The sequence below is a fragment of the Pelophylax lessonae genome (genome assembly GCF_965119305.1).
Source record: "Pelophylax lessonae genome assembly, chromosome: 13".
Lineage (NCBI taxonomy): Eukaryota > Metazoa > Chordata > Amphibia > Anura > Ranidae > Pelophylax > Pelophylax lessonae.
This window is the reverse complement of record NC_138780.1, coordinates 18,773,784-18,917,962: the sequence shown is the minus strand read 5'-3', so window position 1 is coordinate 18,917,962 and position 144,179 is coordinate 18,773,784. Positions and strand designations below refer to the sequence as shown.

General features: G+C 42.2%; 2 protein-coding genes and 1 long non-coding RNA gene across 3 annotated transcripts in view; all 3 read right to left on the bottom strand.

Annotated features, from left to right (window-relative positions):
• LOC309569103 (high affinity immunoglobulin gamma Fc receptor I-like) overlaps positions 1 to 38,172 on the bottom strand; it is a gene marked incomplete at its 3' end in the record, with an annotated part of 46,892 nt that extends 8,720 nt beyond the window's left edge. The window contains exons 1-4 of the mRNA XM_082274867.1: positions 38,001 to 38,172; positions 15,098 to 15,118; positions 11,404 to 11,652; positions 4,147 to 4,407 (exon numbers count right to left, since the gene is read on the bottom strand). Coding sequence (XP_082130993.1) covers positions 4,147 to 4,407; positions 11,404 to 11,652; positions 15,098 to 15,118; positions 38,001 to 38,031 — 562 coding nt within the window. The 5' untranslated portion in view covers positions 38,032 to 38,172. The remainder of the gene's footprint in view (positions 1 to 4,146; positions 4,408 to 11,403; positions 11,653 to 15,097; positions 15,119 to 38,000) is intronic.
• A 21,805-nt stretch (positions 38,173 to 59,977) lies between these two features.
• On the bottom strand, positions 59,978 to 73,491 carry LOC309569947. The gene is made up of 3 exons (XR_014226106.1): positions 73,361 to 73,491; positions 68,642 to 68,722; positions 59,978 to 60,178 (listed from the first exon to the last, which is right to left on the bottom strand). It is a non-coding gene; the product is annotated as an uncharacterized lncRNA (long non-coding RNA).
• A 953-nt stretch (positions 73,492 to 74,444) lies between these two features.
• On the bottom strand, positions 74,445 to 142,934 carry LOC309569102 (high affinity immunoglobulin gamma Fc receptor I-like; the record flags this gene model as incomplete). The annotated part of the gene is made up of 7 exons (XM_082274866.1): positions 142,880 to 142,934; positions 139,580 to 139,600; positions 134,822 to 135,082; positions 130,991 to 131,254; positions 86,091 to 86,375; positions 75,850 to 76,131; positions 74,445 to 74,785 (listed from the first exon to the last, which is right to left on the bottom strand). The coding sequence occupies exons 1-7, from the start codon at positions 142,908 to 142,910 to the stop codon at positions 74,445 to 74,447; spliced, it is 1,485 nt and encodes a 494-aa protein (XP_082130992.1). The 5' UTR covers positions 142,911 to 142,934.
• Positions 142,935 to 144,179: the final 1,245 nt, after the last annotated feature.

The window sequence follows — 144,179 nt, the reverse complement described above, 5'->3', positions numbered from 1 at the left end:
TGGAGCCCCCAATTAACTATTGCCCGGGTGCAAATAGACAGACAGACAGAGAGACTATTGAGACGCCTGCCTTTACACGCACATGAACTTTAATGGCATCCCAGGTTCAGTCTATAGGCTTCAATTTTGAGGTGGCCCACCCTTTGCAGCTATAACAGCTTCAACTCTTCTGGGAAAGCTGTCCGTGAGGTTTAGGAGTGTGTCTATGGGAATGTTTGACTATTCTTCCAGAAGCGCATTTGTGAGGTCAGGCACTGATATTGGGCGAGAAGGCCTGGCTCGCAGTCTCTGCATATATCATACCAAAGGTGTTCTATCGGGTTAAGGTGCAGGCCAGTCAAGTTCCTCCACCCAAAACTTGCTCATCCATGTCTTTATGGACCTTGATTTGTGCATTGGTCTAAATCATTTGGTGGATGAGGGCTTATGGTGTGGGGTTGTTTTTCAGGGGTTAGGCTTGGCCCCTTAGTTCTTAAGGCTTCAGCATACATTTCTTTCTGGACCTTGCTTTGTGCACTGGTGCGCAGTCACATTGGAAAAGAAAGGGGCCATCCCCAAACTGTTCCCACAAAGTTGGGAGCATTAAATTGTCCAAACTGTCTTGGTATGCTGAAGCCTTGAGAATTCCCTTCACTGGAACTAAGAGGCCAAGCCCAACCCCTGAAAAACAACCCCACACCATAATCCCCCCTCCACCAAATGATTTAAACCAGTGCACAAAGCAAGGTCTATTAAGACATGGATGAGTGATTTTGGGGTGGAGAATTTTGACTGGCCTGCACAGAGACCTGACCTCAACCCAATAGGACAGTGGTCCTCAACCCTGGCCTACAGGGCCCACTAACAGGCCAGATTTTCAAGATAACTGAAATAAATCCCAGGTGATATCATTTGCTGGTCAGTGATTGCAGTACTCTAGTCTGCATCTCCCCAAGGTAATACCTAAAATCTGGCCTGTTAGTGGGCCCTGTAGGCCAGGGTTGAGGACCACTGCAATAGGACACCTTTGGGATGAATTAGAGGGGAGAATGCGAGCCAGGCCTTCTTGTCCAACATTAGTGCCTCACCTCACAAATGTGTTTCTGGAAGAGTGGTAAAACATTCCCATAGACACACTCCTAAACCTTGTGGACAGCCTTCCCAGAAGAGTTGGAGCTGTTATAGCTGCAAAGGGTGGGCCAACCCAATATTGAACCCTATAGACTAAACCTGGGATGCCATCAAAGTTCATATACATATAAAGGCATGTGTCCCAATAGTCTGTCTGTCTGTCTGTCTGTGTATTTGCACCCAGGCAATAGTTAACTGGGGGCTCCAAAAACTGTTCACCCTTTTGTAACTAAGTCTGCTGCTGATATGAGGGTTTCATAACAGTAAAAATGGAACAAATAGACGAATCATAGAGAAAGAAATGAAAAAAAAAAGTTTACAATAGGGAAGACTATTACTGCTGAAATTAGGGTAATGGTATTAACCCATCTGAAGGGTGACTAAAGGTAAAATTAGCTTTGAGAAATGCATCCTGGAGCTAAATTGATTAGCTCCTTGGATTCCAACTCTGCTAGGAATAAATAGGCCTACAAACCATAAAAACTCCTCATATGGACATAAGTTAGCGGCAGCTGCAGGGGAGAGCAGGGAGCGATGACAACGGCTTGGCCATGAAAGCTATGGGTAACGTCACCACTCACAATCATTGTCAAAATGCTCTCTTACACAGGATAGCTGATGCTGCAGAATCACATGATCGGAGTAAATTAAATGAAAAGGTGAGTATACAGATCTTTTTAATACACAGTATGCAGGACAGGTAGGATGAGGGTAGTAAAATAGGGAACAAAAGTTAGTGTTAGGCTTTACGAGAGATTTCCCTGATGAAGTCACATGACTCAGATGACGAAACACATAGGGGTGGGGGCTTACTGGATGACGTCACAGCGTTCGGAAAAAGCGAAGGACTGGTAAAATGCACTGGAGAATTGTTTTGTGTATTAAAGGAGCACAGTAATTATATATGCTGGATATTTGTGGCACGTCTTACTGGTTTTTAATGTGTGGAGTGGAGGAGAAAGCTGGAGAGTGCCTTAAAGGGATATTATCTGATTGATCCAAAGAGGAAGAGACTGTTTGGAAAAAGGGATTACCATCTTATAACACCACCAAAGGGACCAGAAGGATGTCTTATGCCCAATAAAGGGGACAAAAGCCTTTTACATAGTATGTATAGTATGTATAGTGTCAAGGTCCATAAAGAGATGGATGAGTGAGTTTATGGTGGGGGAACTTGACTGGCCTTCACACAGTCTTGACCTCAACCTGATGGAATACCTTTGGGAGGAATTATGCAGAGACTGTGAGCCAGGCCTTCTTGCCAACATCAGGGCCTGACCTCACAAATGCGCTTCTGGAAGAATGGTCAAACGTTCCCTTAGACACACTCCTAAATCTTGTGGCCAGCCTTCCCAGAAGAGTTGAAGCTGTTATAGCTGCAAAGGGTGGGCCAACTCAATATTTAAGTACAAAAAGTCCAAGCGCTGATAATCAAGACCCCCTAAAAGAAGATTGGACCAATAGGACACTGGACTATCCAAACCAACATTCCTTGTGCTGCCATTCCCAAGCATAGAATGTGGATGCAATGGTGCTCCACCAAAGGGACCGAAAGGATGTCTTATGCCCATTAACCACTTGCCGACCGTCGCACATACATATACTGCGGCGGTCAGCCCCTCACAGGCAGAGTGACGTATCGGTACGTCACTAGCCTGTGAGGCTCTGGGGAGCGAGCGCGCGCCGCCGGAGGCACGCTCCCGCTCCCACGTGGTCACGGACCCCCCCCGCGCGTGTGACCGGCGGACCCGATGTCCGCCGCTCACTCAGCGATCGTCAGGGGAGAGGGAGTAAGGCAGGGAGCTTGTGTAAACAAGCTGCCTGTCATTCTCCCCTGTGTAGGAACCATGATCATACGGTTCTACTATGTAGGACCGTTGATCATTGGTCCTACAGCTCTAGCCACAGCCAATCACAGTTAGAATCACGCCCCTAGGGACACACACAGCCCCTCCCTCTCAAATAAAGTTAACCCCTTCACTGCCAGTGTATTTTTACAGTAACAGTGCATATGTATAGCACTGATTACTGTAGTAATGTCACTGGTAACCCCAAAAGTGTCAAAAATGTCAGTCAAGGGTCCGATCTGTCCGCTGCAATGTCGCAGTACCGCAAAAAAAATCGAAGATCGCCGCCATTACGCGTTAAAAAAAAAACAACAAAAATGACAAAAATCTTTCCCTTTGTTAGTAAACGCGATAACTTTTGCGCAAACCAATCAAAATACGCTTTTTGCGATTTTTTTTTACCAAACATATGTAGCATAAAACAAATTGACCGAAAATGTTAAAAAATTTTGATTTTTACATTTTTTTTTTGGGGGAATTTCATATAAAAAAATTTGAAAAATATTGTTATTTTTGCAAAATTGACGCTCTTTTTTTGTTTATAGCGCAAAAAGTAAAAATCGCACAGGTGATCAAATGCCACCAAAAGAAAGCTCTGTTTGTGGGAAAAAAAGGACGTCAAATTCGTTTAGGTACAGTGTCGCACGACTGCGCAATTGTCCGTTAAAGTCACGCAGTGCTGAATCGCAAAATACCCCCCTGGTCTTTCAGCAGCCAAATCCTCCGGGGCTTAAGTGGTTAAAGGGGACAAAAGCCTATAGTATGTATAGTGTCAAGGTACCTAAAGACATGGATGAGCGAGTTTATGGTGGAGGAACTTGAATGGCCTGCAAACAGTCCTAACCTTAACCTGATAGAACACATTTGGGATGAATTATGCAGAGACTGTGAGCCAGGCCTTCCCACCAACATCCTTACCTGACCTCACAAATGTGTTTTTGGAAGAATGGTCAAACATTCCCATAGACACACTCCTAAACCTTGTGGAATGCCTTCTCGGAAGACTTGGAGCTGTTATAGCTGAAAAGGGTGGGCCAACTCAATATTGAACCCTACAGACTAAGACTGGGATGCCATTAAAGTTCATGTGTGTGTAAAGGCAGGTGTCCCAATATTTTTGGTAATATAGTGTAGCAACACTGCAAGAGATAAAACCTCGCTCCACCCAAATTCAGTATACGGGCCTTACCTTTGACTTTTATGGAAGCACTCGCTGAGTGTTCAATAGTCCTGGAATCCTGAGATAACTCTTTTACACAGTTGTACGAACCAGATGCATTCATGGTAATGCCTGATACAGAAAACAGAGACTCGTCACTCCAATCCTTTAGTTCAGCTTTATTTTTGTAAAATTTACTCCTTTTTGCAGTAATTCCAAAATAGTTGTGACATCTCAGAAACAAACGATCACCTTCATGAATATAGGGTGCAGTCTGCAGGATCAACGGGCCTGGAATACAGAATCATATAAGATGTGTATTAGAGAAAGGATAAGTCAAGAGTGTCCAGCGCCTTCACCCTGATAAACGACTCCACTTGGCTCAGGCTCGGCACTGGTTATCTTTTCTTTTTACCACACTGTGCCACTCCTCTCTCATTGCCTGATATAGGATGTTGTGTCCTAGGATCAATCTACCTAAAGTTGCTATCTTAACTGTTTCCAATACCGGGCACTTTCCCCCCCCTTTCCTGCCCAGGCCAATTTTTAGCTTTGAATGACAATTGTGTGGTAATGCAACACTACCCAAACTATTTTTTTTTAATTTGTATTTGTATTTGTTTGGTGGTAACCACCATTGGGTGTTTTTTTTTTTGCTAAAAATGCTTTTTTTCTTTTTTTTTTTTTTCTTATAAAATTTTGCAAATAAATAATCTTTCTTCAAAAATTTAGGCCAACCTTATTCTGTATTCTGCTACATTTCTCTAGTGAAAAATTCCCAAATCAGTGTACATTATTTAGTCTGTAGGAAAGTTATAGACTTACAAACTATGGTATATATTTGGTATATACAGTATCTCACAAAAGTGAGTACACCCCTCATATTTTTGACAGGCTGACCCCACCACTCCTTCAACCTCTGCAGCAATGCTGGCAGCACTCATACTTCTATTTCCCAAAGACAACCTCTGGATATGACGCTGAGCACGTGCATTCAACTTCTTCGGTCGACCATGGCGAGGCCTGTTTTGAGTAGAACCTGTCCTGTTAAACCGCTGTATGGTCTTAGCCACCGTGCTGCAGCTCAGTTTCAGGGTCTTGGCAATCTTCTTATAGCCTAGGTCAGTGATGGCGAACCTTGGCACTCCATTCCCATGATGCTCAACTATGCTTCAGAGTGCATTAGCATCATGGGAAATGTAGTTCCAAAACATCTGGGGTGCCAAGGTTCGCCATCACTGGCCTAGGCCATCTTTATGTAGAGCAACAATTCTTTTTTTCAGATCCTCAGAGAATTCTTTGCCATGAGGTGCCATGTTGAACGTCCAGTGACCAGTATGAGAGAGTGAGAGCGATAACGCCAAATGTAACACACCTGCTCCCCATTCACACCTGAGACCTTGTAACACTAACGAGTCACACCGGGGAGGGAAAATGGCTAATTGAGCCCAATTTGGACATTTTCACTTAGGGGTGTACTCACTTTTGTTGCCAGTGGTTTAGACATTAATGGCTGTGTGTTGAGTTATTTTGAGGGGACAGCAAATTGACACTGTTATACAAGCTGTACACTCACTACTTTACATTGTAGCAAAGTTTAATTTCTTCAGTGTTGTCACATGAAAAGATATAATAATATATTTACAAAAATGTGAGGGGTGTACTCACTTTTGTGAGATACTGTACCAAATATATACCATAGTTTGTAACTCTAGAACTTTCCTACAGACTAAATAATGTACACTGATTTGGGATATTTTCACCAGAGAAATGTAGCAGAATACAGGTTGGCTGTATATATCTGAAAACTGATCAATTTTGATTTATTGATGGTCTATCTGATTTCATGAGGCCTGAGAGCGCCAGGACAGTACAGATATCCCCCAAATGACCCCTTTCTGGAAAGTAGACAGTCTGGTATTTAGTAGGAAGAATAGCACGTTTTTTGACGTTGTAATTTTTTGTCGTAGTTTTTTGGAAAATGAAGAAATTAAAAAAAAAAACGTTTTTTTACAATTTTTTTTTTTTCTTTTTTTACTTTCTGTCACCAGTAAAGTGCAGCATTATCATATAACTGGTGTGGTGCTGGTGATCAGGGACACTGACTGGTGACAGTATATATATGAAAAAAAAGTGGTTTTCATTTTTTTTATTTTTTATTATTATTATTTATTATTACCACTCTGGGAAAGTGATCAAGATTTATTTTTTTTTACACATTAAGATTGCTTATAGCAGTGAATTTCACTAGTATAAGCAACCATTTTTTTCAGAATGAAACTGATTAATTCAATGTGCAGTAGCTGTGATTGGCCACAGCTAATCACATGGTACAAATGGGCTGTGAATCCGGTGCGCCTTATATATGAAAATCAAAAATGGAGAAAGATCTGGGAGTCTTGGTAGATGATAGACTAGGCAACAGCATGCAATGTCAAGCGGCAGCGGCCAAGGCTAGCAGAATATTAGCATGCATAAAGAAAGGGATGTATTCCAGAGATAAGACTATAATCCTTCCACTTTATAAAACTCTGGTCCGACCTCATCTGGAGTATTCTGTCCAGTTCTGGTCGCCGGTCCTCAGGAGGGATGTGTTGGAGCTGGAGAGAGTCCAGAGAAGGGCAACTAAACGAATTAGGGGATTGGAGGACCTTGATTATGAAGAGCGGCTGCAATCGCTTGATTTATTCTCCTTGGAGAAGAGACGCCTGAGGGGGGACATGATAGCAATTTTTAAATATCTCAATGGGGATCTCAGCTTAGAAAAAAAGCTGTTCAGTCGAAGGGATTGCATGAGGACTCGAGGGCATACAATGCGATTAGAGGAGAAGCGTTTTAACCTCAGGCAACGTGGGGGGTTCTTAACTGTTAGGGCTACAAGATTGTGGAATTCTCTACCACAAGAGGTGGTTTCTGCGGGTAGTATGGTGGCTTTCAAAAGACTATTAGATGTACATCTCAAGGAGAAGAACATTCAGGGGTATGCAAGAGGATTACAGCCACACACACCTACACAGGTTGAACTGGATGGACTGTTGTCTTTATTCAACCTCACCTACTATGTAACTATGTGATTGGTCCTTTCTGTACCATGTGATCACTTTGACCAATCACAGCTAGCAACACAATGGTACACAATGAATGGCTTTCTTTCATGCCATTCATTGTTTACAATTGTCTTGTGATCTGCTGTGATTGGTCACAGCAATCACATGTTACCAGGAACGGTCTGGTACACTGATCAGTAATCAGCCGGTGACAGATTGCAGCCCGGCCTGTGGGGCGTACATGAGGAGTGTTCCAGGAGGACGCCATGTGTCCTCCACCTTGAACGGGAAATGTCCCGCCCAGCCGTCAATTGAAAATGGACTTCCTAAAGGTCTTGAATACTACAACAGTGAGATCTCAGTGAGAGCGCAGTAATTCTTGCCTCTGTTTTTGCCATGGGTGCTCCTATCCACCTTTGTGTTTCCTTGACAATTGCGTGTTCCAGGAGGACGTCGTGTGTCCTCCACCTTGAACGGGAAATGTCCCACCCAACCGTCAATTGAAAATGGACTTCCTAAAGGTCTTGAATATTACAACAGTGGGATCTCAGTGAGAGCGCAGTAATTCTTGCCTCTGTTTTTGCCATGGGTGCTCCTATCCACCTTTGTGTTTCCTTGACAATTGCGTGTTCCAGGAGGACGTCGTGTGTCCTCCACCTTGAACGGGAAATGTCCCACCCAACCGTCAATTGAAAATGGACTTCCTAAAGGTCTTGAATATTACAACAGTGGGATCTCAGTGAGATCGCTGTAATTCTTGCCTCTGTTCTTGCCATGGGTGCTCCTATCCACCTTTGTGTTTCCTTGACAATTGCGCAGTGAAGCGACACTGTAGCCCAAAAAATTGATGTCCTTTTTTTTCCCACAAATAGAGCTTTCTTTTGGTGGTATTTGATCACCTTTGCGGTATTTATTTTTTACGCTTTATACAAAAAACCCGACAATTTTGAAAAAACAAAAAAACAAAACATTTTTTACTTTTTGTTATAAAACATTCCCAAATAAAAAATGTAAAACATCTAATTTCTTCATCAGTTCAGGCCAAAATATATATATATATATATATATATATATATATATATATATATATACATATATATTCTGCTACATGTTTTTGGTATAAGAAAAAAAAAAAAAAATCCCAATAAGTGTTAAGTGTATATTGATTTGTTTGCTCAAAAGTTATTGCGTCTACAAACTATCTATCATTGCAGAAGAGAACGCATATTTAAGCGGCGCCTGCAAATGTAAACAGTGTTCAAGCCACCACACATGTGAGATTTTGCCACGATCGCTAGAGCGAGAGCAATCATTTTAGCAGCAGGCCTCCGCCGTAACTGTAAAAAAGGTAACTTGTAAAAAAAATTTTATAAAAAAGTGTTGCCTATGGAGATTTTTAAGTATCGTATTTTGTCGCCATTCCACAAGGGGGCAGAGAATGAGCACAGGGCAGTACACTCATTCTATGTCTTGAATTAGCAGTATGTGAGGAGGGCACAGTTCTGCAATCTGCATCCTTGCCCTGGGCACTGGATAAACCTGTCCCAGTACTGCATGCAACACATAGTGATTATGTTATGTGCATACAACCTCACGGACCATAAAACTTTGAACCTACCCAGTGATGTGCAAAATGTGCTTCTATCCCTTACAGTTTGTTTGAAATAAAAAGTTGAAACCTGCTCCATCTTTTTGAATAACCCTGTGTTGATATTTAATTTACCCGTATTTTTCGGACGATAAGGCGCACTGAAAATCCTAAAATTTGATCAAAATCCGGCTGTGCGCCTTATAATCCGGTGCGCCTTATATATGAAAATAGTTTGAAAATTTACCGGTTTTACTGGTTTGACCAAAGGGGGGCAACCACTGGACATAAGTGTCAATCGTTCCTTCAAGGCGAAACTGCGAATCACGTGGGAAAACTGGATGATGGAAGGAGAGCACTCCTTCACGAAGACCGGGAGGCAACGCCGGGCCAGTTATGCCACTGTGTGCCAGTGGATAGTGGATGCCTGGCATAAAGTATCTGCCAGAACTGTCATCCGAGGGTTCGCGATGAGCACCTGCCAGTAAACCTCGCGCGGATCAACGTTCCAAAAAAAAAAGTGCGCCTTATAATCCGGTGCGCCTTATATATGAAAATAGTTTGAAATTTAACAATTAACTGATACTGCGCCTTATAATCCAGTGCGCCTTATAGTCGTGAAAATACGGTATATACACGTTTAAATATGATTTATTGTTTTTTAAACAGTTGAAGAACTTATTGTAAGAGGTAGCCCAGATCCTCTCAGATTTTCCCCCTGGAGTATATGAACCACTGATTGAGAACCAGCATATTATATATCATGCTGACCTTCATCAAGAGCATATCCCAGCACAATATTAAGTAATATACAGCAGGATCAGTCAATGACTATTAAACTTATCAGTGGCAAAATATACCACCAAGTAGCACTTTTCAGGTGGCTCCAGACTTTTATCATGAGTGACGTAGCCAGCATGGCCTGAACTCAGGGCCAGGACAGGGGGTGGACGGCAGAGAGGCGGCTGCCTTGGACACAATGAGTTACTGTAGGTATAGAGGCACCATCCTTCTGTTTCAAGTTCTGAGAAGAGTAGTGACAGCAGGATCCCTACTCCTGTCAGTCCAGCGAGGAGATAAGGTGAGAGCAGGGAAGAGGTGCAGGCTATGTTCTCTCTCTTCCTGCCAGCGCAGCACTCCTGTATTCAGAAGCCAGAAGCAGTAATCTCAGAGACACAGGAGCTCTACACTGGCAGGAGGGGAGAGAGAGCACAGCCTACTCCTAAGTATAGAAGTGTTTAGGAGAGAGCTGGGATTAGGAGGTGGGCTGTGCTCTCTCTCTCCCTTCTGCTCCTCCTTCCTGTCAGTGCAGCCAGGGCTTTTTTTCTCAGAGAATAGGTGCAGGAACTCCCCCTTTTCAAGTCACCCCTTGTCTCCGCCCCTACCCACCTCCGAGCACTGTTTCTTGGTTCCACCCATTACCGACCTACCAAGACCACCCCTTTTAGATAATACAGTAAAATTTGTGATACTAACTAATTTGTATTGAGCTTGTTAATGATAACAAGAAAAGCAGTAGAATAGATCCCCTGCAGCCAGAAACAATGGACCACTCACAACAAAACACCCCCTCCCTATCAGCAACAACAGATCTCCTCGCAGCCAGCATCAGCAGACCCTCTGGAAGAATAGATTCCCCCCCCCCCCCCAGCAACAATGGACCACTCACAACAAAACACCCCCCTCCCTAGCAGCAACAACAGATCTCCTCGCAGCCAGCATCAGCAGACCCTCTGGAAGAATAGATTCCCCCCCCCCCCCCAGCAACAATGGACCACTCACAACAAAACACCCCCCTCCCTAGCAGCAACAACAGATCTCCTCGCAGCCAGCATCAGCAGACCCTCTGGAAGAATAGATTCCCCCCCCCCAGCAACAATGGACCACCTACAAGAAAATACCACCCCCTTCCTCAGCAACAATAGACCCCCGGAAGCAACAACAGATCTTCCAGCAGTCAGCAACAGTAGACCTCTTCCTCAACAGTAGATCCCTCCCAGAGACGACTGACCCCCCAGCAACCTAAGACCCACCCTTAGCAACAATAGATCCCCTGCCAGCAACAACAGATCTCCCCAGCAACAGATCCCCCTGCAATAATAGATTCCCTCCAGTGACATTAGATCCCCAGCAACCAGCATCAACAGACCCTGCAGCACACCTCCAGCACCCTTTGCCATTACATACATTCAGTCCTGGAGGTGCCGCAACTGCGTTCCGCCGCGTTCCCGCTGAGAAAAAGCCCTGAGTGCAGTGCTCCTGTAGCCTGTAAACACAACTGCCAGCTTTAGCCTACAGGAGCCCTGACAGCTCAGGACTGTTTCTTCTGTTATATTACACCCCCGATCGCCTCCTCCCAACACTGGGGGTGCAGTTTTGCATTTTCGACCTGGGCACTAGATGACCTTGTCCCGCCACTGCCTGAACTCATCAGCCTTTATGCCATTTGGCTAAGGTTGGCCTTGCACAACTGTCCCTGAGACAAGAAATGGGGGTACATCTTGTTACTCTTTGTGCCACATATGGGGTCTCCCAACCAGAGCTCAGGGCTTTCTCTGCCCTGAAGATGTTCCCCTGTGACAAAGCAGTATGTTAGTGACAACTAAAGTGGCAATAAGTACAATTAGTCATTGGCATGTTGGATTAGCTCACCTTCAATCACATTCAGTGTGACCATTTCGCTTTTGCTACCATCAGAGGTCTGACAATGGTAATTTCCGCTCTGCCCGATGTTAGCACTTCCAATTTCATAAAATTTCCCTTTAGATAGGAAGCCATTGTTAAAGTAGAAGTCATATTCTTTCTCCTTTGGCTGGGAATCACAGGTCATTTTAATTTTCTCTCCTTTGAAGATCGGACTATAGTTTGGACTGAATTTCAACACAATCCTTGCTGCAGATCCTACAAAATATCACATAAGATGGGTCATTTATCAAGAAGACATTTCAATAAAAATTTTTAAGCAGAATAAATCAGTAGAGGACTGAAATAATTTGACCAGGGAGGCCAACACAACCAAAGCTGTCACTGACCGCAGGTTCTAGAGTAATCTCTAAATAGGAGAGGATCTCCTCTCAGGGTCACCAGCCCAACATGTAGTTTTGTACTGTCCTGGAAGCAAATACGATACCCACCTAATGGCACATACCCCCAGTGGTGTATTTTGGTTTTGTGCTACCCTAGGCAAGACTAAAATTGGGCGCCCCCCCCCCTATGTAAATTTGCCCCACTCCCTTTTTAACCACTTTACCCCCAGCCCTATTTCGGACACTTTTTGTTTACAAGTTAAAACCAGTATTTTTTACTAGAAAACTACTTAGAACCCCCAAACATTATATATATATATTTTTTTAGCAAAGACTCTTGAGAATAAAATGTCGGTCATTGCAAAATTTTTTGTCACGCGATATTTGCGAAGCGGTCTTTAAAACGCCATTTTTTTGGAAAAAATTTGAAAAATCACATTTCACTGCATTTAAAAAATACTAAACAGTAAAGTTAGCCCATTTTTTTGTATATTGTGAAAGATGATGTCATGCCGAGTAAATAGATACCCAACATGTTACGGTTTAAAATTGCGCCCCCCCCGTGGGATGGCGACAAACTACAGTCAATAGAGATCTCAATCTGCGATGCTTTAAATTTATTTAACGGTTACTAGTTTAGAGGTAGAGTGTAGCTCTTTTTTTTAAATTATTGCCCACGCTCTGACGATCGCGGCGATACCTCACATGTGTGGTTTGAACAGCGATTTCATTATCGGCTCGACTTGCGTATACGTTTTTTTTTGTGCGCGAGCTAACGGTGACGGGGCGGCTACATTTTTTTTTTTCTATTTATATTTTCTTTTTTTTTAACTTTATTACAGGTTTTTATAAAAAAAAAAAAAATCTGATCACTTTTATTGCTGTCACAAGCAATGTAAACATCCCTTGTGACACCAATATGCAGTGACAGGTACACTTTATGGAGGGATCGAGGGTCTAAAAGACCCTAGACCCCTCCATTACACTTCCTTGTATGCAAAGCGCCGAAAACGGCATTTTTGCATACAGCCGTTTTTCAAATCTGCCGCCTTTTGCAGCACAGTAACCCGGAAGTGAAGTCATGGACGGCGCCTCCGGGTTACGTCATCGGAGACCCGATCGAAGCCGTTTCCGGCATTCATCGGGACTCCATCCAGCCGGCGGACGTGCCGGCTGGGTGGTCGGGGCTCCCGGTGGGACGGGAGCCCCGAGCAAAGCCACGGAAGGCGGCGGGAGGGGGGGGACGTCCCCCCCCGGGTAACGATCCAGCGGCTCCCGAGCCGCATCGGTCGTTACCGACGGAAAGCCGACCGTCGGCTTCAAACAACGGTACCGGGATGATGCCTCTAGCTAGAGGCATCATCCCGGCATAACCACTCAAAGTCAGCCGACGTAGATCTACGTGGCTGGTCGTTAAGTGGTTAATAGATGTGACTCCCTCCAAAATTGAAGGACTACAAGTCCCAGCATGAACCCCTGAGATCTCACGAGGGGGGTGAAAGGAGGACCTCAGCCACAGGCTGAGTGATTTTCTTTCCTGCAATCACAGGCTTCCTGAAAGAAAAACGCTCAATTCCACGCTTTTATCCTTGTGATATAATAAAAATGTTTCTTATACTACTTCAGTATATTTGTTAAAGTGCCTATAAAGTCCCAATTTCTAAGGGGAATTTTTCCTACAGTTTACCATTACATAGGGATGTGGCACACTTTCTGAGAACGATCACCGCTATCACTTTTTTGTATTTTTTGCACTATAAACAAAAAAAGACCAACAATTCTGAAAAAAAAAAAAGAAAAAAAAAATATATATATATATATCACTTTCTGCTATTAACCGCTTGCCGACCGCCGCAAGTACATATACTGCGGCGGTCAGCCCCGGCCAGGCAAAGTGACGTATATATACGTCACTAGCCTGTGACCGGTTTGTGAGCCTATAGCGGGCGAGCGCGTGCCCGCTGAGGCGCGCGCCCGCCCTGGCTCGTTCACTGGAGAGGCCGCGCGTGTGACCGGCGGACCCGATGTCCACCGGTCACACTGCGATCGTCGGTAGAGCGGGAGAAAGGCGGGCGGCTTATGTAAACAAGCCGCCTGTCATTCTCCCCTGTGTAAAAACCGAGATCAGAAGGTTCTACTATGTAGGACCGTTGGTCTCTGTTTTTACAGTAGTAGCCATGTCCCATCACAGTTAGAAACACGCCCCTAGGACACACTTAACCCCTCCCTGTCCAATACAGTTAACCCCTTCCCTGCCAGTGTCATTTTTGCAGTAACAGTGCATATGTATAGCACTGATTACTGCAGTAATGTCACTGGTAACCCCAAAAGTGTCAAAAATGTCAGTCAAGGGTCCGATCTGTCCGCCGCAATGTTGCAGTCCCGCAAAAAAAAAATCGCAGATCGCCGCCATTACTCGTTAAAAAAAAAAACACCAAAAATGACAAAAACCTTTCCCTTTGTTAGTAAACGCGATAACTTTTGCGCAAACCAATCAAAATACGCTTTTTGCGATTTTTTTTTACCAAACATAGGTAGCATAAAACAAATTGGCCGAAAATGTTAAAAAATTTTGATTTTTACATTTTTTTTGGGGGGAATTTCATATAAAAAAATGTGAAAAACATTGTTATTTTTGCAAAATTGTCGCTCTTTTTTTGTTTATAGCGCATGATCAAAAAATCGCACAGGTGATCAAATACCACCAAAAGAAAGCTCTGTTTGTGGGGAAAAAAAAGGACGTCAAATTCGTTTAGGTACAGCGTCGCACGGCCGCGCAATTGTCCGTTAAAGTCACGCAGTAAAAAAATCGCAAAAAACCCCCTGGTCAGGAAGGGGGTAAAATCTTCCGGGGCTTAAGTGGTTAAAAAAGAAAAATTAAAAATCAAATTTTTTTCATCATTTTAGGACAATTTGTGTTCTGCTACATATTCTTGGTAAAAAAAAAAATCCCAATAAGCGTATCTTGATTGGTTTGCGTAAAAGTTATCGCGTCTATAGACCAGGGGAAAGATTTATGTTATTTTTATTTATTTATTCTGCGATTTTTAGCAGGACTGCGACATTGCGGTGGACAGATCGGGCCCCTAACGGACATTTTTGACACTTTTGGATCAGTGACATTACTAGAGTAATCAGTGCTAAAAATATGTACTGTCACTGTAATAATGACACTGGCAGGGAAGGGGTTAACCCAGGGGCAATCAAAGGGTTGAATGTGAGCCTAGGGGGTGTTTTCTTGGCTAATTAAACATATTGTATTGCAAGCTTTCACCTCACACTGCCCTCTTTTACAGGCTAAAAAAGGAATGTTCACTTACCAGTTTTTCCTACAGCAGCCACTAAAGAAAACAGACAAACAGGGTATTAGTACAAATGTTATGTAATATAATATAATATAATATAATATAATATAATATAACATAATATAATATAATATAATATAATATAATATAATATAATATAATTTTATATAATATCATCACTTTTTTACAAGTACTAGTTTGAATTAATTCCAACAATTAGATGAATTTCAGCAATGATTTTCACAATGGGATGTGAGTGATATATATTTGCTAGTAGGCTTGCCTCTATTAATGTATATACACTTAAAGTGGAACTTTATCCATACCAACTCGATAAAAAAAGAATGCTTTTTAGCAAGGAACATACATTCCACATTAATAATTGGGCTACCAAAATTATTGTATGTGGTGGTAAATTGCCCCCAGCATTGTTCCTGTTTCTTCTTGCTGGAGGCTGCCATTTTGCCGGAGCTCAGAGTTTGCTGAACCACCCTTCACATCACACCACCCTCTTTATTCACAGCCGTATTCTGTGCCCCCTTCACATTCCCCCACAGCCATATCCTCTACCCCCCCTTCATTCACACACTCCCACAACACATCCATGTCCTCTACCCCCTTTACACCCCCCTCAATACCCCCCACAGCCATGTCCTCTGCCCCCCTTCATTTTCACACCCCACAACACATCCATGTCCTCTACCCCCCTTTACACCCCCCTCCATACCCCCCACAGCCATGTCCTCTGCCCCCTTCATTCACACACTCCCAAACCACAGCCATCCCCTCTACCCCCCCCCCCCTTACATCCCCCTCAATACCCCCCACAGCCATGTCCTCTGCCCCCCTTCATTCACACACTCCCACACTACAGCCATGTCCTTTACCACCCTTCTGTCACACACTCCCACACCACAGCCATGTCCTCTGCCCCCCTTAATTCACACACTCCCACACCAAAGCCATGTCCTCTACCCCCCTTCTGTCACACACTCCCACACCACAGCCATGTCCTCTGCCCCCCTTAATTCACACACTCCCACACCACAGCCATGTCCTCTACCCCCCTTCTGTCACACACTCCCACACCACAGCCATGTCCTCTACCCCCCTTTACATCCCCCTCAACACCCCCCACAGCCATGTCCTCTGCCCCCCTTCATTCACACACTCCCACACCACAGCCATGTCCTTTACCCCCCTTTACATCCCCCTCAACACCCCCCACAGCCATGTCCTCTGCCCCCCTTAATTCACACACTCCCACACCACAGCCATGTCCTCTACCCCCCTTCTGTCACACACTCCCACACCACAGCCATGTCCTCTACCCCCTTTACATCCCCCTCAACACCCCCCACAGCCATGTCCTCTGCCCCCCTTCATTCACACACTCCCACAACACATCCATGTCCTCTACCCCCCTTTACACCCCCCTCAATACCCCCCACAGCCATGTCCTCTGCCCGCCTTCATTCACACACTCCCAAACCACAGCCATCCCCTCTACCCCCCTTTACATCTCCCTCAATACCCCCCACAGCCATGTCCTCTGCCCCCCTTCATTCACACACTCCCACACCACAGCCATGTCCTCTGCCCCCCTTCATTCACACACTCCCAAACCACAGCCATGTCCTCTACCCCCCTTTACATCCCCCTCAACACCCCCCACAGTAATTTCCTCTACCCCCCCCCACAGCCATATCCTCTACTCCCCATTTAAATCCCCACACAGCCATGTCCTCTACCCCCCTTTACATAACCCCCCCCCCACATCCTCTGCCCCCCTTAAAATCCCAGCTATGTCCTCTGCCCTCTGCCTTCTCTGGTGTTGCCACAACGCGTACAACATCTCACCATGTACTAAACTAAGAACACTAATACCTTGTTTCCACTGAGCGGATCGGTTCGGGTCGGTTCGGTACGGTGCGCTATTTTGAGTGTTTCCATTATGAAAGTGGCCCATACAACCGAACCAAACCGCACCATTTCTGGTCCTCCTTCTGATGTAGGGCCATAGGAAATGGTACGGTACGGTTAGGGCAGTGCTACTGGAGTCACACGATGCATTCCACTAAATGGTGGACAGGAAAACGTCAATGCTCACGTCAAATAAAGCGTAAAACAAACACCACGTCGCCGGTCCAGATAATAGGAGACTTGCAGTGGAAACGCTCACCTGAGTAGGCTGGACCGTTCTAACCCTTCCAAACTGTACCGACCCGAACCGTTCCACTCAATGGAAACGAGGCATTCATTTCCTTTTCAGGTACTCCACGTTCCACTAAAAGCTGAGTATGGGTTTGTATCTTCACAGGGTGGTACTGTGGATACTAATACTAGTAGCAAGGTGCCACATTTTTTACCTCCCCCTATACTTTAAGGCACACTCTAAGGGGGGATTTTTTTCATGAAATGATACAAAATTCAGATACCTTTTCTGATTATATCCCCATTATTATCTTATAACTGGTCTGTATACCAAGCGGCACTCTGATGGCGGATTGCTGCTTTTGTACGTGTCCTCATATTCAGATATCTTTTCTGATTATATCCACATGGTGCACTATTATCTTATATCTGGTCTGTATACCATGCCTCACTCTGATGGTGGGTTGCTGCTTTAGTACGCGTCCCAATACTCACATACTGCTCCTTCTGCACTCATGCATACTTGGCCCCATGTGCCAGCAAGGGAGTTGTTGACCTATGACAAATATGATACTGCTGATTATACATTGTTATTGGATACTATTTTTTATTTACCCAAAATCTTTGCTTAAGCTCCTGAGGAAGCCTAGTTGCGCAAAACACGTTGAGCTTGAAGGCGCTACATCAACCCACACCAAGCCTGCCTGGATGCTGGCAGCCATACTCCATTGGTGCATACATTATGGACTAGGACAGGGTTTTGTCATGGTGCTGTAGTTGATATTAGCCTAATTTGGGTAGCAAGTTTTTAAATGTAGTAGATCTTTTAATAACATTGTAAATAAATTTATACTTTTTATAAAATAGATGTCGTACTCTGGTGCCTACAAAGTCCATGATTTTTCTCAACTCCCTATATAGAATCCACTAAAAGCTAACAACAAGCTGGACTGCATCCAAACTGCATGCCGGTACACAGAGAATAGACAGTTAAGAGGATGCAGAGACTTCCATACAGCTCTGGATGGCGGGCCGGGGCATCACAGTACTAGGGCGGGGGGAGCTGGCAGAGATAACTGTTCAAGTCAGCCAGCAGGTAATTGGTTGCTAGGACGCTGGGTGGCCTGAGCAACCAATCACCAACTTGTTATTAGGAAAAGTTGACTCCGACATCTCCAGCAGTCCAGACTGGACAATGACTCAGTCCGGATCCTGACCGCGGTCCACCATTTACTGATAACTGCTCTAAACAGTTACATTTTTCAAAACAAGTTCATTGGTGTCCAGGTATTCTTGAGTCAAGTGCTCCAACCCATTCAGGTTTGAGTTTCTGTTTTGCTGTATTAAATATTCTTACAATTTTAGATACTATCGCAAAATTTTGTTGAGATGCAATATGGGCCTATGGAGAAGTACAACGTAAACTTTATTTGTATACTGCACATACATATATATTTGTCATTATACACGGGTATAAAATACAGATTTCATTTTACGGACCTTTGCCACTGGGAAAGCAGTTGAATTAGTAAACATAATTAAGTGATCCACTTGGAAAGGCCACTTTGGCTTGAGTAGGAGAGTGGCAGATATTGTGGAAAAAAAATCTCACCGCTATCTAAATAATTCTTTCTATAAACAGGAAAACTTCTCCAAAAAGCCCCATTAGGTGTGCTAGAAAGGAAGTTATTGCTATCAGGCATATAATTGTTGATAAGGAGCCAGGGATTGTAATTTCCTGTTTAGCCAATGTATCTTTCCTACAGAGGAAGTCCTTTCTGTCTTGGTACTTAGATAGATATAATAGGGTGGGGACTTTTGAATGGAACATTGGCCCAGAAAAGAGCACAGGGGGTGGTAGCTACTAGAGATATCTGCTAAAGGTTTCTCATCTGTAAAAATAGTTTGCTAATTAATACTTAAGTATGTTGTCTTGACATGCCATGATCTCCGATACTTTGTATCATCTAATAGTTTCATCCGATCTTCATACTTTTTTGTTAAGGTATTGACGTCTGTTGTTCCATTATGTTCCTCTGCAACTGTGTCATTTAGTAGTTGCACCCATAAATAAATACAATTATAAAAACAAGTAGGCACATAGGGGTGTATTGGCCTCTCAAGATAAATATATAATATAATAAAATGATATAAAAGTCCAATAAAAGTCTTTCAGACTCATTAACCACTTGCCGACCAGTCACTGGGACTGTACTGCGACAAAGTGGCTCGATTCCGTCCAGCGACGTAGACCTACCTTCTGGGTGGCGTTTACGCGCCGCCAGAGGCTCGCTCCCGCTGTTTTCAGTCACAGCGGGAGTCGGGCCAGGGGAAGAGCGGCAGCGATCACCGCTGCTCTTCCCCGATCGTCGGGGAATCGAGCCTGGAGATCCGCCCGCTTGTGTAAACAAAGCGGGCGGATCTCCTAAGTGACAGACAGGGTCAGATTGCAGGGTTCAGCGTAGCTGAACCTGCGATCTGTGCCTGTGTCACACAGTCCCCTCCCCCCACACACGTTAGTAAGCACCAGGCATACATTAACCCCTCCCTCTCCAATAAAATTAACCCCTTCCCTGCCAGTGTCATTTTTACAGTAACAGTGCATATGTATAGCACTGATTACTGCAGTAATGTCACTGGTACCCCCAAAAGTGTCAAAAATGTCAGTCAAGGGTCCGATCTGTCTGCCGCAATGTCGCAGTCCCGCAAAAAAAAATCGCAGATCGCCGCCATTACTCGTTAAAAAAAACACCAAAAATTACAGAAATCTTTCCCTTAGTTAGTAAACGCGCAAACCAATCAAAATAGGCTTATTGTGATTTTTTTTACCAAGCATAGGTAGCAGAAGACAAATTGGCCAAAAATTTAAAAAAAATTTAGATTTTTACATTTTTTTGGGGGAATTTCATATAAAACAATGTGAAAAATATTGATACTTTTTCAAAATTTACGCTATTTTTTTATTTATAGCGCAAAAAGTAAAAATCGCACAGGTGATCAAATACCACCAAAAGAAAGCTCTGTTTGTGGGAAAAAAAGGATGTAAATTTCGTTTGGATACGGCGTTGCACGACCGCGCAATTGTCAGTTAAATTCGCACAGTGACGAATCGCAAAAAGTGGCCTGGACGTAAGACAGCAAAATCCTACGGTGGTAAAGTGGTTAAAGTCCGTTCACTTGGGCAGGTTGTCCAGGAGCAGAAGTAGGCTCTGTATGGACAAACGAGAGAAGAAGGAATGCGCCTCTAAGTGCAGCAAAGACTAGCTCTATTAAAACCTTCAATTGGGCCACTCACATATGATTAAAGCATTCAGGCTCATCTATGCATATGACCGCTCTGTGCTATAGACATCTCCCTGCTGCCAGGTCCACACTGTGGAATGCAGATAGATCATAGCCAGGTGAGGAGCCTGCAGGATGCTTCCTTAAACCTTACAGCTCTCTGCCCCAGTGCTCCTCTCCAGCCCTGATGCAAGCAGTGGGCTGGCTCCTGGAAAAAAGTATTGCATTAATGGTTGGATGTCATTCTGGAGGAGTGGGTGTTCCTAGGTAGGTTGCTTTTGATTGCAGACCACCCTAGATAATGCCTACACTTGAAGTTGAGCCTCTATGATTGAGAGAACTGAAAATCTTGTTGTCTTGCTTCACATTGTGAAAAGCCTACAGTGTGCAGTGAAATCAAAGTAGGCAATTTTAGTACAGGAGAGGAGCCGGTACAACTGTGCAAGACTGAAGGGAAGGCTGAAGTTCAGCTTTAATGTGAATATAGATTATGTTGAGCTCACCACTCCTGTTTGGAGGGGCAACATGAAATTTTGAATCAGAACCAAACATGCTGAAGTTCACAAGGCTAGAAAGACCTACAAAATGACTTCTAAAGCTTCAGACTCCCATCAGTACCCAGTACAGTCCTCCAAGAAGATGACGAGGAACCCTAAGGAGACAGCTAATGATATACAGGCATCTCATATCATCTGTTCTTAGCAGTCTACTCTCCGAATTATGTATATTCAGGTTCATTGCAGAACACTTTCCACAGTTTTATTTAGCGAACACTACCAACCTACCAACACCGAAGCCTCATCCCAACTGTGAAGGTTTGTGGAGAGAGCCTTCATAGTGTGGGGCTGCTTTGTGCCCTTGCCATCTGCATAGTAATAAAGACTGATATTACATGAAATCCCTGGTTGGAAAGAAGTTCTATAGTGGAACATCAAGGCTTCTGCCCATAATAATACTTGGAAGATGTTGAGCACTTGTCGTGCACCTTGCCAATATTCCAAAGCAATGGATTTATAGTTACATTGGTCTAACTTGGACCAAAATAAGTATACATCTCCCTTACCTATATAAAACTCAGTGAAAGTGAGAAATATAAAGTGCATCACAGGTGAAACGAATGGGACAATAAAGCAACAAGTCCATCCAAGTGTGCAAAAACAGCAATATAAGGTGCTTGTAGGATGCTTCCCCGCTCGGTGCTCATGTGACCATCACCACCACTTTTGGATAGCCTCTCACCTTGGCACTGGTTCAATATAAGCAGTATGCAATCCAAATGGAAACACTCCTTAGGGGGATATCTGAGATGTAATACTCATGGGAGGGATAGCCACATATAACCTCAGCCTTGGCACTAGTTCAATGTGAACTGTATGCGATCTCAGCTGGTCGTTTTCAGTTTGTACCATCTTAAGAACATTGCTATTAGAGCATTGAGATACTATACCAGTCGTGGATGGAGGTGGGTTGGGGGAAGTTTGGGCTGCTCCCTCCCACCTGCCTCCTATCCACCCATTAGCAGCCATGTGCTCCCAGAGTGGAGACACTCAAATTTAAAAGTCTTAGGACTGCAGATAAAACAGGGTGCCGTGTCGTGGCTCTGCAGCTTACACATGCGTTTGCAAATGCGTGTCAACTAAACCCCTGTTCTTTATATCGATACAGGTCTACTTGGTTGGTGGCAGACTGGAGGGTGAGTACATCAGACTGGGGGCTGGCTGGCTTCCATGCACCTCTTTTAATCCTTTTCAATTTGTTTTTTCCGATACAGGGATGGAGACGCTGGGCATACCTGCCGGTGTATCACTTAAAGTCCCACATTGCCGGGATAGCCACATATAACCTCAGCCTTGGCACTAGTTCAATGTGAACTGTATGCAATCCAAATAGCAATACTCCTTAAGGGGTTAAATACTCCTTGGTGGATCCATATGTAATCTCAGCCAATACCGATAGCTTGTGCAAACTGATGAAACGAATACACAAAGCCTCTGGCAGGGCCATCCTGCTGTGTCGCTGCTCGCCCGAGGTCTCCGCCCCCTATAAGCGTTGCGTCATACGCTCCTGCGTCACGACTTCCTCAGCACTGCCTTAACCCTCTTGGGCATGGAGTTCATCAGATCTTCACAGGTTGCCACTGGAGCCCGCAGTTTAGACATTAATGGCTGTGTGTTGAGTTTTTTTGAGGGGACAGCAAATTTACACTGTTATACAAGCTGTACACTCACTACTTTACATTGTAGCAAAGTGTCATTTCTTCAGTGTTGTCACATGAAAAGATATAATAAAATATTTACAAAAAGGGGTGTACTCACTTTTGTGAGATACTGTATATACCTGCAAACCGGGCCGCCTTCATTAGTCGGCCCCACCCCTTTCACATCATTGGTGGTGTGCATTATTCAAGGGTCCAATTGCAGTGCAAAGATCACAATCTCCAACCTGCATGCATGATGTTTCAGTGTGCAATAGAGCATGTTCTAACATGTTGGATTTGTCCATGTCCTAGAGGCTACCCTTCTAAGCATTATTTTGACATGGGCTTTTTACTACATATGTTTGTGAGTATGATGTATGTTACCTTTTATTCTTCAATAAATGTTTTAATAATATTGCACTGGGTTGGTGCGCCTTTCTCTTGTTTTTGCTGTTTCTAGTACTTGTGACATTGTACTACTCTGGGGAAATGTAATCAGGGATTTTTTATTTTCATTTTTTACACTTTGATTGCTGTTACCATGATGATCATGTGAACTGTCATGAATGGGTTACATTTATATCAGCTGTGACTTACTATTTTGTGCTGTGATTGGCCCATGGCTATCACATGGTACAGGGTGCTATGATTGGCTCAGGTACCATGTGATAGCTGTGGGCCAATCACAGCATCACTACAAGAAACACAGCTGTTATGAATGAAATTAATTTTTAACAGCTTAGTTGATATTGTGATTGCAGAGCGATCGCATGATCTCTCGGCTGCTCAAAGAGGCCGGGTACCGGGATTTGCAATCCGCTGTGTCCGGTGGATTTTGGATAGAGTGGAGAAAAGTTAGAACATCTGTGGCTTTTTTTTTCTGCTATCTATGGCTCCATTAGAGAGATATCCCCTTACTGTCATCATGACAACCAGGGGCTGACTGGCAACTTTCGGCCCAGGGGGCAAGTACAAACCAGAGGCCCATGGTGCAGTGACTCGCCCCCCCTCTCACTATCCCTCTTCCTGTTCTCCTCCTGACCCCCATTCTATGCTGAAGCTCTGCTTCAGCAACTCTCTACTCACCAACCGATCTGGCCAGCGGAGGCTGATTGGAGGGAGCTTGGAAAGCTCGGTCGGGGCTGGCCGGGGGTGGAGTGTCTCCAGTGGGGCATGGAACTGGCCTCTGCTCAGACACAGTTTACACCATTCATGCTGGGGGGGGGGGGGGGGGCTCTCTGTGTTTGTCTTCATCCCACACTCAGTAGTTCACTTTTCACTTTCCTTCACCAGGAATCCTTTAGGCATGTCTGTGGCAGAAGCAGTGCAGCCTTTTTATGGGGCATCAGAGCAGCTGGGGGGCCAATTGCCCCCCTGCCTCCTAGCCCAGTCCTCCCCTGATGAGGACTTTTTCACCAGACAGGAAGTGAGGGAAAATCTGGAACAATGACACAGACAGAAAAATTAATCTGGATTTTTTTTTTTTTTTAGAAATGAAAGTGAAAGCTAGAACCCTGTCTGTTTTACATAGCTAGAATGTGTCTTTAACAGGCTCTAGACATCTGTTTTCAATGTCTCATGATCATAAAATTTGATTCAATGTATGGAGCTCAGTAGTTCTCGGCAAAAATTAGATAAAGGTCTACAATGAAAAACAGGACACCCCACTCTGGAAAATACAGGGTAAAGATCTACATCTACAATGGAAAACAGGAAATCCCTATCTAGAGGACCCAGGGTAAAGGCCTAGACTAGAAAACAAGACACCCTTATCTGGAGGATCCAGGGTAAAGGCCTATAATGGAAAACAGGAACCTCTTTCTGCAGGATCCAGGTTAAAGGTCTACAATGGCAAACAGGACACCCCTATCTGGAGGACCCAAGGTAAAGGCTTACAATAGAAAACAAGACACCCTTATCTGCAGGATCCAGGGTAAATGTCTACAATGGAAAACATGACACCCCTATCTGGAGGATCCAGGGTAAAAATCTACAATGGAAAACAGGAAACCATATATGGAGGATATTTGGTAAAGGTCTACAATGGAAAACAGGAAACCATATATGGAGGATATTGGGTAAAGGTCTACAATGGAAAATGGGAAACCCCTATCTGTAGGACCCAAGGTAAAGTCCTAAAATAGAAAACAAGACACTCTTATCTGGAGGATCCAGGGTAAATGCCTACAATAGAAAACAAGACACCCTTATCTGGAGGATCCAGGATAAAGGTCTGCAATGGAAAACAGGACACCCCTATCTGGAGGATCCAGGGTAAAAGTCTACAGTGGAAAAAAGGACACCCCTATCTGGAGGACCTAGGGTAAAGCTCTACAAGTAAAAGGTCTAATAAGAGCGCCAAAGCAAAGTTAGAAAATACAGGGTAAAGATCTACAATGGAAAACAGGAAATCCCATCTGGAGGACCCAGGGTAAAGGCCTAGAATAGAAAACAAGACACCCTTATCTGGAGGATCCAGGGTAAAGGTCTATGATGGAAAACAGGAGCCTCTTTCTGGAGGATCCAGGGTAAAAGTCTACAGTGGCAAACGGGAAACCATATATGGAGGATACTGGGTAAAGGTCTACAATGGAAAACAGGAAACCATATATGGAGGGTATTGGGTAAAGGTCTACAATTGAAACGGAACACCCCTATCTGGAGGACCTAAGGTAAAGGCCTAAAATAAAAAACAAGACACTCTTCTGGAGGATCCAGGGTAAAAATCTACAATGGAAAACAGGAAACCATATATAGAGGATACTGGGTAAAGGTCTACAATGGAAAACAGGACACCCCTATCTGGAGGACCTAAGGTAAAGCTCTACAAGTAAAAGGTCTAATAAAAGCGCCAAAGCAAAGTTAGAAGACAAAAAAAGTCTGTTATTAATTTGTATAAAAATTACATTATACAGTCACTGCATTTTGGGGCTCTAACACTCTACCTTCATTAGGGCTAAAACAGGAACAAAAAGACATAGGAACTGATTTAGTAAAGGCAAATAGGCTGTTCACTTTGCAAGGGAATGTTTTCTTTGTAAGAGACTTTTCCCTTAGCCTATTGAATGAGCTGAAGCTCTGCCGACTTCCATCATCCAATCGTGCAAGCAAAAATGCTGTTTTTTTTATTTTCCTTGCACACATTTGGGTATTATTTGCAAAGTGTATTTTTACCACATTCACTAAGCTAAGGGAAAATTCCCTTGAAAAGTACACAGCCTATTTGCCTTCAGTAAATCAACCCCATTGTTAATTTAACAAGATTAATAATGCCTAAATTGTTCATATGTTGTAAAATTTACAAACTATTGGGGAAACCAAAAGTAGAACTTTTATGAAAATAGCTACAATATCACAATCAGTATACATAAAACAATATATAAAACAAACATTTATCACATAAAAAGTTAAAGCACAAAACAAATGATTGAACCTAAAATACCTAAAAATAGATGTTCTAAAATAGGTGTATCCAACCCTTACTAAAAACCAATCAGTTTTTATAAATTAATGAATTAACACATTGGTATACAAAATAAACACACCATGATAAGCATTAATCAATGGAAAAGTGAATCAAAGGTAAAAAAGAAAAAGTCCAAAGTGAATCAAAAGTAAAAATAAAAAAGTCCCAATTATGACTCGTTTCCCTTTGGTTATAAAAGCGAGCATTGACCACCCTGCAATAGGGGGTCACTGGCTTTCTGGTAAGCCATAGAAAAATAAATCTAATGGAGCACAGCCACCATTGGGTAGGTGAGGAACTCTGGTAGTGTAACAAAACCACCAGTCTAGATCATTAACTCATCAATAATAGATGTGGATCGATGTACCAAAAAATCAGCATATAAGTCTAGCACCCCCCTAGACAGGTGCTAGGTAAAAGCATTTGTTTGATCCGTCTGCTTTTCAGGGGAGCCTGATCTTTTAGTTAGGCCTGCTCATTGTGCTCAGTGTGTATTCATCTGGTCTGAGGGAGTGTCCCCATTGCATCCAATGGGGAGGCATATTGGACAGTGGAGGAAACCTGGCCAATGATACACAGGCTTTTGTGGCAGTCCCAGTGGGAGGGCACAACCGCAGTGCATCCTGGGATTGACCATAAAAGCCGAGAGCACATGAGGCAGAGTGTCTTTGGGTGAGAAACCAGGTCCCAGGAGGAGGGTGACAGCTGTCTCTACTCCTGTCAGAGAGGAAAGTGGTCACAGGCAGTAGGCCTAGCGAGCCAGGTGTGGAGCTGAGCCAGAGAAGTCCTGAGGAAACTGACAGTGGAGCTGAAGGCAGAACTACCTGGGAAAAACAGTGTCCGTGAGTACCGGGGGCTTGCCAGGGGTCTGCCCAGGAAGGAGACCACTCCAGTGAGGACAGAGGACAGAAGGTCAACACACACAGTCAGCGAGAAAGGGGGTGCCAAGTTTAGACCCTGAAGAGCAATCTACCACATAGTTTGCCTTTCGACATTTCACCTCAGTGGCAGGGTGAAGCAGCGGCCTTGCCTCATTCAATACAGATAGAAGTCCTCAAGATTGTGCATAGATATCAGTTGGAGTATCCCACTCATCCCTTCTCCCATCCAAGTTCCAATAAAATACAAAAAACCGAATCCCCTGGACTGTCTACTTAATGAGCCAAGGACTTAAAGTGCTAAGAATTTATAAGTTGTTGGTAAGGGTAACCCAGGGGAATACATTCTCAGCAGCTCAAAAGGGGGTAGTGCTACATAAGAAAAGATCATGGAAAAGTCCATAAAAAGAAGGTACCTGCACAATCCAAGTAATGTAACTAGAAATATATTTATTGACAAAATTAACATCCAAAAAATGAACAAAATGATGTGAATATGAGACTACTACCACCGCCAAACACACCGTGTATAAAAATGGACAACGTTATCACATGTGATAAGAGTCTGGACTCAAGACTATTAAAAACATCGCTTGATGAAATGGTTTAGTCGCCGTGTGGCAATGCTCGGTACTCACTACAGCTGCTAAAAAGCAAAAGGTAATCTAAAGGGAATTACCGAGTAAAGCCAGTACAATACACATCATAACAGTGGCATTAAAACAGTGTTTGATAATACAACACCAAGACCCCAATGACCAGAAATTTCAATAAATTCCTACAGCGACCTCAATGGATCAGGGAGCTGTGAGATGACTGCTGCGGAGAATGCTAAAATGTAGATGTGACGGTACTCACCGTCACTGGGAGTGAAAGACTGATCCTTAATGGACACTGAGAATATGGTTTGGATTGCTTCAAATGGGTTATGTGTTTACACTTATGATAACGTGTATTGTACTTCAATGTCAGAGGTGGACATTCTGTCACTGGCGGTCGCTTCCTATTGTCTGTGTATTGAGGTGTGATGTGGATTCTGTTAAGCCTTTCTGTCCCATTGTTAATGAACTCACATATTGTTTATGTCCAGATGGATAGATAATTCGTTCAGGTTAATTCTATTTCTGTATACAATTTCATCTGCATATGATAATATAATCAGGCAACCCCAGACCTGTGTTTGGTAATCTGATTAGGAGGGGGATGTCCATGCTCTATATAAACTGTGTGACTGTTCAATAAAGGAGAAGGTTCCATAGCAAGCTAAGTTGTCGGCTAGCGTCGTATGGGGGGCGGCTGGAAAATCTGATATCTATGTTCCAGACTGAAGGAAGCCGTATCCTGATGGAAGCCCACAAACACAGTGTGGGTCACGGTTCCGTTACAGTAGATTAGCAGCAGTGAAGGATATAACTGATATGGAAGAAAGTCAATCAACAACAAGTATGAAACTAGGAGTTCAAACTGATGGTGCAATCATGTTGTGCACATTATATGCAACCTGGAGTAGATGGCAACCTTGGTGAAGGATGGATGGTGTCAGTCAGACATCAAGTCCAAAAGGTGATAGCCTGTGAGAGGACTGGAATCCGATACAGATACAAATAGGTAAGTACCGCTTTAAGGATTAATCGCGGATTCAACACGGCTGTGGAAGTCACGTATACACGGGTCACACTGGCTATATCCAAATGCTGGATGGTCATAATGTGGCTCCCCGTGATCTTACTCCATACTAGGAACACTGCAATAACATACAATTTTTTTTGTAAGGGGGTTTTTCATAGTACTTGCCCTTTAGGAGTGAAAAATGTGATGTAAAAAATAGTAATATCAATAATAGATTAAAAAAACAAATTAATAAAACAGCACTTGCTACAAAAAAAATCACAAATAAAGTGATGGATGTGCTAAGAAGATGTAAAAAGATGTATTAAAAGTAAAAAAAATTCCCTATAATATTTAGGTCAATAAATAAATGTGCAACATGAGCAATAAAATCAAATAGATATAAAAAAACATAAAAATAAATAATTAAATTCATAAATAAATGCTTCCATTAATAAAGTTCAATTCATAAATATGTGCATGCGATAATGAAGTTCATCAAATGCTCAAAAAGCTGTGCAAAAGGTACTCAAAAGTGCTCTGGTGCTTTCGTTTCTTATTGCTGGATCACAGATAGCGAGCGGGGACAAGGGTCTCTTCCCGACAACTCTGGGCTGTGATTGTGGGGGTCTGCGGGTGGAGGGGTTATTGGAATCTGGAAGCCCCCTCTAACAAGGGGCCACAGATCCCGCCCCCCCCCCCATGTGAATGAATATTGGGTACATCGTACCCCTACCCATTCACCAAAGAAGTGTTCAAAAAAATAAAGTCAAAAGGCAGTTTTTGACAAGTCCTTTATTAAGAAAATAAAAAAAATAGTGTCCCCCGATGTAAATCCATCGTCAATAATGTAGCCCGCCGCATCCGGAAAATAGAAAGAAAAAAAAAGTAGAAGCTCTTGCCTCTTCAGACGATTCCTGCGTAATGAGCTGTTTGAGTTTGACAGCTCTTTTTTTGGAATCTGACGTCACAAGCGCCCCATAATGCACTGCTCAGGTGCAGTGAATAAATTCTATTTTCCGGTTGCTGCGGCGGGGCGAATTTCCCGTGAACAGCCCCATTTGTTAGTGTGTTCAGCGAACATGCGAACGCCCGATGTTCGAGTAACTCGATGCTCATCTCTATTAGGCAGAAAGCCATGCACACTGTTCTGTTTATTCCCATCTGTGTACTTCCCCCTCCTATTGTATATTTTAATGTATACAAGTGTGTCATTGGCTGATTCTATGTAACTTATGTCATGTGACTGTACATCTTGAACTGATTGACTGATGTTGTATAGCCATCACTTCCTGCTTTTGTCCCTCTCTTGTCCTAGAAATAAATAGAGCCCATTGTTTTACACAGGACAATCTTGGGAGTATCCAAAGTTAAACAGGCTCAATTACCTTTTGCAAAAGAGCTGAGAACTGTGCTTTTTAGCACAACGGGATTGATTGCTCTTGACAGATATTAATATCCAAAAGTGCACTTATTAGCGCAACAGAATTATTTGTGCATCATGTGTACATTCATTTCCAAGAGAAGCTGCATCACTTTATTTAGAATCATTAGCATAGATTTTTTTCTTTTTTTCAATAAATTACCACACTCCAAGGAATAACTTACCATCAGAAGCCCCCATCACATCAGACGTCCTACCTTCACATCAAAAGCCCTCATCACATCAGAAGTCCTACCTTCATATCAGAAGCCCCTCAACATATATGATATCCTCCTTTACTATCAGAACTCCTTCCTACACATCAGAAGCCCCCCATCAGTCACATCAGAAATTCTAGCTTCAAATTAGAAGCCCCCCAACATATACCATTTTATTCCTTCACATTAGAATTCCCCTATAACATCAGGCATTCTCTCTTTCCATCAGAAGTCCTACCTTCACATCAGAAGCCCCCCGTCACATCAGAAATTATACCTTCACATCAGAAGCCCCCCAACATATAAGATTTTCTCCCTTCACATCAGAATTTCCCCATAACATCAGGCATTCTCTCTTTCCATCAGAAGTCCTACCTTCACATCAGAAGCCCCCATCACATCAGAAATTATACCTTCACATCAGAAGCCCCCCAACATATAAGATTTTCTCCCTTCACATCAGAATTTCCCCATAACATCAGGCATTCTCTCTTTCCATCAGAAGTCCTACCTTCACATCAGAAGCCCCAATCATATCAGAAGTCCTACCTTCACATTAGAAGCCCCCATCACATCAGAAGTCCTACCTTCACATTAGAAGCCCCCCCACCATAAAAGATATTCTCCCTTCACATCAGAAGCCCCACAAAACTTCAGACATTCTCCCTTCACATCAGAAGCCCCCATCACATCAGAAGTCCTACCTTCATATTAGAAGCCCCCCAACATATAAGATATTCTCCCTTCACATCAGAAGCCCCCCAACATATAAGAAATACTTCCTTCACATCAGAAGCCTCACATAACATATGACATTCTCCCTTCACATTGATAGTCCTACCTTTACATCAGAAGCCCCCATCACATCAGACATCTTATCCTCACATCAGAAGCCCCCAATATATAAGATATTCCTTCACATCAAAAACCCCACATACATAAGACATTCTCCCTTCACATTAGAAGCCTCACATAACATCAGACATATTCTCTTCACATTGGAACTCATACCTTCACATCAGAAGCCCCCAACATACAAGATTTTCATATATTATATACTCCCTTCACATCAGAAGCCCCCCATCACATCAGAAATTTTACCTTCACACCAGAAGCCCCCCAACATATACGATTTTCTCCCTTCACATTAGAATTCCCCCATAACATCAGACATTCTCTCTTTCCATCAGAAGTCCTACCGTCACATCAGAAGCCCCAATCACATCAGAAGTCCTACCTTCACATTAGAAGCCCCCCACTATAAAATATATTCTATCTTCACATCAGAAGCCCCACATAAAATCAGACATTCTCCCTTTACATCAGAAGCCCCCATCACATCAGAAGTCCTACTTTCATGTCAGAAGCCCCCCAACATATAAGATATTTTTCCTTCACATCAGAAGCCCCCCATAACATCAGACATTCTCTCTTTACATCAGATAATATAGTGCCTCACATATCATAAGACATTCCTTCAAATTGGAAGTCCTACCTTTACATCAGAAGCCCCCATCACATCAGACATTCTCTCTTCACATCAGAAGCTCCCATCACTTTAGAAGTCCTACCTTCATAGTAGAAGCCCCCCACCATAAAAGATATTCTCCCTTCACATCAGAAGCCCCACATAACATCAGACATTCTCCCTTCACATTGGAAGTCCTAACTTCACATCAGAAGCCCCCCATTACTTCAGACATTCTCTCTTCACATCAGAAGCCCCCATCACATCAGAATTCCTACCTTCACATTAGAAGTTCCCCACCATAAAATACATTCTCTCTTCACATCAGAAGCCCCACATAACATCAGACATTCTCCTTTCACATCAATAGTCCTTCACCTTCACATCAGAAGCCCCACGTAACATCAGACATTCTCCTTTCACATCAATAGTCCTTCACCTTCACATCAGAACTCCTCCATCACATCAGAAGCTCCGAAATATATATAAGACAATCACCCTTCACATCATAAATCCTACGTTCACATTAGAAGCCCCCCATAACATCAGACATTCTCCCTTCACATTGGAAGCCCTGCCTTCACATCAGAAGCCCCCCATAACTTCAGGCATTCTCTCTTCACATCAGACATTCTCCCTACTCGTCAGAAGCACCCATCACATCAGAATTCCTACCTTCACATTAGAAGTTCCCCACCATAAAATACATTCTTCCTTCACATCAGAAGCCCCACATAACATCAGACATTCTACCTTCACATCAGAAGCCTCCATCACATCAGAAGTCCTACTTTCATGTCAGAAGCCCCCCAACATATAAGATATTCTTCCTTCACATCAGAAGCCTCGCATAATATAAGACATTCCTTCAAATTGGAAGTGCTACCTTAACATCAGAAGCCCCCATCACATCAGACATTCTCTCTTCACATCAGAAGCCCCCATAACATCAGACATTCTCTCTTCACATCAGAAGCTCCCATCACTTTAGAAGTCCTACCTTCATAGTAGAAGCCCCCCACCATAAAAGATATTCTCCCTTCACATCAGAAGCCCAACATAACATCAGACATTCTCCCTTAAGATTGGAAGTCCTACCTTCACATCAGATACCCCCCATAACTTCAGACATTATCTCTTAAAATCAGACATTCTCCCTACACGTCAGAAGCCCCCATCATATCAGAATTCCTACCTTCACATTAGAAGTTCCCCACCTTAAAATACATTCTTTCTTCACATCAGAAGCCCCACATAACATCAGACATTCTACCTTCACATCAGAAGCCCCCATCACATCAGAAGTCCTACTTTCATGTCAGAAGCCCCCCAACATATAAGATATTCTTCCTTCACATCAGAAGCCTCGCATAACATAAGACATTCCTTCAAATTGGAAGTCCTACCTTTACATCAGAAGCCCCCATCACATCAGACATTCTCTCTTCACATCAGAAGCCCCCATCACTTTAGAAGTCCTACCTTCATAGTAGAAGCCCCCCACCATAAAAGATATTCTCCCTTCATATCAGAAGCCCCCCACCATAAAAGATATTCTCCCTTCACATTGGAAGTCCTACCTTCACATCAGAAGCCCCCCATAACTTCAGACATTCTCTCTTCACATCAGACATTTTCCCTACACGTCAGAAGCCCCCATCACATCAGAATTCTTACCTTCACATTAGAAGTTCCCCACCATAAAATACATTCTTTCTTCACATCAGAAGCCCCACATAACATCAGACATTCTACCTTCACATCAATAGTCCTTCACCTTCAAATCAGAACTCCTCCATCACATCAGAAGTCCTACCTTCACATCAGAAGCTCCGAAATATATAAGACAATCACCCTTCACATCATAAATCCTACGTTCACATTAGAACCCCCACATAATATCAGACATTCTCCCTTCACATTAGAAGTCCTACCATTACGTCAGAACCCCCCTAATATATAAGATATTTTCCCTTCACTTTGGAAGTCCTGCCTTCACATCAGAAGCCCCCAATAACATCAGACATTCTCCCTATACGTCAGAAGCCCCCATCACATCAGAGTTCCTACCTTCACATTAAAAGCTCCCCACCATAAAATACATTCTTCCTTCACATCAGAAGCCCCACATAACATAAGACATTCTACCTTCACATCAGAAGCCCCCATCACATCAGAAGTCCTACTTTCATGTCAGAAGCCCCCCAACATATAAGATATTCTTCCTTCACATCAGAAGCCTCGCATAACATAAGACATTCCTTCAAATTGGAAGTCCTACCTTTACATCAGAAGCCCCCCATCACATCAGACATTCTCTCTTCACATCACAAGCTCCCATCACTTTAGAAGTCCTACCTTCGTAGTAGAAGCCCCCCACCATAAAAGATATTCTCCCTTCACATCAGAAGCCCCACATAACATAAGACATTCTCCCTTAACATTGGAAGTCCTACCTTCACACTAGAAGCCCCCCATAACTTCAGACATTCTCTCTTCACATCAGACATTTTCCCTACACGTCAGAAGCCCCCATCACATCAGAATTCCTACCTTCACATTAGAAGCTCCCCACCATAAAATACATTCTTTCTTCACATCAGAAGCCCCACATAACATCAGACATTCTACCTTCACATCAGAAGCCCCCATCACATCAGAAGTCCTACTTTCATGTCAGAAGCCCCCCAACATATAAGATATTCTTCCTTCACATCAGAAGCCTCGCATAACATAAGACATTCTCCCTTCACATTGAAAGTCCTACCTTCACATCAGAAGCCCCCCATAACTTCAGAAATTCTCTCTTCACATCAGACATTCTCTCTTTACATCAGATAACATTATGCCTCGCATAACATAAGACATTCCTTCAAATTGGAAGTCCTACCTTTACATCAGAAGCCCCCCATCACATCAGACATTCTCTCTTCACATCAGAAGCCCCCATCACTTTAGAAGTCCTACCTTCATGTTAGAAGCCCCCCACCATAAAAGATATTCTACCTTCACATCAGAAGCCCCCATCACATCAGAAGTCCTACTTTCATGTCAGAAGCCCCCCAACATAGAATATATTCTTCCTTCACATCAGAAGCCTCGTATAACATAAGACATTCTCCCTTCATATTGGAAGTCCTACCTTCACATCAGAAGCCCCCCATAACTTCAGAAATTCTCTATTCACATCAGACATTCTCCCTACACGTCAGAAGCCCCCATCACATCAGAATTCCTACCTTCACATTAGAAGTTTCCGACCATAAAATACATTCTTTCTTCACATCAGAAGCCCCACATAACATCAGACATTCTCCTTTCACATCAATAGTCCTTCCTTCACTTCAGAACTCCTCCATCACATTAGAAATCCTACCTTCACATCAGAAGCCCCCAAATATATAAGACATTCTCCCTTCACATCAGAAATCCTACGTTCACATTAGAAGCCCCACATAATATCAGACATTCTCCCTTCACATTAGAAGTCCTACCTTTACGTCAGAACCCCCCCTAATATATAAGATATTTTCCCTTCACATCAGAAGCCCCACATACCATCAGACAGTCTCCTTTCACATTGAAAGTCCTACCTTCACCTCAGAAGCCCCCCAATATATTTTCTCTTTAAGTCAGAAGCTCCCCATAACATCAGAAGACCTCTGTGCACATCAGAAACTGTCTATCACATCAGAAGTCCCCCATCACATTACAAGTCCTGCCTTCACAACAGAAGCCACCCATCACATCAGAAGTCACCCATCACATCAGAAGTTCTTCCATTCACTACAGAAGCCACCCATCACATCAGAAGCCACCCATCACATCAGAAGTCACCCATCACATCAGAAGTCACCCATCACATCAGAAGTCCTTCCATTCACTACAGAAGTCACCCATCACATCAGAAGTTCTTCCATTCACTACAGAAGCCACCCATCACATCAGAAGCCACTCATCACATCAGAAGTCACCCATCACATCAGAAGTCACCCATCACATCAGAAGTCACCCATCACATCAGAAGCCACTCATCACATCAGAAGTCACCCATCACATCAGAAGTCACCCATCACATCAGAAGTCACCCATCACATCAGAAGTCACCCAACACATCAGAAGTCACCCATCACATCAGAAGTCACCCATCACATCAGAAGCCACCCATCACATCAGAAGTCACCCATCACATCAGAAGCCACCCATCACATCAGAAGTCAACCATCACATCAGAAGCCACCCATCACATCAGAAGCCACCCATCACATCAGAAGCCACTCATCACATCAGAAGTCACCCATCACATCAGAAGTCACCCATCACATCAGAAGTCACCCATCACAATACAAGTCCTGCCTTCACAACAGAAGCCACCCATCACATCAGAAGTCACCCATCACATCAGAAGTCACCCATCACATCAGAAGTCACCCATCACAATACAAGTCCTGCCTTCACAACAGAAGCCACCCATCACAACAGAAGCCACTCATCACATCAGAAGTCACCCATCACATCAGAAGTCACCCATCACATCAGAAGCCACTCATCACATCAGAAGTCACCCATCACATCAGAAGTCACCCATCACATCAGAAGTCACCCATCACATCAGAAGCCACTCATCACATCAGAAGTGACCCATCACATCAGAAGTCACCCATCACATCAGAAGTCACCCATCACATCAGAAGTCACCCAACACATCAGAAGTCACCCATCACATCAGAAGTCACCCATCACATCAGAAGCCACCCATCACATCAGAAGTCACCCATCACATCAGAAGCCACCCATCACATCAGAAGTCAACCATCACATCAGAAGCCACCCATCACATCAGAAGCCACCCATCACATCAGAAGCCACTCATCACATCAGAAGTCACCCATCACATCAGAAGTCACCCATCACATCAGAAGTCACCCATCACAATACAAGTCCTGCCTTCACAACAGAAGCCACCCATCACATCAGAAGTCACCCATCACATCAGAAGTCACCCATCACATCAGAAGTCACCCATCACAATACAAGTCCTGCCTTCACAACAGAAGCCACCCATCACAACAGAAGCCACCCATCACATCAGAAGTCACCCATCACATCAGAAGTCACCCATCACATCAGAAGTCACCCATCACATCAGAAGCCACCCATCACATCAGAAGCTCCGCTTCACATCAGAGTCCTTACATATTAGAGTCCGCTCTTATATTAGGGCCCCCATTGGAGTTCTCCCTTACATTGAGGGTACGCCGCTGACCCTAGCAGCGGGCCAGATAAAATCTTACTGTGGAACCCCTGGTTCCAAAAGAAGTGAAGCATTCAGACTATGGAGAATCCTATGGATCATGCACCATAACGAACTAGTGATGAATAAATACGCAGTCAGACAAATAAAAATTATATTTTGAAGTGAAAAAAACATACATATATGAGGTAGATGATGATCATCAATGAATCATACTGACCACAAAAAATAAGGCAAAAACTCAAGGTCTCTTAAAATGTTAAGTCGTAATCCTTTACCATTCTATCCAAAGCTAAAATTAAATAGATTTGGCTAGACATACGCTTTTAGATTAAGAGCCCATTCACATCAGCCCGACTTGTCAGGCGACTTGTCAGCTTGACAAGTCGCGGTATGTCGCGGTCCATTGATTAGCACAGGACCCGTTCTACTAGGAGCGACACAAGTCGCTCCGACTTAGAAAAAGGGTCCTGTACTACTTTGGGGGCGACCTCGGAGCGACTTGCATAGACTTCCATTATGTGAAGTCTCTGCAAGTCACGCCGAAGTCGCGGTGCACAGCGGTGCACGCGACTTCACAGGTCGCCCCCCGAAGTCGTGTCGCCTCAATGTGAATGGGCTTTAAATATTAAGACGCTGAAATCACACATGAAAGTAATTTATGATGTCACTTTTATAGGTCCAGTGTACATACTATTTAAAAAAAAATACAGGTACTGAAGAAATTAGAAGGCTGCCATTGGTGATCTACTTCTAAAAATGCCGGACCTCAATCATTTCTGAGTCACTGGCCAACAAGCATACAGTTAATAAAATCTGAGAACAGTATTTTGATCTGAACACCTATTATGGCTCAATGAGATTGTTGACATCCCTTAATAATTATATACTGTAAGCCAATATGTATTGTATGTAATACTACAAGATGGAAATCTCATAAAGCAGAAATAAAAGAAAAATCCATACTTACAGAGCAAGAGCAAAAATAAATTGGGACTCATGTTGCCTGAAAAACGTCCACACAAATGATGCTAACCATAACAGATTCTTGTACTTTCCTTTGTTATTAAGGAAACAGGAGGTTGTCTCTGGCAAGCTTGTGTCACAATGCCCCGGGAACGTGTGAAGAAAGGTTTGGGATTGTACTAAGTAATCACATATACATGTTCTAGTACTTGATCTACTGTTCCACCTAATCCCAAAGGATTCCTGACACGTACGTCAAATTCCAACCTTGTCATCATCATGCTGGGGCAGGAGTCCAGGTTTGTAAGAATAGGAAACATATTTCCAGCCTTCAAAGATCCAGCTTGGTCCCTCTCCACCTGCTTCTTTTGCCCATCCTTTTTAAGGTTCATGGTGTGTGTTCAGAGATAACTTTCTGCTCAGCAGATGATGAACCGAGCGGGTATGAACTTCTTCTCACCTTGCCTGATACTGCTGATTTTCTTCTAATTTCTTCAATGCTGTTTTCCAGGTAGATTCCTTCAGCTAATCACAAGCTAAAAAAAAGAAAGCTACCTAAAAGCCTTTAAATGTGCCTAATGCCTCGTACACATGCAACGATTATCGGCCGACCAATCGTCCGACTTTTGTCCAGAGTGGTGTTTTGTTGGTTGGAATGTGCCTAGACTGCACACGAATTTTCTCGGCCAACAAAAATCTACTTCAGAAGTGATGTCATGTTCTAGTTTACTTTCCGTGTGTTTTTTCTTCTCTGAGCATGCCCATCAGATTTTTGTCTGCCGAAATCTGTACGGAAAATCGTCCGTTGTGTTGACGGCCAACAAAAATTTTATAGCCTGCACACCAGATTTTTTTCGGCCGAAAAGTCGGAGTCGGTTGTCGGAAGCATCATACTAACAAGCCGAAAATCGGCCGATCGGACGTTGGCCGAAAATTCCCGGCCAATAATCGATGCGTGTGTACGGGGCTTTCAAACTGCAGCCCATGGGCCAAGTGAGGCCCTCTGCTTGCCATTATCTGGCCCTTGGGGCACTATTCCCCCACTGATACAAGGCATTAATCTCAATGGACACCAGCAGTGGGGCATAGTTCCTGCTGTTGACACCAACAATGGGACACTATTCCTCCCACTGACTTCAACAGAGGGGCACCTTTCCCCTCCACTGACACAACTATGGGGCACTGTCCAACTCAATAATTCCAAGGATGGGGCACTGTACCTCCAACTAATAACAATGATGGGGCACTATTCCTTCAACTAAGACCAATGGTTGGACACTATTTATCCAACTATTGGCCACAGGTCCTATGTTATTGTTCTTTTCCCCACTGATCACTAAGCCTAAGGCATTGTTTACTTCCACTTATGTCATGATATTTTCTACTCCCACTGGCCACAGTCCCTCCCTCTAATGTCTGAAGGCCAGTAAACTTGTTCATAAAGTTTGGAGACCCCTGGCCTAAATCTATGGTCATGTAATGGCTCGTTTCCACTGAGCTTTCTGGTGCGGTTCGGTTCGGTACGGTACGCTATTTATGCCGTTTCCATTATGAATGGTACCCTAATTCCGAACCGTACCGTACCACTTTTTGGTACCCTTTCGTTGGGGTACCAAGCACATTAGTACCGTATCAACAGGGTGGAGCTACACTCTGCAGAACTTTGATTGGTTGACAGAGAATCGTCTATCACCGCTTTCCTGCTACACCACGCCTATCATGAAAGGGTACTATTGGCAGTGGAAACGCAATGTGTACCGTTCCGAACCGTACCGTACTGAACCGAACCGTACCGTACTACTCAGTGGAAACGAGGCATAATACACCAGATCTCAAGTCTTCTCTTCTTTCTACAGCAGAGCGGGAGGGTCCTTCTTTTGGTGTCCACATTGTTATCTAGTTGACATGGACACTTCCCATTGGCTGTTGAGGGGCAACTTTTTCAGGCTCATGAAGACTACACCATGTGATGATATCACTACAAGGGGACTAGTTGGCATGGACGCACACTGACAGTGCTGCTGGGTCACCGGTCTCCCCTTCCAGAAACCGAATTGTTGAGGAACAGCGGAGTTAGGTGAGTAAATACATTATCAGAAGTTTTTTAATTTTTTTTAAAAGCTCATGAATAGGTTGGTGGGAGGAATAGTGGGGGTTCACATTTGCTAGGCGTTAAAGAACCTCATTGGTGAGGAACAGGGGAGTTAGATGCATTAATACAGCTTCATAAAGTTTTTATTTTTTGCCAAAAGCTCATGAATGGGTTAGAGGGAGGGGTAGGAGGGGATTCCACTTTGCCAGGAGGTGGGCTTTAAAGCCCAATGCTGGGCAAAGCAGGAACATCCCCCATTCCCTGCCTTCCACCCCCCTCCAGTCGATCACTAAAACTTAAAAAAAAATCTAATTGCTTGATTTACTTACATGAAGCCATGGTCGTGTAACATTCAGGTCCTGAGCAGCCACCTTTCGTTTATATCTGGTGGGTCCTTCTTCCAAGTGTCCACATCACCATCTGTGTAATGTGGACACTTCCTATTGGTGGAAGTGTATATTCCAGCATTGGGGGTCATTTGACTGAGGTTTTGGAGGCAGCAGAACTTCAGGGTCAGAGAGTGGAGTAGTACCCAAAATGATAATGAGCAGCCGAAAAGATAAAGTCTCCAGGGCAGAAAACAAGATTTCCAGAGCAAGGAAGAGTTGAATATTGAAGACTCCATCTCCTTATGTGCCAGGACGAGGTGTTTGCGGAACCAACCAAGGAGAAAGCTAAGTCTTTTATTATATACAGTCAAAAATGTATTTTTGCTTTGAGTTGGGCTATAACGTACTATATATGTAAAATATTGGTAATGTATATAATATTACCCACAGCGCATATCATATTAAAATAAATAGTATAAATAGTATAGTGGGACAATATGTGGTCTCTTAATACCTCTGTTGAATATTGTGCACTTTTACTTATCTGTGGACTAGATTAAAGTGCAAGTGCTGTGTTAATGTGACTTAACAATCAGTGCAGCAAATTAATATATATATATATATATATATATATACACATAAATATGACACAATACATATAATCCGATATTACTGAAAAGTAAAAAATTGCAAAAATATCATAATATAATCTTGAGTGCAATAAAGTGCAAACTGTGCAAAGTAAAAAAAGTTCAGAAAGTTATAAGATGCAAAAAGTGATGTCCATGTAGTCCAATTAAATTGTGATGGTTATCCCAACTGGGTAAGCTAGCTTCAATGACGATATTCCAAAGCAACTCTTTGTGCAATAGTGGTGTCACCCTCCGTGCTCCAGTGTTTGGTGTGATAAGAAGTGCAAACTCACCAGATGGTGTTGACCCCCAATACCTTACGGTAAGTGGGTCAATAAGGCTTGTAGGTAGATGTCCAGCGGGGGTCCCAGCCGTCCGTGCCCAGGTGGTCCTGGATCCTCCTACAGGTGAATGTTTTAAAACACAAATATCGCACTCCTCATGGTGTAGTAAGGTAAAAATCCATATTTATTTAAAAAATATATAAATGAACAGAAATGCGACAATTGTTTAAAATATAGGTATGTATAAAATCGTTGGTGGTACGGGTATAATGAAAAAGAGTATCCCTGCAACAAGCGGGATACAGCAGCATTGCGTCCCGCGGGAGCCCTGCGGGACGCAATGCTGCTGTCTCCCGCTTGTTGCACGGGGCTTCCGGGTATGGCGCAGTATGACGCGGTATGCGTTACACGTACCAGCCGAGAACGAGGCTACGTGCGGCTCAACTTGACGTGTTTCGTCATCAAAAATTGACGTCTTCGGAAGTACTAGGACTATATATGTAAACCTAAAATATGGTTTGATGTTTATGGATTCCTTAGAATCAACTGAACCCAAACTTTTCAAAATGTATTTTCCTGGCTATAGACAAAATAACAACTATCATCTTCACCTTTTTCCAGAGCTTCCTGTGTCCAGCTGACAATACAGACCAAAGGTTGATAATTCGGCGGTAGCCTTTTTATTGTATTTTTTTTTTTTTTTCTAATTTTAACTTAAAATTTGGTGCTCGCTCTTGAGTCCATCTTCATAAACTCATAGCTTCACATAAATTTAATATTATTTGGGCTTTCCCCAAAGAGAGTTACTGGTAGCTGGATTTATTCTCCATTCTATTCCCCATAAACTTCAGATACTGTAGTCCATGCAAATCCTAGGGGGTAACTACTAGCTTGTGAAATGCTTCACCCACAAAGCCTGGCACCAAGAGTAATTTCACAGTCAAGGTCACTTAAATCACACATCTCCATTCAAATGTTTGGCTGAACAACTGGAATTCCTGTCTATGCATGCTATATATATTAAGTTTCAGCCACATGATTTGTATTATTGACCACATGTACTTAATAAAGTAAGGTCATATAAATAAACCTTTTTGTAGACAAGTCATGTGAATGTTCTCAAGTGATCTCTAACTAATGTAAATAATTGCTGTTTGAATGCTCCTAATTTTGCTAAATATTACAGAGTACTGTATTTTCTGGTGTATAAGACTACTTTTGAACCTCAAAAAAATCCCCCAAAAATGGGGGGGTCGTCTTATACACCAAGTATAATAACTCCAAGGAAACCTAAGTATAACTATTACCAGTAGATGTAATCTCTCAAGACGCTGGCTGTGTGGGAATCCTGTACCGGTATACCGTATGTACTGTAGCTTCGGCTACATACAGTATACCGCGCTGAGCCAATCGGGGAGAGCGATGTATTCTATTATTGAATGCAAAGCCTGCTCGGATTGGCGGAGTAACATCAGCCCGCCTCTTTGACTCTGCCATTTCGAGCATGCTTTGCATTCAATAATAGAATAAATCGCTCACTGTGATTGGCTCAGCGCGGTATACTGTATGTAGCCGAAGCTACGGGACATATGGTATACCGGTACAGGATTCCCACACAGCCAGCGTCTTTAGATTACATCTACTGGTAATACTTAGGGTACCTTGGAGATATTATGAGAGATTACATGTATTACAGTACTTGGGGTACCTTGGAGATCTATGAGAAATCTGATGTTTTTCAATGGTGTTGCCTTGCTTTAGAAGGGGGGTAGTCTTCTACGGCGAGTATAGCCCAAAACCTATGTTTTGACTTGAAAATTAGGGGGGTCGTCTTATACGCCGGAAAATACGGTGTGTAAATCTTCAAAATGAATTTCTCATAGATGCTACCAGCCTGTCAATTTGCCACTGAAAATGTTTTGTTTTATCCGTTGAATAAGTGCAAAAAAAGCTGACCTTTCCAGAAACCCAGCTACATCATAATTTAGACTCCTTTCACACTTGTGCAACCTAGGATCCGATTTGTGAGACCTAAAGTCACAGGACATATTTAATGCCATGTATCTCTATGAGAGCCATTCCAAATGACACCACTGAAGTCGCTGCGACTTCAGAAAAGGTTCCTGCACTGCTTTGATCCGACTTTGACACAACTTCAATGCCAGGTTGTTCGGAGGAAAATGCCTTGTTGATGTCAGAAGTCAGAAGAGAATGGTTGGGAATTGTAGTTCCTGAACAACTGGAGGGACATAGTTTGAAGACCCCAGGTTTAGAGGTTGATTGGGCAAGATTCCCAATAAACCCCCATTGGTCAGTGTTGTCAGTCATGATTACACCACTTAATCCATGGGTGTTCAACCTTTTCGCTTCTCTGGGCCACATTGAGTGTAGAGAAATTTTCTCGGGCCGCATATAAAATATATACCTTAGTTAACCACTTGCCGTCTGCTCACTAGAGCTCTACTGCGGCAAAGTGGCTCTTGTAGGTCTGATGACGTAGACCTACGTCACCAGACACTCCCCTTTCTCGCAGCCGGAGTCACAGCGGGAGTCGGGCCAGGGGAGGAGCAGCGGCGATCGCCGCTGCTCTTCCCCGATCGTCAGGGAATCGTGTGTGTGGAGATCCGCCCGCTTGTGTAAACAGAGCGGGCGGATCTCCTAAGTGACAGGCAGGGTCAGATTGCAGGATTCAGCATAGCTGAACCTGTGATCTGTCCCTGTGTCACTCAGTCCCCTCCCCCAACACACGTTAGTAAGCACCAGGCATACATTAACCCCTCCCTCTCCAATAAAATTAACCCCTTCCCTGCCAGTGTCATTTTTACAGTAACAGTGCATATGTATAGCACTGATTACTGTAGTAATGTCACTGGTACCCCCAAAAGGGTAAAAAATGTCAGTCAAGGGTCCGATCTGTCCACCGCAATGTCGCAGTCCCGCAAAGAAAATCGCAGATCGCCGCCATTACTCGTTAAAAAAAAAACACCAAAAATGACAGAAATCTTTCCCTTAGTTAGTAAACGCAATAACTTTTGCGCAAACCAATCAAAATACGCTTATTGTGATTTTTTTTTACCAAACATAGGTAGCAGAAAACACATTGGCCAAAAATTTAAAAAAATTTTCATTTTTACATTTTTTTTGGGGGGAGTTTCAAGAAAATGTGAAAAATATTGTTATCTTTTCAATATTTACGCTCTTTTTTTGTTTATAGCGCAAGAAGTAAAAATCGCACAGGTGATCAAATACCACCAAAAGAAAGCTCTGTTTGTGGGAAAAAAAGGACGTAAATTTTGTTTGGGTAAGGCGTCGCACGACCGCGCAATTGTCAGTGCCGAATTGCAAAAAAGTGGCCTAGACGTAAGACAGCAAAATCCTCCGGTGGTAAAGTGGTTAAGGTATATAAGTAATAAAATGTCGCCGCACCCTTCCCACGCCGCCACGCCCCCCGCACTAATTTAGCACCCACTAGAGGATGATCAAATGAAATGGAATCAGTATACAGAGGTTTACTTCTTCTGAGAGATAATAAACCTCCATGGCCACTTCAGTGATTTGAAGTGGTCATGGTGGTAGGAGTCAGAAACACTGCACATTCTCGCCCTCTTTCGAGGCAGCCTCTGCCTACCGTTAGTTGGAAGCTGCTGTGGCCGTGCCCCCGACCCGACTTCCTTCCTCCCCAGCAACAAAACAAAGTTGTCAGGGGGCAGTGGGCCGCATTGCCTGCGGTTCTGGGCCGCATGCGGCCCCCCGGGCCACAGGTTGGACATGCCTGACTTAATCAATAGAAAGTATTGCAATCAACTACTTTTTTTGTGGCTTAATAATGTAACTGTGAATGGAGAGCGGGTTGGGAAATCCTCATATTTCACTGCTCTGTCACTATTAAAATTACGTTGGTTTGGTATTTGTTTGCTTAGTCCCGTAAAAATAGCTGCGCACGAAGCGGGCTTTGACTCGTGAAACGCATCGAGGTGAGGAGCAATAGCAAGCAATTCTTCATCTACTTCTAATAGGGATAACGAAGCATTTTTGCACACTACCATGCATATTTTTATCTGTCTGTTTCAGTGTATTTTTCAATGTTCCTCCATTCTATAATCTGTATAATAAAAGCTTTGATAGTCATAAACAAAAAGTGGTACAGTTAAAGTCCTTATATTTAGTGGTTTGGGTATTTTGTGTAGTCCACTGTTATACAAGTAGTTTTAAATTGCATCTGATCCTTCACGGAGCTTCAGGATTACCCGAGAGGTAGAATACGAGGAGTTGCTTTGGAAAAGCAGCAAAGGCCGTTTTATGAATGCAATGATGCAATCTCCACCGTTTTAGGAAAAATGAAATCTGGAAAACACACTTGGATATAATTAGAGGAATAATCCAGCTATTAATAATCACAGGAAGGCACCAGGAGAACTGAAGCAGAACAACAATTCTTCCAAGGCCCTACGTTTGGCAGGTAGACCCTGGAACACACAAAAAACAATGTCTTCATTACTAAGTCACACTAGGTACTTTTATTTTTTATTTTATTTTTTTTGCTATTCCTATCCCATTGTGCTTCATGCACCTGGTTAAAGTCATTATAGGGCAAGTTCAGCCACATATTTGGATTTAGGACTAGATAAAGTGGAAAAAAAGTGAGATCCTTGCTGTCTCTGCTCCTCTGTGGGAAAATTCTATTTTTTTTTTGTTCTTGGGATCCATACTGTATCTCTCTTAAAGAGGAAGTAAACCCTCCTCAGGAAGTTGTACCTATAGGTAAGCCTATGATAAGGCTTACCTATAGGTACTGTAAATATCTCCTAAACTTACACCGTTTAGGAGATATTTACCTTTAATGCAGCCAGTGACGTCACTGGCGCATGCGCTCTGAAGGAACGGCTGATCGTGCCGTTCCTTCAGAGCCCCGTGCCGTGACCGTCGGCTCCCGTGCGCGTGCGCGGGAGTGACGTCACCGCGGCTCCGGCCAATCAGATGACCGGATGCCGCGATCCCGGAAGACGGGCGACATGACATGTCGCCCGTCATACAGGTAAGAGAGCGGCACGGCGGGGGCTCGTTCTAAGGTAAGTATTTCATAATGAGCTATTATGCGAAGCATACTAGCTCATTATGTCTTTCTCTTGCAGGTTGTAAAAAAAAAAAAATTTTTTAAATGAGTTTACAACCTCTTTAACCACTTTAGTCCCTGGAGGATTTGGCTGCTCAATGACCAGGCCCTATCTTGCGATTCGGCACTGCGTTACTTTAACCACATAACGACCGCTCACATTGCTGCTACTGCGGCAATGTGGCTCGTTATCGCCCAGCGACGTAGACCTACGTCGCTGGACTCCTCCCCTTGTGGGCGGCGCGAGCGCGCCGCCGGAGGCTCGCTCCCGCTGTGTTCAGTCACAGCGGGAGTCGGGCCAGGGGAGGAGTGGCGGTGATCACCACTGCTCTTCCCCGATCGTCAGGGAATCGAGTGTGGAGATCCGCTCGCTTGTGTAAACAGAGCGGGCGGATCTCCTAAGTGACAAACAGTGACAGATTGCAGGATTCAGCATAGCTGAACATGCGATCTGTCCCTGTGTCACTCAGTCACCTCCCCCCACACATGTCAGTAAGCACCAGGCATACATTAACCCCTCCCTCTCCAATAAAATTAACCCCACGCCCCCTGACAGTTAGAATCACGACCCTAGGGACACATTTAACCCCTTGATCACACATACTGTTAACCCCTTCCCTGCCAGTGTCAGTATTACAGTAACAGTGCATATTTATAGCACTGATTACTGTAGTAATGTCACTGGTACCCCCAAAAGTGTCAAAAATGTCAGTCAAGGGTCCGATCTGTCCGCCGCAAAGTCGCAGTCCCGCTAAAAACCGCAGATCGCCGCCATTACTAGTAAAAAAAAAAAAAACAATAAAAATGACATAAATCTTTCCCTTAGTTAGTAAACGCAAAAACTTTTGCGCAAACCAATCAAAAATACGCTTATTGCGATTTTTTTTTACCAAAAATATGTAGCAGAAAACAAATTGACCATAAATGATAAAAAATTTTGATTTTTACATTTTTTGGGGGGAATTTCATATAACAAAATGTGAAAAATATTGTAATTTTTTCAAAATTTTCGCTCTTTTTTTGTTTATAGCGCAAAAAGTAAAAATTGCACAGGTGATCAAATACCACCAAAAGAAAGCTCTGTTTGTGGGGAAAAAAAGAACGTAAATTTTGTTTGGGTACGGCGTTGCATGACCGCGCAATTGTCAGTTAAATTCGCACAGTGCCGAATCGCAAAAAGTGGCCTGGACGTAAGACAGCAAAATCCTCAGGTGGTAAAGTGGTTAATGGAAAATTGGGCAGTCGTGCGACGCTGTACCCAAACAAAATTATTGATGTCCTTTTTTTTTCCCACAAACAGAGCTTTCTTTTGGTGGTATGTGATCCCCTGTGCGATTTTTATTTTATGCGCTATAAACAAAAAAAGAGCGACAATTTTGAAAAAATTACAATATTTTTCACATTCTTTTATATGAAATTCTCAAAAAAAAAATGTAAAAATCTAAATTTTTTAACATTTTAGGCCAATTTGTTTTCTGCTACATATTTTTGGTAAAAAAATCGCAATAAGCGTATTTTTGATTGGTTTGCGCAAAAGTTTTTGCGTTTACTAACTAAGGGAAAGATTTATGTCATTTTTATTGTTTTTTTTTTTTACTAGTAATGGCGGCGATCTGCGGTTTTTAGCGGTACTGCGACATTGCGGCGGACAGATTGGACCCTTGACTGACATTTTTGACACTTTTGGGGGTACCAGTGACATTACTACAGTAATCAGTGCTAAAAATATGCACTGTTACTGTAATACTGACACTGGAAGGGAAGGGGTTAACAGTATGTGTGATCAAGGGGTTAAATGTGTCCCTAGGGTCGTGAACTGTCAGGGGGCGTGGCTTGTGAAGTAATCACAGAGACATGCGATCTTATACAGCAGGATCCCATAGCCTCTGTGATCACTTCAGGGAGAATGACAGACGGCTGTGTTTATATCCGCCGTCTGTCCTTCTCTCTCAGTTGCAGGAGATCACGAGTGGCCGGCGGCCATCGGAGCCGCCGGTCACACGCACTGGCTCCCCAGCTAATGAGCACCGGCGGCGCGCGCTCGCCCCCTAGAGTCTCCTGAGCGAGTGACGTAGTATTACGTCGCTTTGCCCAGGAGCGGCTGCCTGCCGCAGTAAAACTGCAGTGGGCGGTCGTTATGTAGTTAAACAGAAATAAAAACCTAAAACGGATACAAGCCTTCCTCATTCCCCTAAAAGTGTTGTTATTGACATATAAATCTCAACTGCGGATACTGAGAAGAAGGATCTTGTCAGGGCCTGGATCTGAACCTAGGAGGTCAGCTGTCACTGGTGGTAACTCTTCTCGCTGAGCCACCTGAGATGCTGGGCAGTGCTTTGCCTGATTACTTGGACAAACTTACATTCAGTCGTGTTTCTGGTTGAACCTTAAACTCCTTGCTCCTCCCATGAACTTCCTAACTAAGCCCTTGCTTACTGGGCACTAATACCCCCTTCCTGCCAAGGCCAATTTTTAGCTTTCTGTGCTGTCGCACTTTGAATGACAATTGCGCGGTCATGCAATACTGTACACAAACAACATTTTAATAATTGTTTTCACACAAATAGAGCTTTCCTTTGGTGGTATTTATTCCCCACTGTTTTTTATTTATTTTTTTCCTAAAGAAACAAAAAAAGACCAAAAAACATTTTTCATAGTTTGTTATAAAATTTTGCAAAGAGGTAATTTTTCCCCTTCACTGACGTGCACTGATGAGGCTGCACTGATGTGCACTGATGAAGCTGCACTGATGTGCACTGATTAGGCGGCACTGGTGGGCACTGATGAGGAGGCACTAATGAGGCTGCACTGACAGGTGGCACTGGTGGGCACTAATAGGTGGCACTAATAGGTGGCACTGATGGGCTCTGTTAGGTGGCACTAGAGGGCACTGTGAGATGGCACTGATAGGCAGCACTGGTAGGCAGCACTGATAGGTGACACTGATGATGAGGCACTGATGGGCACTGATTGGCAGCACTGATGGGCTCTGATAGGTGGCACTGGTGGGCACTAGTAGGTGGCACTGGTTGGCACTGATTAGCAGCACTGGTGGGCACTACTAGGTGGCACTGGTGGGCACTGATTGGCAGCACTGGTGGGCACTGGTAGGTGGCACTGGTTGGCACTGATTAGCAGCACTGGTGGGCACTGGTAGGTAGCACTGGTTGGCACTGATTAGCAGCACTGGTGGGCACTGATTGGCAGCACTGGTGGGCACTCGTAGGTGGCACTGGCTGGCACTGATTAGCAGCACTGGTGGGTACAGATTGGGACCGATGTCCTTGTCACAGAAGCAGGTTACCTGGCTTTCTTCTTTTCTGCTCGCGCTGATCGCGAGGAGAAAAAAAGCCAATAACCGGCTTCTGTTCACTTCCGTGATCAGCGGTCATTGCCTGACAGCTGATCACGTGGTAAAGGGCCCGCTGTGATTGGCCCTTTACCCTCTTCTGTGATCAGCCAAGTCCGAAGGACTGTGCTCTCTCCACCCAATTGTCTCTCGTCTCTCCTGCTGCTAAACGTATCTCAGCTACCACTCGTTACCGACTTTTGGCTTGTTCCTCCTCTACGCTTCTGCTTGATCCCAACCTGAAACCACTTGTTACAAACCTTTGGCTTGTTTACTGACTACGCTTCTGCTTGATCCCTACCTTCTATATCTGCTACTAAACTCCAGCTTGCCCACCGCCTGGTGGGGGATCCCGAGGACTGTGGCCTGATAGTACCATGCAGCAAAACCCATCTTCACCATTAGGAGTTTTGGTGAATACCAGTTGGCGCTTAGAGCCCACACCTCGAGTGAGTCCATGTCATCCACCAGGGTGACCTGCTTGTATACCTATCCTGCTGGTCAGTGGAAGCCTCTTTACTGCTATAACTACTGGTCTCCGAGCCTGACCGTGACAGATCTCCTCAGCCAAGAGGGTCAGAGCAATTAAAGGGTTCTAACCCTTTTACCCTCCTTCTCTGAATGGCACCTGTGGATTTGTTGTAAAGATGCAAAGACATACAGAGATGAGCAGACAGCAAAAAAGAAACCTTGACACATTTCACACAATGGGGTTGATTTACTAAAACTGGACAGTGCAAATCTGGTGCAGCTCTGCATAGAAACCAATCAGCTTCCAATTTTTTGGCAAAGCTTAACCAAATAAGCTGAAGTTAGAAGCTGGTTGGCCACCTTGCACCAGGGGAGGACTGGGGCAGGGGGGCAAATTCCCCTCTGATGCCCCGTTAAAAGGGTGCGCCGCTTCTGCCACAGACATGACTAAAGGATTCCTGGTTAGGAGAAGTAAAGAGTCCCAACTGCTGACCTACTGAGTGCAGGATGAAGACAAGGCCAGAGCGCAGCCCCCCCCCCCCCCCAGCATGGATGGTGTAAACTGTGTCTGAGCAGAGGCCGGTTCCCTGCCCCACTGTGTAAGGTTCTGGCACTCTCAGTGCCTCCTATCACATCATTTCCAGGTGCGTTCCATCTACCTAGATAGAGGAAGCACATATAGGTGCGCATACACCTTTAAGACTGATGCTGTCATCACTGAGCGCCGGACTGAACAGCTATTTAAATCACCAGCTCTCACTCACATGTGTTCGTTCAACCTGCTTTGTGCCTTGATGCTAACCTGTCTTGAAGCTCTCATGCTTGCAAGCATACCTCGCTGTCGGAACCACGCTGCGCTGATCCCTGTATCCCGCTACAGGATCATCCGCTCTTGCCGAACCTCTCCTCTGCTACATTGCTACTAGTGATAAGTACCCCACAGGGGAAACCTCTATAACCTTCATACTAAAGCTTACACTATCTAGCTCTGCATACTCAGGACTATTATTACATCTGCATTATCTAAGATTGCTAGCTCTTGAGCCTACTATCATCTGCTCTTGCACTGGGTTGGTCTCTCCTGTATGTTCACCTGCTATTCTATCATCTGCTACCATACATGATTGCTAACCTATCTGCATCCCACCTGTTACTATCTCATTCTCAAGAACATTCCTCTCAAGTGTCTGTCACCTATCGTCTCAACTTAACCTGTGTCTTCAGCCTATCACCTCTATACTACTATATACATAGATCACTCCAGGAACTTCTTATTGAGTGTGTGTATTTACTTGCTGAATTGAGATCATCCACACATGATGAGTCTTTGGGAGTTGGGATTGGTGTCTCAGCGTTTCTCTACATGACTACTGAAGTGGAATATTTCTGCAGCTGTAAATCCACATCATACATAAAACGCAGGAGCGTTACACACTGGAGACTCTTCTCCCCAGGCAGTTCCAGCTCCCCTCAACTACCCCTGCTGGCCAGGTCGGAAACCCGGATTCGCCCAGTGGGTAGAGAGTACCTTGAGCGGAGCTTCAGTCTGGAATGGGGGTCAGGAGGAGGGCAGGAAGAGGGAGAGTGGGAGGGGGGCCAAGTCTTTGCACCATGGGCCTCTGGTCTGTACTTGCCCCCTGACCCGAAAGTTGCCAGTCAACTCCTGCCATGCACATCTGTACCAGATTTTGCACTCTCCAGTTTTAGTCAATCAACCCCAATGTGTGAAACGCGTCAGCTTTCTTCTCCGGTGTCTATTCATCTGTGCATCTCTACATTAAATCTACAACCATAAACATGAGAATGAAGCGTTTTCAGTTTGTTGGAGTTTTCTTGCATGATTTTTGTTTTTTACGCTAACTATTGGTACTTTCTGCAAAAATAAATGATTGGTTATATCAAAATGCAAAATAGTTGGTGGTTTGTTTTCAATAACCACAATGTCAGTCTTTCGCACTGAAGCATGGAGCTTAACCGGCCGAACGAGTTTTTGTTGCTTGATAACGTTTTTTTTTGGCACCTTTTGATTTAATTCTCACAGTATATAGTAATGTATATAGTAATAACATTGATTTAATTCTCACAGTATATAGTAATGTATATAGTAATAACATCACTTTCACTTTGTTATCTCGACTGGGAGCGGCTTATTTCCTGATTTTTTTCCTGCTGATTTTCCGGAAGGGTTTGCCTAAACTCCTAGGCTTAAATATATTGTTTGTAAAAAGAGTCTTTAACCACTTCAATACCGGGCAATATCACCCCCTTCCTGCCCATGCCTATTTTTAGCTTTCAGCACTCTTGCACTTTGAATGACAATTGCGTGGTCATGCAACACTAAACCCATATGACATTTTTATCCTTTTTTCTCGCACAAATAGAGCTTTCTTCTGGTGGTATTTGATCATCACAAATATTTGGGAAAAAATAAAAGTTTTTCTTTGTTTCTCTTATAAAATCTTGTAAATAAGTATGTTTTCACTGATGGGCACTGATGAGACTGCACTGATGAGGCTGCACTGAGGAGCATGACGAGGCTGCACTGAGGGGCACTAATGAGGCTGCACTGAGGGGCACTAATGAGGCAGCACTGATAGGCACTGATGAGGCTGCACTGATGGGCACTGATGAGGCTGCACTGATGGGCACTGATGAGGCTGCACTGAAGGACACTGATGAGGCTGCACTGAGGGACACTGATGAGGCTGCACTGAGGGACACTGATGAGGCTGCACTGATGGGCACTGATGAGGCTGCACTGAGGGACACTGATGAGGCTGCACTGAGGGACACTGATGAAGCTGCACTGAGGGACACTGATGAGGCGGCACTGATAGGCACTAATGAGGCTGCACTGATGGGCACTGATGTGGTTGCACTAATGGGGAACTGATGAGGCGGCACGGATAGGCACCGATGAGGCTGCACTGATGGGCACTGATGATGCTGCACTGAGGGACTCTGATGAGGTGGCACTGATAGGCACTGATAAGGCAGTACTGATGGGCACTGATGAGGTTGCACTGAGGGGCACTGATGAGGCGGCACTGATAGGCACTGATGAGGCTGCATTGATGATGGGGCACTGATGAGGAGGCACTAATATCCAGCACTGATGGGCACTGATAGGCGACACTGATGGGCAGTGATATATGGCAATCATGTGCACTGATGAGGCGCCACTGATAGGCACCGATGAGGCTGCACTAATGAGAGGGGGCACTGATGGGCACTGATGAGGCTGCACTGAGAAGGCACTGATGAGGCTGCTATGTGCTATAAACAAAAAATACCTAAAAGTATTTTTAAAAATATTACTTTCTGCTATAAACCATATTCAATAATTTTTTTTTTTTTTTTAATCGAATTTCTTCATACATTTAGGCCAATATGTATTCTGCTACATATTTTTGGTAAAAAAAAAATCCCAATATGCGTATATTGATTGGTTTGCACAAAAGTTATAGCGTCCACAAACTATGGGATATATACTAGAGTTTTTATTTATTTTTTATACTAGTAATGGCGCTGATCAGCGACGTATGGTGGGCAGTTTCACACTAACTACACTTTGTAGGAACCAGTGACACTAATATAGTGACCAGTGCTAAAAATATGCCCATCAGTGCCCATCAGTGGCACTTATAAGTGCCCATCAGTGCTGCATATCAGTGCTGCATTTAAGTGCCTCCTCATTAGTGCCCATCAGTGCCTCCTCATCAGTGCAACCCAATAAGTGCCCGTCAGTGCAACCTCATCAGCGCACATCAATGAAGGAGAAAACTTATTTATTTACAAGGTTTTATAACAGAAACAAGGAAAAACTTTTTTTCCCCCCTTTTTGGTCTTTTTTCATTTGTTTAGCAAAAAATAAAAAAACCCAGTGGTGAATAAATAGAAAAAGAAAGCTCTATCTGTCTGAAAAAAATGATAAAAATGTAGTTTGGGTACAGTGTTGCACGACCGCGCAAATTGTCATTCGTGTCAAGTGAAAATTGGCCTGGGCAGGAAGGGGGTAAAAGTACCCTGTACTGAAGGGGGTTAGGGACGCGGCGACTGTCCCCTCCTCGACAACCAGCTATTCACATGCACAGTACAACAATATTAACATGATGTTATTTTCAAAATGCTGACCCAGGATCGGGGGTACAGACAGGACAGAGGCGGCATAAAAAGGGCTACAAATAAAAAAAGAAGAATGGATATATGTACGTTTTTTATTTTTTATTTATTTATTTATTTTTATAGGGGAAGTGGAAGGTCATCTTTAAATCTAATAAAATGTTTACTCAAATTAATCTAACCAAAAGAATTTTTGATTTTAAAAACATTTTTTTATAAAATACAATGAAATAGAGATATACAAATTATAAATACAATGTATATATATAAATATATAAATATATATATATATATATATATATATATATATATATATATATATATATATATATATATATATATACACTGTATGTATATATATATATATATATATATATATATATACTGCATGTATATATATATATATATATATATATATATATACACATATATATATATATATATATATATATATTCATATATATATATATATATATATATATATATATATATATATATGATATATATATGATACACTATACCATACCACATATATATATATATATATATATATATATATATATATATATATATATATACATATACTGCATATATATATATATATATATATATATATATATATATATATATATATATATATATACATATATATATATATATATATGTATATATATATATATATATATATATATATATATATATATATTCATATATATATATATATATATATATTCATATATATATATATATATATATATATATATATATATATATGATATATATATGATACACTATACCATACCACATATATATATATATATATATGTATATATTTATATATATGGTACGCATCTCATAAAATTTGAATATCATCAAAAACTTAATTTATTTCAGTAATTTAATTCAAAAGTGAAATTCATATAATTTATATAGATTCGTTGCACACAGAGTGATATATTTTTTTAAGCATTTCTTTATTTTAATGTTGATTATTATATGGCTTACAGCTAGTGAAAACCCAAAATGTAATATCTCAGAAAATTAGAATATTACATAAGACCAATTAAAACAAAAAAAGGATTTTTTAATACAGAAATGTTGGCTTACTGAAAAGTCTGTCCATGTACAGCATTCTTTCTCTACCTTTCTAACACAGAGGAACCCTTGAAATAAATTTCTGGTCTCGGGGAACCCCTGCTAAAAATTAAAAATCTACAACTCATGACACATTGGTGTGACAGTCAGTGGGAAGAATGCTCCTTACTCTTCTCATCATTGGGAAGAATTACCCCCCTTACAGATAGCTAAAAGGAACAATGGTGTCATTGGGAACTTATCTGAGAGGTGGAAATTGCCCATTGCTCAAGGAACTCCTAGCAAACTCAGGAGGAACCCTGGTTGAGAGACCTTGATGTACAGTATAGTATGCACTCAATACTTGGTCGGAGCTCCTTTTGCATGAATTACTGCATCAATGCGGCATGGCATGGAGTCAATCAGCCTGCGGCACTGCTGAGGTGTTATGGAAGTCCAGGTTGCTTTGATAGTGGCCTTCAGCTCATCTGCATTGTTGGGTCTGGTGTCTCTCCCATCCAAGTACTTACCAGGCCAGACCCTGCTTAGCTTCCGCAATCAGTCGAGAGTGGACGCATTCAGGGTGGTGTGGCCGTAGGCAAGCCTACAGCACCTGGTATTCCCAGGCGGTCTCCCGTCCAAGTACTAACCAGGCCTGAAGGGTCTGGTGTCTCTCATCTTCCTCTTGACAATACCCTACAGATACTCTATGGGGTTTAGGTCAGGCGAGTTTGCTGGCTATCAAGCACAGTGATACCATGATCAATAAACCAGGTATTGGTAGTTTTGGCAGTGTGGGCTGTCCACAAGGTTTAGGAGTGTGTCTTAGACCAATGTAATTCTGCATATTCCATACCTGTGAGACCATTCTACAAGTGAACAATCACTGCAGTAGTTGCCACAGTATTCCGGGTCCCCTGCCGAGTGGCTGTCCTGCTGCACAGTGACCACAGGGGGGTAGTTCATTTCGCATAAGAGCCATTCAAATAACGCCTTGCATTTTTCCCAGTTCATTTTGTTAAATGTTTTATTTATTTCAGGTACAGTACTTATATAATGAGACAATTTACACAGCGCTTTTACATACATTATATTACCAAAAGTATTGAGACACCTGCCTTTACATGCACATGAATAATGGCATGCCAACCTTAGTCTGTAGGGTTCAATAATGAGTTGGTCCACCCTTTGCAGCTAAAACAGCTTCAACTCTTCTGGGAAGGCTGTCCACAAGGTTTAGGAGTGTGTCTATGGGAATGTTTGACCATTCTTCCAGAAGCACATTTGTGAGGTCAAGCACTGATGAGAAGGCTTGGCTCACAGTCATTCCAAAATTATCCCAAAGGTGTTCTTTTGGGTTGAGGTCAGGATTCAAGTTACTCCACCCCAAACTGGCTCATTCATGTCTTTATGGATCTTGCTTTGTGCACTGGTCCAAATAATTTGGGGATGGGGGAATTATGGTATGGGGTTGTTTTTCAGGGGTTGAGCTTGGCCCCTTAGTTCCAGTGAAGGGAACTCTTAAGGTGTCAGCATACCAAGACCTTTTGGACAATTTCATGCTCCCAACTTTGTAAGAACAGTTTGTTCCAACATGACTGCGCACCAGTGCACAAAGCAGTGTCCATAAACACATGGATGAGTGATTTTGGGGTGGAGGAACTTGACTGGCCTGCATAGGAGACCTGACCTCAACCCAATAGAACATCTTTGGGATGAATTCAAATGGAGACTGCGAGCCTGAGCTTCCCGTCCAACATCATTGCCTGATCTCACAAATGGAAGAATGGTCATAAATTCCCATAGACACACTCCTAAACCTTGTGGACAGCCTTCCCAGAAGAGTTGAAGCTATTATAGCTGCAAAGGGTGGGACAACTCAATATTGAACCCTACAGACTAAGACTGGGATGCCATTAAAGTTTATGTGTGTGTAAAAGCAGGTGTCCCAATACTTTTGATAATATAGCGTATATGTTGTATATTCAGATCAGTCCCTGCCCTCAAGGAGCTTACAATCTAAAGTCCCTAACACAAATTCATACATACACATTCTAGGGCCAATTTAGGCAGGATCTAATTACCCTACCAGCATGTCTTTGGAGTGTGGAAGGACAGGACGTGCTGCAAGGCATTCTCTTGAGAAAGGAGCGGGCTTGTTCAGGCTTCGGCCATACGGCGCATGCTCTGAAACGCGTTGCATTATCGTAACGTCACTGGCTCATCTGCGGTCCAAGGTGCGGTTCAGGCCTCGCTTTCGCCCCTACTCCCCGGAAGCCAGCATATCCACAGAGAGAGCGGAAAATAGAAGACAAGCAGTTCACCCATCTGCCAGGAAGCACCGAGACCCGCTGGCCAGGATGCACTAAGGGACTCAGCTTATCATCCTTACTCAGGCCTTTGATTATACATCAAAATGTGAGTTTATAAACACCTATATGTCTTAATACATTTTTGGATGGTCTACACTTAGAGGCGCCTCTGTCTTCTCTGACTGGATGAGGTGGAGAGGCAAGACGGTGATGTCATGATCTCCACCTTCTCCAATCAGAAAATGCTTTGTCTAGGCTCCCTGTGGTGATTGTCTTATATTGGGTTCAATAAGAGAGAAGAGGAGCTGTTCCTGGGCAAACACTTGGACCTGTAGCATTAAGGGTCTTTTCACCTGTAGCACTTAAAGGAATATTTTATTTGTTAGAAAATGCTGAGAAAACTGCAAGATGTTCTGTCGATGGTGACCAGGCTAGGCAAACGACCCGCTGTGGTTACTGTGCAGCAGGGAAGCCACTTGGAAGACTGCAGTAATCACTGTAGTAGCTACTATAGTGATTCTCCGCTTTCACAGGGGTGTCGCTGGTATGGATAATGAATACTTATACATATAACATGCACTAACCGGCCACTTTATTAGGTACACCTGTTCAATTGCTTGGTAACACAAATTGCTAATCAGCCAATCATATGGAAGCAACTCAATGCTTTTAGGCATCTAGACGTGGTGAAGACGACTTGCTGAAGTTCAAACCGAGCATCCGAATGGGGAAGAAAGAGGATTTAAGTGACTTTGAACTTGGCATGGTTGTTGGTGCCAGATGGACTGGTCTGAGTATTTCAAAAACTGCCGATCTACTGGGATTTTCACGCACAACCATCTCTCTGGTTTACAGAGAATGGTCTGAAAAAGAGAAAATATCCAGTGAGCGACAGTTGTGTGGATGAAAATGCCTTGTTGATGTCAGAGGTCAGAAGAGAATGGTTCCAGATGATAGAAAGGCAGCAGTAACTGAAATCGTTACATCCAAGGTATGCAGAATACTATCTCTGAACACACAACACATCGAACCTTGAAGCAAATGGACAACAGCAGCAGAAGACCACACTGGGTGCTACTCCTGTCAGCTAAGAACAGGAAACTGAGGAATCAGAATGGGGAAGAAAGCAGATTTAAGTGACTTTGAACGTGGCATGGTTGTTGGTGTCAGATGGGCTGGTCTGAGTATTTCAAAAACTGCTGATCTACTGGGTATTTCATGCACAACCATCTCTCGGGTTTAGAGAGAATAGTTCAAAAAGAGAAAATATCCAGCGAGAGGCAGTTGTGTGGATGAAAATGACTTGTTACAACCAAGGTATGCAGAATACAATCTCAGAATGCTCAACATATCGAACCTTGAAGCCGAAGATCACACCAGGTGCAACTCCTGTCAGCTAAGAACAAGAAACTGAGGCTATAATTCACACAGGATCACCAAAATTGTTCAATAGAAGATTGGAAAAATGTTGCCTGGTCTGATGAGTCTCAATTTCAGCTGCGACATTCAGATGGTAGGGTCAGAATTTGGTGTAAACAACATGAAAGCATGGATCCATCCTGCCTTGTGTTCAGGCTGGTGGTGGTGGTGTAATGGTGTGGGTGATATTTTCTTGGCACTCTTTGGGCCCCTTAGTACCAATTGAAATGCCACGGCCTACCTGAGTATTGTTGCTGACCATGTCCATCCATTTATGACTGCAGTGTCCCCATCTTCTGATGGCTCCTTCCAGCAGGATAATGCTCCATGTCAAAAAGCTCCAATCATCTCACCACAGGTTTCTTCAACATGACAATGAGGTCACTGTACTCCAATGGCCTCCGCACTCACCAGATCCGGTCACTGTACTCCAATGGCCTCCACACTCACCAGATCCGGTCACTGTACTCCAATGGCCTCCACACTCACCAGATCCGGTCACTGTACTCCAATGGCCTCCACACTCACCAGATCTGGTCACTGTGCTCCAATGGCCTCCACACTCACCAGATCCGGTCACTGTACTCCAATGGCCTCCACACTCACCAGATCTCATCCAATAGAACACCTTTGGGATGTGGTGGAATTGCAGATTTGCATCATGGACGTGCAGCCGACAAATCTGCAACAACTGCGTGATGCTATCATGTCACTATAGACCAAAACCTCTGAGGAATGTTTCCAACACCTTGTTGAATCTAGGTCATGGAAGAATTAAGGCAGTTCTGAAAGCAAAACGGGGTCCAACCCGGTACTAATAAAGTGGCCGGTGAGTGTAACTAAGCAATACAAACCATTCAGTTCAGCGTTAATATATTGGACCCCAGGGGAGAGTTCTTCAGGATTAGTAGTTCTGATAAATGGTGTCAGGTTCATCAGCAGGTTGTCTACTTGATCTGGGCTTCACAGTAGCGTAGGTGACATTCTAACAAATAAACACATCAAACAATGAATCCAAAAATCCGAAAATTACAAATCAGCAAAGACAAGCAATTTTTAATTTTTAAATGATGTTTCAGTTGTTTGTTATAAATGCCTATGACTTAAAACAGTCTGTTTTTGCACAGCCTTTGTTTGGTTTTCTCAATGAACCCCGAGCTATCTAACAACTTGACTCTAAAAAGTGAGACATGTCTTCTGGGTCTACAGTAGTTATGAGTTGAAGCTCCTCACTCTTGAGTTCCGCTTAGCTCCCTAATCTTTACAAATCAAAACACAAGATTCCTGCTTTAGGACTTTTGTGCCCATGTTTCCCATCAGATGAAGGTTAGTGTCCCCTACATAGACAATGTGGGCTATGTGGGACTTTAAGTGAGACACCGGCAGGTATGCCCAGCGTCTCCATCCCTATATCGGAAAAAACAAATTGAAAAGGATTAAAAGAGGTGCATGGAAGCCAGCCAGCCCCCAGTCTGATGTACTCACCCTCCAGTCTGCCACTAACCAAGTAGACCTGTCTCCATATAAATAAAGAACAGGGGTTTAGTTGGCACGCATTTGCAAACGCATGTGTAAGCTGCAGAGCCACGACACGGCACCCTGTTTTATCTGCAGTCCCTAACACTTTTAAATTTGAGTGAGCACATGGCTGCTAATGGGTGGATAGGAGGCAGGTGGGAGGGAGAAGCCCAAACTTCCCCCAACCCACCTCCATCCATGACTGGTCTAGTATCTCAATGCTCTAATAGCAATGTTCTTAAGATGGTACAAACTGAAAACGACCAGCTGAGAAGCATACACCTCCACCCCTTGGTGGATGCAGTGTAAAACACAGATTGGGACTTTATATGAGGCAATTTGCCTGTATAGCTCAATGCCTCCATCCCTAATTTCATAAAGTATTTGGGACTTTACATGAGACAAGCAGGTCATGCTATGGTCTCCATCCCTGTATATGAAAAAACTGGGGTCAAATTAGACTGCATCCACCAAAAACGCACGAAAATCGCACGGTGGGACTTTAAATGAAGACTTTAAATGAAGCACCAGCCTGTAGGCGAGGTGCCTCCATCCCTGGTTACATAGACAATGTGGCATTTCACTGTAATGTGGCATTACAGTGACATTACACTGCATCCGCCAAGGGATTGGAGGTGTATGCTTCTCAGCTGGTCGTTTTCAGTTTGTACCATGTTAAGAACATTGCTATTAGAGCATTGAGATACTATACCAGTCGTGGATGGAGGTGGGTTGGGGGAGGTTTGGGCTGCTCCCTCCCACCTGCTTCCTATCCACCCATTATCAGCCATGTGCTTCCATTGTGGAGACACTCAAATTTAAAAGTGTTAGGGACTGCAGGTAAAACAGGGTGCCGTGTCGTGGCTCTGCAGCTTACACATGCGTTTGCAAATGCGTGCCAACTAAACCCCTGTTCATTATTTATATCATGAGACAGGTCTACTTGGTTGGCGGCAGACTGGAGGGTGAGTACATCAGACTGGGGGCTTCCATGCACCTCTTTTAATCCTTTTCAATTCGAGCTATACAGGCAAATTGCCTCATATAAAGTCCCAATCTGTGTTTTACACTGCATCCACCAAGGGGTTGGAGGTGTATGCTTCTTAGCTGGTCGTTTTCAGTTTGTACCATCTTAAGAACATTGCTATTAGAGCATTGAGATACTAGACCAGTCATGGATGAACTTTACGACTCACTTGTTGGTTTCCCAGTGCATCCTGGAAAATCCCATACCTGTCATACTTCCAAAACAAAGTGAAGTTAAAGCTGAATAAAAGCCCCTCAAAAGCTTCAGGTGTTGCGTTGTCATAGACTTCTATAGAGGCTTTGGAGATGCTTTGAAGCACCAAGAAAGCAACATAGGGGGATAATTGAAGTGAAGCAAAGGCAAGCTACAGTAAGACAATGTGTAAACAAAACTGTAAGGTAACCATTTTATTTAGTGACAGGCACTTTGATTGGCATTCAGAGTGCTTTATAAAAGCGTGTCCAATGCCACATTTTGAGGCAAGTGTAAACAAACTTTTAAGGGTTAGTTCACTTTATAGGCCAATTTTCAAAAAATTGCACCATGCATTCCAGCATCCCCAGCACAGTACATACCACTCTGCCACGATTTAAGTAGTTGTCTGAAATACCTCCTTAGTAGCTGATTTCCATCTGTCCTACCTTAGTATGAGCTGGACGTTAAAAGTACATCCCTTGTGGCCACTGGGGCGCATTCCAACAGAGCACATGCACAGTGGCTGAGCTATACAGCTACAGAGGGAGCACACTGTTTGAAAAAAAAACAGAGAGGCCACTGGGGGCGTAACATCCAACCCAGCTACTAAGGGGGGGTAAGCTACTAAGGAGTTTTTTTATGACAGCCCGTGCATGGTCTATGTGACGGGAGTCACTTTGGTTGGGGGGCCTGTGGAACCCAGCTTACCTTAGAGAGGTTGGGAAATCCCTATCTCAGCCCCCTAGGCCCCTCTTATGTGTAAGTCACCCTGTGTCTATTAGGGAAACAGGGTGACCAAGGAAATTATGGACTTCATGAATACTGGGAATATGGTTTGGATTACTTCAAATGGGACAGTAATATTTATCAACAATATCAAGAAATATGAAGATTGTATCCCACTTTACACTGTGAGACCTATAGCATGTTGCCATGAAGTCTGTGACTCCTAAATAATCAAAGCAATGCTTAGATGTGTATTCCATGTACTTCAATGTAGGAGACGGACAGACTTCTACTGGGATCTCTTGCTATTGTCTGTATAATAAGGTGTTCTGTGTTTATACTTAGGATAATGTGTAATTGTGTATTTGTTTTAGCCTTGTTGCCGGTATTCTGGTCTTCCAGGCTGGTTAATTAGCATGTTAATGATAACCTTGTCTAGATGGGATTAGCCATGAGTCAGCTGCACCTCGTTATCTAACCATTGTGTGAGGTTTTGGGTAAATATTCGGGTCATTGTTCATGTAGTGACTGACATACTTCTCATATAGATATACTTATATATATGCTTATAAGTATATATACTTATACGTGTATAAAAAGTCTGTTTCTTGTTCAATAAAGGAGTTAGATGTTTTCAGACACATATAAGCTAAGTTTAGGCTAGTTTTGTATGGGGGTGGCTGGAATATCTATCTATGTTCAAGACTGTAGGAAGCCGTATACTGACGGAAGCCCACAAACACAGTGCGGGTTGGGGTTCCGTTACAGTCTTTATGTATGAAGAGGGACTGGAGTAACTATTTAAACAGCAGGGAAGTGATATGTAATGTAGTAGGGATGCTTGAAAGCATAGGGATTTTTTTTAGAAAATGGGCATTAAAGGTGTTATGATGTGTGACACGTGTTAAATGTTTTAATGATAGCCCCACCAGTTGCACATACTTACCTTCCTTTTACTCCTCTGCCACTCAGCTGCCCGGAAGAAGAAAAATACAAAATACTTGAGGCAGCAATTTGGCCAAACTTTTGCAGGCCAACCCATCGGGGTGAGGTGAGGATCTTCAGCCTTCTGTAAGCTCCAAGTTTGCTTCTTTTACTCAATTTTGATGACACGGCAGAGGGGCAGAGAAGCAAAAAAAATAATATATATGTACTGCTGGTGGGGCCACCACTCAAGGGGACTTTACAGGCAGTGTCACAATGAGCAGGACCTCAGCATAGTACATCTCTCTTTCTCTCTATGAGATATCACCTTGTAAGGCCAGAAACGTAAGAAGGCCACCTCTTTAGTTCAGGAAACCTGCAGCTCAGTTGTCTCAGGGCCACGGTGGCCCTATACTGTACAATTGGCTCTAAAACTGGGAGTCTTTTATTTTAATGCATCCAATATTTTCTTAGAATTTAAATCTCTGCCTGGTGACACAGGTCTACATTCTATCTGACCAATTTTGCTGTCTACCCACCTGCCTCAGCCAACATCAATGCTTGTAAGAACACTACTGGGGTTTTAGGTTGGAGACATTAGATAGGGTATTATACTAGTCACCCATGCTTGGCACCTATTTTATTTTACTGGCCAGTAAAGGGACTCTCAATTTGTACCCATTCTTCCCAACCTGCAATCAGACTTGTTGCTGATTCTTAAAAGGTTGGGACAAATGTTTTTCTATGGGCCAGGCACTTTTTAGTTCAAGAGTCAAGTCTGCTATGTCCTCCATCCAATATACCAACCACCTTTTCCCAATACTCACATTTTCCTGGTTTTCATTTGTGGTCAATGGAGCATCTGAAAGATTGAAATGAAAAATGTTATACAATAAATAAAGAATGTATTCTATCTATCTATCTATCTATCTATCTATCTATCTATCTATCTATCTATCTATCTATCTATCTATCTATCTATCTATCTATCTATCTATCTATCTATCTATCTATCTATCTATCTATCTATCTATCTATCTATCTATCTATCTATCTATCTATCCATCTATCCATCTATCTATCCACACTTGTGTATATATATATATATATATATATATATATATATATATATATATATATATATATATATATATATATATATACATAGAAAGTTTACACTGATACAATAACCATTATATGATAGCAGATACTGGTGATGACTGGTTGCTAGATTGGGAAATTAGTCATTTTGGTGTTGCGTCAAAGGCTGGTTTGTCTAAGGTCCTTAGTGGGTCATTTTGAAATGCGTTGATTCAGTCTACTCTACAGGCAATACCCACATTTGAATGCTCTGAATGACAAGACTGAAAAAAGACAGAACTGTACTTTCCATAATGGAAACTATGGGCCAGTGTCCAAGGGCATATGAGGAGAGGACTTTCAAATTTAAATTTTTTCCCTTTAGTTTCACTCTTCTATCAGCCAATGAAAAATTATGGCTAACGATGCAACTATTAACTATGTAGCAAATGAACTGTAAGGTTGACGAGAAGAGTCCATATAAAGGCAGGTGCCTACAAATGGTGCTGCTACTAGAAAGAGATTCTGGGCTGCCTGGGTAGAAAAGGGTTAACGCAAAATGTATGGCTTTCCTGGGTATAGCCCTCCTCCCTGTGACTCATATAAATAGGGGGAAGGTGTGGCTCAGGGGGGGACCGCATGGGAAAAAGTGCAAGAAGTCCACTGAAGAAGATGTAACCACAAGCAATCGGCTACCACACCACATGGGAACCTACCCAATAAGGAGGCTTCTGGATATGGATTACTACCGGAAAGGTATGCCTGGGCAGCCTGGGACTAGTTAGTCATAGTCGGACTGATGTGCACTTTGGACTGTTATGTTGCAGAATTACAAGTTAAGTTGTTGAACATTCAAAAGCCTGGTCTGAAGTGTCTGTAAAAGGGGTGCATGGTGGTACTTGGAGTTTTGAAGAACAGGGCCAGAAATGCACACACAGGGTGAAGTGGAGAACATGCTGTTGCTAATGGCAACAATTGTAAGGGAATGATATGACAGCCAGACAGCCGGAGCATGGTAATGGCAGGGGTGACAAGTTCTCAGCGTAGAAAAGTGGGGCCAGTTCCAAGATCCACTCCCTATCAGTCGGTGCTCAAGCAAACCAGGACCCAACACGCGTGGTGGAGACCATAGGAACCTACCTGCAGGTACAGTAGGCATTAAGCAAGACAAGTCGTGCATGCAGTGGGGTTCATTCAAGTACATTACAGAAGCACAAGCTGGGAATGAGGTGAAAGAAAGGCTGAACTGGTAAAATGGGACATTTGCTCAGTGGTATCTCCTTCAAAGTAGACTCCCTAGGTCTCATGTACACTGGGTTTTTAACTCCGGGGACATGGGGCTCTGTTTCACGGCAGGAGGAGGGCACAGATGTCTTCTCCACTCCTGCTGCTGACACTAAGGGAGTCTGACAGCTGCTGAGGCTGGATGGGGCCGTGTGGTGCACCCAGCAGTACTGCTATTTGCCACAGTGTGCCCAGGGATGAAAGCCTGGAATGTAGACTTCTTTCGTTCTGGCCATTCGACCCTTAGCGCATACTACCTTAACAGTACATACCGCTCATCGACTTTGACAAGCTGCCAGCAGTGGGGCGGAACGGGACACCTGTGCTCTCTGCCCACAGCTAAATGCTGGAGCCCCATGCCTGGGCATAATGCTGAATGTGAGTGGGACCCCACAGTCTGAGAAACATGAATCCATAGAGCATGGAAGAGTTGGCCTTTAAATCAGTTTTTATAGCAAGAGGTCCACTCCCTGCAACTTCTTCCCTTCCATGAAACATCAAAACCGTGACTTACAATTGACAGTCTTCATGAAATGATGGAAATATGAAAACAAATATATATATACAAGGTACTTACTTTGTGACATAGGGAACCTGGCGAGGACAGAGTAGGAGATCTCAGGTTCTACATTACAGTTGCTGGATGAAGTGGGCTCTTCTAAGATACAGATAGGGAAGGCAATACTTAATGCAAACATCATAAAACTGAACATCCAAACCAAATCCCCCACCCTGTACTAGACACTATCTGTTTACAGCTCTGTATTTGATCAAAATATGAAACATCAAATTTAAATGAGATAGTCATAACTAAAAGGCCTCATGCACATTGAAGGTTATAAAAACGCCAGTAGCGTTAGCTGTAGAAAGCTGTAGCTGTACAATGAGTTTTGCAGTAGCGTTTTACAGTGTTTTTTAGCTGTAGCCTCTTTTAGCTTTTTTTTGTTAGCAAAACTATACTCCTGTAGCACCCTCCTAGGTAGGTGCTAGTGAGAGAGTATAGTTTTTGGCTCCACTGCCCTACTGACACCATCCACTGCTCTACTGACACCATCCACTGCCCTACTGACACCATCCACTGCTCTACTGACACCGTCCACTGCTCTACTGATACTGTCTGCTGTCCTACTGATACTGTCTACTGTCCTACTGATACCATCTACTGCCCTACTGACACCGTCCATTTCTCTACTGACACAATCCTATGCCCTACTAATACCATCCACTGACTGACACCATACACTGTCCTAGTGACACTAACCTCTGCTCTACTGACACCATCCACTGCTCTACTGACACTGTCCACTGCTCTACTGACACCATCCACTGCTCTACTGACAGACTGTTAGACAGAGATTCTGGGCTGCCTGGATAGTAAAGGGTTAACGCAAAATGTATGGCTTTCCTGGGTATAGCCCTCCTCCCTGTGACTCATATAAATAGGGGCAAGGTGTGGCTCAGGGGGGGGACCGCATGGGAAAAAGTGCAAGAAGTCCACTGGAGAAGATGTAACCACAAGCAATCTGCTACCACAGCACATGGGAACCTACCCAATAAGGAGGCTTCTGGATATGGATTACTACTGGGAAAGGTATGCCTGGGCAGCCTGGGGCTAGTTAGTCATAGTCGAAATGATGTGCACTTTGGACTGTAATGTTGCAGAATTACAAGTAAAGTTGTTGAACATTCAAAAGCCTGGTCTGAAGTGTTTGTAAAAGGGGTGCATGGTGGTACATGGAGTTTTGGAGAACAGGGCCTGAAATACACACGGGGTGAAGTGGAGAACATGCTGTTTCTAATGGCAACAATTGTAAGGGAATGATATGACAGCCAGACAGCCGAAGCATGGTAATGGCAGGGGTGACAAGTTCTCAGCATAGAAAAGTGGGGCCAGTTCCCAGATCCACTCCCTAGCAGTCGGTGCTCAAGCAAACCAGGACCGAACACGCGTGATGGAGACCCTAGGAACCTAGCTGCAGGTACAGTATGCATTAAGCAAGACAAGTCGTGCATACAGTGGGGTTCATTCAAGTACATTACAGAACCACAAGCTGTGAATGAGGTGAAAGAAAGGCTGAACTGGTGAAATGGGACATTTGCTCAGTGGTATCTCCTTCAAAGTAGACTCCCTAGGTCTCATGTACACTGGGTGTTTAACTCCGGGGACATGGGGCTCTGTTTCACCGCAGGAGGAGGGCACAGATGTCTTCTCCACTCCTGCTGCTGACACTAAGGGAGTCTGACAGCTGCTGAGGCTGGATGGGGCCATGTGGTGCACCCAGCAGTACTGCTATTTGCCACAATGTGTCCAGGGATGAAAGCCTGGAATGTAGACTTCTTTCGTTCTGGGCATTCGACCCTGGGCGCATACTACCTTAACAGTTCATACCGCTCATCGACTTTGACAGGCTGCCAGCAGCGGGGCGGAACGGGACACCTGTGCTCTCTGCTCACAGCTAAATGCTGGAGCCCCATGCCTGGGCATGATGGTGAATGTGAGTGGGACCCCACAGTCTGAGAAACATGAATCCATAGAGCATGGAAGAGTTGGCCTTTAAGTCAGTTTTCATAGCAAGAGGTCCACTCCCTGCAACTTCTTCCCTTCCATGAAAAATCAAAACCGTGACTTACAATTGACAGTCTTCATGAAATGATGGAAATATAAAAACAAATATATATATACAAGGTACTTACTTTGTGACATAGGGAACATGGCGAGAACAGAGTAGGAGATCTCAGGTTCTACATTACAGTTGCTGGATGAAGTGGGCTCTTCTAAGATACAGATAGGGAAGGCAATACTTAATGCAAACATCATAAAACTGAACATCCAAACCAAATCCCCCACCCTGTACTAGACACTATCTGTTTACAGCTCTGTATTTGATCAAAATATGGAACATCAAATTTAAATGAGATAGTCATAACTAAAAGGCCTCATGCACATTGAACGTTATAAAAACGCCAGTAGCGTTAGCTGTAGAAAGCTGTAGAATGAGTTTTGCAGTAGCGTTTTACAGTGTTTTTTAGCTGTAGCCTCTTTTAGCTTTTTTTGTTAGCAAAACTATACTCCTGTAGCACCCTCCTAGGTAGGTGCTAGTGAGAGAGTATAGTTTTTGGCTCCACTGCCCTACTGACTCCATCCACTGCCCTACTGACACCGTCCACTGCCCTTCTGACACCGTCCGCTACTCTACTGACACCGTCCACTGCTCTGCTGATACTGTCTACTGTCCTACTGATACCATCTACTGCCCTACTGACACCGTCCACTGCCCTTCTGACACCGTCCACTGCTCTACTGACACCGTCCACTGCTCTACTGATACTGTCTACTGTCCTACTGATACCATCTACTGCCCTACTGACACCGTCCACTGCTCTACTGACACTGTCCACTGCTCTACTGATTCTGTCTACTGTCCTACTGATACCATCTACTGCCCTACTGACACCGTCCACTGCTCTACTGACACAGTCCACTGCTCTACTGATTCTGTCTACTGTCCTACTGATACCATCTACTGCCCTACTGACACCGTCCACTGCTCTACTGACACCGTCCACTTCCCTACTTATACTGTCTACTGTCCTACTGATACCATCCACTGCTCTACTGACACCGTCCACTGCTCTACTGACACCGTCCACTGCTCTACTGATACTATCTACTGTCCTACTGATACCATCTACTGCCCTACTGACACCGTCCACTGCCCTACTGACACCGTCCACTGCTCTACTGACACCATCCACTGCTCTACTGACACCGTCCACTGCTCTACTGACTGACACCATCCACTGCCTTGCTAATACTAACCTCTGTCCTATTGACACCATCCACTGCCCTACTGACACCATCCACTGCCCTACTGACACTGTCCACTGTCCTACTAACACCGTCCACTGCTCTACTGACACCGCCCACTGCTCTACTGACACCGTCCTCTGCCCTACTGACACCATCCACTGCTCTACTGACACCGTCCACTGCTCTACTGACACTGCCCACTGCTCTACTGACACCGTCCACTGCTCTACTGACACTGTGCACTACCCAACTGACTCTGTCCACACCGTCCACTGCCTTACCTTCACTGTCCACTGTTCTACTGAATAACACTGCCCACTTGCAAGGTAGGCTAGTTTATATTTTTACAGCAACATTTGTTTTATTATATTTTTCTAATTTCATAAAAAAAAAAAAAAAAAAGTGGCACGAACCCTGGTGATCTTTGATCACTTTCATGTTGTGCAGGTATATCATCACCTCTCAAAGGTTGCCTACCCCTGTTTTACACTATATCGCTTGGTAAAAGCGCTTGCTGCGTCGCCCCATGTAGGTAATTCAGTAAACTCAGAGGGGCCGGGCCAGGTAGCAGGGGCCTATCCAGGCCTGTCCCGGGCCCCCTGAGTTTCAGGTTTCACCTACACTAGGTGATGGGGCAAGCACCCAGTGGAAGCGGCGGGTGGTAGTGGGGGCACCAAATCAGCCTTTGCATCTGGACCCACAAGCTACGCCTCTGGGTTTGTGGAATTCCTGATTGGTTTGCTGGACCTCCTGCGAACCAAACCCAGCCAGGTTTGCTCATCCCTACTCATCACTCATCATGTGAATCTTGCTATGAGGCTGGATTTGCAACAAACTGAGGATCAATTTACACACCTCTGTCTTCACTTTATATTCAATAAATTACTCATTATTCTGTGATTCCATACTACCCTGATATCTAGTAAGTGACTTAACTCATCTAAAGTCCCACAACTACTGTTTTTCTTTTTGCATGTTTATTATGGATGGAGGTTAAGTCACTGCCTATACTCCAGATCATGTCCTTTTCCTTGTTAGTATTAATTGGGAGGAAGACACCCGGGCCTCCCATGATCTGCTGTATCGCTAGTAGGAATATACAACACATTGCTCCTTCCTCTTCTTTTGTTAAATACCATATTATATTTTTGGCTACTTATTACATATTTTTTCTTTATTACATATCTTTTGACACATCCATAAGTTGTATTTTGACAACCATCAACACAGGGAGGCCTTTTATCCCTCCTTAGCCTGCTAATTCCCGGGGTTGCGATGCAATGGCAATGACACACCCTCCCCCCACCCCGTCTCTGTAACCCATCCGGGATGTGGGTGGGGTGTGGTCGCATGCTGCATTGGCACCATGTCCCGTTGCCTCACCCGCGATCTTCCTGGGTAACCTGGGTCCCTGGCCGGGGCAACCCTTACCATCTCTCTGATACCTCAGTTGGGCTGGTGTGTCTCATCTCCGGCGCAGCGCGCCGGATATGAGATCATTCCTCCCTGACCCATATATTTGCATCCACATGGCGTTGGCGGGATTCTGCCCTGGTCAGTGGGGTGTTTGAGTTGAGGGAGGCCAGGACGCGATCTGTTCTTTTTTTCTCAGCTGGTTGGCTTCCATCTGCTTTCATCTGTGCAGTTTTTTCACTACTTTACCCAGCCCTCGGTAAGATGTCACATGATAAACTTCTAGCACTTTTTAACTGTGTAATTTTCACTTTTGGGCACTTGGTATGGGTTCTATAATTTCTTTTTTTCTTGAGGTTTATCTTGCCTCATTTTCATCTATACTTTGGCACTTCCCATTCATTCTATTCTTACCTAATATACTTTGGGTGTCCATACATATATTTTTTCTACACAGTGGAAGATCCCCTGGATCCCCTGGTTTCAACACACATTACCACATTCCTTTCCACTTGATTACATATATTTTTGCATATATTTACACAATATATTTATCCAATATATGTTTTCTCAGATCATTTGGTCACGATGTGTGTTCACAATTTCTGGAAACCTTTGTGGTGGCCAGATTTGCCCCCCCCCCGTGGGGCTACTCTACCTACCCCCCATCCCCCCCCCCCTCCGTATTGACCTTGGCCAATACCCGCCTTAGCTCCGGGTTAGACAGTTGCTATTGGGGTGGCCTCCTTTCCTCCCAGAGTCATTGGGTTACCTTAGTAAGTAGCTAAATCCTATATTTATATTTTTGGAGCAATCTGTTATTTTCATTTTATGTGTATGAGATTTTTGCATTCTAATATTAGTCTACATTTACAGATATAATTTTTAATTAATTCCTGATGAGTGCACGAAACGCGTAGAGCTCATAAGATATGAAGACATGCCATTTGGAGACTGACTATATGTTGTTTATGATTTGATGTGATATGATATACAGATCTACACAGACTTTTTTGCTGTTCATTTGGGCCCAATTTGGTTCATGGCGGAGGAGGGGGGTTTGGTTTTTGCATTTTAATGTATGTGTGTGTCTTGTTAGTTGTTTTTTGGTACCTTTTAATGTTCTTACATCATGCTAGAACCCTCTTGGGTTTTTGGGTTTTGTATGTTTGATTCTAGATTGCTTCATTAAAATGTACACATCTTATTCCAGTGAGTCTTTGATTATTATTTGATTATGGATTGGGTGGTAAAGAGTAATTAAACCAGTTTCTTTTATTGAGTTTTTCCTCCCGTATTGTTGTACTGGTATACTCCCTCCTCTCCTTGATTACGGCGCTACATGACGCCTTGATATCATTTTTTTTTATATATTTTTTTATGAGGTTTATGTCTTGGAGTGCCTATTAGCAGGGCCAGATTAACGTAGGGGCTATTGGAGCTGCAGCTCCAGGCCCCTACCTTTTATATAGGCCCCGGGTTGGCCATATTCACTGTTACCGCTCTTCTGTCACTTGTAAACACAGAAGTCTGGCTTCTATGCTCGCTTCCCCAGGCAGCACCCTCAGAACCTCCCCACACAGCGCGAAGGCCGGACAAGGAGGGACAGTTGCCGATGCATGGATGTGTTTATGGGCTTCAGAGACAGCATCCCATGTTGAATTAGGCATGCATGGCTGCACCCTTCCTCCTCTGGGTGCATGGCAAGGCACGGCCCTTAAGGCCCTTCAAAATCCTCAGCACCAAGCCCATGATGCTCTTAATCCGGCCCTGCCTATTAGTGAGTTTTCAAGTTATGATTTATATGACAAATTTATTTATTATTATGAAATGTATTTATATGAATTTATTTACTTAATGTCTAGTTCTTGATCTGTGTATGTCTATTTTTATCTGTATTTTATATTATTGTGTCAATTATGAAATATTCAATAAATTACTCATTATTCTGTGATTTCCATACTATCTTGATATCTAGTAAGTGACTTACCTCATCTAAAGTCCCACAACTACTGTTTTTCTTTTTTTGCATGTTTATTAGGGATGGAGGTTAAGTCACTGCCTATACTCCAGATCATGTCCTCCTAAAACTAGCTTTTTCAGACGAAAGGTATGCAATGGTATCCTTTGTATTTATCTCAGCACGGGTTTTATTAAATAATTACACAATAATTAGGAAGTAGAATTACCTGTTGTTGGTTTATGTGTTTTAACAGAGCAATGTTTTCTGCAAATGAAGAGGGTCACCAGGATGGCAACAAGGAGGAGTAACAATCCTAGAGCCAGCAGAAGAAGAATTATGAGGAGCTCTCCGGTTTCAGTGTCTGTAGGGAGACAACACTCATCACTGTCTACTCTTCATCATTGGTAAATTTAGGGTAGCAGCAGCTATGTAACCAACCAATGGTGACTGTAAAGGCGGTAACAACTTAATTTTTCCTAGGTCTTTAAAGAGAATAGATGGACACAATTTAAGGTTGGAGGAAAGCAGGTTTTATCTAAAATTGTGGATGGGGTTCTGTGCAATCAGAGCAGAAAAAACATGGAACTCCCTTCCCCAGGTATTAGAACCAGCTGGGAGTACCGACAATTTAAAAAAAAAAATCTACATGTCTTCATTAATGAGCTCAATATATTACCAAAAAGATTGGGACACGAACATGAACTATAATGGCATCCCAGTCTTAGTCTGTAGGGTTCAATATTGAGTTGGCCCACCCTTTGCAGCTTTAACAGCTTCAACTCTTCTGGGAAGGCTGTCCACAAGGTTTAGTTGACTGTCTATGGGAATGTTTGACCATTCTTCCTAAAGGGCATTTGTGAGGTCAGGCACTAATGTGGAAAATAATTTATCCCAGAGGTGTTCTATCGGGTTGAGGTTAGGACTCAGTGTAGGCCAGTCATGTTCCTTCACCCCAAACTTGCTCATCCATGTTGTTATGGACCTGTCAACAAAACTGACTTCCCCCCATCTTAACACATTATGGTTCATCTGTTAGGGTATTGAAAACTATCCGGATTCCCAAGGAGAAGACTTAGGTCCGGGGAATATCATTACAACCCTGGTTTTATTGGTTTCTATTTTTACTTGAAAGTATGTAATATTATCTACAGATATCCCTTATTTACCAATATACTGCATTGGACGATGAGCTTTGTCAGAAATTTAACTTCTTGTGCTGCTTCAAAGAATGGCTCATACCTCCTTCTACCCACAACAGATTTGGCCAACCATATAAATAATTCATTTTAGTACATCCAAGCATGTTTTGCTTATAGATGGTAAGCACAGCATGTACATAGTAAACTGCTATTGAGGCCGCCATTTAAAAATACATTTTGATCACCTTGTTCGTCTATGGTTAATTCCCCACTCCTTTTTTTCACACTGTTGCTTGAAGTTGTTACTTCACAATAATATTTCCCAGAATGGTCCACCTGAGACGATGGGATTACATACTGGTGGAATGAATTGAATTCCTGAATTTTCTGTCCATTCTTGTAGAAAGCGAACTGCAGTTCAATGTCATTTCTCATTGCAATTGTATTACATGTTAGGATTGTTTGATTGTCCACGTCTAGGACCTTCTCAATTTCTGGCTGGGAGAAGAGCTCTGTATAGGAAATTAATATACCTGTAAGCATATCACTCAGGATCAGTATATAGAATTATGTGTAGCACTGCTCCCTTGAGGACTGCCAGATTTCACACTTAAGGGCCCCCCTGAGTTACCATTAGCAACCTTGACATGCACAGTCTCTCACTTTTCCTGCTTGGCTCGTCCAACATTCAGTCCAGGGGAATGTAGTTGTTTTTGGGTTTTATTATAAATTAGGGTTGGAAGAAGGGAATAGTGGGATACTCCGAATTAACTATGCACAATACTGGAGGACTTCTATCTCTTGGTACAGCCAGGCTGTTGATCCACCTTGCCACTGAGGTGAATTTAGATTTAAGTCTCTTTCCTAAGATAACTTGATGAACTAAGGTTATCTTCAGGACACTCTCCTCAGTATCCTCTTTCTTGACTGCTGACACCCCTCCACTGACTATCCTACACATGAGGTGGCCCCCCTCAGGTCAGGCCCCTTGATACGAGCCCCTGTACTCACGATACTGTTTTTCTAGGGTCTCCTCCTCAGTCTGCTCTCCTGGACCTCTGGGTTTAGCTCCGTTCCTCTGGCCCTCAGGACAACCTCCTGAGGCCACGTGCCACTGCTACAGAGGAGGAGGAAGCCGCCACCATCCCTCCGGGATTCTGCTCTTTAGCCAAAGACCCCGCAGCACATGTGCGCCTAGCCTTTATACAGTGTCCCAGAATGCACAGAGGCAACCTGCGCCTGCCAATCACCAGGACTGTATCAAAGCCTATGCATCCTTTTGTCAGGTTTCCTCCCACTGTCCAAAATGCCTCCCTATTGGACCAGTGTGAAACACTCTCTAGACATAATGAATCACATACTGAGCACACTGAGCAGACCTCACTAACAGATATTTCTCTCTAATAAGCAAAAAGCAATATAGATTTGCCTTCTGCTCCTCTGATAAGCAGACAGAGCCAAAAACGATATTCTCTCACTAGCACCTACCTAGGAGGGTGCTACATATGTATAATACAAGTCACAAATGAACAGTATAGTAAATAGTAAAACAGACAATGGCACCTGTTCTGCTCACCTTGTATCTGGATGTATAACTCTTCACTGCTCCTTGTGATTTTTCTGGTTGAAGCCCTCACTTTACAGGAATTATTCCCAGAATGCTTTGGCTCAGCGGACTGGACTTCATATCGGTTAGATAAACTGAATTTCTGAACATTTTGTCCATCTCTGTAAAAAGAAAACTCCAGTTCTGTTTCATTATTGGGTTCACTACGTATTGTGTGACAGGTCAGGGTCATATTGTCTCCTTCTGACACTTGATTTGGGGTCACCATGATTTCTGGTTGTGTGAAGATCGCTGAAAATAAAAGTAACAAAAATGCAATAGTGGTAAAATCTGACCTGAGTGAATGTGATAACCTCACTTACACATGTGCTAAGAGTTTAGGAACATTGTTTTTATTGTAAATAACTTAGGTAGAAGGGGCAACCAGATATGCTTATTACTTGGGCATGCTTTGCTTCTTGTCTAGGTTAACAACATTGTGAGGGTATGTGACTCCTTTTTTAAAACACATGCGTTGCATTAAAGTGTATCTAAACTAAATTTTTATTTTTTCGTTATCAATAGAATGGTGAGTGTTTAGAACATCTGTCAGGTGTTGATTGCTGTCTGTGCCCTCTCTAAAGGGAGTTGCCCCTTTCTTTGTCTTGGTGACCGTTGTAAGAGGGACCAAAAGCAATGTGAAATACTAAGTTTTAGCATTGGAGGAGATGAAGGAAGTACAGTAAAACCTTGTGTAGCACTCCCCCCTAGATGACTGCTGAGAATTACACCTTCTGGATTCCCCCTGGGTTACCCTTTGCAACGGACAGCAGATAACAGCATTAAAAGTCCTTGGCTCAGTCAATAATCAATCCAGGGCATGTTGGTTTTGTGGTTTATATTGAGAACTGGGATAGGAGAAGGGATGAGTGGGATACTCCAACTGACAACTATTCACAATGGTGTGGACAACTGACTTTAGAATGCGGCAAGGCCGCTACTTCACCCTGCCTCTGCAGTGAAGATAGATAAAGTGTTTCTGCTTGAATTACTCTTCAGGGTTCTAACTTGGCACCCCCTTTCTCACTTGCTGTGTGTGCTGACACCCGTCCACTGACTCTCCACAGGAGTGGTCCCCTTCCTGGGCAGACCCCTGGCAAGCTTGTCGGTACTCACAGACACTGTTTTTCCCAAGGTTGCTCTGCCTTCAACTCCATCAGTCAGCTTTCATGAACCTCATGGCTCAGCTCCACACTCCTGGCTCACCAGGCCGACCGCCTGCAACCACCATACATAGCAGCAGAAGGAGATACAGCCGTACCCTCCTTCTGGGACTTGGCTTCCCACCCAAAAACCCCCTGCCACATGTGCCCTTGGCTTTTATAGTCTATCCCAGGATGCACCACTCTCTGTACCAACCCACTGGGATAGCTACAAAAGCCTGTGTGTCACTGGCTGGGTTTCCTCCACTGTCCAACAGGCCTCCCTATTGGACACCGTGGGGACACTCCCTCAGACCAGATGAATCACACATGGACACATGCAACAGGCATAACTAATAATCCGGTTCCCCTGATAAGCAGACAGAGTAAACTATATTTCACCTACCTAGCACCTATCTAGGAGGGTGCTACACTTGGATTGAGAGTAATTTGGTTTGAGAGCGTTTTGCAAGGCAAGCAACATTTTTGTTTATAAAATTTGACTTGATAAACAAGTGATGTCTTGATATACAAGTAGCGTCATGTCACAACTGAGTATAAAAGAGAAGAGAGGCACCTCCAAGTGTAGCAATATGGTTACGTTTAATGAAAGTTCAACATTTAGCAACTCACATGGTTGATAATTAAAAGAGGCACATCTAATTATGCAGGCATCCGGGGTAAAGCTGTCCGCATAGACTGTCCTCCACACCACCATCGACGTCATCCCTTCCATACTGCGCTCCACGAGCGCTTCAAGCCTCTCTTTTAGATCGCTCTACTGCAGGGTAGTCTTCCCGGTCACAATTGCAGACTGATGGTGGTGAGAGCAGGCGGTGTGGATGATGGTTTATGTGGATAGCTTTACCCCGGATGCCTGCATACTTAGATGTGCGTCTTTTAATCATCAACCATGTGAGTTGCTAAATGTTGAACCTTCATTAAATGTAACCATATTGCTACACTTAGAGGCACCTCTATTCTCTTGTAGCTCCTGCTGGATTTTGCTTCTAATCCTCTTGTAGAGGTGCCATTTGTAAATGGACATTTTATGGTTAGACAACCTATCACATTGCTAAAATCTTTTTATATAGACTATAAACTGAAGGATTTATGAATAAATGGTTGTGGAATGAATCACCTGAGTTTCCATTTTTTCTTATGGGGAAATTCGCTTTGATATACGAGTGCTTTGGATCCAAGCATGTTTCCGGAACGAATTATGCTCGCAATCCAAGGTTTTACTGTATTTTAATAAGGACACCTGTTCCAGTGACAACTATCAAACAGGGTCTCCCCTCAGGTTTGAGGGTTTTCCTCAGCCATTGTGTTTTTAACAGGAAATAAAAATAAATCTCGTCAACAGCAGACAGCAAAAAATCTCCACTCTATCCAAACTAAAAATGTAAGCTTTGACTTTAATAAGAACAGTCTTTTCAGGACTAGGTTGCAAGCAAGATGGCAGAATTTGTTAAAGTTGGAACTTTCTTAAAAAATGCTAGATTCTTTAATCTGGTTATTTACAGTAGTTTAGTTAAATTAGGCTGATTCGTTCAATTTGTATTCGTAATTCGTTCTATGTATTTTTCAAATTTTATTTGAATTTACAAATTTTTTCTTCATTCTCAACGTCCGAATCAATACATTTTGAATCGGTCAATTCAAAAATGTTTGCTTTTTTTCTTGATTCGTATGCGGCAGCCAAGTAACCGAACAGCCAATATTTGTACACATTGATTGTTTGTATTACAGTAATAATATGTTGTTTATTCAAAATATGTGAAGTGTTCTAATTAATAAAAGTAGAATATAACTTTCAACATTTTAATATGTATAATACTGTGCAGAAGTTTTAGCCAGCTGAGGAAAAATAATGTAAAGTACAAATGCTTTTAAATATTTATATATTACTGTTTTCTTTTTATCAATCTTACACTTGCAAAGTAAACAAGTAAAAGAAAAATCTTCATGAAATGATTACAATGACTCTTTAAATCACCTTTGGCTTAACAAAAACAGCATTATTTCGAAATGGTATTCTAATATCACACCCCGTCTTTAATTTTAACAATATGTTGGAATGGAATTCTACATAAAATTCAAGTAGAATTTAAATTAGAATTTCTGAAATTTGGATGAATTTTGTTTCGGTATTTGGAGAATTTGGTAAAATTTGTTTGTACTGTAATTCAGGGATTCGGATATATCTGAATCTCCAAAGAAAGAAAAATTGGTCCAAATATTTATTCAGAACAAAATGCACATGTATAAAAAGGCCGGCCACGAAGAACCTGTCTTGACTGCCTCTGCAGGCATTGGGATTTTAGTTTATTGTCAGTACATACTCAAAGTATCCTTCAATGTGCAACAAAGATATTCCATACACATATCCAGTTCCAATTAGAGATAACTGGAATATCCCTGATATTCCCAGCCATCCTTTCGAATAACTTGGGCCCACCATAGGCAGATTGAAGAATTTGTGATGAGAACTTCTTTTGTTTTGTGAGAGGACTTATGTGAACAACCACTATTATTTTAAGATGGTTTAAAATATTGTAAGAAAGTTAATAAGTGATTCTCTTGAATGTACTAAAAAACAAAAAAACTATCAGCGCAAATCCAAATCTGTGCGGTACACACACTAAAACACAAATAAATCACTGTGTATGAAATATGTGCTATATAAAGCATAAATAAGTACACGCAAACAAAATCATAAAATGTGCATAAATAAATCCAGCAGCATACACCAATCGTGTTCACTCCTCACAATAAATCATAAAATACATAAACGTGATGCGCTAGAAGTGCACTAAATAATACTGTGGTGATGATATAAATAAAGAGTCCATATAAATAGTCCACTGTGATTGTGTTCAACTTCAACAGATGGTATATAAGTGATCAAATCAACAATTCCAATCTTGTGAGAAACATGTACCAGTAGTGAAATCCCTCCACCAGAAAGATTGGCCTCTCACCTCAGTAGGGACCCAAACGGGCCAGCATACGCCTATATGAGGGTATAAGACTCCTAGAGTTGACTCTCCAGCTGCTCACCTCCGGAGGTCCCGGGACATGTAGTAAAATAATAAAGGCAAATCTAGTGCTCTCAGTATGTAAACTGTTGTAGGCTTTATTAAGAAAACTTAGGCAACTCACATGTTCATGGCACTCAGCCGTGCCTGCTAGTAAAGCGAGTAATAACGATATCCACTGGGAGAGAGAATCTGCGTCGGCCACGCAAGCTCCGCCCACCCTATACGCGTTACGTCAGAGCGTAGGGCTCCATTGACTTCCTCGGTAGGGGTGGCATATGCGTGTCAAGCCTCGCTATAAATCAGTGCGATGAGAGGTGGATTGGCCAGCGAATCTCTGCCCCTCCTCCTATTACCAGCACTATACGGGACACCGGAACCAACGATCCAAGCACCAGATCTTTGGTGTTACGGGCTGGCATGTTCTGTTGGGGCAATCTGGTGTATTTGATATACACTATAAACATCTATAATCCTCTTATTACTAGCGGAGATCGCATGCCTGCGTCATCCTCTCCCAGATGTCATGAATTTATATATATTACATAGAGATATGCCATAAATAATTAAATCAATTAAAAACACATTATTAAATACAATTAAATCACATATGCCATACAGTATCCTAAAATATAATATTCACACATAAAATATTATATAAAATTATTTTAAAATACTTTATATAAAAAAATACTTTTAAAAGTTATAATATTTATAAAAGCTATGTTAATTATTAATTTAAGATACCCCCGATATTTCTAATATATAAGGAAATATCATCTATTACTAATGAAGCAGTTGAGGTCAAAGTCTTTATTAAGGCCTCTGGGTGCCAAAACCTTGGCCTCGTAAACCCAGAAAGACTCCCTCCTGCTTAGTTGGCGAATAAAATTCCCTCCTCTCCAGTGAGGTTGTACATGTTCAATCCCCCAAAATTTAAGGGAGTGGGGTTTCCTATCGTGAACTTCTCTAAAGTGCTTTGATACATTGTGTGAGACTTCTCCCTTCTTTATGTTAGTGATATGTTCACCTATTCTCACACTCAAAGGTCTGGAGGTGCGGCCCACATATTGGAGTCCGCACCCACATTCCATCATGTATACAACTCCGATGGTGGTATATGTTATTAGGTCTTTGATTTGGTATTCATTGCCTGTGCTAGTGCATATAAACGATTTCCTTTTCTTTACATTTTTCCTCGTTTGTCGGAGTGGAGTTTGCCGACAAACGAGGAAAAATGTAAAGAAAAGGAAATCGTTTATATGCACTAGCACAGGCAATGAATACCAAATCAAAGACCTAATAACATATACCACCATCGGAGTTGTATACATGATGGAATGTGGGTGCGGACTCCAATATGTGGGCCGCACCTCCAGACCTTTGAATGTGAGAATAGGTGAACATATCACTAACATAAAGAAGGGAGAAGTCTCACACAATGTATCAAAGCACTTTAGAGAAGTTCACGATAGGAAACCCCACTCCCTTAAATTTTGGGGGATTGAACATGTACAACCTCACTGGAGAGGAGGGAATTTTATTCGCCAACTAAGCAGGAGGGAGTCTTTCTGGGTTTACAAGGCCAAGGTTTTGGCACCCAGAGGTCTTAACCACTTGCCGACCGCCGCACGACTATCTACGTCGGCGGTCAGCCCCTCACAGGCAAACTAACGTAGGGCTACGTTGCTTGCTTGTGAGGGTCTAGGGAGCGAGCGCGCGCCCCCGGGGGCGCGCTCCCGCTCCCGCGTGGTCACGGACCCCCCCGCGCGTGTGACCAGCGGACCCGATGTCCGCCGGTCACTCGGCGATCGGCGGGGGAGAGGGAGAATGTCAGGCAGCTTGTGTAAACAAACTGCCTGTCATTCTCCTCGCTGCAAAGACACTGATAAAACGGATCTGGTATGTAGATCCGTTGATCAGTGTCCTTACAGCTAGAGCCACAGCCAATCACAGTAGAAACCACGCCCCTAGGGACACACACAGCCCCTCCCTTCCAAATAAAGTTAACCCCTTCACTACCAGTGTATTTTTACAGTAACAGTGCATATGTATAGCACTGATTACTGTAGAAATGTCACTGGTAACTCCAAAAGTGTCAAAAATGTCAGTCAAGGGTCCGATCTGTCCGCCGCAATGTCGCAGTACCGCAAAAAAAAATCGCAGATCGCCGCCATTACGCGTTAAAAAAAAAAACAACAAAAATGACAAAAATCTTTCCCTTTGTTAGTAAACGCGATAACTTTTGCGCAAACCAATCAAAATACGCTTTTTGCGATTTTTTTTACCAAACATAGGTAGCATAAAACAAATTGGCCGAAAATTTTTAAAAATTTTGATTTTTACATTTTTTTTTGGGGGAATTTCATATAAAAAAATGTGAAAAATATTGCTATTTTTGCAAAATTGACGCTCTTTTTTTGTTTATAGCGCGTGATCAAAAAATCGCACAGGTGATCAAATACCACCAAAAGAAAGCTCTGTTTGTGGGAAAAAAAGGACGTCAAATTCGTTTAGGTACAGCGTCGCACGACCGCGCAATTGTGCGTTAAATTCACGCAGTGCCGAATCGCAAAATACCCCCTGGTCGGAATGGGGGTAAAATCTTCCGGGGCTTAAGTGGTTAATAAAGACTTTGACCTCAACTGCTTCATTAGTAATAGATGATATTTCCTCATATATTAGAAATATCCGGGGTATCTTAAATTAATAATTAACATAGCTTTTATAAATATTTTAACTTTTAAAAGTATTTTTTATATAAAGTATTTTAAAATAATTTTATATAATATTTTATGTGTGAATATTATATTTTAGGATACTGTATGGCATATGTGATTTAATTGTATTTAATAATGTGTTTTTAATTGATTTAATTATTTATGGCATATCTCTATGTAATATATATAAATTCATGACATCTGGGAGAGGATGACGCAGGCATGCGATCTCCGCTAGTAATAAGAGGATTATAGATGTTTATAGTGTATATCAAATACACCAGATTGCCCCAAAAGAACATGCCAGCCCGTGACACCGAAGATCTGGTGCTTGGATCGTTGGTTCCGGTGTCCCGTATAGTGCTGGTAATAGGAGGAGGGGCAGAGATTCGCTGGCCAATCCACCTCTCATCGCACTGATTTATAGCGAGGCTTGACACGCATAGGCCACCCCTACCGAGGAAGTCAACGGAGCCCTACGCTCTGACGTAACGCGTATAGGGTGGGCGGAGCTTGCGTGGCCGACGCAGATTCTCTCTCCCAGTGGATATCGTTATTACTCGCTTTACTAGCAGGCACGGCTGAGTGCCATGAACATGTGAGTTGCCTAAGTTTTCTTAATAAAGCCTACAACAGTTTACATACTGAGAGCACTAGATTTGCCTTTATTATTTTACTACATGTCCCGGGACCTCCGGAGGTGAGCAGCTGGAGAGTCAACCCTAGGAGTCTTATACCCTCATATAGGCGTATGCTGGCCCGTTTGGGTCCCTACTGAGGTGAGAGGCCAATCTTTCTGGTGGAGGGATTTCACTACTGGTGCATGTTTCTCACAAGATTGGAATTGTTGATTTGATCACTTATATACCATCTGTTGAAGTTGAACACGATCACAGTGGACTATTTATATGGACTCTTTATTTATATCATCACCACAGTATTATTTAGTGCACTTCTAGCGCATCACGTTTATGTATTTTATTCTCTTGAATGTGTTTCCTATGCATAGATGATAAAAATAACTGCTGTATTTTAGAAGAAATACTTGGTGGGTAATTTTTGTTGTGGCTGTCGTAAATTAAAATCTACTTCTCCAATGGAAAATAATAGTTTTTTTGAACTGCAGTCTTGCACGGTGCATGTTAGACTTTAGATAATGGTCTGACTTGACCCAAAGAAAGTCTGTGAAAAGTTCCTCAGAAATATGTGTGCTCCCCACTTGGCCAAGCATACATGTTTACATTAGTGGAGAGAAATGAGGAGTGACCAGATGCTCATGGAGCTAAAGGACCACTGGTAATTGATTCTTCAAGAATGGTCAAAATCCTGCATCTTCTGCAACCATAGACAGTAGAACATATCCAGATCTGTCATCATATGCCTATATTCAGTTCAGTGTCAACTAGGGATGAGCTGGTGGTTTGGTTTGTACTTGGCTGTTCAAGCATTGGGATGAATGCCTAAACTTTTGCTTGTTTGGCTCCCTGTTCATTGGGACTCAAAAATCATATCAAGAAGTGGTATTTCTACTGCTTCTATATACAGTATAGTGTAGCCACATGAGGGCCGTTGTCCATTCACTCTGGATCTATTAAATAGTTTAGGGCAGTGATGGTGAACCTTGGTGATGTTTTGGAATTACATTTCCCATGAAGCTAAACTACACTGCAGAGTGCATGGGCATCATGGGAAATGTAGTTCCAAAACATCTGGGGTGCCAAGGTTCGCCATCACTGGCCTAGGGGATGTCTTCTCGATATTTTCTGCTTGCGAAAACTTGTAATAGGAGAGGGATCAGGGGCATGTGATACTCCAAAATATTTAGCACATAACAGTTTGAGGACAGTCTTTTCCCTGAGTTTGAAGTGAACTCCCCACAACTTAAGACCTTGAGGTGACTTTCTGAGCACGCTAAAACCCCATGACTGGGGACCATAATACAAGTCTCTTTGGTATATGTAATCTTCTCCTCACCTTGTTGAAGATTGGACAGTCTAAGGCTTCATAAATGAAGACCACGAGGCCTGCCCCTTTAAGAGGCAATCTTCTCTTTAGTAATTGTGGGTACTGATCAGTACCCACAATTACATTTGTCTAAGGTCTCACAGCTGATGACCATGGGGCAAGTCTTTTGAGGGTTTGGCTACCATGCACAGTTACTGGTACCCAATGCACTTCTCCAGCACTGAGTCTCAAGGATCAACTTAGGGTCACTACTCACAACTCCCCAGGACAGCTACTGCTTTCCTGCTCCTGCCAGATACACCCAGTAAGTGAGGAGGTGCTTCCCAGGACCAGATCCCTGGTCTTGTGGGTCTGCAGTTAGTTCTAAGCAAAGTCTATATAATCCTAGGACTTCTGAGGCCTCTTAGTTGTGCAGTCCATGATTGCTTCACAACAGTAGCCCTGCACCTCTGGAATCCTCATGGGGAGAAGAAACCCTGCTCTTTAATGTCTCTGACTTTTTATCACCATCACAGCCCCCTACTGGACACTCCTCTAAAGGGATTGTCTGGAACCTGATACATGTCCAAGCTGGTTGATTTGAACCTCCCGCCCTAAGCTCCAAAAGCTTCTTTCAGAGACAGGGGAAAGCAATCAGTCTCCCAGCCTGTGAAACCCTAATCAGACAAATTGCTGTTCCCTTGATTGTGGAGAGAGCCAAGAACTAAATTTACCCAGCATCCTACTCTAGGAGTATGATATATATATATATATATATATATATATATATATGTATATATATATATATATATATATATATATGTATATATATATATATATATATATATATATATATATATATATATATATATATATATATATACGCTTCCCAATGTCACTGGTTCCCAAGAAAGTTCGTGATCACTTCATCCCTAGTTTCAATAAAACCAAATGTCATAGTGTTGTGTAGCTGCCATTGTAACCTTCTTGGAAAATTCATGTTTTCTGATTCATGTACAGTAGATCTAATTTATTTAATTAGCTAGGAGTCATTGACCCCGAACAATTATACAGGTTGGGAGTTCTGGCTTCAATTGGTATGATAGCCAGGTGACTGGAATTGTCAGAAGGAGGTCAGCAACAGTAACCCACATAAAGTAATTCCTTTTTTCGATTTCCTTTTATTAAAATCATTTCCATAATTTGTGTTCATTATTGATTCCTGCCCAGTGGTCAGCTTCCTGCATATTTGCTATAAACTTACAAGCTGCCTGTATGCCTCTCCCAGAAAGTATTTCTCCCTGGTCAACCTTACCAATTGCCTGAAATTTCACCGTATCTGTGAATCCATAATCTATACTTACCATTTAATTCGATGTTCAACGTTTTACTCCCCTTCATTATTATTTTTCCTGAAACTGTTTTTGCTTCACAGTAATATTTCCCAGCATTCTCCACCTTAGCAAACTTGAATCCATATTTGTCAGATGAATTAAAACTCTGAATATTTCCTCCATCTTTGTAGAAAGCAAACTGCAGTTTTGTCTCTGGTCTGTATGGAGACACATTTGTGTGACATGACACGGTAACATTATCTCCTTCCATTACCGGAAATGGGGTCACTTTTATTTCTGGAGTTGTGAAGATTTCTATAAAACACAAATATTAAACAGTATGATAAGAAATGAAATCCGCGCTACGGATATCCAAGAAATAGAAATAAATAAATAGATTTAAATAGGCTGCGGCCTACCCTAAACTACAGTCAAAAGACTGTATAAAATATTGGGTGGGGGATGGGTAATTGGCGCTGCCTATATGGTGGGTATCAATAAATAGTAAAATGCAAGTGGTGTAAAATGTGCACTACAAATGTGTATATAAATTAATAAATACAATATACACTAAAAATAGATAAATATACAATCCACATGTAATAAAAACACTCTAAGTGAATAGCCAATGATAAAGTGCAAAGTGCAAGTGAAATGCAAAAACTGCAAGTGAATAGATAAATTAACTGAATAAATAGAGTGATGGAGACCTGTGTAAATGTGAAAAAGTGCGTATCACAGGTGGGATATAAATATGTGGGTGAATAAATTAAGTAAATAAATAGATGAATACAATAATAAAGTATTGAGTGCTGGTGACACAAAAAAATGTGTTACACTAAAAATAAAATAATGATAAGGTACGATATTGAAACGAATAACCAAGTGAATATCACAACAAATAGTGCTGTAAAGTGCACAGCCTATGACAGCTAGATAGCTGGCTGAAATAAAGTCCAAATGGCTAATAGTAAATATACATAAAAGGTATTTAGTCCGTAATTTGATAGGTGTACGGGTGAATGGTGAAAGCAGCCTTATGATAACCCCGTGGTGGGTGACTGGCGAGGTGCAGGGTGATCCCTAGTGTAAAAAGACCTACTAACCAGATATACCCACCCCACACAGGGGTATAGAGCGGGTATAATAGATGTAGTTGGGTGCTCTTTTCGTTGTCTCCTAGCTCCTTTCTGTAGTGGGGGTAACAGTAGGGGGTCCCTGGAGGTCCGAAGTATTCCAAAGGGAAGGTAGGCTCAGTATGGCTTCTCCTAATAGGGTGGTGTGGTGTCCAAGGGTCCGTAAATGGATACCGTTCACTCGATGGTGTACATAGGCAGGGAGGGTCATATGGGGCAAAAAGAGGCTCGATAGTGTATACTGTACCAGCACCAGCATACTGTACTGTCACCAGCACTCAATACTTTATTATTGTATTCATCTATTTATTTAACTTAATTTATTCACCCACATATTTATATCCCACCTGTGATACGCACTTTTTCACATTTACACAGGTCTCCATCACTCTATTTATTCAGTTAATTTATCTATTCACTTGCAGTTTTTGTATTTCACTTGCACTTTGCACTTTATCATTGGCTATTCACTTAGAGTGTTTTTATTACATGTGGATTGTATATTTATCTATTTTTAGTGTATATTGTATTTATTAATTTATATACACATTTGTAGTGCACATTTTACACCACTTGCATTTTACTATTTATTGATACCCACCATATAGGCAGCACCAATTACCCATCCCCCACCAAATATTAAACAGTAAAACTCCTTTTTCTCACCAGGACATGAAGGAACCATTAGATTTTACCAGAGTAGTAGGAGTATCTTTAGTTATTTAATGTAACTTTCTTTGCATTTTTTAAATTTGACTTTGTTTTACAGGTGGTGAACACATTGCCCATTGCCAGGGCTGGGACAAGGGGTGGCGAAGAGGGTCAACTGCCCTAGGTGCAGTAAAGAAAATTAGCAACAAATGGACTCAGGATAGTACACCCATTCTATGGCATTTATTAATAGTGGGGGAAGGGTGGGGGGGGGGGGGGGCAATTCTGGATCCTTGCCCTGGGCTCTGGACGACCCTGTCCCGGTACTGCCCATAGCTATGCTGCCTTTCAACGACATTGTGCAGTTTCTTACAACAATGAGCCTGGAGTGCTAATATGTTCTCAGTAATAACATCAGTTAATTCCATACAGTCTACAAATTGATTATTTGCTGGGGAAGTAAAATCATTTCTTAAAATTCAACTTCAAATAAATGTGCCCCACCCCTAGTTCTGCCCCCCTGGCCTGGACACCCCAACCCCAGCATTTTTTAAAACTGCTATTTATATCTTTTATCAAAGGGTCTTTATTCCAATCATTTGAGGTCACGGTGTAAGGTTTGCAGGTTTGCATTCCGTTCTGCGAAAATAGCAAGGCGTCTTTCCCTGAAGGCAAAAAGCTCTAACAGTCCTTGGATGCCACCAGGACTTAAAGCATGATGCTCTATTTGCAGAACCAAGATGCTTCTCAACAACCCTAGACAACAGAAATAGTTCATGTACTGTGCCAGATGGTTTCACGGGGGGAAAGGTTCAAAGGTGTTGCGTGCAGGAGTAACCAGGACTAGTGGCTGGCTGGACGTCTAGTTAGCAGTGGTCTGTGCTGGCAGCAGACAATAGTATAATTCAATATCCAGGCAAGGGTCAAGGCAGGCAGCATTCAGAAGCATAATCCATTATTCAGGCAGGGACCAGGGCAGGCAACAATTAGTAGAATAACCTGTTGCTATTCAGGTAAGGGTCAAGGCAGGCAACTTTCAGAAGCATAATCCATTATCCAGGAAGGGAGAGGGCAGGCCACAATTAGTAGAATAACCTGTTATTCAGGTAAGGGTAAAGGCAGGCAGCAATCAGTAGTGTAATCTATTATATAGACAGGGGGGGTCAGACAAATGGAGGTAATCCAGAACAAGGCGCTCAGTTGACGAGCAATCTAGCTAAACACAATCACAATTACAATCCCAGAGTCCCTAGGGTTGATTTACTAAAGGCAAATAGGCTGTTCACTTTGCAAAGAAATTTGCACTTTACAAGGACATTTGACACAGAGCTTGGTGAATGAGGGGAAGTTCTGCTCATTTGCATCATCCAACCATGTGAAAGCAAACTGACATGACACCACATTGACAAAGCTCTTGGGCAAATTTCCTTGGCGAGTGAAAGGCCTATTAGTCATTAGTAAATCAACCCCTCTGTCTCTAATTGTCAAATATACATACAGTACATTATAAATATTGTGTTGTCATCTTAATTTTTTTTACTTTTTCCCAGGACTGTGTGGGGAATCAAAGTGAGACACTAACCGGATCCAAAGCTAGAGGAGTAGAGGAAATCTCTGGGAATAATTAACACTTGAGGAGGTCAAATCTGCCCCACTCCACCCCAATCAATTTTCAGGGCTTACCTATCATGGATATAGAAGTTCCTCCACTGTGCTGATAATACGCGAGGTGGTGATAAACCACTTTCGTACATTTATATCCACGAGATCCTCCCAGATTTATGTTATTAATATGTAACTTAGGATCAGAATGCCAATTTTTTATGACAGCATTATCTTTGTAAAATATAGTTTGTCCTCCAAAATATGTGGGATAATGGTGACATCTCAGAGTCACATTGTCACCTTCATGAACATAGAGAGGAGCCTGCAGGATCACCCAGCCTAAAAAAAAGAACCATAGGCAATTAGAGCAAATATACTTAAAGAATGTTCTACCCCTTCATGCTGTTCCCACCCTTTATATAAATCACTCAGACTATCATGTTGTACCAGCCTTGCCCATGACATGGTATAATGCTGTGCATAGACATTGCTGGACCAAAGGTAAAATCTTGAGATGTAGAGCTCCTTAGGGAAACCAAAGCAGACATCTCTTCCTTGCAAGTTCAACGTATATCCAGAGACATGCTTAACTGGCAGAAGAAGTAAAAAAAACAGAGCCCACAGGACAGTACAGATAAAATATTCTTTAATTGATGAAATTAAGATAAATTGCACTTACAAGTTGTGACTAATTATCAATATTTTATCAATTAAAAGATGTTTTTTGTGCAATATTTGGGGTGCTTCATCCAACAATGCAAGCAGCAAAGAACACTGACCACCAACACAAGGTGCAATGACCTGCAACAATAAGGGCCCAAACCACTGGTCACCATTTAAAGGTCCACTTAGCACCAATGTAATAATGAGTACAGAGTACCAATGTAATAAGGGTCACAGACCACTAAACAGCAGTGAATAGGAACACTTACTCCTCACCACTACATTCCATAGTCCTTACCCCTGCACCATATATATTATAGTGGATGTTGTCTAAACCCCCATACTCTATATCCTACATTATATGTTACATATTCCTGACACTTGTACTCTAAATGCTGTGCTGTCTGTTACATAGTCTTGACCACTGCACTCCATTTGCCATGTTATACATTACAGAGACCTGACTTCAGCTTTTCACACACACTGGGTTGTACATTACATAGTTCTGAATCCTGCGCGATAAATGCTATAGTGTATTTACCATTGCGCTTATCGCTGCACGGTATATGCTATGCTGTACATCGCATAGTCCTGACCACTACACTGTAGACACTGTGTTGTACATTACACAGTCCATACCAATGCACTGTATATGCATTGTTGTACTTTACGTAGCCTTGACCCCTGCACTCTTAGTGTACAGTGATATAACATAGTCTTGTTTTCTGCACCCAATACGCTATGTTGTATGCTACATCAGTGTTGCCAACTGTCAGTATTTTTACTGGCAGTCAGTAAAAAATGGGCATTTTTCTCATGCCAGTAAATGCCAGTGACAGGAAAAAGTTGCCAGTAAAAAATATGTGATGCTTGGCTTGGAACCAGAGTTGGATGAGACCATTCGAGTGCCTGCCACAGTGTCCTGTCCCTAAGCTAATTACTACATATACAGTATATATATATATTTTGTAAAGATATATTGAAAATATAATAAAAAATGTTTTTTTTTTGCTTTAACCTCCCTGGCGGTATGATTCTGTCAGGAATTCTGTTCCAAAAGCGGTACAATTCTTTTCATGGAAATTTGGCGTTATGTATTATAGGCCTACAATTCTTAGTAATTACTGACTTTTTTTTTTTTTTTTTACTTTATTTTTATTTGCATATAAAATTTAGGTTTACAACAGTGTTTTCCAAATTAAGGTTCACACTTTACATGTTAATGTTATGTAGAAAGAAAATACAGTAATTCATATACCAGATCTCATAAATATAAATATTTTCCCTTTTCCTCCCTCCCCCCCTTCCCAAAATTCCTCCCCTTCTTGCCAACAACTTCCGTTCTACAGTGCCTCCCCATGGTAGATATGCTTAACTATTTATTTCAACATATTTAGTTGATTTTTTAAATTCTTTCCATTTTCCCCATTTTCTTTTCATGTTTATTGGAATTTCCTCTTGTGTGTTACATATATATTCCATATTAAAGTTGTTATTTATCTTTTTACACCATTCCTTTATTTTCGGGCTCTCCTTTTCTCTCCACTTTTTTGGTATGGTTCCCTTTGCTATATTCAGCAAAGTTGGGACAAGAGTCATATTATATTTTTTTAAAGGTGTTATTGTTTTGTGAAATAGGCAGACCCATGGATCGTTTGGTATTTTTATTCCAGTGATTTCTTCAATCAGTTGTCTAACTTCTAGCCAGAAATCTTTTATCTTGGGGCAATCCCAAAATAGATGGTACATTGTACCTATGTTGCCACAATCCCGCCAGCATTTGTCTATCTTGTTTGGTTGGTATTTATTTATTACTTCTGGAGTGATGTACCACCTAAGCAGACATTTATAATTTAATTCTGTTGTACTTACGTCTGTGGCTGTGGATCCAACCATCCTTAGTACAGTCCCAAGTTCCTGTCCTTGCAAGTGTGTCCCAATTTCTTTTTCCCATTTTACTATATATGGAGGTTTTTCCAAACTGTGCCATTCTGTCAGCATTTTATAGATCTGAGAAACTCCATGCCTTTGCGTGGAAGAATAACTCAGTTTCTCGATGTTGTTAAGATTTTTATCCGACCTAATCGGCTGTGGTAATGAGCTGACAAAATGTCTCAGCTGGAGGTATCTCCAATCATCTATTTTTATATTTTTATTTTCTTGTTTTAATTTCTGAAGTGTTTTTATGTGACCTTTGTGTAGAATGTCTTTTAATTGAGTGTTCCCTATCCAATTTCCACCCTTTTCTTCTTTCCCTGGTGGAAAGTATTTAGTGCCATTTAATGCTATCATTGGTGAGTTGTATTCCCATTTCAATTGTTTGTTGATCCCATCCCATATTTTATAAACTACCTTTGTCAGTTCGTGTGCTCCCTGTATTTCCCTATATTTTGGTGGTATCCATATTGTTTTGTGTAAGTGATTATTATTTTGTGCACATTCTATCTCTACCCATCTTTTTTCCCCCTTTTCTATTTTTGTCCAGTCCACCATTCGTGTAATAATTACCGCCTTATAATACCTTTCTATATCTGGAGTTGCTAATCCTCCTTGTGTTTTACTTCTTGTAAGGATCTTGTACTGTATTCTGGGTTTTTTCCACTGCCATATATATTTTGTCAATAAAGTTCTTATAACCCTAAAGAAAGTTGCGGGGATGTTTATTGGCAACAAGGAGAAGGTGTATAAGATTTTTGGCAAGATAAACATCTTAACAACATTATTTCTTCCGATCCATGAGATTTGACCATTTGATTTCTTTCTTATATCTGTTTTTATTTCGTTCAATAACGGTATATAATTAGCTTGGTATAATTTTCCAGTTTGTGGTGTTAAATATATCCCTAAGTATTTTAATTTTACTTTTGTCCACGTATATGGGAAGTATGTTTTTATTGTTTGTTCTTCCTGGGTATTTAATCTTATATTCAAAATCTCTGATTTTATTGGGTTTATTTTAAAGTTTGACAACTTTCCATACTCTTTTAACTCCTTTTGAATATTTGGAAGAGTAATCCTTGGATTTGTAACGATGAATAATAAATCGTCCGCGTAGGCTGCGATTTTGTGTTCGTCTTGGTTTACCGTTACTCCTTTTATGTCTTTATTTTGTCTAATTTTTGCCAGTAATGGTTCCAGGGTTAATACGAACAATAGGGGTGATAAGGGACACCCCTGTCTCGTCCCGTTACTCATTCCAAATTTCTCTGATAGGCTTCCGTTTATTTTAATTTTTGCCGTAGGGTTATTATATAATGCCTCTATCCATTGCCTCATTCTTGTCCCAATCCCTAAATTTTTTATGGTTTCTTTCATGAAGTCCCAATCCACCCTATCAAAAGCCTTTTCGGCGTCAATTGATAACAGGATGGAGGGGACTTCATATTTTTTTGTTTTTTGTAACAGAAGTAGGGTACGAATCACATTATCCTTCCCTTCTCTGCCTGGAACGAATCCAGTTTGATCCGGATGGATCCACATTTTTAGTAACTCTTTTAGTCTTGTTGCCAAGATTTTCGCAAATAATTTTGTGTCTGCGTTTAACAACGCAATTGGCCTATAACTAGAACAGAGGGTTTGATCTTTCCCTTCTTTCGGTATTACCGTAATGTATGCCATTAGAGATTCTTCTCTTAGGTCTTCCTTCCCTATTTAATTACTGACTTAAACCTGACCAAAACAAGTCTCTAGTAGACATCCCAGATGTGATAAATTTGAAACACAAACAAGTGAATTATAATCGAATCAATAATATTATTTTATTATTTAATATATAATATATAATAAAATTATATTATTGATTAGATTATAATTCATGCGTTATATATTATATATATATGTGTGTATATATATATATATATATATATATATATATATATATATATATATATATATATATATATATATATATATATATATGTGTGTGTGTATATATATATATATATATACATACATATAACGCATGAATTATAATCGAATCAATAATATAATTTTTATATATATATATATATATGTGTGTGTGTATATATAGGTATATATATGTATATATATATATATATATATTTGCATATATATATGCATATATATATGCATATATATATATATATATATATATATATATATATATATATATATATATATGCATATATATATATATATATATATATATATATATATATATATATATGCATATATATATATATATATATATATATATATATATATATATATATGCATATATATATATATATATATATATATATATATATATGCATATATATATATATATATATATATATATGCATATATATAATATAAAATGTGTTATGTGTTTTGTGCAACGTTTTTTTTTTTTTTTGAATTTTCCTCTCTAGTTCCGCTCCCATGCAGCATTGCTGCTGCAGGGAACGGAACTAGGAAGTCCTCCTACCGACAGACGAGCAGCGGAGATCTCGGCTGGCGGTCACAGCAATGAGAGCTCATCGCTGGATCGCCAGGATAAGGTAAGAGAAGCTCCGCTGCGCTGTCTGCACGCTCTGCTCATTGACCCCGAGCGTGACTCGGGGATACCGCTAATAGCAGAAAATTCCTACCCCGAGTCACGCTCGGGGATACCGCTAAGGCGGTTAATACCTACTTTGTACTTTGAATCCCATTGCTTATTGCATATTGTAATTGTTTGTAGCCTAAATAATGAAATTTGCACTTAAAACTGTAATTTTGTAACTTTTGGAAATGCCAGTAAAAACTTGGCTGTGCCAGAAAATTTTGGGTGTTGTGTCAGTAAATTAAAATCTAGTAGGTTGGTAACACTGTGTTACATAATCATGACCACTGCGCTGAAAACGGTAAATTATGTGTAGTACATTACATTCTCCTGATCCCTGCACTCACAGTTCAAGGTGATCCAGTTTTATAACCTTAAACTGAGGAAATGGCAATTTAAAGTTACAAAATGCATTTTATTTGGAGAAATAAAGTAATTGGATGTTTTATTGAAGCAGATGACTGGTGCCTATCCTTTGAATAACTACATCTGGCGCCTCTGCCAATGAAACTACCCAGGGGCTCTTTTTGCGCTGACTCTTTCTACTACTTTGTTCACCCACCTGAGAACCCCTTAAGAGCACCCGGGATAGGAATACCTGAGGCATAGAGAGCCACCACACTGACCCTGTGTGGAGAGTGATTTCTTTCAACCCAGGCACTAGGGAGGTCACGTGTTCCCCATAGTTAGGTAACTGCAGCCTCTACAGTTGTATGTCCATTTTGACCTTTTTCCTTTCATTGTGGAAGCACTACATTCTTGTTTTTAATCTACTATACTATAAGGACTCTCCTGTCTCCCTCTCTTTTCTTTTTTTGGTGGAAAATCTGAGCTACCCGAAATCCTTGGCCAGCTCCTCAGGATCCTTTGGTCCACAATCTACCACCACACCCCAGACCCATGAGGTATAGGAACCTACACCTAAAGTGAACCACCTAAGCACTAAATGGAAGGACCAGGGGCGGACTAATTACTCATGGGGCCCCTGGGCAAGAGGAGACCATGGGGCCCCTGTGTCCCTGCCCACTCTCAAGCCACTCCCATGTAAAGTCCCACCTACATACATACTGCCCACATTACAAACGTTTGTCACAGAATTTCGCTACACTATGTTCAAAATACATGTTTAATAAGTTAAGAAAATAAAGAAAAATGTGCCAGAGATTCCTATTAGGAGAAGTACAGAAAAACAAGCTTAAGCTGTACTTCTCCTTTAACCACTGCTGGACCAGGCCTTTTTCTTACAATTGTTGTTTACAAGTTAAAATCTTTTTTTTTGCTAGAAAATTACATAGAACCCCTAAACATTATATATATATATATATATATATATATATATATATATATATATATATATGTGTGTGTATATATATATATATATATATATATATTAGCAGAGACCCTAGAAAATAAAATGGAGATCAATGCAATATTTTTTTTATCACACTGTATTTGCGCAGTGGTCTTACAAATGCAATTTTTTGGGAAAAAAATTACTTTTTGAATCAAAAAAAAAGAAAACAGTAAAGTTAGCCCAATTTTTTTCTATAATGTGAAAGATAATGTTACGCAGAGTAAATAGATACCCAACATGTCATGCTTCAAAATTGCGCACGCTCATGGAATGACGACAAACATTGGTACTTAAAAATCTCCATTGGCGACATTTTAAAAATTTCTACAGGTTACCAGTTTACAGTTACAGAGGAGGTCTAGGGCTAGAATTATTGCTCTTACTCAAACGATCACGGCGATACCTCACATGTGTGGTTTGCACACTGTTTACATATGTGGGCGTGACTTGCGTATGCATGAGCTAATGGGGATTTGGCGCTTTAATTTTTCTCCTATTTATTTTATCTTTTATTTTTAATTTTTACATTGTTTTTTTTTTATGTTTTGATCACTTTTATTCCTATTACAAGAAATGAAAACATCCCTTGTAATAGAAATAAGCAGGACAGGACCTCTTTAATGTGAGATCTGGGGTCAAAAAGACTTCACATCTCACATCTACACTAAAAAAGAAAAAAAATTAATTTTTTTCACGATGAAAAAAAAAAATGAGCTTTTTAAATCCGTTGCTAGGAAGTGACGTGTGACATTGCTCCTGTCCTCCAAGGCCATAGAGTCGAGTGGGGGCCATCTTGCTCTCACTCAACTTCCTGCCTGATGGGACAGCAGACCGGATCGTTCTTCCCGCTACCAATGGGTCCGGTAAGCGGGGAAAACGACCAGGAAGCGGTGGGAGGGGGGCACCTCTCCCGCCGCCTATAAGGGTGATCCCACAGTGAATCTGCCTCTGGAACCACCCTTATGTTAAAGTGGACCGCCCGCCGTTTAAAAAGATACTGGGGTTATGTCAGCTATCTGCTGCCATAACCTCTGTATTTAAGCCAAAGGACCAACGTAAATACACGGCGGGCGGTTCGTAAGTGGTTAATATTTTATGTTTCTATGGGTAATCCTATGGAGGGTAAATCTCGGTATTTACTCACCATGACTGACCTCCAGTCTGACAGGGTCACTTTTGTTTGTGTTGGTGCCTTTACACTGGTATTTTCCACTGTCATCTTGTTTTGCATTTTGGATTACAAATCTTTGTCCTCTGTGTATCTGGGTATTATCCTTGTACCAGGTGTAGCTCATATCTGCTGGAATAGGTGAACTCACATTACAGATCATTGTTAGAGACTCAGTTGTGAAGATCGTGTCCCAGTTTGGGTTGAAGGTCACCATAGGTGGTCTCACCAAAGATCCTACAAGATAGAACATTGTACATGAGAGTTATTAGTTGAAATCCAATTAATTTTCTGTATAGGTAACCCTAATGCTACATCCCTTCCTTAAAGGGGCTTGGAAAAAAACAAAGACAGCAGGCACCTAGAGGTGCACTTACCTGCAGTACCCTTCCAAACACTCCCTCCTGTCAGCCAGTTCTGACTCACAAGGCTTAGACACTTCTGGATAACGCTGGGACTTGCCACTAAACCCTGTCCCCACACATTGCTATTGGCTCATCAATGTGATGGGCAGCCTCACCAGCAAGTACGATTGTCCTGGAGGCACAAGAAAATGCGCAAGCTTGAGCAATTGCTAAATCGTTGCCTGTCGCAACCACATGGGATTTGGTTATCAGATTTGGAACAAATTAAAATTTGGACACTTGTTCTTTATATTTCTCATTTGTGTTCACACCGCTTGCTTTGGCAAAGGAAACAAAATCAGGGATATATTTTCCTGGTAATGTGTAACTATCCTGCAAAAATCTATTTTTCTAATTAGATTTCACAATTTTAAACTGGTAATAATAATGTTTAACTTTTTTAATTGGTGGAAACTTCTCCTTTTTTCCTTATAATGTCCTTAAATATCTTATAATGCCCTTAAATATTAGGTTAAAGTTTAGAACTGCCGAGGCTCTGCCAAGCACCGGCTGAGGCAAAGGGAGCCTTGTGTGCTGCGCTGGGTGGGGGGCGCAGCTGAGACAAGAGCCCCTGCTGCTTTTGCACCCACCCAGTTGTGTCCTGCACTTTGTAGGTCTGAGTTATGAGTCCCAATTCTTTTTTTAGCCCATATTTTTATTAACTCCTTTGTCCCTTTCCCTCATGTTTGTATGTATCTTTTATTTTTTAAAACACTAAAGCATTTGGAACCTGGGGAGGGTGAGTGGGGGCACTCTTAGAATCCTTTTTCTGGGCACCAGAGGTCTTTTTTCTGGCACTTCTTTGGGGAAAAATATATGAGGCCCCCTTTTGAAAAAACAGTCTGGTCCTGAGGGACACAGTGCACTTGCACACCTCCAGTTCCCATAAAGGTCAGGTGGAAATGAAGCTGGGGTGGGTACAATGTTTCTTCCTCTCAATTGTAAGCAAAAAGCTATTCCTCTTTACCAGTGTATTAAAAAAAGGAGTAAAAATTATTTTTAAGGGTCTCCTTTATTCCTAGGTCTTCCCTTCATTTAAAAGCTCTATCTGGTTCAACATGGCCTATGATACAGACATGTCCCCAATAGGACGCTATGGCCTGGACTTCTGGAAAGCCTTACAGTTTTAGCACTTCTTCAATCCTATGGATCCTCTGAACCGTTTTCGACCCCCATTAACTAGTTTTGTAGAATTTTGGTCTGATCACGACACTCTGACACGCTCTCTCTATAAATTTGATTTCCTCCCGGTTTCACCATCTAATGACTTCAAATTGCCTTATTTATAGTGTTGAGCGAACACGGACTGTATTATTCGGGTCCGTACGGGATAATTGGATTTTTGTTACCTGGACACGGACCCGAAAACTTTACTGTATGTTCGGGTTTAAAATCCGCGTTCGGTAATTTTATTTCCTGTTTTGTATGTAATGGCGCGCTTTTAATGGTGGGCTTTCAACAGCCAATCAACAAGCATTTAACTGGTGTGTGCCATCACAGCCATGCCTACTAATGTATTAGTAGCTGTGATTGGCCAGCGGAAGCATGTGACCCAGGTCTTTATAAGCTCTAGAGACACAGCGCGGTGCGTCATTCTGCTGTAGTGTAGGGAGAGAGCACACACAACGGTGCTGGCTGCTGCTGATTAGGGACAGACAGGGAAAAACAACATTGTGCTGAAAAGAATGCAGGGACAGGTCGGAGTGTAGGCAGGGAAAGATACTCAAGCATTTTAGGGACAGGCTGGAGAGATTAGGCAGGGACAGATAGGAGACACAGGACAGAACAATCGTCCGTTAGCGATCTACATCGATTTTGCTGTGTGGGGGGTGGTGCAGTAAACAATCTTTTTGCCCTCACTTGAGCCCACTGAGGAGGAGGAGGAGGAGGAGGGAGAAAAAAATATTTTTTTATCAGTCTGTTGTGTGCAGCGTTCAGCTATATTTTACTACAGAGTGCTGTTCTAATCTGCTATTTAAAAATTACAAATTTAAAGGGGAATTTTTTTTTAAGAGCACTTGCCATGCTCTTAACTGCATTTTGCTGCCATTTGCAGCACTCTAGCCCTTTCCATTGGTTTTTTAGAGCCATTTTAGTGCCTGAAAGTTCGGGTCCCCATTGACTTCAATGGGGTTCGGTGTCCGGGTAAAGTTCGAAAAAAGTCCGGGACACGGACCTGGACTTTTTTTTCAAGCTCGGCCGAACCCGCCGAACACGGACATCCAGGTGTCCGCTCAACTCTACTTATTTACAAAAGTGGGAGAAAATGTAGATAGAACCTTTACAGCAGATCAAAGCAGAAGCATTGTCCCCTCTATTTCTACGCGGATACGGAAAATAATTTTAAGATCTTGACCAGATGGTATCTTACGCTGTTGGTACTGCATACATGCTTCCCTGCAGCCATGGACCATTGCTGGAACTACCAGAAAGAGCAGGGGAACATTGCTTCACATATTTTGGTCATGTCCACGGTTAGAGCTCTTGTGGAAGGAGGTCCACAAGATCTCTCAGAAATGTATTGATACCAAAAAACAAAAGTGCCATTAGACGCTAACTCAAGCACTCATAATGGACTGCTTGAAGGAGTTATTCATGTACTGATGTACTGTATATGAAGTGGCTGCAAAAAGGTTGGGCTAAGCAACTGTCAAATCTTAAAAAAGCAGAAAAAAGTTTACGGAGGATTAGCAACTGTCATGGAGTTTCTTAAAAATTTAAAACACAAGTAAAACAGGCACTGGACTGATAACATTGGTGGGATCCTGAGGGGTAGTTAGTATGATTTCTGCAGATGATGGTGAGCAAGCCCTAATAAATGGGGACTCTTTGAACTTCTAAAACACACTGAATTTTCTAATATAGGAGACTGAATAAAATTATACAGTTGCCATGTTTAAAATATGTCTGTCAGTTATGTCATTATTGACGTATTTTAGGTCATTACAGCTTTCATTATCTGGTAAAGGAGCATCACTTACCTGCTTTGTCCAAAATGATCACTAAAAATAAAAAAAAAGAGAAAAGAGAAAGTCATTGCAAAATTTTATCTTACAGAGGCAAAGGCAGATGAGGTTTAAATAAGGCGTCTCTTGCGCTGAGGACCAGTCAGGCTAGGGAGTGTGTGATCAGACTTGTTACCTCACAGCTAATGGAAATAGCTAGGAGATTTGCTACCCTGCAGCTGATGGGAAGAGCTAGGAAACTAAGAAGACTTGTTATCCTGCAACTGAAGAGAACAGTTAGGAGGCTGAGGAGACTTATTACCCTGTAGTTAATGATAACAGCCAGGAAACTGAGGAGACTTGTTTTCCTGCAGCTGATGGGAAAAGCTAGAGACTGAAGAAACTCATTAGCCTTCAGCTGATGGGAAGAGCTAGAGACTGAGGAGACTTATTTTCCTGCAGCTGATGGGAACAGATAGGAGACTGGGGAGGCTTGTTATCCTGCAGCTGATTGGAAGAACTAGGAAACTGAGAAGACTCTTGCCGCCAAAGGGAATAGTTAGGAGACTGAGACTTGTGTTTCATTCAACAGGACGTCATCCAGGGGGTATAAGACTTGGGATGACTCCTATACCACTGGATAATGTCCCTTTGGACGAAACGTGTTGGGTGGTGCTACAGCAGTGACCTAATCATGCCCACCAGGGTGCTAATCGTGCTTATCTGTTTTACATGCAATTTCCTACCTACCTGAGTAATTTTTTTATCTTAATACATGGTGGAATTTTTTTCCCTGGCTATTTGAGAACCCCTTTCCTGAGTCCTGGAGCAAGCCATCCATCCATCCCAGTGGGATATCTCCCAGAAATTGAAGCCAGACCTCCATGCTTGAGGTCTTACCTGTTGGTAAGCGGCTTGTGATTGGAGTGTGGAGTGGTGTATTTTCAGACTGGATTACTGGATTTTAGTGACACATGCATTTATTGATGTACTGTTTGCACTGAGCATCTATTGATGGACTGTTTATGGAGTGTCTATGGGAATGTTTGACCATTCTTCCAGAAACGCATTTGTGAGGTCAGGCACTGATGTGGAGGGGAAGGCCTGGCTCGCAGTCTCCGCTTTAAATTATTCCAAAAGTGTTCTATTGGGTTGAGGTCAGGTCTTTAAAGATCTTGCTTTGTGCACTGGTCCAAATCATTTGGTCGATTATTTTTTGGGGTTGTTTTTCAGGGGTTGGGCTTGGCCCCTTAGTTCCAGTGAAGGGAACTCTTAAGGCATTAGCATATCAAGATAGTTTGGACAATTTCATGCTCCCAACTTTGTGGGAACAGTTTGGGGATGGCCCCTTTCTGTTCCAACATGACTGCGCACAAGTGCACAAAGCAAGGTCCATAAAGACATGGATGAGCGAGTTTGGGGTGGAGGAACTTGACTGCCCTGCACAGAGTCCTTACCTCAACCCATAAAAAACCTTTGGGATGAATTAGAGTAGAGACTCACAAATGAAGTTCTGGAAGAATGGTCAAACATTCCCATAGACACACTCCTAAACCTTGTGGACAGCCTTCCCAGAAGAGTTGAAGCTGTTGAAGCAGCAAAGGATGGGCCAACTCAATATTGAACCCTACGGACCAAGACTTGGATTCCATCAAATTTCATGTCTGTGTATAGGCAGGCGGCCCAATACTTTTGGTAATACAGTGTAAATGAAGGCATTTATTTATTATATGTGTTTTGCTAATGTGTTTGTAGAAACCTCAACAAAGTTGTTATATTGGTTTTAAACAAATAATAAAAAAAATAAATAAAAGAGATTTTATTTAACAATATACACTGCTCAAAAAAAATAAAGGAACACTTTTTAATCAGAGTATAGCATCAAGTCAATAAAACTCCTGGGGTATTGATCTCATCAGTTAGGGGGTTGTTTCAGCTGCTTTAGTGTTTATGAAATTAACAACAGGTGCACTAGATGGGCAATGACGAGAAGACCTCGAAAGCAGGAATGGTTTTGCAGGTGATGGCCACTGACATTTTTTTCCCTATTCATCTTTTCTGAGTGTTTTTGACTAGTTTTGCATTTGGCTAGGGTCAGTGTCACTACTGGACCCTATAGAGGTTACACAGGCAGTCCAACTCCTCCAGGATGGCACATCACTACGTCCCATTGCCAGAAGGTTTGCTGTGTCTCCCAGCACAGTTTAAAGAGCATGGAGGATATTCCAGAAGCCTGGCAGCTTACTTTAGGAGAGCTGGACAGGGCCGTAGACAATCCTTAACCCATCAGCAGGGCCAGTATTTGCTCCTTTGATCAAGAAGGAACAGGGGGAGCACTGTCAGAACCCTAAAAAATGACCTCCAGTAGGCCACTGGTGTGAATGTCTCTGACCAAACTATCAGGTATAGACTTCATGAGGGTGGCCTGAGGGCCAGATGTCCTCTAGTGGACCTTGTGCTCACTGCCTGGCACTGTGGCACTTGATTGGCATTTGCATTGAACACCAGAATTGGCAAGTCTGCCACTGGCACCCTGTGCTTTTTACAGATGAGAGCAGGTTCATCCTGAGTGCATGTGACAGACGTGAAAGGGTCGGTAGAAGCCGTGGAGAACATTATGCTGCCTGTAACATCGTTCAGCATGACTGGTTTGGTGGTGGGTCAGTGATGATCTTTGGAAGCATATCCATGGAGGGATGCACAGACCTCTACAGGCTAGACAGTGGCACCTTGACTGACATTAGGTATTAGGATGAAATCATTGGACCCAGTGTCAGACCCTACGCTAGTGCAGTGGGTCCTGGGTTCCTCTTGGTGCACGACAATGCCCAGCCTCATGTGGTCAGAGTTCCTGGAGGATGAAGGAATTGATACCATTGAATGGCCCCCAGGTCTACCTGGCCTAAATCCAAAAGGACACCTCTGGGACATTATGTTTCTGTCCATCCGACTCTGCCAGGTTGCACCTCAGTCTGTTCAGGAGCTGAGTGATGCCCTGGTCCAGATCTGAGAGGAACTACCCCAGGACACCATCCGTCGTCTCATTAGGAGCATGCCCCTACATTGTCAGGCATGCATACAAGCATGTGGGGGGCAATACAAATTACTTAGTACCATTTTGAGTTGCTGCAGTGAAATTTAAGCAAAATGGGCTAGCCTTCTGCATCTTTTTTCACTTTGATTTTTGGGGTGTCTTTAAATTCAGCCCTCTGTAGAGTGATAATTTTAATTTGCATCAAACAATGAATCATCCTTTCGTTCCTAACACATTATTCAGTCCATACCAGTATAGATCCTAAAAATATCCCAGTCCATACCAGTATGGATCCTAACACATTACCCAGTCCATACCAGTATAGATCCTAACACATTACCCAGTCCATACCAGTATAGATCCTAACACATTACCCAGTCCATACCAGTATAGATCCTAACACATTACCCAGTCCATAACAGTATAGATCCTAACACATTACCCAGTCCATACCAGTATAGATCCTAACACATTACCCAGTCCATACCAGTATAGATCCTAACACATTACCCAGTCCATACCAGTATAGATCCTAACAAATTACCCAGTCCATACCTGTATAGATCCTAACACATTACCCAGTCCATACCAGTATAGATCTTAACAAATTACCCAGTCCATACCAGTATAGATCCTAACACATTACCCAGTCAATACCAGTATAGGTATCCAGCATGAGATTTTTCCCCATTGAGATCTGATGTGTTTTCAAAGTGTTCCTTAAATTTTTTTGAGCAGTATATAATTTTCTGTATGTTAACACAACATGCCAAAAGTCTAAAATGATTTGACTGCTGTCCGTGTTGAGAAGAGATTCCTATTAATTACTGTCCTATTGATTACACAGGAAGTGAGATGAAACCTCCCTTATGGGGTCCTGGACAGAAATAAAACTTGATTAGTTTGAGTATTTGCTCACGATCTCTAAAACGAAACAAAACAAGTTTTACAACAGATCTATCAAAATAGTCCCCTAATCGCCTGCTCAGCATTTCAACCCATAAGCAGTAGTGGAGACCACACAAGCCTTATCTAAGTCAGATTCCTGGTCCAGGATTCCATTGGAGCCTAGGCATTGGCCACATGTTCCCTTAAAAAGTCTCGTATCAGCCTGAACTCCAATCTCCTCCTTCAACAGAGATCAATTGACCATGTAACTGTTGAGAAACTGAGCGAACCCAACTCCCTACTCTGATCCCTACTCCACACTCATAGTACAAGGCTAGACAGCATATTTTGCACAATCTGATTTTCAGAAATGAAAATTAAGTGCATGTTTGGGGAAGTTAATAACAAGGAAGGAAGTAAATAACTTGTAGAAAGAATGACAAAAAAAAGTTTCCTTTTATTTAAAGCAAAAATTGTCAGGTTGGGAAAATTTCCCTTCAATTTCTGTCCTGGAGACACAATAAAACATCCCCAAAGGGATCCACTTCTAGACAGTTGTCATCTCACAGGTGTCCCCATTGGAACATTTCTCTATTATTTCTGTTCTGGTGGATTTTCCATGCCCTTTTTCCTTGGTGACAAGTGAAAGTGTAAATTCGTCATTTCAGAAAAAATGAAAAGTTGGACTAACATCCTACACCAGGGTTTCTTAACCAGGGTTCCTCCTGAGGTTCCTAGGGGTTCCTTGAGCAATGGGCAATTTCCACCTCTCAGATAAGTTCCCAATGACACCATTGTTCCTTTTAGCTATCTGTAAGGGGTTATTCATCCCAATGATGACAAGAGTAAGGAGCATTCTTCCCACTGACTGTCACACTAATGTATCATGAGTTGTAGATTTGAAATTTTTAGCAGGGGATCCCGGAGACCAGAAATTTATTTCAAGGGTTCCTCTGTGTTGAAAAGGTTGAGAAAGGCTGCTGTAGAAGGTATTCTGGAGCCTGTATGTCTGAGAATCTCTTGGATATTAGCCAATTGACCTTTTCCATCCACAAAAGGAGTTAGCAACAAGGGTTTCAAGGGTTCCTCTGTGTTGAAAAGGTTGAGAAAAGCTGCCCTACAGCCTCCCCATGTCCTTGTCCTGGAACAGCGAGTAGGGGGGTGGGATGGGTGTAGGGCATAGGCGTGCCCAGGAGGGGTGCCTGGGCACACCCTAATCACCCTGTGTGGCATAGATTCCTTCTGCTGCCCAGGCCTGTGTCCTTTACCTGCTGCTTCCACAAAAGGAGTTAACAACTAGGGTTTCAAGGGTTCCTCTGTGTTGAAAAGGTTGAGAAAAGCTGCCCTACAACCTCCCCATGTCCTTGTCCTGGAACAGCGGGTAGGGGGGTGGGATGGGTGTAAGGCATAGGCGTGCCCAGGAGGGGTGCCTGGGCACACCCTAATCACCCTGTGTGGCATAGATTCCCCCTGCTGCCCAGGCCCGTGTCCTTTACCTGCTGCTTTCTTTCCTGAATGGGCACAGTGAGTGATTGGTACAGATCGCTCACTGTGTTCATTCATAACTGAAGCCTAGTAAACTGTGCTAACCATGCTCCAGTTTGTGAATGAACAGGAAGCCACTCAGTACAGAGAATTTCCCATTCATTCACTGTCCAGTGCAGCTGAGGGGGCAGAAAAAGGGTCTGGGGAATCTCTGTCCTCAGTCCCTTTCTCTGTCGCAAAAGTGAGACATCAGGGGTCTGTTCAGATCCCTGATATTTCACCTAAGCCCCCAGTGGGGTTCCTGAAAGAATTGTAGGTAAAAAATACTGTAAAAAAAAAAAAATAAATAAAAATAAAAAACTACTGACACCATCCACTGCCCTACTGACATTGTCCACGTTTTAATACATTTTTAAAATATTACATTTACAGTGGACATAAAAAGTCTACACACCCCTGTTAAAATGTCAGGTTTCTGTGTTGTAATAAAAATGATACAAAGATAAATAATTTCAGAAATGTTTTTCCACCTTTAATGTGACCTCTAAACTGTACAACAAACTGAAATCTTTTAGGTGGAGGGAAGTAAAAATTAAAAAAACAAAAATAGAATGGTTGCAAAAGTGAGCACTCCCTTAAACTAATACTTTTACTGTTTTTTTTTTTAAATTTAAAAAAGTGTATTTTTTTCCAAAAAAATTGCGTTTGTAAGACTGCTGCAGAAATACGGCGTTACATAAAATATTGCAATGATCTCCATTTTATTCTCTCTTTATATATAGTATATATAAAGGTGTTCAAAAGCCACCAAAAGAAAGCTCTATTTGTGGTAAAAAAGGACATATATACCCTAGTTTGTAGACGCGATAAGATTTGCACAAACCAATCAATATACGCTTATTGGAATTTTTTTAACCAAAAACATGTAGCAGAATACGTTGGCCTAAATTTACGAAAAAAAAAATATATATTTTTTTTATTGGATATGTTTTATAGCAGTAAGTAAAAAAAAAAAAAAAAAATATATATATATATATATATATATATATATGAGAAAAAATGGAAAAAAAAACAGAGAGTTTGAAATATATATATATATATATATATATATATATATATATATATTTCAAACTCTTTGTTTTTTTTTTTTTTTGTATATAGTGCAAAAAAAGAAAAAAATGCAGAGGTGTTCAAATGTCACCGAAAGAAAGCTCTATATGTGGTAAAAAAGGACATATATCTCCTAGTTTGTAGATGCGATAACATTTGCGCAAACCAATCAACATACATTAATTGGAATTTTTTTTACCAAAAACATGTAGCAGAATTCATATTGGCCTAAATTTACGAAGAAATATTTTTTTTTTATTAGATATGTTTTATAGCAGAAAGTATATATATATATATATATATATATATATATATATATATATATATATATAGATATATATATATATATATATATATATATATATATATTTCAAACTCTCTGTCATTTCTGTTTATAGTGCAGAAAAATAAAAAAATGCAGAGGTGTTCAAATGCCACCAAAAGAAAGCTCTATTTGTGGTTAAAAAAAGGACATCAATTTTATTTGGGTACAGCGCCGCAGGACTGCGCAACTGTAGTAAAATTAAATTAAAAAAAAAATAAAAAAAATAATAAAATAAAACCGCAGATGTGATCAAATAGCACCAAAAGAAGTCTCTATTTGTGGGGGGAAAAGAACATAAATTTCATTTATATACATAGTTGTATGACTGCGTAATTGTCAGTTAAAATAAGTAGTGTCGTATCACAAAATATAGCCTGGTCGTGAAGGGGGGGGGGGGGGGGGGCGGTGGTTAACTAAACTTGGTTCCATCATTCCATCATGCAGTACAAAAAGCAGCCATAATACTTGTTAATTCATTAACCCTCGTTAGATTTTCCTTTGATACATTTAGTGCCTTCACAATGATGAAAGGTGATTGATAATTGGTTATGGGTTATGATCCATCGGCCTTTGGTATTTTCTTATATAATTAAACCTTCATTGTTATAAGAACATAAATTTACTCTATAATAAGAAAAAAAATGAAAATGAATTTACTTACAGATCAGAAGCGCAGAGAATTTTGGACTCATGTTGATTAGACAATGTGGATACAAGTAATGATGAACATAATAAAAGGAGAAGAAAAAAAAAGCATAATGTTCTTCCTGTATTTAACAAGGAGGGTTAAGCAAACATTTAGAAACTTCTTTTTTCAGAGACTTTTGCAATCTGCGGACTGATTTTACTAAAAAAGAAAATGTAAAAATGGAGAAACTGGTTAGCTTCTCTCTAACATCAGGTCACGTAGATGAATATATTTTTTTACTAGTGTAGCGTTAACCCCCATAGGGATTTCCCCATGGGATTTCCCAAGTTAGTGCAAAGCAGCCAAGCACACAGCAGCCATCCATCCAGTCTGTCTCAATAAACAGCCTAGGGGTGTCTTTGATGAATTTATTGCTAATAGAACACGAGGAAGGGATCTGGGAGTGATGCAGGATACTCCAAAATGGAACAGATTGCTAATAGAGGACACTTCAATCTTGGTAGTAGCACTAGTAATCACCAAGGTAATGGTAGTAAGCTAGGACAGTCTATATTTGCACAGCTGAAGACCATGAACCAAAATATGTAGAAGAAGTCATAGAATATCGAAGTAGTCCACATTTCACAGCTGGGGACCATGAAACCTGCAGCAAAGGAGAGGAAACTTTACTCAGGGGGTCCCAGAATGTATATTGTCCATAGGTGCAGCCCTAACAAAGCAGTCCAACATCCAACCTATGGGTCTCCTAGGACGCACTGCCCCCTGGAGCTAGTGGATCCATTCCCACTCAGGGTAAGTCTCTCTCTTCTGGACAAGTAAACTCTCCTGCGCTCAAGTGTTGTGTTGGCTGATGGCTCTGATGAAGAAGGTTCTCCCTTGAAAGGCACCAGCCCCATCACCACGGACGCTTTCCATTCCTCCTGCTTTACCAAAAAGTATCTTTGTCTTGGTGGTCTCCTGATTGCAAAAGGAAATTTTTCTTTTATGCTTACTTTCAGAATGTGCTTGTGAGTATAATGTATGGCATGTTTTTAATTTTCCAATAAATATCTTGTGATATTGCACTAGGTCGGTGCGCCCTTCTCTTGTTTTCTATGTTTTCTTTCCTCTGGACTCCAGCCTATTTAACATCCATCATCTGGGGACCATCTGGGCACAGCTCCCCAGGGATTCAATAGGCTACTACTAAATATTTAGGCTGGATATTTGAATCTCTCTGCCCATATCTCCAGAAGCTTCATCCAGGGTCAGGGGAAGGTAATCAAACTCCCAGCCTTGTGGAGTCTCGAGTAGACCAAACTAAACAATTCTGACTCCTGTAGCTACAGCAGAAGCTCCAAACTAAATTTACCTAACGGCCTATGTAGGAGGATGCTACACTAGTTAGCCTAAGTAGAAAATGATTGCCCAGGGGATCAAGGCTTCCCCCCCCCCCCCACACTAGAATAATTTGGAATGTCTTATAGGTTCTTTTTATTTTTGCCTTCCTCTGGGTCAGCGGTGAGTATAGGATACGGTATATAAAGGCTTCTATTTATTTATTTTTTCTGTTGGGTGAACTAGGTGGACATTTTTCAACCTGATTATGGAACTATCATAATAACTCAAATTGTTTGAAAGAATGAAAATTGTATTTTTCATAGTGCATACATTCAAGATACGACTTATAAGACAAGTTTGCTGCCAGGAAAAATATCAAAAATTATATTTTGCTTCAGATGGGACAGTAATATTTGTCAATCATATCTTCATATAGAAATATGAAGATTTAATATCACCTTACACAGTGTATTCCATGTGCTTGTCTGTGAGAGAGACACACAGACTGTCATTGGCAGACTTCACTATTGTTTGTGTATTGGGAGGGAATGTGGATTGTGCCTGTCTCATTGTTAAATGTTAATGACCTCACATTGTTCTGTCTGCCTTAAGATAAGCTTATTATGGGATGTATATGTGTATGTGCATTGGCTGCTAAGGGGGAGGGGGGATTGCCTCACAGTGTATATCTTTGTGTACACTTTATGGGACTGTGAATGTCAGGGCCTGTTTTCAACAAGGTCCACCTGTGGTAACCTTGTGGGGGAAAACCATATAAAAGTCTGTTTCTTGTTCAATAAAGTTGAGTTATACTTCACCCTCAATCTAGAGTCCTGTCTCTCATTGGGGGAATATGCTAAAAGGTATTGCTATGTCCTTCATACTCCCTTGGATAATCACTAAGCTCTTGTAAGAGCTTGTGTAAGAGCTTGTTCCTGTTTCACTCTCTGGGGAAAGAGAGGGTCACCCACGGGAACCTGGAGCCTTGTCGTAGGTCCAGGGTGGGTAAGAGATGGCGAGACCCCAACCAAGCTGCGGTGGTTCGTGGGGTCTGACGTGGTTATGGTGTCTGGTGGAGTGCTTGGAGCCCTCAGGAAGCACTAGGAGCATCCATCAATGGAGGTACCCAATCCTGGGTGCCGGTTGATCCGTTACAGTTTACTTAAAGCAAATTACTAAAATCTCATGCAAGCTTTAATGTGTTAATGCAATTTCGAAAGTCATTTTATTATTAGTAATTCTGTAACTTCTAATAAAAATAATACACAACCATGAGGATCTTTGTGGAGGCATTTCCTGTATTAGTGTGACAACGCTCTTGCTCCAGCTTTGTAATTGCCCTCCCTTGTTGTCACTCCTTAGCATGGGTTTGTGATGGAGACTACAAGTGCTTATTTCAACAAACATTACACAAGCATGGTCAACTGTTGTCATTGTCAAGAAACCCATTTTAAGAAATGCCATGCAACCATTGTTGGAGAGCATGAAGACAAGAAGGTACTGCTACGCAGCAATGGGTGAAAAAAATGTGAAAATTTGTATCTTTATTTTTATTAAGTCATTACTTCTACTTTACCATTGCAAAGAAAAATGTAAAGTTCGCAATTTATTACCATCAAAGTACAGGCTTACATGGGTAGGGGAATATCTTGTAGACCAGAAAAGACATGTAAAAAACCGAGTAGCCAAGAAGGTGTTCTCAAGCCAGACTAAATTGGTCGGCGAGAATCAAAATGGACACGTACCACACGGTCGGATGGGACCGGGAACCTAGCGCAACCTAGAAAGCATAGACAAAAAGGGTAGGGAGTGAAGGGACAGAGAAATCCCCCCAGGAATGGTTGCAATGAGAGGCTCACTGGGATTACGGTGCAAACAGAGTAACTTTATTAGTGAAGATGTACATACAAGAATAAAATAGATAATCAATGAGTAAAACAAGTGTGGGGGCTCATCAGGGGAACTAATTGACTCTGTGGACCCCTGTGGGTGTCAAGATCGTATAGACAGCAAAAAGAAAACGTGTAGGTCCCCGCCCATCCAATCCCAAAATAGCACTGTTTAGGACGAGCTTAGTGTGATAAGTCGGGGCAAGCCGACCTGTAAATCACTCTAAAAGCCCGAGCAACTGTGCTTTGGCCAAAAGGAAGACTCATAAGGAGCCCTATGGAGAAGGCGCCTATGTATGCCCTAAACAAAGTGAGAAGTATGTTGAAGAGGTCATTTAAGGAGTGACTAAATGACATCAAGTGTAATCAATACATCACATACAGAGGGCAAAGTGCGGCAACTTAATCTCATAAAATGTCATACAACAAGGGCAAAATTCCTATAATATGAGTTTCATTGTATAGCCAGAAACCTCCAAGGAAAACCGGGCCCCCATGGGGCAGTTCATGGCTACCGGTGCCGGAGGGATCGTGGCTGAACAGCCAAATTGCTTAAACAGCAAATGTTGGTATATGGTGGAGTGTGTTGGAGGGATCCTGGCTAAAATAGCCATATAGCTTAAACAGCAGTGGAAGGGGGATATGTCTCCAAAGTGGGATCCCCCGTGTAGGGCAAAAATGGGAACTATGAACTAGTTCCAAGTAATGGCTGATCGCCAAAGATCTATTCCTACTGACTGGTTATCCAAGGTATGGCAAAACTGGAACAATGGGGGAAAGCATCGAAGTCAATCTGTATCGGGGGGAGTCCCGATCCGACCATTGGCTAGGGTTGCTAGGGGTTCCGGGGATATGGTGTAGCGACCTTGTTCAATAAGGGATCCAAGTATGGATGTGTGTAAGGGTAAATATAGGTCTTACCAGGGATCATCCGTACTCATCCGTGGATTCAGGGATGTCCGTGCCGAACCCCGCACTCAGGTCAGTGTCAGGAAAGACATACGTCAGTGATGAGTTGTCCAGTGGTCCGATGGACTTGTTGTTGCCATAAACGTTGAAGTCTTCACCGTCAGAAGGGCTGTAGGGGCCAGCTCGATTCTGTATCCGGGCGGAATCCTGGAGCTGCTTCCGGGTCGCGGTGAAGAGTTAGCCGCCAGTCAGTATAGATCTCTGCAGGGACGAAGGGTGGGCGGGGCGTCAACGTGTGATGTCGACGCGTTTCGCGTGCTTACGCACGCTTCCTCAGGACGTCATCACGTTCTCCGGGGTACATTTTTATAGGCTGTGTCCGTAGGAATCCCAATCAACAATTAGGTGCTCCCGGAGACTTTCAGACTGGGGCCATCTGGTGGTAAAGATGTAGTACTGCCACTGCATTATCATTGTAATGTATTGCAAGTTCCGTTCCCGATGTCGGCCAGATACGACCATGTAAAAACCTGGCGATAACAAGTAGTAAAGGAGGGGAAGGGGGTACCTCCCCCATTACCTTGCGAGAAGGGGGGGGGGGGAAAAGACAAGCAAAGTTCTCATGTCTCTGGGCCAAGGTCTATGTAACTTTAGCTCCTGCTTGGTAATAGCTGAAGTAAAGATGGACCATACATTGTACAAATAAAACGGAAAAAATGAATGAGAACATAACCCCATAAATAGACCGGCATGTACTGGGTTACAACTCAGGTGCAGAGCATGGCCATCTTTTTAGGGTGTAAGATTATACACTCTGCTCTATGGTTCATTGGGAAGATAAATATATAGTTATATCATAGGTACATTTCCAAGGGGCACAGAAATCATGGAAAGTAGGTAGAGATTAGGGCATATCCCTTAGCTGGGGGAGGAGGGGGGGGGGAAAAGGAAAAGAAAGAGGAACAGAAAAGGACTAAAATGGGGGGAGAGATTTTTAATCGGAATTATTGAAGGGCCATTGGCTCAATTGTGAAAATATGGTGGGTGGAGGTCATGTTTAGGGGTCCAGAAAGATCTTAAGGCTTAGTTCATTATTAAGTCCATATGGCGTGAGTGTGGAAAGCCGAAAGATCCAGGCTTTTTCCTCTCTAAGGAGTACCTTGTCAAAGTCCCCCCTCCGGGGTGAAATATTGAGGGCCCAGAATCCCTTGACTTTCATGCCCCTAGTATTCCCTCCGTGAAATTCCTGGAAATGTTGTGCGAGGGGAGTGTCCTCCTTTAGCCTTATGCTTTTCAGGTGTTCCCCTATCCTAATTCTTAAAGTTCTCTTAGTTTTGCCTATATAGTGTTTGCCACACGGGCATGTGATTTGGTATAGGAGTTTCGAGGTACTGCAGTTGATGAAGGAGGTTATCTTGAATTTTTTCCTTCCTGTTGAGTCAAAGAAGACTGAGCTTTTTTCCACGTATTTGCATATGTGGCAATGCCCGCATGGGTACATACCCTTAAATTTGGGTAGATCTGATAACCAGTTATCATAAGATTGAGTTTTAGTGAACTCTGAGTGTACCAGGTGGTCACTCAGGTTTTTAGCTCTCTTGGCTACCAGGAGTGGTCTTGGACCCACAATCTTTTTCAGTCTCTCCGTATTTTGTAGCACGTGCCAGTGTCGTTCTAGAACGTTTCGTACCTCACCCCATTGGGTACCATATGTCGTTATTAGTCTTGGTGGTGCCAACGTTTGCTCATTAGTTCTGGGGTTAGATGTAAGAAGTTGGTCACGTGTTCTTTGGCCAGCTTGTTTTTTGGCTCTCCGGAGAGTACGGTGGGAGTATCCACGTTCTCTGAAGTGTTGGTAGAGTTCTTTTGCCTCTTGAACGTATTTACTGTATTTAGTGCAGTTACGTTTTAGTCTAATGAATTGACCAATAGGGTAGACCAGCCTTTTTCAACCAGGGTGCCCAGGCATCCTGGGGCACCTTGAAGTCTCTTCAGGGGTGCCTTGGCAAAATGCCTAAAAATTGCCCACAAATTGTATACAAGCCAGCATGTGGATGAAGCCTGCCTTTAAGTTACACAAAGCCACAGGTTTTCATTGTGCACCAATACAACCTTCTAGCTGCCGGCATCCTAACGGCCAATGGCATCTTCCGTTGATGAGGAGGATGTCGGTCACCTGCACAGCATCCTTGTTTTACCCTCCCCTGCCCCTCTCCATCAGCATTGGTTTCACATTGGGATGATAGAGAAAAACTAAGGGAGAAGAGAAACCTTGGAATACTAGTCAGTACCAGTTGGCAAAAGTGTATTTGCTTTGGAAGAATAAATCACCTCCAACCTTGGGTGTCCTACTTATGTAGATGATGCTGCATTATATAAAACAATTAGAATAGTTTTTACATTTTAGAATGGGGTGCTTCGAGACTGCCCATAATTTTTAAAGGGTGCCTTGGCTGAAAAAAGGTTGAGAAACACTGTTGTAGACTAACACATGGGCTCTTCAGTTGCCTTCAACCCATCTGGGTTTCCAATGACTTATTGCATCCTTCAGAAGGATGGGGCTACCCTCCATCTTGGGAGCTTAGATAGTTTACAGTTCGGGAACGCATTTTGCAGAGGTGCCGGTCACAGCAGTGCGGCTTTACACATATTAGAAAATTTATGAAACAAACCCTCTACCCTGAAATCTTTATTTATTTAATTGGGCTGTCTGGATGGAGTGCTTGGGGATTTTTGAATGATTTAATAATACATCCATAGAACAATAACAATTGTTTTGAGGTGCTCTTTGGGATATAATGCTTTTTTTGTATGTTTAAAATAAGGTCAGGAACAATGAAATAATAATAACATGCAACCACCCTGGTAGATATTACTTTTTGTATAGCAACAACCAGGGCTTTTTTTCAGCGGGAACTTGGGGGAACACAGTTCTGGCACCTTCAATGGGTGCTGGACGGTCTACTGATGCTGGCTGCTGGGAGATCTATTGTTGCTGGAGGGGATCTATTTTTGCGTGGCAATCTATTGTTGTTGGTGGAGGATCTTTTGGTACTGAGGGTTAATTGTTGCTAGAAGGGATCTACTGTTTAGGGAGGGGTCCACTGTTGCTGGCTGCTAGAGAGTCTATTGATGCTGGCTGCTAGGAGATCTTTTTCTGCTGATGAGAGTTTATTGCTGCTGGCTGTGGAGGATCTATTTTATAGCTTTTCTTGTTATCATAACCTAATCCTATACATTCCAATACAAAATTATAATTGGCTCTATATTCTCTAAAAGGGGCTGTACTGGAAGCTGGGTAGGGGGTGGAACCAAGGGTAAGTGCTCGGACGTTGGAAGGGGTGGAACCAAGGATCAGTGCTCGGAGGTTGGAAGGGGTGGAACCAAGGGTTAGTGCTCGGAGGTGGGTAGAGGGCGGAGAAAGAAAGTAACTTAGAAGGGGGAGTTCCTGCACCTATTCTCTGAGAAAAAAAGCCCTGGCAACAACAATTATTAAAAAAAATGTTACAATAAAAGACAAAAACAAATTTGGAAATTTTTATTTTTTATTAAATTATTTTTATTAACGTTTTTGCTGAAAAAGAAACCAAAAAAAACAAGAGGTCGACCTTACATTTATTTGTGGCATCCAAAAAAATCTGTTGTGCTCTACTCATAAACATATATTGGACAAAATTCTATACGTTATGCAACGCTGTATCATGGAGAAGCCTGGTGGCCACATTTCAGGAGACATTAGAGCAGGGGTCTTCAAACTATGGCCCTCCAGTTGTTCAGGAACTACAATTCCCATCATGTCTAGTCATGTCTGTGAATGTCAGAGTTTTACAATGCCCCATGGGATGTGCAGTTTTGCAACAGTTGGAGGGCCGTAGTTTGAGGACCCCTGCATTAGAGGGTTCCTTTCAACAATTTTTTTAGACATGAATATCTCAAAGCAAAGTCCTATCCAACAGCAGAAGATGTTCCTTCAGTGGATCAAATTGTGCTAATATAGGAGGAGGATCTCTCCTGTTAGGCCTCTGGGGAAGCACGCTACATCTATTTTCCATGTTCCATCTACACAATTGAGGAGGATAACTAATGTAGTCTCTTGTATCTTAAAGTCCCAATATGAGATGGCTGTATCTGCAGACTCGAAAATTGTAATTGTTTGGAACATTGTACAAATTATATTTTTTGTCAATGCAGACTAATATTTGGAATGTCATACCACCCTACCACTTGACTAGGACACTAAATTTCTTTTGTCAATACAAAGTAATACGTGGTGTTGATGTGCAATTCTACAGTAACAATCTTACTCATATTGCTAAAACCCATAATAGGGTTTGGCCTCTTAATTTAGCCTTTTTTTAAATTTGTATCAGGATGGGTTTGTTAGCCCCCAATGTTTAGTCACCATCCTGGAGAACCAGGGTACCCATTTTAGGTCTAAACATCACTGCAAACCTTTAGTGGCCCTGCTGATAGCTTTGTTCTTTCTGGTATAGGTCTCCAGATGATTGGACTTCACCCATCTCCTCACTAAATCAAGAAGTGTTACCTTCTGGGCCTTCATGGATCAACAATAATAGAAGAGCAATTCTTTTTATTAATGTTTTCTATTACTTAGTGGTAGTTGTCATGGGTTTTGGTGAATCTCCTGTTACCCTTGGTAGATAGAAGTTTTCACCAAGAAATGCCCACCTTTCCCCACTGCTTAGCAGCTTCCACGTTGTAGTCAGGAACAAGGGGAAAGGTCAGAGGATCAGCAGAAAGATAATAAGGATATCCAGGGTTAGGCCAAGCCATAGATGGTTTAAATCAGGCATGTCCAACCTGCGGCCCGGGGGCCACATGCAGCCCAGAACCCCAGGCAATGCGGCCCACTGCCCCCTGACAATTTTTTTGATGGGGAGGAAGGAAGTCGGGTCGGGGGCATGGCCACAGCGGCTTCCAACTAATGGTAGGCAGAGGCTGCCTCAGAAGGCAGGGGGGAGGCGAGCATGTGCAGTGTTTCTGACTCCTACCACCATGACCACTTCAAATCACTGAAGTGGTCATGGTGGTTAGAGTGTTCCTTTAATATCTCTCAGAAGAAGTAAACCTCTGTATACTGATTCCATTTCATTTGATCAGCGGTGCGGCGGTGGGGGAAGGGCGCGGCGGCATTTTATTACTTGTATACCTTAACTATAGTATATATTTTTTATATGCGGCCGGAGAAAATTTCTCTACACTCAATGTGGCCCAGAGAAGCCAAAAGGTTGGACACCCATGGTTTAAATCTAGGCCAGTTCAGCAGGAACAGGTCGAGTTTTTGAACCGTGTGTAGGCAGGCTAAATGTACCAAGTTGATTGATTGATCAACTTGGGTACAACCAGCCTGCCAGATTCACTTGCAATTAGTGCTAGTGGCTGCTATAGCCACTAGCAATAATCACTGTCTTCTCCTGGTGAGGATGACTCCCTCCCCCCGCCCCTGCCCCCCTCCCGCCGGGAGCAGAGAATTGTTTGGCAGAATGGTTTCCCCTGTCAGCACTGTCTTTGTTGATGGGGGAATTATGTGAATTTCTTTCCTGAAGCCCGTGGTTGCAGGAAAGACATATTCTACGGCCGTTCTAAGAATGAATGAGTTCTCATAAGCTGACAAGAACCTTACAGAAATTTTTGTTCTGGTACTGATAAAGCTTTTAATGACCCTGAAAGTAGACTTACAGGAAGAGAAATATTTCAATAAGCAAAGGGGACTCATGAATGCCTATCAAGAGTGCCCACGAGCAGTAAGTGGGCGATGCCAGCCATTCACAGCCGTATAGAGGTATGCTTTGGCTGTGAACCAATGTAAAAATATGTAGGTACCGCTCAGGCTCTGAAGGGTCTTAGTTCAACGCTAACTGCTAGGAGTTTCAGCTGGGAACGGAGCTTGTCTCAGCTCCAGACATCAAAATGTTGCAAAGAAAGTATCGCAAAAGCCACACATTGCTCCAAATTCACTGTGAAAGTGTATGTAGCAGCCTCGGCCTGGGTTCCAGCCAGGCCATGCCCCCAACGTGTTTCACTCTGTCCCCGAAGTCTAATCATGGGGAAATGCTTTGGCTGATTGCATTTTTTGATCAGCGAAAATAGAGAGGTATGATGGAACAGAATGCTTTATGTAGGGAAGAAAAAGTAAACTTTCAATAACCTCTTCCCATCCATTCATGGTGTCGCTTCAACATAGTCTTTACAGCAGATGGTTGAGAAGGACTGCCTAATCACGTGACCACTGTGATTGGCTGTCACAGTGGTCACATGATTGGAAGCTGGTTCCACCATCTCCAGATCATTACTAGAGACCGGGAGCTGTCTTTAATCCTCAGCTGCCTATAGGTGCATATGTGCCATGTGTAGGCATTAAAGCCCACCCCTCTTTGCTGCTGCGTTATGTAGGTGGAAAGGTTAAGAAATGATCAACAAGAAAGGAAATACTGTACATGTTTTTACTATTCTTTTGAAAATGTCCCTTGCTCTTTCAGTAGTGGAGCAGTTGGTGTTGTTTTTTATACTAAGACAATGCAGGGACAATAAGTTTTGTGAGTGCCGCCTAGTACAGTGCAGCCATAGCACTCTACAAATGACTCAACATGGGTATTATTTGTCAGCCAGTGGCAGCAAATTTAAAATAAAAAGAGAATTGGGGAGTTTTAATTTTTAGAAGGAAAAATAATTGGCCTTAAGTGCTCATGGTTTTTCAACCAAGTACACTATATTACCAAAAGTATTGGGACGCCTGCGTTTACACGCACTAGAACTTCAATAGCATCCCAGTCTTAGTCCGTAGGGTTCAATATTGAGTTTTTCCACCCTTTGCATCTATAACAGCTTCAACTCTTCTGGGAAGGAGGTCTAAAAGGTTTAGTAGTGTGTCTATGTGAATGTTTGAACTTTCTTCCAGAAGCACACATGTGAGGTCAGGCATTGATGTGAATGAGAAGGCCTGGCTCACAGTCTCCGCTCTAATTCATCCCAAAGGTGTTCTATCAGGTTGAGGTCAGGGCAGTCAAATTCCTTCACCCCAAACTCGCTCACCCATCTCTTTTATGACCTTGTTTGTGCACTGTTCTAGTCATGTTGGAATAGGAAGGGCCATCCCCAAACTGTTCCACAAAGTTGGGAGCATGTAATTGTCCAAAATGTCTTGGTAATGTAAGGGGCCAAGACCAACCCATGAAAAAAAAAAAACCCAAACCACAATCCCCCCTTCAACAAATGATTTGGACCAGTCCACAAAGCAAGGTTCATAAAGACATGGATGAGCGAGTTTTGGGTGGAGGAACGTGACTGGTGTGCAGTCATGTTGGAACAGGAAGGGGCCAATTCCAAACTGTTCCCACAAAGTTGGGAGCATGCAATTGTCCAAAATGTCTTGGTATGCTGATCCCTTCACTGGAACTAAGTGGCCAAGCCCAACCCCTGAAAAACAACCCCACACCATAATCCCCCCTTCACCAAATGATTTGGACCAGTGCACAAAGCAAGGGCCATAAAGACAAGGATGAGCGCATTTGGGGTGGAGGACACCTTTGGGATAAATTAGAGCAGAGACTGCGAGCCAGGCCTTCTCGTTCAACATCAGTGCCTGACCTCACAAATGTGCTTCTGGAAAAATGGTCAAACATTCCCATAGACACTAAACCTAAACCTTGTGAACAGCCTTCCCAGAAGAGTTGAAGTGGTTATAGCTGCCCTAGGGTGGACCAACTCCATGGAATGGAATGCCATTAAATTTTATGTGCGTGTAAAGGCAGGCGTCCCAATACTTTTGGTAATATAGTGTACATGCCAAGCAGGCATCTATCACCATTTTGCTATCTTCTGTTATCAGTTTCACTTTATCAATATTTTGACCCTTTGGTAACAAACAGACTCTAAACCTTCTCAACTTTAAAACCTCCTACATCTCTGTGTGACAATAGCCAAGTTTTCCCTATCTGCATAATCAAGCCACATTTATTGAAAATTAAGGGAAATAGTGACAACTAGCATTGGTAGTTATTCCAAATTTGTACATTACTGGCCTTATAGCAAAAAGAAGAACTAACACAAATAGTAATGTCTGCTGCAGTGGTACATTGCAATATTACAGACAATGAGTGTGGGAACTTTGACATCGTGTGAATCGTTGTGCACACAGAGCAGCAATGTTGTAATACACCACAGATGTACTGAGGATAACAATGAGGAAGTATAAAAATGTAATATCCCTGTAGTAGTCCTGCTAGATCATTTCAGGCTGGCCACTTTTGCATGTATAGCTATGTAAAACATTAAAAATAAATTCCTATACCGATTAGAATCCAGTAATACACTTTCTCACCCAGCTCTGCACATGCTCAGTTGCTCTCTATTTTTCGGCAATATGGCAAAATCTGGCCAATCTGCTGGCAGCTTAAAGATTTACTGCTGCTCAGGGGCTCTGGGCTTCAGAAAAATGTCAGCCTCCAGCAAGAAGAAACAGAGGCAATGCTGTAGGCAATTTACAGCACTCACTCATTTTTGTAGCATAATTATTATTGTGGAATGTATGTTCCTTGTGTAGCACTCTCCTAGCTAGAATAGACTGCTGGGAAAACTTAATTTGGGTCTTCTGTAATCAGTGGTGCAGGGGTTGATTGCTTAGGGCTGCTCAGTGTTTCACAGACTGCTGCTCTGTTACTCCCCCTGTCACCTGGAGATTTCTAGAACATTGTGGGAGAAAGGACATTGTCTGAAGCCTGAATATTTATGGAACTCCAATTCCTCCTGTATTGAATTGTATTGTATCTGTATTGTCTTCTCTCATATTTTAAAGACACAATGGTAACAGGCGCTTAAGTCACATATTAGACCAGAGTCCATAGGAGTACAAAAGTCATTAATGGCATAGGGGAAGAAAAAGTCCACCATATAGGGCAGCCATCCAGAAACCAAAAGCCAAGGGTTCCACAGGCTAAAAACAAAGACAGACAGAGGCGCCTCTAAAGCCCCGTACACACGTACCGATCGTCGGCCGAACGATTGGCCGTCTTTTGTCCAGGGCTGTCGTGTCTGTTGAAAACTGCAAAAGACTGCACACGAATTTTGTTGGCCAACAACAGCCGACTGCAGAAGTGTTGTCATGTGATGGTTAACTTTCCGCGTGTTTTTTCTTTTCTGAGCATGCCCAGTCTTGCAAATCTGCTGATTGTCGGCCGAATTCTGTACTGACTGGCGAACAATCGGCCGTTCTGGTGTTGGCCAACAAAAATTTTAATGCCTGCACGACAGATTCTGTTCGGCCGAAAATGCGCTGTCGGCTGTCGGAAGCTTCATACTAACAAGCCTACAATCGGCCAATCGGTCCTCGGCCGAATATTCACGGCCGACGATCAGTACGTGTGTACGGGGCTTAAGTGTAGACTTTTTTATAACAAGTTTAATGAATAAAATTATACACTCACATATGTAAGCATAGATTCATGCCCATAAACAAGGTTCCAGTGTGGGGAGGTGAACATCATCCGGTCCTAGACATCCATCCTAGCTGGAGCTGAGATCTCCTCGCCGTGGCCAGCTTGTATGGCGGGATGAAAACCAGGAAGTAGGCTCAATGTATTAGCTGACAGCGATTCCAATTTATACATATATTTTGTTCTAATTTATATATTTCTTGCCAATTTTTATTTTTATTTTTATTTTACTTTTATTAATATTCATTTCATTCTTATGTTTTTTCCTCTTATGCATTTCTACATTATAAATCAATAATTCCTTTTAATTCAAAATTTTATAATTTTTACATCGGTAGTTTGCTACACATAGCTAGCTGGTACATCTTAATATTACTAGTGTCATATACACATATTTTATATATATATATATAAATATTGGTGTATTATTTCTCCAACTCTGTTTTATCAGATGGTTAAGCTGAATTTTAATCTAGCTTAATTTTGTGACTTTTAATATAATTGATATATGATCATCAGTCCATCTATATTATTGAATAGATATATCCCCCTTCGTTGGTTCATTTGCATCTTCCCCCCTCCCCTCCTCTCCCATTCCATTATTTAAATGAACACCATTGTCATTTGCTACTCTATTTGCCGTGAAGAAGGAGCGCGGCTGCCCCTCCCGCACGCTCGGAAACGCGTTGCATGCAGATGACGTCATCTTCGTTGGACTAGCTACCAAGCCTCGCTCTCAGCTAATACATTGAGCCTACTTTCTGGTTTTCATCCCGCCGTACAAGACGGCCACGGCGAGGAGATCTTGGCTCCAGCTAGGATGGATGTCTAGGACCGGATGATGTTCACCTCCCCACACTGGAACCTTGTTTATGGGCATGAATATATCCTTACAAATGTGAGTGTATAATTTTATTCATTAAACTTGTTATAAAAAAGTCTACACTTAGAGGCGCCTCTGTCGGTCTTTGTCCTTATATTTTAAAGCGCTGTGCAAACTGTTGGCGCTATATAAAGCCTGTATAATAATAATAACTCCAGCCAATCCCTGGGGAGGTGTGCCCAGATGGTGATGAGAGAGCCCATTAGTAGTCTGAGCAGCAGGGCAGTGTTCCCGGGTCCAGTTCTGCAGGAGGAGACCCCTGTTGAGGGTGCTCTGCCCCCCTGGGGAAAAAGGCCTGGGAGGAAGACAGCCAGGAGACACCAAGGTTCCATCTAGGTTTAGCTGGAGGGTCTATTTACAAGTTCTAGTCCAAGGATCCCGTTAGGTCAGGAGAAAGCTCATGGGAGAGAGCCAGGAGGAAGCCGTGGGAGAGAGTCCAAGTTTCCAGAGGCGGTGTGAGCCTACATCTCCCTCACTAGGTAGAGCCTGGTGGATATTGCCAGGAGGCCACCGATGAGTACCTAGTGCTGCCACAAAGTGGAAGTGTGTTGCTTTTAAACTCTTGTAGGAGCACAGGTCACAGTCAGCCTAAAAACCCTGTGGGACATTCGTTTGTGCAAAATACAGAAGTTTGGTGCAGTACAGCCAGAAATTGCACAACCAGATGTTTGTTCAGAGCAGCCAAAAGTTGAAGAGTCCTCAAGTTGTACGGTGCCAGGGTATCCCATGCTCCCCATCCAAGTTCATCGTTCCCAAATACAATCACACAAAGAAACCCCTAGACCAGTGATGGTGAACCTTGGCACCCCAGATGTTTTGGAACTACGTTTCCCATGGTGTTCAACTACACTGCAGAGTACAAGACATGTAGTCCCAAAACATCTGGGGTGCCAAGGTTCGCCATCACTGCCCTAGACTGATCTTTGAGCCAGAGGGAGAATGCTGTGTTCCTGGCTGTGTTCTCTAAAGGGGGAAATAGGAATCAATTCACCAGCGGCTCTTTTGGGGATGCGCTACACTTGCTGAAGGATATTATTTTTCATCAAGTTTTTATGGGTAAAGTCCCGCTTTAAGACAAAATAATGGGAAAGCAATGTGTTGGTCAAAGTTGGACCAAGGTAACTGTACGGAAATATGCATACCCAGAATTTAGCTTTTAATAATTTATATCTGTCTGAACCCAACATGTTATCTGCATACTACTTCCCCATCCTCTCTGTTCCTGAAAAAAGGGACTGCAAGAGCTGCAAATGAAATACATTACAGGCCATCAGATGCAATGAAATTAACACAAAGCATTTGTCATTGGTTTATGCTTTCACCGCATCCCCCTATTTTATTTTAAGTACAGACATTGCTTATAGCAAAGTTTCTAATTTAGCTCAACATTGTTCTTTGGATAGGCTTCTTTATTTACAACTTCAAGAAATTTGATGAATTTTATGTGATAAAAGATGAAAAGAAAAATAATTATCAACAGAAATCCTGATAGTATTAGCTGAATCATGTTCTGTATCACTGTTGGATTAGATTCACCTAAGGAAAAAAAATAACATTTTGAGCACTCCAAAAATTTGCAACCAAAGAATACCAAATAATTTACTTTGAATGTGTTGTTTTTTTTTTGAGTGACAGGAAGTGAGAGGGAAGTCTCCCAAACAGGCAACCAATCTGAAGCTGTAATACTTGCTGACTCTAAAAAAAAAAATAAATAAATAATAAAAAATAAAATAAAAAAATATAATGGAGATTGGTTCCTTTGTATGCTGCCCCCGCCTCTCCTCCTATCCAGTTCACTTGTGTTCTGCTGTCTCTGGGCCCCCTGTGTGCTCCCCTGTCCCCCCCCCCCCCCACTGTGCTCCCTCCCCTCTCCTGCCGGCTGCTGCAGGGGATGTGTCACAATAGAGAACCAGGAAGGGGTCGGTAAATATGTAATTTACCAGCTCCTTCCTTTTCTGAATGGACAGAGTCATAGTCAGTGACATTGTAAAAAGAAATTAAATAAAATGATAAAAAATAATACAATTGAAATACCAAAAAATAAAAACGACTGACACCAGTGGGTGAACTTCCAGGATCGCAAAGGTCACACTTGCGACAGGGCCCTGGCATTCCACCACCGTGGGGAGTCCCCAAGATGGCAGGAAGGGGGCCCACTGCAGAACTTGTGAATGGGTCCCGCTGCAGGACTGTAATAAAGGGCCCCGCAACGAGAGTAAAGGGTCCCAGTATTAGTGGGAAGAACCTCAGGCTTGAAGGGAAGGGCCCTGGCCAGGGGTCCGGGGGGCCCTTCATGGTTTCTTGCACCGGGGTCCTGAAGGTTCTAGTTACACCTCTGGTCTACAAAAAACAGTTCAGAAGACCTTCTGCTACGACAAAGCCCAAGCAACATCGTTGGAAGGGGGTGGGAGGGTGTGGGGTGATCAGCATCAATTGAAGTATTTCCAGAGTAAAAAGTCTGGGCGTCAGGGGATCCCGGAGCTAGTTTGAAGCAGAGGTGATTCCAAGAACTTATTGGGAACCTCTTTGTAGGTTTTCTAGGAGGCCCCAACGCGCCCAAGTAGGCATCTGATCACAACGATTGGATACAAAGAAAGGGTGGGAAGAAGAAAGAGGGAGAAAAGAAAAAGAGTTAGAGTGGGTGCCACTGGCGGGGACACATAGTGACAATTATGTGTGTGTTTGGGGGGGATGGAGGTGCACAGCTGTGTTCAATCTGACCCCAACACCCGTGCCTTTTTTAGACAATAGCTTGCCTATTCACTTTGAAATTGGCCAAAATTCAGTATCTAGATTTACCTGTTATAGACTTCAATAGGGTTTACAGTGAAGTTTGGCTTTCGCTGATTTCAAGCAGAGTATCCCCCCATCCTATGTGAATCAAACTCAGGCAGGTTGACTATCCAAACCAGGTGCTTCGATGACGTGTTTGCCATTGACTCTTTCCCAGTCCACTGCGTACGGGGGGAGCCGCTTATTTCAAGCAGAGTTCCCCCCATCCTATGTGAATCAAACTCGGGCAGATTGTCTCATTGTCTTATTTCCATGGAGGTGTCTTGGGTATGGGTTTTTTTTTTTTACATCTTAGGAAATGTGTATTTCTATGAATATGATATATACTGTAGATACCCCATATTTACCAACATACCCCTACTTGGAATGAGCTTTAATAGAAATTCAGTGTTTTGTGCTGCCTCCGAAAATGGCTCGTACCTCCTTCTCCCTTCAACAGACGTGGCCAATCAAATCATTTATTAGTGTTAGCATATCTAAGCATGTTTTGTTTTCTGGATAGTAAGCACAGCATGTACAAGTGTATCTCATAAAATTAGAATATCATCAAAAAGTTAATTTATTTCAGTAATTCAATTCTAAAAGTAAAACTCATATATTTTATGCGTTACACACAGAGTGATATATTTTAAGCATTTCTTTCTTTTAATTTTTATGGTCATGGCTTACAGCTAGCGAAAACCTAAAATTCTGGATCTCATAAAGCTAGAATATTACATAATACCAATAAAAAAATAAAAGGTTTTTAATACAGAAATGTTGGCTTACCGAAAAGTTTTCCATGTACAGTATAGTATGTGCTCAATACTTGGTCGGGGCTTTATTTGCATGAAATACTGCATCAATGCGGCGTGGCATGGAGGCGATCAGCCTGCGTCACTGCTGAGGTGTTATGGAAGCCCAGGTTGCTTTGATAGCGGCTTTCAGCTTGTCTGTATTGTTGGGTCTGGTGTCTCTCATCCTCTTCTTGACAATTCCCCACAGATTCTCTATGGGGTTTAGGTCAGGCGAGTTTTCTGGCCAATCAAGTGCAGTGATACCATGATCATTAATCCAGGTATTGGTAGTTTTGGCAGTGTGAGCCAAGTACTGTTGGAAAATTAAATTAGCATCTCCATAAAGCTGGTCAGTGGAGGGAAGCATGAAGTGCTCTAGAATTTCCTAGTAGAGGGCTGCACTGACTTTGGACTTGATAAAACACAGTGGACCAACACCAGCAGATGACACGGCTCCCCAAATCATCACTGACTGTGGAAACTTCAAACTGGACCTCATGCAACTTGCATTCTGTGCCCCTCCACTCTTCCTCCAGACTCGGGACCTTGAATTCCAAATGAAATGCAAAATTTTCCACAGTCCGTGATGATTTGGGGAGCCGTGTCATCTGCTGGTGTTGGTCCACCGTGTTTTAGCAAGTCCAAAGTCAGCGCAGTCCTCTACCTGGAAATTCTAGAGCACTTCATGCTTCCCTCTGCTGACCAGCTTTATGGAGATGTTGATTTCATTTTCCAGCAGGACTTGGCACCGCCCACACTGCCGAAAGTACCAATACCTGGTCACATGATCATGGTATCACTGTGCTTGATTGGCCAGCAAACTTATCTGACCTAAACCCCATAGAGAATCTGTGGGGTATTGTCAAGAGGAAGATGAGAGACACCAGACCCAATAATGCAGATAAGCTGAAGGTCGCTATCAAAGCAACCTGGGCTTCGGTAACACCTCAGCAGTGCCAAAGGCTGATCCCCTCCATGCCACTCCGCATTGATGCAGTAATTCATGCAAAATGAGCCTTGACCAAGTATTAAGTGCATACTATACTGTACATGGACAGACTTTTCAGTAAGCCACATTTCTGTATTAACCTCCCTGGCGGTATGATTATGTCAGGAATTATGTACCAAAAGCGGTACAATTTTTTGCATGGAAATTTGGCGTTATGTATTATAGGCCTACAATTCTTAGTAATTACTGACTTAAACCTGACCAAAACAAGACTCTAGTAGACATCCCAGATGTGATAAATTGGAAACACAAACGCATGAATTATAATCTAATCAATAATAGGGATGATCGAACGGTTCGGGTCGACCATCGGTTCAGCCCGAACATTGGGTGTTCGAGGTTCGGCCGAATTTAGAACTTTTTGCCCAAAAAGTTCGGAATTCGGCAACCAGAACCGCCCAAAATGCAATGCTTCAGGAAATGGGCTTTAAAAGCCCGTGATTGGACCAGAACCATTAGCAAAAGCCAATTGAGGGGGCAGGAGAATGCTAGGAATGTGATTGGAGTGACTAGGGGGTCATCCCCCTATTTTTTCTCCTTATTTCCTACAACATGTTACCCGGAGTCTCGAAGTTGCCTTTATACTTCTGGCTTAATACATACTGGATGTGGAGATAGCAACAGGAAAACTTTGGAGCTCTTGTGGAGATATATGCTGGGCATGACCCCCTATAACTAAGGGGTCAACTTCTTCTGGTAAGAAGTATTTTATCCGAGCACTGGGTGTATGGTGATTGGTGAAGGCATTTACATCAAGTCCATTCTTTGCTGCTGGAACAAATAGTTTGCACCGAGCACTTTTCAAGGACTATGTTTATTGATATATTCACCTATTTATTGATGTGTATTGAACTATTCACCTACAATATATTGGTTCATAAGTTTATGTGAGACATAACTTTGTTTATGCATTAGCACTTTATTGTGAGTTCACAGCTGAGCGCAATAACCCCCATTCATTATGACCGCTATAGAGAAATGATCATTTCTCTGAGTTGCTTCGGGACACCCTTATGGCTTCTCACCAGCCAAGCATTTTTTATTCTTTCAAATAGTTTTTATTGATTTTTCAAACATACAGAGTAAGAAACACGTGAACAAAAATTTGGGGAACAAAGGGGGAGCAGGCTTAACACAAATTAGCGTACTCACAGCCAAGCATTTTTTATGCTGCAGGGGCTGCCACTGTCAGTGCTTTTTTGAGGACATGTTTGATGTCAGACATGACATCTGAACATGTGTATAGGGGATATATATACACATATATCTGTATATATACCCCTAGACATATATAGGTGTGATAGTAGCAGAAATAAATGCTTGCGCTAATGAAATCATTTACAGTAATATATTTCTGCTACTATCACACCTATATATGTCTAGGTGTATATAAACATATAAGTATGTGTGTATATATACCACTATAGACAAGATGTTTCAGATGTTTTGCCTGCCTCAAAAGAACCCAAAAAAATGCCAAAAAAACGCTAGCGTCCAAAAAAAAAATGCCCAGGTGTGTTTTTGCTGCCATTTTTTGGGGGTTTTTGGAGGCAGGCAAAACATCAGAACTTGTGCACAGTACCACTATACACAAGTTCAGATGTTTTTCCTGACTGCAAAGAACCCCAAAAAATGCCTTCTATTAAACCGGGAGAGAAGCTAACTACCTGTCCTGAAAGAAAGTGTTCTAATACAAACGATCTTTTTTTTCATGGTTCTGGACATGCTACAGAGCTGAAACTTCACATGTACACCTTTTAGACCCCCCAGATACTAAATCCAAAGTCAAAATCAAAAAATCTCTTCAAAAATGACAATTTTTAAGAACTTTTTTTGTGTGATTAATAGTTAATGGGGCATGACCCAGAACCCTGGGCACTTTTTAGGGGCGTTTATTGGGTTTTAGGGCTTAAAAATTGTGTTTTTTGATTACCGAAGTTCTGGTCCCATTGATGTCAATGGGGTTCTGAAATCCGGGCCGAACTTTCGGGAAGTTCGGATGTTCTGGCCGAACCGAACTTTTCAAAAGTTCGATCATCCTTACTGTCTATATGCCGCTCCCAGAAAGTATTTCTCCTTGGTCAACCTTACCAGTTGCCTGAAATTTCACTATATCTGTGAATCCATAATCTATACTTACCATTTAATTCGATGTTCAATGTGTTACTCCTCTTCATTATTATTTTGCCTGAAACTGTTTTCGCTACACAGTAATATTTCCCAGAATTCTCCACCTTAGCGAACTGGAATCCATATTTGTCAGATGAATTAAAACTCTGAATATTTCGTCCATCTTTGTAGAAAGCAAACTGCAGCTCTGTCTCTGGTCTGTATGGAGACACATTTGTGTGACATGACACAGTGACATTATCTCCTTCCATTACCGGAAATGGGGTCACTTCTATTTCTGGAGTTGTGAAGATTTCTATAAAACACAAATATTAAACAGCTAACCTCCTTTTTTTCACCAGGACATGAAGGAACCATTAGATTTTACCAGATTCAGTAGGAGTGTCTGTAATTATTTAATGTAATTTTCTTTGCATCTTTAAAATATGACTTTGTTTTACAGGTGGTGAACACATTGCCCATAGCCAGGGATGGGACAAGGAGTGGCGAGGAGGGGCAACTGTCTTGGGCGCAGTGAAGCAAAGTAGCAATAAATGGGCACAGGGTACTACACCCATTCTATGGCATTCATTAACAATGGGGGAAGGGAACGCAATTCTGGATCATTGCCCTGGGCTCTGGACGACCCTGTCCCGGTACTGCCCATAGGTATGCTGCCTTTCGACGACATTGTTCAGTTTTTTACAACAATGAGCCTGGATTGCTAATATGTTCTTAGTAAGAACATCAGATAATTCCATACAGTCTACAGATTGATTATTTGTTGGGGAAGTAAAGCATTTCTTAAAATTTAACTTCAAATAAATGTGCCCCACCCCTAGTTCCAACCCCCTACCCTGGACACCCCAACCCCAGTATTTTTTTTCAACTGCTATTTATATCTTTTATCAAAGGGTCTTTATTCCAATCATTTGAGGTCACGGTGTAAGGTTAGCAAGGCGTCTTTCCCTGAAGGCAAAAAGCTCTAACAGTCCTTGGATGCCACCCAGGACTTAAAGCATGATGCTCTATTTGCAGAACCAAGATGTTTCCCAGCAACCCTTGACAACAGAAAGAGTTCATGTACTGTGCCAGATGGCTTCATGGGGGAAAGGTTCAAAGGTGTTGCGTGCAGGAGTAACCAGGACTAGTGGCTGGCTGGACGTCTAGTTAGCAGTGGTCTGTGCTGACAGCAGACAAATGTATAATTCAATATCCAGGCAAGGGTCAAGGTAGGCAACATTCAGAAGCATAATCCATTATCCAGGCAGGGACCAGGGCAGGCAACAATTAGTAGAATAACCTGTTGCTATTCAGGTAAGGGCCAAGGCAGGCAGCAACCAGTAGTGTAATCTGTTATATAGACATGTGGGATCAGACAAATGGAGGTAATCCAGAACAAGGCGCTCAGTTTAGGAAGCAGCTAGCTAAACACAATCACAATCCCAGAGGTCCCTAGGGTTGACTGATTGAGGTGAAGTTCTGCTCATTTCCATCATCCAATCATGTGCAAGCTGACAGGACACCACATTGACAAAGCTCTGGGGCAAATTCCCTTGCAAAGTGAAAGGCCTATTAGTCATTAGTAAATAAGCCTCTCTATCTCCCAAGTGCTGCAATTTTAATAATCAAATATACATATAGTACATTATAAATATTGTGTTGTCATCTTAATTTTTCTGACTTTTCCCCAGGACTATGTGGGGAATCAAAGTGAGACACTAACCGGATCCAAAGCTAGAGGAGTAGAGGAAATCTCTGGGAATAATTAACACTTGAGGAGGTCAGATCTGCCCCACTCCATCCCAATAAATTTGCAGGGCTTACCTATTATGGATATAGAAGTTCCTCCACTGTGCTTATAATACAGGAGGTGATGAGAAACCTGTTTCGTACATTTATATCCATGAGATCCTCCCAGATTTATATTGTTAATATTGTGTAACACAGCATCAGATTTCCAATCTCTTATGACAGCATTATCTTTGTAAAATATAGTTTGTCCTCCAGAATGTCCGGGATAATGGTGACATCTCAGAGTCACATCGTCACCTTCATGAACATGGAGAGGAGCCTGCAGGATCACCCAGTCTAAAAAACAGAACCATAGGCAATTAGAGCAAATATACTTAAAGAATGTTCTACCTCTTCATGCTGTTCCCACCCTTTATATAAATCACTCAGACTATCATGTTGTACCAGTCTTGCCCATTACATGTTATAATGCTGTGCATAGACATTGCTGGACCAAAGGTAAAATCTTGAGATGTAGAGCTCCTTAGGGAAACCAAAGCAGACATCTCTTCCTTGCGAACTCAACCTATATCCAGAGGCATGTTTAACTGTACGAAGAAGTAAGACAAAACAGAGCCCACTGGACAGTACAGATAAAATATCCTTTAATTGATGAAATAAAGATAAGTTGCACTTACAAGTTGTGACTAGTTATAAATTAAAAGATGTTTTTTTCTGCAATATTTGGGGTGCTTCATCCATCAATGCAAGCAGCAAAGACCACTGACCACCAACACAAGGTGCAATGACCTGCAACAATAAGGGCCCAAACCACTGGTCACCATTTAAAAGGCCACTTAGCACCAATGTAATAAGGAGTACACAGTACCAATGTAACAAGGAGTACAGAGTACCAATGTAACAAGGAGTACAGAGTACCAATGTAATAAGGGTCACAGACCACTAAACAGCAGTGTATAGGAGCACTTACTCCCCACCACTACATTCCATAGTCCTTACACCTGCACCGTATATATTATAGTGGATGTTGTCTGAACCCCCATACTCTATATCCTACATTGTATGTTACATAGTCCTGACACTTGTACTCTAAATGCTGTGTTGTCTGTTACATAGTCCTGATCACTGCACTCCATTTGCCATGTTATACATTACACAGACCTGACTGCAGCTTTTCACACACTGGGTTGTACATTCCATAGTTCTGAACCCTGCACCATAAAGTCTATAGTGTATGTACCATTGCCCTAATCGCTGCAGGGTATATGCTATGCTGTACATCGCACAGTCCTGACCACTACACTGTAGATACTGTGTTGTACATTACACAGTCCAGACCAATGCACTGTATATGCATTGTTGTACTTTACGTAAACTTGACCCCTGCACTCTTACTGTACAGTGGTATAACTTAGTTTTGTTTTCTACACCCAATACGCTATGTTGTATGTTACATAATCATGACCACAGAACTGAAAATGGTAAATTATGTGTAGTACATTACATTCTCCTGATCCCTGCACTCACAGTTCAAGGTGATCCAGTTTATTACCTTAAACTGAGGAAGTGGCCATTTAAAGTCACAAAATGCATTTTATTTGGTGTAATAAAGTAATTGGAAGTTTTACTGAAGTAGATGACCGGTGCCTATCCTTTGAATAACTACATCTGGCGCCTCTGTCAATCAAACTACCCAGGGGCCCTGTTTGCGTTGACTCTTTCTACTACTTTGTTCACCCACCTGAGAACCCATTAAGAGCTCCCTTGATAGGAATGCCTGAGGTATAGAAAGCCACCAAACTGACCATGTGTGGAGAGTGATTTTTTTCACTAGGAAGGCCAGGTGTTCCCCCATAGTTGAGTGACTGCAGCCTCTACAGTTGTATGTCCATTTTCACTTTTTTCCTTTCATTGTGGAAGCACTACATTCTTGTTATTAATCTACTATACTATAAGGACTCTCCTGTCTCCCTCTCGTTTCTTTTTTGGTGGAAAATCTGAGCTACCAGAAACCCTTGTCCAGCTCCTCAGGATCCTTTGGTCCACAATCTACCACCACACCCCAGACCCATGAGGTATAAGAACCTACACCTAAGTGAACCACCTAACAACTAAATGGAAGGAACAGGGGCCGACTGATAACTCATTGGGCCCCTGGGCAAGAGGAGATCATGGGGCCCCCTTTGTCCCTGTCCACTCTCAAGCCACTCCCATGTAAAGTCCCACCTACATACATACTGCCCACATTACAAACGTTTGTCACAGAATTTCGCTACACTATTTTCAAAATAAATGTTTAATAAGTTAAGAAAATAAAGAAAATGTGCCAGAGATTCCTATTAGGAGAAGTACAGAAAAACAAGCTTAAAGAGGAAGTAAACCCTCCTCTGACACTTGTACCTATAGTTAAGCCTATGATAAGGCTTACCTATAGGTACTGTAAATATCTCCTAAACATGCACCGTTTAGGAGATATTTACCTTACATGCAGCCAGTGACGTCACTGGCACATGCGCTCTGAAAGAACGGCCGCTTGTGCCGTTCCTTCAGAGCCCCGTGCCGTGACCGTCGGCTCCCGCGTGCGTGTGCAGGGAGTGACATCACGCGGCTCCGGCCAATCAGATGTCCGGATGCCGCGATCCCGGAAGACGGGCGACTGGACATGTCACCCGTCATAGAGGTAAGCGAGGGGCACGGCGGGGGCTCATTCTAAGGTAAGTATTTCATAATGAGCTAGTATGCGATGCATACTAGCTCATTATGTGTTTCTCTTTCAGGGTGAAGAAAAATATGTGGGTTTACAACCTCTTTAAGCTTTACTTCTCCTTTAACCACTTCTGGACCAGGCCTTTTTCTGACAATTGTTTTGTACAAGATAAAAACTGTTTTTTTTTTGCTAGAAAATTATATAGAATCCCTAAACATTATGTATATATTTTTTTTAGCATAGACCCTAGAGAATAAAATGGAGATCATTGCAATCTTTTTTTTATCGCACTGTATTTGCCCAGCGGTCTTAGGCTCGGTTCACATTTATGCGATGCGGGAAGGCTGCGAATTCGCAGCCTGTTCCCGCATCGCACACGCACCCCCGGCAGTTCACACTGCCATATGCGATACGCTGGGGGTGTCAATGTAATCTTAACGACACCCCCAGTTTGATCGCATATCGCAGTGCGATCGTGCAGTTCGCACAGGAGCGGATCGCACAAGTGTGAACCGCTGTGCGATCCGATCCTGATGCGGCTGCAAAAATGCCTCCTGTGCGTGTTTGCTGCGGGTGCGATGCGAATTTAGCCATACAAACTGTATGGCTAAACTCGCACCGCACAGCTGATCGCATGTAATGTCGGAGCAGTGCGCTCCGATATTACATGCGAACCCCGCACACGCACAAGTGTGAACCGGGGCTTACAAATGCAATTTTTTTTTGAAAAAATTAACTTTTTTCAGTCAAAAAATAAGAAAACAGTAGAGTTAGCCTTTTTTTTTCTATATTAACATTTCATGCTTCAAAATTGCGCACGCTCATGGAATAGCAACAAACATCTCGACTTACTACCTGGGAGGACAGCGGACAGGATCATTCTTCCTGCTACCGATGGCTCCGGTAAGCAGGGAAAAAAATGGTAAGTGGGGGGGGGGGAAGGTGGTGTTTTTGCACCTCTCCCTCCACCCATAAGGGTGATCCCGCAGCGAATCTGCAGCTGGGACGACCCTTATGTTAAAGCGAATTGCCCGCCTTTTAAAAAAATACCGGGTTATGCCAGCTATCTGCTGCCATAACCTCTGTATTTAACGTCAAAGTTCCAACGTAAATACACGGCGGGCGGTCCGTAAGTGGTTAATATTTTATGTTTCTATGGGTAATCCTATGGAGGGTAAATCTCGGTATTTACTCACCATGACTGACCTCCAGTCTGACAGGGTCACTTTTGTTTGTGTTGGTGCCTTTACACTGGTATTTTCCACTGTTACCTTGTTTTGCATTTTGGATTACAAATCTTTGTCCTCTGTGTATCTGGGTATTATCCTTGTACCAGGTGTAGCTCATTCCTGCTGGAATAGGTGAACTCACATTACAGATCATTGTTAGAGACTCAGTTGTGAAGATCTTGTCCCAGTTTGGGTTGAAGGTCACCATAGGTGGTCTCACCAAAGACCCTACAAGATAGAACATTGTACATGAGAGTTATTAGTTGAAACCCAATTATTTTGCAGCAGATAAAATTAAGTCTTTTTGCCCATAAATGATTTAATTTTCTGTATAGGTAACCCTCCTGCTACATCATTTCTTTAAAGGGACTTTGAAAAAACAAGGAAGACAGCAGGCACCTAGAGGTACACTTACCTGCAGTACCCTCCCAAACACTCCCTCCTGTCAGCCAGTTCTGACTCACAAAGCTTAGACACTTCTGGATAACGCTGGGACTTGCCACTAAGCCCTGTCCCCACACATTGCTATTGGCTCATCAATGTGATGGGCAGCCTCACCAGCCAGTAGGATTGTGCTGGAGGCATGAGAAAATGTGCAAGCTTGAGCAACTGCTGAATCGTTGCCTGTTGCAACCACATGGGATTTGGTCATCAGAATTGGAATAAATTAAACTTTGGCCACTTGCTCTCTATATTTCTCATTTGTGTTCACCCCGCTTGCCTTGGCAAAAAACACAAAATCGGGGATATATTTTCCAGGTAATGTGTAACTATCCTGCAAAAATCTATTTTTCTAATTAGATTTTACCATTTTGACTGGTAAAAATAATGTTTAGCTTTTTTACATGGTGGAAAATCCTCCTTTATTTTTTATAATGTCCTTAAATATTAGGTTAAACTTTAGAACTGCCGAGGCTCTGCCAAGCACCGGCTGAGGCAAAGGGAGCCTTGGGTGCTGCGCTGGGTGGGGGGCATAGCTGAGGCAAGAGCTGCTTTTGCATCCACCCAGTCGTGTCCTGCACAGTGCAGGTCTGAGCTATCAGTCCTAATTATTTTTTCAACCCTTAGTTTTATTAACTCCTTCGTCCCTTTCCCTCATGTTTGTATATATCTTTTATTTTTTAAAACACTAAAGCATTTGGGACTTGGGGAGGGTGAGTGGGGTCTTTTTTCTGGCACTGCTTTTGGGAAAAATATATGGGGCCCCCTCTCAAAATACCAGTCTGGTCCTGAGGGACACAGTGCACTTGCACACTACCAGTTCCCATATAGGTCAGGTAAAAATGCAGCTGGGGGGGGGGGGGGGGGGTGGGGGTACAATGTTTCTTGCTCTCAACTGCTCAACTGTAAGCAAAAAGCTATTCCTCTTAACCCATGTATTAAAAAAAGAGGTAACATTTTTCTTTATTCCCAGGTCATCCCTTCATTTAAAAGCTCCATCTGTTTCCTTGGCTACATGGCCTATGATACAGACATGCCTCCAACGGGACGCTATGGCCTGGACTTCTGGAAGGCCTTACAGCTTCAACACTTCTTCAGTTCTTCGGATCCTCTGAACCACTTTCGACGTCCATTAACTAGTTTTGTACAATTTGGGACTGATCACGGCACTCTGACAACGCACTCTCTATAAAATTGATATCCTCCTGGTTTCACCACCAGATGACTTCAAATTGCCTTATTTACAAAAGTGGGAAAAAAATGTAGATAGAACCTTGACAGCAGATCAAAGCGGAAGCATTGTCCCCTCTATTTCTACGTGGATACAGAAAATAATTTTAAGATCTTGAACAGATGGTATCTTACGCTGTTGGTATTGCATACATGCTTTCCTGAAGCCATGGACCATTGCTGGAAATGCCAGGAAGAGCGGGGAACGTTGCTTCACATTTTTTTGTTATGTCCACGGTTAGAGGTCTTGTGGAAGGAGGTCCGCAAAATCTCTCAGAAATGTATTGAAACCAAAAACAAAAGTGCCATTAGACATTAACTCAAGCACTCATAATGGACTGCTTGAAGGAGTTATTCATGTATATTAAGTGACTGCAAAAAGGTTGGGTTGAGCAACTGTCAACTCTTAAAAAAGCAGTAAAAGGTTTCCGGAGGATTAGCAACTGTCATTGAGTTTCGTAAAAATTAAAAACACAAGTTCCAGTGTATGATCCACAGCTCTTGATATAAAAGATGGGGTGAAGATCTACAAAGAATTGCAAACAAGTGACCAAGGTGCTGGACCATGAATTCTAAAAGTTTATTTATTAAGCATTAGCTAAAACTTACATGGATGTCCTGGACCACAGTGGAAGGGATGAGGGGGAATCCTAGATCAGGAGGAGACATTTGGCTTCCCCCCCCCCCCCCGATGGCTTATAAGCCTGATCTGTACCTGCAGTGGTATGACATTGGAAAAGTGGCAGGACCCTGAAACGCGTATGTCTACCCACTGCTATTTCTTGCACAAGGTCTACATAGGACTGCACAGTGTGTGTGAGGATATACCACAGGGGTGGCATTAGGATTGGCTTCTCTGGCTGTTCATACCCCTGGCTTTCAGCCTCCCATCCGGGTGTGTTGGTCATCAAGATCTAAGCCACCCCTGCTGTCCAACGCTTTTTTTGGCCATCATCTACAGGCTTCCACATTCACTCTTTGCCTTGAACCAGGCTTCTTGGTGTTGGGTTAATCACATCCCACACTGGCCATCAGTCAACTTGCCTGCATGCATCCTGCTTTGGCTCACCACCACCCAGCCCGCTGTCTCCTACTGATCTGTGTTGTGAATGTCTGTGGATTCTCCCTCACCTCCTCCATTGTGGTCCAAGACATCCATGTAAGTTTTAGCTAATGCTTAATAAACAAAGAAATGTATTGAGAATCTAGTCCCTGTGTATCCTTTCTTCTTTCGTCTACATCTTTCGGACATCCCTGCCAAGACCTATAAGAAATCTGTTATACGCCATCTTCTTATCGCCTCAAAGTCATGAATTTCATTAAGATGGAAAGACCTTTAACCTTCTTCTATCCTAATATGGCTTCATAGATAGTGTGGAGGGGAAAAATAATATGGAAACCTAGTACTTTCTGATTAAAACAAACATGAACAGTATTCCAAACCTTGGCTCCATTGGAATATGTCTTTTTAATCAGGTGAGAGCAAGGCTCATCTCAACACCCACCCACTGCTTTGCCATTTCCATGCTATTGTGCCAACATGATTTCCCCTTCTCCCCTTACCCCCTGTCCCAACCCCATCACCTCCCTGTCTCCCAGCTCCGCCCCCCTTTTTTTCTCCCCCTCCCTCTGTACCGCACCCCTTTCTCCCACCCTGTACCGAAACCCTGTCTACTGCCTCTAATTCTTACTTCATATTTCTGCTATATTCCCAGTAAAATTGAAAATGTAGTATCCTGCACGTATCATGGTTACAACCATGTTCTGGAGGCACTTAGGTTACAGAGCTCTTCATATGTTCAACATTATGACTACTGTTCTCTTCACTCTAGCAGTTGAGTATGTCTCTATGTGATTTTTTATACCCCACTTCTTTACTTAACTGTTCCTGCAGAATTCAATTTTGTCGCATTGCCTCTATAGAACTGATGCCTTCTACATGTGGTTATACTGCAAGTGTTTGTATAATTTCTAATGTCACTTTTTGTATGGCCCGTTGGATACTATACTTCTTAAATAAAGAATTTGCAAAAAAAAAAATGTGTCCCCCATGTCTATCCTCTAGAGCAGTGGTCCTCAACCCTGGTCCTCAGGGCCCACTAACAGGCCAGGTTTGCAAGATAACTGAAATACATCCCAGGTGATATCATTTTCTGCTCAGTGATTGCAGTATTCTAGTCTGCATCTCCCCAAGGTAATTCTTAAAATCTGGCCTGTTAGTGGGCCCTGAGGACCGGAGTTGAGGACCACTGCTCTAGAGCAGTGTTTCCCAACTCCGGTCCTCAGGGCACACTAACAGGCCAGATTTTAAGTATTACCTTGGGGAGATGCAGACTAGAATACTACAATCACTGAGCAGCAAATGATATCACCTGGGATGTATTTCAGTTTTCTTCCAAACCTGGCCTGTTAGTGTGCCCTGAGGACTGGAGTTGAAAAACACTGCTCTAGAGATACCACCTCCACTGGGAGTTATTAAATATCTGCAGCTGGAGATTCTGGAAGGTTCCCATGCTTCCTTTCCAACACTCGGGATGTAGAAGTTGGTGTGAAATGCTCGATCTCCTAAAGCAGAAGTGGTTCTCAGTCAAGTCTTAAGCAGTGTAAAGAATATGATTTTCCTTAGGCAGATCTTCAAGGAGCGGTGGCGAAAAGTGGGCTCTAAGTTTGAGTAGTGAACTGGGTGTGCAAGAAGGCAAGAGTCAAAAACAGAACATATAAGGTTGAGATTAAATTATATTCATACTCCTATGTCATCAAAAGCCAATGTGTCATCTTTCATCAGAGCTTAGTACTTATGAACAAAACAGGCACTGGACTGATAACATTGGTGGGATCCTGGGGGGTAGTTAGTATGATTGCTTCAGATGATGGTGACCAAGCACTAATAAACGAGGAATCTTTGAACTCCTAAAACACAGTGAATTTTCTAATATAGGAGACTGAATAAAAGTATACAGTTGCCATGTTTAAAAGATGTCTGCCAGTTATGTCATTATTGACGTATTTTAGGTCATTACAGCTTTCATTATCTGGTAAAGAAGCATCACTTACCTGCTTTGTCCAAAATGATCACTAAAAATTAAAAAAAAGAGAAAAGAGAAAGTCAATGCAAAATTTTATCTTACAGAGGCAAAGGCAGATGAGGTTTAAATAAGGCGTCTCTTGAGCTGAGGACCAGTCAAGCTAGGGAGTGTGTGATCAGACTTGTTACTTCACAGCTAATGGGAATAGCTAGGAGACTAGAGATCAAGTCACCAGGTAACTGTTGAGAAACTGAGCGAACCCAACTCCCTACTCCACACCAATAGCACAAGGTCAGACAGCATATTTTGCACAATCTGATTTTCAGAAATGAAAATTAAGTGTATGTTTGGGGAAGTTAATAACAAGGAAGGAAGTGAATAACTTGTAGAAAGAATGACAAAAAAGTTTCCCTTTATTTAAAGCCAAAATTGTCAGGTTGGGAAAATTTCCCTTCAATTTCTGTCCTGGAGACACAACAGAAAATACGATAAAACATCCCCAAACGGATCCACAGGTGTCCTCATTGGAACATTTCTCTATTATTTCTGTTCTGGTGGATTTTCCATGCCCTTTTTCCTTGGTGACAAGTGAAAGTGTAAATTCCCCATTTCAGAAATAAATGAAAAGTTGGACTAATACCCTACACCAGGGCTTCTCAACCAGGGTTCCTCCTGAGGTTCCTAGGGGTTCCTTGAGCAATGGGCAATTTCCACCTCTCAGATAAGTTCCCACCATTTTTCCTCTCAGATAAGTTCCCACCATTGTTGATACCATTGTTCCTTTTAGCTATCTATAAGGGGGTAATTCATCCCAATGATGACAAGAGTAAGGAGCATTCTTCCCACTGACTGTCACACTAATGAGTCATGAGTTGTAGATTTGAAATTTTTAGCAGGGGGTCCCCGAGACCAGAAATTTATTTCAAGGGTTCCTCTGTGTTAGAAAGGTTTAGAAAGGCTGCTGTAGAAGGTATTCTGGAGCCTGTACGTCTGAGGAGCTCTTGGATATTAGCCTATTGAACTTTTCCATCCACAAAAGGAGTTAGCAACTAGGGTTTCAAGGGTTCCTCTATGTTGAAAAGGTTGAGAAATGCTGCCCTACAGCCTCGCCACGTCCTTATCCTGGTACATAGTAGAGGGTTGGGATGGGTGTAGGGCATAGGCTTGCACAGGGGATTTACCTGGGCACACCCTAATCACCCCATGTGTCATAGATTCCCCCTGCTGCCCAGGCCCGTGTCCTTTACCGGCTGCTTTCTTTCCTGAATGGGCACAGTGAGCGATTGGTACAGATTGCTCACTGTGTTCATTCATAACTGAAGCCTAATAAACTGTGCTAACCATGCTCCAGTTTGTGAACGAACAGGAAGCCGCTCAGTACAGAGAATTTCTCATTCATTCACTGTCCAGTGCAGCTGAGGGGGCAGAAAAATGGTCTGGGGAATCTCTGTCGTAAAAGTGGGACATCAGGGGTCTGTTCCGATCCCTGATATTTCACCAAAGCCCCCAGTGGGGTTCCTGAAAGAATTGTAGATAAAAAAATAAAAAACTACTGACCCCATCCACTGCACTACTGACACTGTCCACGTTTTAATACATTTTTAAAATATTACATTTACGGTGGACATAAAAAGTCTACACACCCCTGTTAAAATGTCAGGTTTCTGTGATGTAAAAAAAAATGAGACAAAGATAAATCATTTCAGAAATGTTTTTCCACCTTTAATGTGACCTATAAACTGTACAACAAACTGAAATCTTTTAGGTGGAGGGAAGTAAAAATTAAAAAACAAAAATAGAATGGTTGCAAAAGTGAGCACACCCTTAAACTAATACTTTCACTGTTTTCTTATTTTGTAAATTAAAAAAGTGTATCTTTTCCAAAAAAATTGCGTTTGTAAGACCGCTGCACAAATACGGTGTGACATAATGTATTGCAATGATCTCCATTTTATTCTCTCTTTATATATACAGTATATATATATATATATATATATATATATATATATATATATATATATGTATATATATACTTTTTTTTTTTTTCAAACTCTCTGTTTTTTTGTTTATAGTGCAAAACAGAAAAAAAATGCAGTGGTGTTCAAATGCCACCAAAAGAAAGCTCAATTTGCGGTAAAAAAAAGGACATATATTCCCTAGTTTGTAGACGCAAAAATATTTGCGCAAATCAATCAATATGCGCTTATTGGAATTTTTTTAACCAAAAACATGTAGCAGAATATATTGGCCTAAATTTACAAAGAAATTAGTTTTTTCTTTAATTTAATTTAAATTGAATATGTTTTATAGCAGGAAGTAAAAAAAAAAAAAAAATATATATATATATATATATATATATATATATATATATATATATATATATATACATATATATATTTCAAACTCTCTGTGTTTTTTGTTTATAGTGCAAAAAATAAAAAAATGCAGAGGTGTTCAAATACCACCAAAAGAAAGCTGTATTTGTGGTACAAAGGGATATATGTCCCCTAGTTTGTAGACGTGATAACATTTGCGCAAACCAATCAATATACCTTTATTGGAATTTTTTTACCAAAAACATGTAGCACAATACATGTTGGCCTAAACTTACAAAGAAGTTTGTGTTTTTTTAAATTTTTTTTTATTAAATATGTTTTATAGCAGAAAGTTTTTTACATATATATATATATATATATATATATATATATATATATATATATATATTTCAAACTCTCTGTTTTTTTCGTTTATAGTGCAAAAAAATAAAAAAAGTGTTCAAATGCCACCAAAAGAAAGCTCTATTTGTGGTAAAAAAAAAAATAGGACTTCAATTATATTTGGGGACAGCGTTGCAGGACCGCTTAACGGTAGTAAAATCCCCCCCCCCCCAAAAAAAAAAATAAAAAAAAAAAAATAAAACCGCAGAGGTGATCAAATAGCACCAAAAGTCTCTATTTGTGGGGAAAAAAAGAACATGAATTTATATACAGAGTTGTATGACTGCGTAATTGTCAGTTAAAGTAACGCAGTGCCGTATCACAAAATATGGCCTGGTCATGAAGGGGGGAGGGGATCTTCCGGTGGTTAACTAAACTTGCTTCCATCATGCAGTACAAAAAGCAGCCATAATACATGTTAATCCATTAGCCCTCGTTAGATTTTCCTTTGATACATTTAGTGCATTCACAATGATGAAAGGTGATTGATAATTGGTTATGGGTTATGATCCATCGTCCTTTGGTATTTTCTTATATAATTAAACCTTCATTGCTATAAGAACATAAATTTACTCTATAATAAGAAAAAAAATGAAAATGAATTTACTTACAGATCAGAAGCGCAGAGAATTTTGGACTCATGTTGATTAGACAATGTGGATACAAGTAATGATGAACATAATAAAAGGAGAAGAAAAAAAATGCATAATGTTCTTCCTGTATTTAACAAGGAGGGTTAGGTTAAGCAAACATGTAGAAACTTCTTTTTTCAGAGACTTTTGCAATCTGCGGACTGATTTTACTAAAAAGGAAAATGTAAAAATGGAGAAACTGGTTAGCTTCTCTCTAACATCAGGTCACGTAGATGAATATATTTTTTTACTAGGGCAGCGCTCACCCTTGTAGGGATTTCCCCATAGGGATTTCCCAAGTTAGTGCAAAGCAGCCAAGCACACAGCAGCCATCCATCCAGTCTGTCTCAATAAACAGCCTAGGGGTGTCTTTTATGAATGTATTGCTAGTAGAACACGAGGAAGGGATCTGGGAGTGATGCAGGATACTCCAAAATGGAACAGACTGCTAACAGAGGGCACTTCAATCTTGGTAGTAGCACTAGTAATCACCAAGGTAATGGTAGTAAGCTAGGACAGTCTATATTTGCACAGCTGAAGACCATGAACCAAAATATGTAGAAGAAGTCATAGGAGATCGAAGTAGTCCACATTTCACAGCTGGGGACCATGAAACCTGCAGCAAAGGAGAGGAAGCTTTACTCAGGGAGTCCCAGAACGTATATTCTCCATAGGTGCACCCCTAACAAAGCAGTCCAGCATCCAGCCCATGGGTTTCCTAGGGCACATAGCCCCCTGGAGCTCATGGATCCATTCCCACTCAGGGTAAGTCTCTCTCCTCTGTACAAGTAAACTCTCCTGCGCTCAAGTGCTGTGTTGGCTGATGGCTCTGATGAAGAGGCCAAGCAAGGACAATCTATATTTGCACAGCTGAAGACCATGAACCAAAATATGTAGAAGAAGTCATAGGAGACCGAAGTAGTCCACATTTAACAGCTGGGGACCATGAAACCTGCAGCCAAAGGAGAGGAAGCTTTACTCAGGGAGTCCCAGAACGTATATTCTCCATAGGTGCAGCCCTAACAAAGCAGTCCAGCATCCAGCCCATGGGTTTCCTAGGGCACATGGCCCCCTGGAGCTCATGGATCCATTCCCACTCAGGGTAAGTCTCTCTCCTCTGGACAAGTAAACTCTCCTGCGCTCAAGTGCTGTGTTGGCTGATGGCTCTGATGAAGAGGCCAAGCTAGGACAGTCTGTATTTGCACAGCTGAAGACCATGAACCAAAAAAATGTAGAGGAAGTAATAGGAGACTGAAGTAGTCCACATTTCACAGCTGGG